Source organism: Oryzias latipes, chromosome 18 (genome assembly GCF_002234675.1).
Source record: "Oryzias latipes chromosome 18, ASM223467v1".
NCBI lineage: Eukaryota > Metazoa > Chordata > Actinopteri > Beloniformes > Adrianichthyidae > Oryzias > Oryzias latipes.
In genome coordinates, this window is record NC_019876.2 from 17,269,906 (window position 1) to 17,381,588 (window position 111,683).

A 111,683-nucleotide genomic window follows, 5' to 3' on the forward strand; every position below is an offset into this window, starting at 1 on the left:
AATTATGGGAACTCTTTGCTATTCCTCCACCCATCAGAACAATTACAGAGTGACTCAGAGGGAAGCCGTTAATATTGTTGACAGGTTGGTGTGAATTTGTCTGAAACCAAAAAGAATAACTTCACATTAATGCTTCATTTTTTCTGTAATTAGGTTTGAAAATCAGGAAAAATGAAGATATTTTGGTAATATTTTACCAAAGAGTGTTTTTTTGTAGAGTGGGAGGAGCTGAGAGTCCTATAGGAGGGCTGAGCTGAGCAGAGCGCAGGCTTCCACATGTTGTCAGCAGCTGGAAGCGCTACAGGAGAGCAGCGCGTCTCTCCCAGAGCGCATGCAGGTTGCCGGAGCGCCACTTTTCTCACTTCATTAGAAACAGCCACTTCAGTTTTGTTTGATTTTTACCACTTGTCAATATTTTGGGATTTTTTTCCCCTCCTAATATTGTTTTTTTTTGCAGCATGACTGCTGCTGCTTTCGCAACAGATTTGACTTGATCCCCCCAAAAGAGACGCCATGGGGGAGTCGTTTACCACCATCATCGCTGAAATTCTCAATTCCACCGACTTGAACAGGATTTTCTTGTGCAACGTGACAAAGAATTTTTCAGAGTGTGACATCGAGAGAAAATTCGAGGACAAAGGTACAATTTAAGTTTTGATTTTTAATCCAAAACGGTGTAAAAAAAAAATCAAATAACTGCTCTGTTACTTGACACAAAGTCCGCATTTAATGCGCCAAATCGACTCAAGCTTGTGTCTAATGAGCAACTGCTTTGGGCATTTTTCCTGCGTCAGTGCGCATTACGCGTATTACGCGCATGGCTCAGGTCTTCCATAAAAGCGTGTGGAGTCAGCGCACACTGGTTGTGCACGGCCAAGTGAACAGGGCTGCATGTGCGCCCTTCAAGGACACGAACAAGAAAGAAATGCATCAGTTTGGAATAATCTGGAGAAAGCTGCAGGAGCCCAAAGGGGGGAAAAGTGGCACACAGTAGCCATTAGTGCTTGATTCACAATTTGATGAATGTCGTGGAGAAGTTTGCTTGAGGGGTGTAAGAGCATTGCAGACTGAGTGAGAAGATGGTGAGTCAAAATAGCTGGCAGCTTGAATTCCGACAGTTGGTGTTTGTGTGTCTCCCAGACATCGACAGGACCGTCCGGATTTTCCTCTACTGCCTGATCTTCCTCCTCAGCTTGCTGGGCAACAGCCTCATCATCGCAGTGCTGGTGAGGAACCGGAGGATGAGGACGGTCACCAACCTGTTCCTGCTCTCCCTGGCTGTGAGCGACCTCATGGTCTCTCTGGTGTGCATCCCCTTCACCCTCATCCCCAACCTCATGAAAAACTTCATCTTCGGCATCGGCATGTGCAAGCTGGTCATGTACTTCATGGGTATGTGCCACGGAAATGTCACCAATAAAGCAGCAGCAAGAGCTGCAATCTGGTTTCAAAGTGTGGAGATTCACTGAAACAAATGATAAAAAGCTGCTTTGTTGCAAATACAAGAAAAATGTTCAATATTATTTTAGTATTAATTTCTTAAAACTTTGGTACTTTATTGTGAAAACTTAAAGCAAAAAGCCTTTTTTTGAGCAAAAAGAAATGATCTTTTTCTGACCAGCCACTGCTATTCTTGCTGCTAGAAATAATTTTTTTAAAGATGTCTTACCAAAATGATCTTTTTCTGGTAAAAAAACAAAACAGATTTGTTACAGTTAAGAGCTCCTTATCTGGGGATTTAAAAAAAAACCTCAAGTGTGAAACACTGAGATTCACCTAAAAAACAGATATGAATAGCAGTTTTATTACAAAAAATTTCAAACATTCAAATATCAAAACATTTTCAATATTATATTAGTTTAAATAACGTAAAACCACTTTATTGTCAAACATTTGAGCAAAATGTAGTTTTTGAGAAACAGAAATGATCAATGTGTGACAAATTAACAATGTATTTGATCTACAAAAGACTATATTTTGTTTTACAAGTAGAAAAACCTAAGCCACTGCTATGCTATCCTTTTTTTAACAAATGTCTTACCAAAAGGATTTTTTCCCCTTTTTCTGGGGTAAAAAAAACAAACTTTTAAAATAATAAAATTGTAATTGCAGTTTAAGAGCTCCTGATGGGATTTAGAAACCCTGATGCTAAAGCTTTATTCTGGTTTCCCAAAAAAACTGATAAAAATAGCAGTTTTTTTATTTTTTTATTTTATAAAATGTTTATTTTGCAAAAAATAAACATTTTCAATACTATATTTGTTTTAATGACGTAAAACTACTTGATGTCAAACATTTGAGCAAAAAGACATTTTTTGAGGCAGAAATTATTAACGTATGAGAAATTATGACCATAATTCCTCGACTTCTACCCTTTTTGGGGGGTTTTTGGGTCTATTTTGCCTATTTAAAACAAAAAATAAAAAAAACGGAAAACCCAAAGAAAAACGTGTAAGACGTCAAAAGATTATAACTTGTATTGCAAGTAGAAAAATGTAGTCGTTTTTTTAAATGCTACAATTCAGTTTTACTAACAGATGTCGCACTATTTTTTTTTCTTTGGTAAAAAATCTGTTATAGAATTTAAAAAAAACGATCATTTTTTTTGCAGTTCAAGGGCTCCTGAAATCTGGGGGGATTTAGTCAGTCAACCTCAACGCCAAACTTTGCTTCCCGGGAGGTCGTGAACCAGCTGAATGCATGAGCGACAATTTTCTGCACCAGAGAAACACATTGTGAAAATAGCTCAGCGTTAGTAACAGATACGCATTTTTCTTTCTTTTTGTGACCTCGATTTGGAAACAGGCAAGAGAGCTGACACATGCGATCAGATCAGCAGCGGAGAAAGACAGACACCTCCAACACAGCAGTCAGCGGCGGCCGCTGCCCTACATACTACCTGCCAGAGATGAGGAGAAATTACAGGCTTTCCCACGATGGCGTTGCACGCTGCAAGGTCCTTTAACCCTTGTGCTATCCTATGACCCCACCCTTAAATCCACAAGGTGGATAAAGGTGGAAAGATTTCATGTAATCCATGGAAACCAGTGAAGATCACAAATCATTGAAGAAAAAAGGTTCAGAGCACTGTCTAGTGGGTCTAGATGACCCAACTCCCAATGTTAACGTGCCTAGGATAGCACAAAGCTTCCTCATGAAAGCTGGATTTGTGGATAATCCTTCAGATTATAGCCATTTCTGCTTCAAAAAAAATGAAAATGAGGAAAATTTGAGAAAACTTTTTGTCTAAACTCCACATGGTCTAAAAACTACCAAATAAAATAAAAGCAAAACCGGCTGTTTTTCTGTGTGTGCCATCGTCAAAACAGCATTTATTTCAACTCGGCGCCCCTTTTCACATCTTCCTCATGTCTGTTAAAAATCTATTTTTTTAATGATGTCAAAGTGCAGCTTTGTTTTACTTTTTGCTCAGAGATATTCACCAGACTCCTGTTCAGTCAGAAATAGTAAAAACACGCCTAAATATGTGACTTTTCTCATAAATTCAAGGGAAAAATATGGAAAGAATATCTCTAAAATGTTATCACTTTAAAAACAAATATGGTTTTACAGTTTACCAAAGAGCAAGTATTTTTGGTCAAAAACAGTCGTAGGGTAGCAATTATAAATGTGTCATATTTTCAATTAAAAAAGACTTTTAATGAAAAAAAAAACACAATAACTGGCCTTTCAGAATAATTTTAATTACATTTTATGGGTAATATGCATTTAATGCTTACTCATGGTAAGATACCGCATGAACAGCAAAATCTGTTGTTTTTTTTCCCAGCATTTGATGCGTTGAAATCAGTCCAGCATGAGAGAAGAACTAGATTTTTTTTCTTCAGACATCTCGGTTATTGGATTCCCTTCCTGGAGTAATGTTCAAATTTGGGATTTTATTTTATCCTTCATTTCTTGAACACATTTGTAGTTTTATGCTTTTTTAAGACAATTGAACCAGCCATGTTCACATCTCCTCTTGGTCTCTTTTTCCATTCATGTCAGTTTTGCAGCGTTTGCATGGCGCAGCAAAGCCATGCAGTCAGAAAAATTCATGGGTTTATTTTTTTACCGATTTATAGAAGCAAGTTCCAAACCAAAAGAAAAAAAGCAGAATGCATAACTATGGATAATATAGATCAAATTAGGGCCTCATTTCTTCCCATTTAAAATAAAAAAAAACCTAAAGATAAAATGCCCCAGAATCATTGTTCTTTTGGTTTTTCACTTCAAATAAGCATCACATGTGATAAGATGATGATGATGATGATGATGATGATGATGATGTGTCACCTCACCATTTCATTTTTGTTCATCCAGGCGTTTGAAATCTTCCATACAGGCAGCTTCAAAGGAGATGAGTCAACGCACTCAGGCACAGGAAAAAGGAAAGAAATGATTCTGATAGATTGACTTGTTTCTTCCTCATCCCCACATTAAGAGTCCACCGGGACCTTTGCAACAAGGTGGAATCGGTACAGGCGATCCATTTATGAATAACGTTTGATCCAATTAACAGGCCCGAAGAGGAAATGCGATTTCAATTTCCCTCTTCACTTCCTGTTGCTGCCTTTAGCCGTACAGGCTGTCTGTCTTTAGGGATTACAGCCTCATTTGTCTGGGTGTTTACCTTACACCTATTTATAGGTTTTATTTTGAAGGACTGCAGTGTAGACACTGTTGTCATTTTAGCTACGTTTAATGTACTAAATAAACAAAAAAAACCTTACTTGATTCACATAACAAAACGTCCTACAGTTAAAGCGATAACCCTAAAAACATGTTTTTCTTTTAAAAGGCGCAAAAACTTGAAGTAGTTACCATTACCTGATAAACTTTGTTGGCTAGGCTACAAAAGAGCACTAGCAATTGATGTAAAATCAACAAAAATGTGACTTAAAGAAAAGGCGCTAGCATCTAAATGCCACAAAGAAAATTAAAATCAATAAAAATGTGATGGTAAATAATCAGCGTTAGCATTTGATAACAAAAATTTTACTGAAATTTTTAAAAACTTGACTCTAAAGACGTCTAGCACTCAATGATGAGTTTAGAGAAATCAACAAAAATTTAGCAGAACATTTGATGCAGAAAAAAAGGCGCTAGCATTGGATGACAAAAATTGTTCTGAAATCAACAAAAATTTGACGCTAAAACAGACTGCTAGCATTTGATTACCTTGTCTTTACTGATATTTAAAAAATTGACACCAAGAAAAAAGCATTTGCATTCAATGGGTAAGGTGTTACGGAATTTAACAAAAATTAGACTTAAAATTTGATGAAAAGAAGTAGCGCTAGTATTTGATGGCAAAAGTTGAATGAAATCAACAAAAATTTCACCTAAAATTTGATGCTAAAAAGGAGCGCTAGCAATGGAGGACAAAAGATTTGACTGAAATCAACAAAATATCAATGCTAAGAAAGAGTGCTAGTACAGTATTTTACTGGAAAAAAAAAATCAACTTTGAGGGCGCTAGCATTCAAGGACAAAAACTTTACTGAAATCAACAAAAAATTGACACTAAAAGAAATTCCTAGCATTTGATTAAAAATGAAACCAAAAAATGACACGAAGAAAAAGCATTAGCATTCATTGACAAAAATGTTACAGAATTCAACAAAAATCCGACCTTAAAATATGATGCAAAGAAAAAGTGTTAGCATTCAATGACAAAAATGATTAAATCAACAAAAATTGGACTTAAATTTTGGATCCAAGAGTGTTAGCATTCGATACCAAAAAGTTACCAAAATTAACTATATTTTGACTTGAAATCTCTGTTTTGCTTTGTTCGTTCAAACAATTTAAAGTATTTTTCAAAATTTTTAAGGCAAATCTTTTTCCACCTTAAGTTACCCAAAAAATGTAGAATTGTACAATATGGGGTAAAATACCTTTTTACATCTAGCATAGTACTACAGAACAGCGTTTCTTTCACTCAGGGGATTTTGTCAGCGACATCTGAAGAACACCTTCTTTGACATACAGCAACCCTTCGACCATTAGCATGATCAAGGTGAATCAGCTGATTCTGATGTGGGAAAACAGCTTCACGCCGTTACAATAACACTTTACGCTAACACCCCATTGCTGTAAAGCGTTGCGTAGCAGCGCAAAGCTGTATTTCTTCGTTTCAGAATTCGCTGGAATGCCACGAATGGCGTAAACAGTTGAAGAAGTGCTATTCGTTTAAGTATGTGTGCTAGCCCTATTTGTTGCAGCGTTAAGCTGCTTGGGATTGCAAGGGAGTGTAAGCTAACGGGACAAAGTGTACACAAACGGATTATGGGAAAGGAGGACGGAGTGACTCCATGTCAAAGGTCCCTCCCACAACTAAGAGGTCAATTTTAAAGAACTCCTGCTGCACTGCAGAAACTATGTCCGAAAAAAACAACACAGGTTGATTGATTCAGGCTAAAAATGGCATAATTGTAATTAAAAGACGACTGAGAACACTATTGACTTTTTGGGTCTATATCAGTGTTTTTCAACCAGTGTGCCGTGGGAGATGGTCAGGTGTGCCGTGGGAAATTGCCCTCATTAACTGATCTAAAACCATTTTCCATCTCCAGGATGTCAGCTCTGTGCATCCAAACAGGCGCTGGTAAAACACTGGGCATTTAGAAATATGAAAGATCATAAAATACTTTTTTCTTTGTGTTTATTTGATTCTATTAAAGACATTTTGATAGGAATGACGGTACCGCGATTTAGCCGCAGCTACAGCTGTTTTTGGAAAAGTCCCGCCCCTTTAACTGTCTCCACCAATCATTCTTGGAGGCTTAATTATACGTCATCAGTCTGACCAATCATAAGTGTAGGGCTGAAACGATTCCTCGAGTTACTCGATTACAAAAATTCCTCGAGGCAAAAACTCTGCCTCGAAGCCTCGTTAAATTCCTGACGCGCACTATACGGGCGGCGCAGGGATTTGATTGTGTCACGGACCTTTTGAATTTAGTTGGCGCGATGGCGGAGAATAGATCTATAAATAAACGACAGAAATTGTCTAAAGTGTGGGATCATTACACACTTAATAAAGAAGAGAACAAGGTGCAGTGTCTCTACTGCAAAATAGAGCTGGCATACCACAACAGCACATCTTCCATGATTCAGCATCTGAACAGAAGACATCTGCGCGACCGCTGGAACCCCTACGCCTTAGGCGCGGGACCCACGCGTGCCACCGGCAGCGAGCCAGTGGCGGCGTTAGCCGCTCCGCGCCCCCTCCGATGCGACCAGCGCAGGCCGCCTCGGCGGGCGGCGAGAGCCCCTAGCTGCGGTATTCAGCTCGCATACCGCAGCTGCATACCTTTCGGCGGACCGCGAGGCTTCTTTAAGCATTGCAAAAATAACAAAAGCATTATTTTTACACGAAATATAAACAATGATAATCATCAAATATGTTTTTCTGATTCTTTTATTTTTAATGGCCTTCCACTTTGGTGTTGTGCCACCCTTTCAAAGTCTTCTGTCCCCTCCCCTATACAAGATGTTCTAGCTCCGCCACTTCTCAAGACCAACTTAAAAACACCAAAAGTAACATTTGCATCAGAGCGGATCTTTAAAATCAAATGCTTGTTCATTTTACAACCACATCATTTTTGTTATGCATTATTTGTTTTGGTCGTTCAAAAACACACACAAATCGTTTTATCCGATTACTCGATTAATCGATCGATCAAGTGCCAGATTAATCGATTACAAAAAGAATCGATAGCTGCAGCCCTACAGAAGTGGTTAAAGTCCTCACTTCCTTGTTCTGATTTTGCTCATAAAGTCTTTCAGTTCCAACAAAAATACCAGCTAAAGCTCGTCTTTAGCGGTGTAGCTTTCCGCAGAATCCGGTATTAGACCGTGGAACAAGTGAACAGAACAATGAAGCTCAGAGAAGCGAGTCTGTCTGCCATCTGCAGCAGTTCTTGCACTACATCTCCCATGTTGCATCGGATTAAAGTGACAGTGTCTCAGCGCACAATGAGTCTTTCCTTAAACGTCTTGAAACCACAACGAACACACATCAAACAGTTTTTAAATCTTAACTTAACTTTTATTAAATCTTTTAGAAAAAACAGCTGCAACTTCCAGCTTTTTCTGCCACAATTATCGCAAAAATGCATGTGAGATTGCAGAGGGACTGTACATTAATACAGACTATGAGTTTCTCCTTTTTTTTTCTTTTGGATGCTGGTGTGCCGCGGGATTTTTGTCAAGGTTAAAGTGTGCTGTGGCTCAAATAGGTTGAAAAACACTTGTCTAGATGACCTGTTCCTTCTTTCCGCAGGGGTAGCTGTGAGCGTCTCCACCTTCAACCTGGTGGCCATCTCTCTGGAGCGCTACAGTGCCATCTGCAACCCCCTGACTTCCAGGGTGTGGCAGACCAAATCTCATGCAGCCAAAGTCATCACCACCACCTGGGTGGCTTCCTTCATCCTGATGCTTCCCTACGCCATTTTTAGTACCGTGGAATCCAACAACAGCCCCATTAAAATGTGCCGCCTGGTGATGCCCAACGACACCAGCTTCCAGTCTTGGTAAGCTGAACACACCTCGCATGTTTCTCAGACTTCCAGGCTGCAAAAAATAGCTGGATACAGGTGGCCGCTCTATTGATTTTTCCCAGCCTCGGCGTCCGTCCAGCAGCCAGTTTTCTGACAACAGATTTCAGTGAAAGAAAACGAATGGACATGTTGTAGATTTGGTCTGTTTGTAGATTGACTTTGTTTTCAAATGAGCCAACATCTGTTTCAAGACATGTTTTTGCCTCATTAGTACAAATTGTTTATTTCCAAATGCGTCCTTCTGTAGGTACGTGTCTCTGCTCTTGGTGCTATTTTTGATCCCCGGCATCATCATGATGACAGCCTATGGACTCATCTCCCTGGAGCTCTACAGGGGAATCAAGTATGAGCTGCCCAAAAGGAAATCTAGTCGAGGTACGAAAATTAAGGTCATCGCAACAAAAAGTCCTTTTTGCTTCAAATGTTTATATAACTCTAACTAGTATTTGGCAGAACTGCTTTTAATCTTGCTCAGATGTCTTAGTTGGATTTCCACAATAATTTTGCTCCAAATATAATTGATTATTGTTGTCTTTGACTGGGTGTTTTTGAAATGTTCTTGTGGCATTTTTCTCATGATAGAGGACATATATGAAGAAAATAAGCCGAATATTGCATTTATGAGCACCGTATTTTGAGCACTAGTGGGCGCACTGTAAATGAACGGTCTAGTTTTGAACTTGTCTTATATAAGACGCACCAAACTTTAAAGCACATTGAGTCAAAAGAGTTAGAGATAAATCTGTCAGTCTGACAGACTTTATTAAATGCGTTCACGATAACTCTAGTACTTGTTTGTGACACACTACTCATTAGCTGCTTTGGAAACGTTAGCCACATTGGAAGCATTAGCCACGTTAGAAACATTAGCCATGGAAGCCACAGCCATGTTGGAAGCGTTAGCCATGTCTGAAGCCTTAGTCACATTAGAGGAGTTAGCCACATTAAAAGCGTTAGCTGCTTTGGAAGTGTTAGCCATGTTTTACATTAGACATTAGAGGCATTAGCCATGTTAGAAACGTTAGCCACATTGGAAGCATTAGCCACGTTAGAAACATTAGCCATGGAAGCTTCAGCCATGTTGGAAGTGTTAGCCATGTCTGAAGCCTTAGTCACATTAGAGGAGTTAGCCACATTAAAAGCGTTAGCTGCTTTGGAAGCGTTAGCCATGTTTTACATTAGACATTAGAGGCATTAGCCATGTTAGAAACGTTAGCCACATTGGAAGCATTAGCCACGTTAGAAACATTAGCCATGGAAGCTTCAGCCATGTTGGAAGCGTTAGCCATGTCTGAAGCCTTAGTCACATTAGAGGAGTTAGCCACATTAAAAGCGTTAGCTGCTTTGGAAGTGTTAGCCATGTTTTACATTAGACATTAGAGGCATTAGCCATGTTAGAAACGTTAGCCACATTGGAAGCATTAGCCACGTTGGAAACATTAGCCATGGAAGCTTCAGCCATGTTGGAAGCGTTAGCCATGTCTGAAGCCTTAGTCACATTAGAGGAGTTAGCCACATTAAAAGCGTTAGCTGCTTTGGAAGCGTTAGCCATGTTTGACATTAGACATTAGAGGCATTAGCCATGTTAGAAATGTTAGCCACATTGGAAGCATTAGCCACGTTAGAAACATTAGCCATGGAAGCTTCAGCCATGTTGGAAGCGTTAGCCATGTCTGAAGCCTTAGTCACATTAGAGGAGTTAGCCACATTAAAAGCGTTAGCTGCTTTGGAAGCGTTAGCCATGTTTGAAGCATTAGCTACGTTGGAAGCATTAGTCATGGAAGCTTCAGCCATGTTGGAAGCATTAGCCACAGTAGAAACGTTAGCCACTTTGGAAGTGTTAGCCAGGTTAGCGTCTTCACAAAACCTGTAATGCACAGCCCTGTTTGCAGCGCCTTAGATAATAGACTGATACTGTAAACAAAAAATTTACTGTGGCTTCACCAACTCCAAACATTGTTAGTAACACATAAAAAACACAGTCTGCACCGCTACACAATAGCATGTTCACAATAACACACAACCATTTTGACAGAGCACCATTTACGTCTCAAAATCTCTTCAACATCAGTAACCAGAAAGAATCCATATGTGAGGTCTGAGCTGGCATCTGGCTCAAAACTGTACGGCTGGATAGCTCCCATATTGCTCGCCATTTTTGTTGCACCGCTAATGCACGGTCGGGGTTTTGAGGGGCTGTTAGCTAGTGGCAGAGCATGTAAACAGATGGATGATGGTACATAGGTGTGGGGTTTCTTTGTATCAAATGACCCACCCACATCTTAAGAGTCAAATCTAATGAACTCCTGCCGCTCTGCAGAAACTATGTTCTAGAAATCGACTGGTTTGTTTTAATTTTGGCTAAGAACGGCTTAATCATAATTAAAAGACCACCGGACCACTTTTACATTAGATCAAAGAATGATTGTTTTTTTTGATGGTCATTTCCAAGTCATTGAAATCCTTTAGGTTTGCATCTCACTTGGCAGCAACTGTTCATTTTTGTATTTTTCAAGGGAGTTTCCAAAACGTCTTTGTGGATGTTCTTTATTCGCTTCCGTACAGACCAGTGACCTCCTGTTGTTTCAGTAATGTTTCAAAACACATTGAAAATGAGCACAAGGAATAATATCCCAAAACTGTCGCAAAGTTGTCTCAAACTGGTCTTCAGTTAGTCTTTGTGAGTCAGGAAGAACAAAAATGCCAATCTGGGACAAATTTGTTGAGCAGTTTGTGACCTAATCTGTGATTGCATAAAGGATAAATACTTAAAATAATAAGATTTTGCCTAAATTATTTTGGTTACGTGTTTACCTTTTTCAGTTAGCACCAAATTATTTGGATTTTGTGCAATACTTAGTAAAAATTGTCAACAATTTGCACAATCTTTCTTAAAATCTCAAGTTTTATGCTGTGATGGATATCCTTGATGGTTTTTTCCCCATGATGCTACTCATTTATGTGGTATGCACCAGCCCCTTCAGCCTCAAAGTAGCCACACAGCATGAAGCTGCACCCCTGTGTTTCCTGTTTGCAGCTTCTGAACATAACAGACTCATTTCATCAGAGGACAGAGTGCGTCTCCAGGAATGAATTTTCCTCTTGAGATGCTGCAAACTGGAGTAGCATCGGCTTTCAGCTCAAGATAATGTCCGGTTTTCTGTATGACATAGCAGTGTGCTCCCGTAGTGTTTTAAGTGTTTAGACAGATGAAAATGTACTTTTGTGTTTCAATTTATTTATTTTTAAATCCTTTTCTCTCTCAGATAGACAAAGCAGCACCGGCAGCATTAAGCCAGGAGACAGTGATGGCTGTTACTTGCAGCCATCTAAAAGGAAAAGCCTAACGTTGGGTTCGGGTAGCTTTGGCAGCTCCAGCGGCAAACAGGCGGTGGGGCGGGTGAGCTGCAGCAGCTCTGTATCCAACCTGATGGCCAAGAAGCGCGTCATCCGCATGCTCCTGGTCATCGTCTTCCTCTTCTTCCTTTGCTGGACCCCCATCTTTGTGGTCAACGCATGGAAGGCTTTTGACATGGAATCGGCCCACCGCCACCTGACGGGCGCACCCATCTCTTTCATCCACCTGTTGTCCTACACGTCGGCCTGCGTCAACCCCATCATTTACTGCTTCATGAACAAGCGTTTCCGCCAGGGCATGTTGGCCACGTTCACCTGCTGCGGTTGCTTCAGGAAGACAAGTGAAAGGAGCAGCAGCTTGGGGAGGTCTGCTGGAAGCAGAACCATTAGGGAGGAAGCCAGCAGATGGAAACCGGGGCCAAAGACCCCCGAGGAGAATGGTCATACTCCTCCAAGCGGAGCGAGCACTCGCTTTACCTACAACTGACAAGCGTAAGTCAGCCTGGAGAGAACTGACTTAATATGACCACGTGACTGTAAGTGCAAGGGAGTCTGTGGTGTGTTTCAAAGTCCTGACAGTTCTTACACAACACGTTTATGAGCAGACATGTTGCTTTAGCATGGTGTGACGTGATGTGTGTAAAGCTGAAGTATACATTTAATGCTTTTAAGAGCAGATCAACATGGCCAGATATTTCTAAGTCAGACTCCGACTGTCTTTTGTGCAGTAAGTTACTATTAAGCATTCCTTTCATTGACTGCATGTGAGAACTGGACAAAGTGACTCCTCCCCCCTCGCTTTCCAAACAGGAAGTACCCGCTGGTTTCAAAAGCTAAAATCCTATAGACTTTTATAGAAAAATAAACAGCTATTAGTCAGTCATTCTAATTGTCGGAATAACTATTCTTGCTCTGCTACCTTTTTTTTTTTTTAAACACGTTTTTGATAATCCTTTTTTTTCTGTAGTGCAAGTTATAAACTGACAAAACAGATGCCTCAGTGAAAGTATGTGTTCTGATGTCAAACATCCGTGCAGTCCAAATTCAAGCAGTGGGGGTGTAAACTTCCAACAAGCTCACTCCTGATTGGCAAAAGTGGTTGCCATAGAAACATTGACCCAGAGCAACTCGTAAGAATCACTGCTTTCTGACAACGTCTGGCTCCAACATGGCGACATCTGTTTCACCCAAAAATTGCAACTGAATAGAATTTATTTCATTGGAGCTGGAAGCAAGTCATTTTCTACTCATTCAGTCTAGTTCTCAAATTCAGTAGCCATATGATATATTTTACTATGGAAATGTTGAAAACATATTGACTTTTTGTGTCTATATTCATATTTTTACCACTTATGACAGTTCTCATTTGGGTTGAGCGCTTAAATCCTGCCTGATGTCAAACGACGGTTTAGGAGACAGCAACAAATATGGAAGAAATTTAAAACTGAACTTTTAGGCTGATTTGACATTCAGGTTGCAGTTCGATCTTTCAGCTAGCTTAATTGCGACACATCATGTGTATCCCTGAACTGTAGCTTTTCTGTCATCAGAGAGATTCTTCCCTGAGTCATTGTCAACAGGAGTCTTTTTCTTTTTTGTTGGGGCGTTTAACGCCTAAATGTCCACAAACTATCAGATTGACAAGCAGCGAGGACCTGTACTGGCATTAGCGCTAGCCTGAAGTTCGCGATTCAGGAGCGAGAAAGCTTTAAGACACTTCTTAAAAGTGTTGGTTTACGCTTTCAACACTTTTAGGAAGTGATTCTGAAAATATGCGGTTGAAGTACCAGTACACAGTCTCACCTGCAGAACAGGCAGGAATAATTCTAAAGCAGCTAAGCTAACAGCTAGTAAGGTTTTCAAATTCTGCCAAGTAAGCACATATGAATCATGAACAAATACACTCTGCACAACCTTTTTGTCAGTTACACAGGCAACCGGTGTGGTTAATAAAATGTATTGACACAGTAAATAAATATGTCTACTGAGGAAACATTAGCTCTACAAGACGTGTCAGAGCACATGACATAACATGTTCTGAGTCAACCGTCTATGGCTTTCTGTACTTGTTTATACCCATTATATAATAACTGTGTGAAGAGGTCTGTATACTCAAGAATAATGAAGGCTAAGAAATGTTGTGGGCTAACGCCTGGTTTGCTTAACGGTTATAAAAACCAGTTAAATAGAAGGAAAGGAATTAGCTTAAAAATAATGTAAAACCTATATCAAAAATGTTTATAATGCTTTTACATTTGACAACTAAAAGGTTTACAGCTATTTTACTTTTGTAAAAAAAAAAAAAAAAATTGTAAAAAAAAAAAAAAAAGAGAAAACCCTACCTTTCTGCTTTTCTGCAATTTTTGTTAACCGTTATTAAACTTTAGCTACAAGTCTACAACTTTTTATTTTTTACACATTTTTGTAAAATAATTGTACACTAACCTGTTAAACTTTACAAAACAGAAAAAATATTAATGCACCTTTAGGTGTCAAATGTCGTTTAACCTCCAACAATTGGGATAAAAAGGTCCATTCCAGAGCTTCAAAGCAAAACTAGCCGCTGTACAAACAGGTTTGTCCTTGAACTTGTGTGTGTGTGTGTGTGTGTGTTAATGTACCTATGGGACTTCTAACACCTGCAACTAACTCTTCATAGAGTGAATTCATGTCATCGCTGGCCTGACTTCCAGATTTTTCCTGTTAAATATAGCAGCATTGATGTAGCATCTTTTTTTTGTTTGTTTTTTTTTCCTTGTTTCTCCAAGTAATTTCTATGTTCTGAACATCCATTGCTCTAGTTTCTGATGGTCTTGATGGAAAATGATGTATTTTGTTCTGTGTTGCGTGATAATCTGCCCATTTTAGACAAATAATTGAATGTAGAAAGATAATTCCAGTGATGTAACTGACTTGTAATGTGCAGACCCCGGGCGAAATAACTCATTCCCTTTTAACAGCTGTCATAAAAATGGACCTAAAAGGACAGAGGGACTCTGGTGGTGCTTCTGTCGTGCCCACGGCTTAGCTCGCCTTTACCCCAGCAGCCACTGTGGGGGCAAAATGGAATATATTTAATATATTAAAACCAGGGGGACACGTCTGGGTCATTCATTCGGTTGTTTTTCTTTTCTTTCTGCAGCAACCCACAGTGGAGCAGGAAAAAAAATTAAAAAAAGAAGAAATGCTTCAGCTGCAATTAAAAAAGAACACACACAAGAGTGTTTATATCACTTTTTTTATTTTTAATTTCTTCTTTTTATGCCAATATTGCAAGTTGTTTTCTTCTTTTAATGACATACAGATTTGAGCATGATCTGGAGCTGCAATATGTACAAAAAACAAACTAACATATGTTATAAAAAACAAACAAACAAACAAACCGTCCCCTTTGTTTTGACATTATTGCTAAATGTTACAAACGGCACAGGTTTCTATTAGCAACCCTTTTGAGCACTGAGTATACTACCACAATGACACCTCAGCTTACCATTTTACTAGAGTAATACACAGATACAGTGAGACGTTAGAAATAGTGGAAAAGAGGAGTGGAGGCGGCAGGAGAGGACGGGAAACCAAAGAAAGATGAGCAGAAACCGACCAGAAGTCGTTCCAAAATAAAGACAGGAAAACTACATCTAAAGACAAACAATGATGAAGTCAGCGTGAAATGTGTGAGAAATGTGTCGACGTTTTAAGGAGAAGTAAGGCTGAGAGCGACAGAAGGGCTCCACACTCCTTTTTTTTGTCTTTTTAAAGCTGCCTCTCACTCGGTTTAGTTCAGCAGTGCATGAAAACTACATTATAAAAGACATTTGGCATATTATTGGATACATACATTGTTCAGAGCTCATGAAAACACACACCCACACACACACACGAACAGCTGCTTGTTTTATTTGTAATTTTTTGGGGGAGATGTAAAAAATATATATATAAAAAAGAAAAAGACGAATAAAAACAAAAACAAAACAAACAGAGTAAAAATGCTAAAGAAATGGCATCTCTATAAAAAGCTCTGTTGCCGGGTTAGTATTAATACAATGTGCACTTTGAGAAGGCATGTAACATGTGACAGCCCCTGCCCCCCTCCCCCACACAGACCCCCTACCTTTATACCTATCCTCTCACCCCCCCTCATGTGCACATGAGGAGAAACAAAACCTGTAAACGAGCTCCGATTGTCAAGAGTTTCAGCGGATGAGACAAAGCTGCTCCGGTTAGCGGGGGGGTTAGAGGCAACATGTAAACAATCCTCATCCCCCCCCCCCCCCCCACACACACACACGCACAGACACACACACCTAAACCTTTGACTGCATAAGAGAACTGGACTGAGCAAGTGTGATACCAATAAATATAAAAAAAAGGCTAACCGAATTTTTTTTTTCTTCTTTAGCGATATGGGGGTTGCCATTTTGGAGCCAGGCGTCGTCAGTAAGCAGTGATTGGTCAGAGTCGACGTTTCTATGGCAACCACTCTTGCCAGTCAAGTGTTTTGAGCGTTTGATGTGACACCACATGCTGTCATTGAGGCATCTGATTGGTCGGTTAATAACTTCAATAATTCGCACTAGCGAAAAAATGTGGTGGTGGGGGTGGGGTGGGGGTTCGGATTAGCAAGAACATGTTTAGAGCAGAAAGGAGACAAATGCCTTTCTTTTCTCTATCAAAGTCTTGGATTCTTGGAACCGGCCAAGTGGGCGGGGCCACTCCAGTTCTCATACACAGTCAACAGTCTAAACGGAGGGCTTTTCTAGGGGGGGGGGGGGGGGGGGGGGGGGGGGTGCGCTAACGCTGCATCGCTTTGAGGAGGTGCTAGAAATCTGCAGTTTTTCAAGGCCTTGGACCTGCAGCGTAAAGGGTTCAGTCGGACAAGAGCTTAACAAGCGCCACTTCTGTTGGTTTTTGTTTTTTTTTCTTTTGTTGTTTTTTTAATGCTACACCTTGAAGCCCTCCGCCTCTGTTGAAGCAAACAAAACAAGAAAAAAAGAAGCAGCGGCTAGAATGTTCTGTTCTATTTTCTCACACAAAAACAAGGGGAGACTTTGTACCAATAATTTAAAAAATATCATTACAATATAAAACATTGAACATTAATGACAAACAGGTGGGCAAAGATGATAGAATTTTTTAAAAAAAGTGTGGGGGACGACATCATTCTTTCTCTTTTGTGAGAAGGGGCGCAATCCTTTTGTGTTCCTATTTTCCAAAGGTAATGAATGACATTTGGGAAAGACTTGTGTTATCAGACATTCAAGTTATTGTATTTTTTTTTTACCTCAAAACCATTGTCTACTGTGGTACAAGTATTGCCTTTGAATGAAAGACCCCACCCCCCACCCCCACCCCCCCAACTGCGAGCAGACATTTGGATCCCGGTGGAAGTCGGACTCGGTTTCCATGACGATTTGCTGGCTGGTGATCGAGTGCTCAGGCGAACCAAAAACAAAACGAAAAAAAAAGGTATTAAAAGTAAAACAGAAAAGGTGACATGACCTGTACAATATTGCTGTTCGGAAACACTTTTTTCTTTTCTTTTTTTTTTTAAATAACACACTTAGAAGGCCTTTTTTCCGTTTCCACAGGAGGGTGCAGTCGCCAGAAATGAGTGCAACTAGTCGGACAGGAAGAGTTCAAAACACGCGAGGAACCACAGGAGATTCCCCAGACAAGGCTCACGAGTGTTTCCAGCGCTCGCAGGAAAACTTGTACCAACATTTGAGAAAGAAAAACTGAAGAAAAGACAATTTTTGGGAGAACTGCTGAAGCTGCGGCGGATGAACGCAAAGGCGGCAGAGCTCCTGTGACAGGAAGTGAGGCGTTGCTTTTGTGCTACGCACAAGTAAACAGCTGATAAGAACTTTTTTGTGTGTGATTTCTCTTTAAGGCCACATTCAATTGAAAACTTTCCATCTTCTTTTCTGGGTTTATTTTTATTTGACTTTTTCTGGAAATCTTTCGGATATAAATGCCACCGGAAGTAGAGCTGGAAGACGCCGCCGTTCGAGTTTCACTAGTTTGACAGGCGAGCAGTGAGCGACAGAGCATGTGGCTGGTTTAAGTGAACATACAGTACTAAGGCTATCCTTTTGAAGTCAACCACAATGCTGCAAAATGCTAAACCCACTTCTTTTTTCTTCTTTTCGGAACCACACAAGTCTTTTTTTTCTCCTACAAATTCTGCAGATGTTTTGACAGAGTATTTAGGGCCGCCATAAAAAGAAAGAAATAAATACAAGAGCTGTACAAGAATGAGAACAATGTCGTCATTTGACAAGAATAAAGCCGTGAAATATCACTTTTTAAAAAGTCAAACATTTAGGACAAGTCATAAAATTATGAGGAAAACGGCTTTAAATCTACGTCGTACTATGAAAAAAAAAATAGATTTAAGAGAATCAAGTGAAACTGGTTTTTAAAAGTCATATTATTACAAGAATAAAGTTGATTTATAAAAGAAAATACGAGAATAAAGTTATTATAAAAAGATATAGAAAAGATTATAGGAAAAGTCGTAATTTTACGAAAATAAATTTGTATGAGTAAAAGAGTCAATATTTAACAATGTAAGTATGAGACGTAGAAAAGAATTTCAGAAAATAATTCTTGCTCCACAAGGAGTGGATTTCCAGCGGAGGCAATGCTTCAATTTGATAGATTCAGGCTCCAAAGGCATTATGGGACATGGATTCCTCTGATCAGGTGATGATATAACATGGTGATCATCATTACTTTTCTTTGAGAAAGAAAGATTTTCTGTTGTTGTAATATTCAGACTTTTTTTCACATTCATTTTCGACTAATCTTCTCATAATATTGTGACTTTATTCTCATAAGATTTCAATTTTTTTCCTAATATTACAGCTTTATTCTTGTAAAAAAATTTCACAAAACGACTTTATTCTTGCAAAATAACTTTTTTCGCATAATATAATGGCTTCAGTCTCACGTACAATTCAGACTTTTTTCTTTTACCTCGACTTTATCCTCGTAAAATTCCAACTTTTTTCTTTCTTTCATAAATGTACGACATTATTCTGGTGAATGTATTTCTTCTTCTCCTTTTGTTGCGGCCCTTCTGCTCTATGGTTAGATGTAGCCGTGGCTCCATGTCAGACGTACGGCTGAGTCGACTTTCCAGGAGCGCACACAAGAGTATTGCAGGCAAGGCAGAGGCGTTGCTTAAAGCTTTTTTTTCTTTTTTAAAGACTTCATAAAACCAATGATTAAAAAAAAAAAAAGAGCCCCAGTGAGGTTTTTCCCACCCAGCCCCCAAAAGCAAAACCGAGCAGAAGAGAAAATCCGAACGGTTTCAACACACAGAAGGAGAAGCAGGTGGTTGTGTTAAGGTCACTAAGAACACACAGGCTGGGAGTTTGGACCAGAGAGAAGAAAGTCAAACAACAAAAATAACAAAAAAGAACCTTGACACCCAAGCTCGGAGGAAGAATAGAAACTATTTGGTAACAAAAGTGTACTATATGTTTAATATAAAAAAGGTATGGAGAAAAATGTACCTTTACTAAAGCTTATACAGGATCATTGGTCCATAAAAACTATGTTATGGTCACGTTTCCACGTGCGTCCCTCTGCGTCCTCGCTTTTTCCTTCAACAACAACACAACCGGCCTCCTTTAAGGGGGTCCGGAGAAATCCGGAGGAGGTGGGGGGTGTGTTTTTTGGTTTGGGGGTGTTGTTGTTGCGGTTTTCTCACAGCGGAAGGAAGGTGCTGGTGCTCTGCGGGAACGGCGCTCGATCCGAACACCAGGACGAGTCGGGCGGGTCCTTAAAGTAACCATAGGAGAATGTGGTAGTGGGGGCGGGGCGGGGAGGCGGGGATCAGTGGTGCCACGCTCCCCGATGGTCCTTAATCCCCGCCGGGCTTCAGCTTCCAAAAATGCAGCACTTTAGAGTGAGACAGTTTGCTTCTTCTAGTCTTTATATGCCTTTCTAGCATATCGGCTCTCAAGGCAAATGGGCCCCCCCCCCCCCCCCCCCCTCGCCGGGCGTTAGGATACCACGGCGGCGGCGGTTGAGGACGACGAGGTGACTCCCCCGCCGGAGGTGCTGTTGGAGCCGTAGACACCGGCCTCCTGGCCGCCGCTGAGCAGACTGGAGTTCCCAGCCCGCAGGATGGCCCCGGCGGCGCTGCAGTGCGGCCTGGGCCCCGGCTCCGGCGTGTAGGTGAAGGTCAGCGTGGTGGAGTAGATGATGCCGTCGTTCCTCACCAGCGTGACGGGCACCTGGACGGGCTGCCGCACCCAGCGCCAGCCCTCGCGGAAGGCGGAGATGTCGGGAACCACGCACAGCATGCTCTCTGCGCACCTGCAGTGGTGAGACGGGCGCGGGAAGGAGGGGGGGGGGGGTCAGATTCAGAAGCGGGCGCCGCGAGAATCCCGCTCCTCCGGTTCTAGCACCTGTGGCTGTGCCCCTCACAGTCGGCTTCCTGAACTAATCTGGCATCATTTATGTTCTGTCAACAGGCGTGAAAACCACCTTCAGACCTTTTTTCTAAACCAATCTTTTTATTTCAAGGACGTTGGACTTTGATTTTAGTGTCTATACACCACTTTACCGTGGAAACTGGAAGCCCCTGACATGCGAATGGTTTTCGGTGTGAACATAGCCTCCTTCTTTTGGATTTTTGAACATTTTCAGCTTCTTTCTCACCTCGTTTTCTTCCATAAAATCAGAGTTAAGCTTCAGCTTAGGAGCAGCTCTGTGTGGCCGACTGCTGATCTGCAAAACCTCAAACTGCTCCTCCATCCGTCAGGAGGAGAACAGGAGCCCTTGGAGCCCTGTGGGGTTCTTGCTGATTCTGGTTCTGCACCCGCTCAAAAAGGACCCACCTGTACATGGTCTCCGCCTCCACGTCTCCGAACCAAACCCGCAGGTTTGGGGTGAAGTTCTGCCCCGTCAGCTCCAGCATGGCGACGTCCCCCCCGCCGTTCAGCTGCGGGCGGCAGACAGAGGAAGCGGCGTGAAGCTGCGTGTGCAGAGCGGCATTGGGGGCGGAGCCTCTCCCCCGCCTTACCTGTAAGCTCTCCACCACAGGCACAGGGGTGACAGGCGAGTGGACAGGGCCCATGCCCTCGTAGAAGGTGTATTCGGCCTTGTCCGTGCTGATGATTGTCCAGGAGGCGCCGTCGTTGATCATCTCCTTGTTCGGTTCCTTTGGGCATGGAGTGGCCTGTCGAGGGGAGGAGGAGGGGGGGGGGGGGGGAATAAAGGAAATTGACGGAAATCTTAACATATGTTCAAAGGAAGACGAAAAGCAGGAGGGCAGGAGAGGAAAATCACTTGAAACTGGATGATCCTTTCTTGGGAAAGGCACAGGTACATGCGCTCCGTGTCCTTCAGGTAGAAGGCACACTTGTGGAGCTGGGAGACGGGATCGTCGGCGTCCAGCAGAGCGGTCTGCTTGTCCACCTTTCGAATGATCTGAGGGAAAATTACAAAAACACTAGAAGTCAGTGGTTTGTAGATGGAAGGAAACAAAGGAAGATGGAGGGATTTGGAATTGATGAAAAGGACAAAACGGAACATAAAAGTGAGCACAGCGGATCATCAGCGGATGATGATGAGGATGAAGGTGTTATGAATTCGTGGGATGGTTGGAGGTGCGTGTACCAGTCTTGGCAGAGCCATCCCCGTCACGGAGCAAACCAGCTTCACTGTCTGGCCGTAGTGGATGTAACCGTCTCTCACAGTGAACTCTTCTCCTTCTGACTCTTCATCGTCCACTAGAAACAGGGAGGAGGAGGAGGAGTGTCAGTGCTGCAACCAAACATCTTTAAGGAAGCGTCACCATTTTCTGAGCACTGAAAGGCGCCTTTAGACTCACGCAGGTGGATGTAAAAGGCCCCCCACTGCTGGGAGCTGGCGTGAAAGTTACCCCCCTCCACGTGGAGGTAGCGCGTGCTGACCGTTTGGGAGCGCAGCCGGTTGAAGAGCGCCACCTTCGTCCCCGATGCGATGCACACTGTGGAGGTTACGTAAAACGGAGACGGGTGACATAGATGGGTTGACCGCACTGCCCTCTAGTGGCTGAACGTCTTCATTTAGGACAGAACCTCTGGAAACCCGGACCTCCAAACATAAACGTTAACATTTTCCTTTTTGTGAGTTTGCAAACATAAAACACACAAAAATACATTTGTTTAGGTCTGCAGATGTCAAAATAAAAGTCTTAGAAACACGTTTGGACAAACAAACTAAAAAAGAAAAGCCACAGAGAAACCCTGATGTCAGATGTCAGCAACAAGAACAGACGGAGGCTGAAAGTCTGACCCAACAGCCAAAAAAAAACAATTTCACAGACACCTCGGATATGGAATTGTTTCCGGCGGCGGGCGCCCGCTGTGAGCACACAGAGCAAACGCAAGTCCCAACACAATGGAGTTTTGCAAGTCAAACACACAAAGAAGCCCACACACATGGGCAAACACACACACACACAGGGGGTAACTCACAGTCTGCGTTTTTCAGGGACTGCTTCTTTTTGGAGGGCTTGGAGATGACTTTGATTCTTTTGCTGAGGAAGACTCCGATGTCTGCGCTGTTGCCGTAGAACATCTTGACCGATAACATGAAGTGCTTTCTCTTGTCAGAGTCGGATATGTACAAGGTTTTGGCTGTGCAATAATTCTGCGGGGAAGGCGGGAGAGAAAGCCGTCAACGCGCTGCCTGCGGGCAGTTTGTGGGTGTGGTTTGTGGGGTTCCTGCTACCTTTCCCTCTAAGTTGAGCTGCTGCATTTCCTGGTCGCTGTTGCCGATGCCGATGAAGGCGCAGGGCTGCGACTCCTGGTCGGAGCAGCCGTCTCGCTCCATCTGCTCCTTCTTTTTCTTCCAGCCGCTGCCCATCAGGTACACACAAGGCGGGGGGCAGAAGAACCTGAGAGAGCAAAACGCCAGACCTTTAGACCACCCCGAAAGTTCTTCTTCGTTGGTGCGTTTCAGAGGCTTCAGCCACAATTCCATGACATGTTTTAAAACCAATATTGCTCTCTTTTTCACATACATAGTGACTTCAACCGTAAAATAGGTGGAACTTTCATTCATAAAAGATTCATTTTTACATTAGAAACATACAAAACAGCATTTAAAAGTAGGGATTGTGGAAAAAAAATTGTTTCAGCGATATATCGCCATTTGGCGATACTTGTATCGATTCAAAATGCTGTCAGGATGATATTTATTTAATTATTTATAAGCGTCTGACTCTTGTTTTCCGCAGCACCGCACACGGAGCCTCTTTGAGCAGCTCTTCACCACACAAGACCGCTACAAGATCTCGAGAAGCAGCTTGTTTTGTTGTTATGAGACATGAACTACTTAGCTTTTACTTAGGATGGGAACCAAACTGAAACTCTGTGCCGTGTTGAGAACGAGTGAAGCAGTGCAGCGGCGCTGTAGCTCGTGCACGGAGCATTAGCCAAAATGCTGTCGGCAAAGCGGGCCAGAGTTCTGCAGAACCTCCTAGCAACAGATTCTAGTTGAGCGACCTGATGGATCAGTGATAAAAAAAAAAGGCCAGCATTGTTGTGATCATTTGTGGGGTTTTTTGGAGTAAAATCTCTTTTTTTTATTATCTTTGAATATTTATTTTTGCGTTTCAAATGTATAAATAACTGACATTAGTGCATAGAGGTCTCTTCTTTTTTTTGGAGCTGTAAGATGAAGACCACTGATCCAATTCAGCCCAAAATAATGCGCATTTTAGGTTGAGCCACAAGGGGGCAGCATCTCACCAATATCCCCTGGTGGTTATAAAGAAGCAACATGACTTCAAACGCCTGCAGTTTGACCCACAGAGGCTTACTAGTAAAAGTTCAGCAGATGCAAACTTCAGGAATCTGCTCAGTACTTTCTTTCAGATTTTTCTAGAAACTTTCAAGAGCGGCGAGATCGGAGCGAAACGCATCAATGATTTCAGGTGCGTTGGTGTTGAACTGGAAAGCGAGCCGCTTCTCCGCAGCAGAGCGCGGCTCTGTGGGCGTTCGTCTGCTTTCACCTGCTATAAAAAAACGCAGACAGCAAGAGGCGGCTGAGCAGACGTGTTCTCCACGCACCCACTTTCTGGGGTTTCTTGGGCTGGCGTGAAACAACAAAAGATTAGAAGAAAGAAAAAAAAAAACTTAAAAGTGAGCGAGGGAAGGACGAAACCTGACCCCCTCTGGGTTTGCGGGTCGAGATCAAAACATGAGGCAAAAAGTCAAACCCACAGCAGCAAAGCAGCATGATTTACAACAGTAACAGTTGTTATCTGATCATCTCTGTGCTCGTGCCCCCAAAGGTGTCCCAGAGTTGGTGTGTGGCGACTGGTTTAGCCAGAGACAAAAGCCTGATGGGACTTGGGGCCGCTCAAACACAGGATGGAAGGTAGAGGAGGTGCAGAGTGAGGAGAAGAGGAGAGTGTCTGAAAGGGAGACGCCTGCAGAGGAGAACAGAAAAACAAAGCAGATTCGCTGCAACAAATGGGGATTCAAAACGCTGCACGTGGGGCCACGGCGGCAGTCCCAGGTTGGGTTGTCCCGGAAACCATAGGCCTGTCTGTTCTCGCCCCTGCAACCATGGCGCCCAAATTCTTGCCACTTTCACAAGAGCGTTCCCTGAGGAAACCGCTATTTCCCAATATCCATCTGTACAGTTCCTCGTCTGTTTCTCACAGATTGAGAGCACTTTGACACCTGGATAATCCAGACGTGGTTCCAACAGGCCTGAAAACCTTCTCCCTTTCACCTGGTTTGCTCACGGGTGGCCGTGGTGCAAAGGCAGAGCGGTCGACCTCTGAACAGAAGATTGCAGGTTTGGTACCCGTTCTGTCCATTCAAGTGCCAAAGTGTCCCCGGATAAGAGTGTTCAGCAACGGAGCCGCCGTTATTGTGTCTGCGGTGCGTCTCCGTTAAGTTGACACCAAAAAAAAAAAGATTTAACCATCAGAATGTTTACATTGTCATGTCTGCGTCTCACATCCGTCCTTCTGCAACGCCAGCTGCAACGAACGTACAGAACGTAAATATGTGGGAATAACATCAGCCTTTATTTAGTCGGGACACGACTGAAAACACAAATCCACGTGATTGTTTGAACGGTTTCTAAGGACTGAACGATATTTCTTCTTTGAACAGCTCACACACCGCCACAAAGCCGCTGAGTGAGCCGACGGTCCGAAATCTGCCCAGATACACACTTTTACCGAGAGACCCGATTCTCCTGAGTTCGATAGCTCGTTCACTTAGAGCTGCGGGACGGATCGCAGTCCAAAGTCTCCTACACATAGCTCACACGTAACAAAGCATCCTCCCCTCCCCTCAAACAGAAAACTATAAGTCCGTCTGCTCAGAGACATGGTGGCTCGGTCCCCTTGACTAATCAAGTGCAGGAGCGGACTACTTCTTTTCTATTTTGTTTGTTAAAGTCACTTCCCTCAGTTTATACTGGATCATCGCGGATGAGTCATTAGTTGGGAAATAAAATAAATGAAGTAATAAAGTAAAATAACGAATAATAATTCTATAATAACTATAGTGCAGCGCTCCCCAACCCCCAGGTCATTTGGTACCGGGCCGCACAGAAAGAATAAATAACTTACATGACCGTTTTATGTATTTCTCAATCTGAAAGATGTTTTATTTTGAAAAATTGCCCGATTCTCTGTTACATCCGTCTCTGTCACTCTTGACGCAGACCATGGGAGCTCTTCTCGGTCACGTGATAGGTTACCGCTGAAATAAAACCCAGGAACTAGCAAAATAGGTGAAAACAAACGTCTTTGGAAAGTTTCTTTGCTAAGGGGAAAACGACCAGCCAGGAGACAGAAGAGGAGCCTTCAACTACCAAAAAACAGAAAGCTACATTTAATAGACAGTACTTCTTTTTGCACCACGAGTGTGGGAAGGGGAGAGGAGGATGACACCTGTGTGATGTACAATGTCATGCGTGTCAAAATAAAAGCTCAGGATTCGTCTTGTCACGACTCTGTTCCTCTTTCATCGTAGCGTAGTGACAATAATCCTCAGCCTACAATTTCAAGAACGGTCCGTGAAAACTTTGTGTGACGTCATACCAGTCCGTGTTTTCTCTCTACAGTCTTTCCCTTTTAATGCATGTATGTGATACAAACAAAAAGACGTCCAATCATAAGCTCACTCCTATCAAGTTAGGTCAATTACAATTGGCTAAAGGTGAACCGCAGTGAGTGATGTGTGTTGTGTACACTAAACGTATGATAACCTTCTGTTCTTCATAGCACTGTAAACAAAATTGGAATAAATAATTGAAATGATACAACTTTTTATCAAGCAACAAAGAGCAAAAGAGTCTAAAAGACCCAAAACGACAGGTTTTATTGTTTAAAGACGTTTTGTTTTTGTTGCTTAAAAGGAACTGTGCCTGAACCAAAAACCACAAAGGCATTTTCTTTTTTTTATTGTCCTGTCCAAGGCCTCTTGTGTTGGGCATATTTTACTGTTGCAACATGGGGGGATTAAGAATCTTTTGCCGCACAAGGTGTGTATTTGAATAAACCCCTTTTGTAATTTAGACTAAACTTTATTTATATTAATTAAATTTGTATCCTGTTTTTGTTGCACTGGACAGAAAAGAAGAGGACGGAATAATAGAGAGGGATGTTGGGGGGGTTGGAGGGTGATTATAGGGAGGGTGGGGGTTTAATTCATAGAGCATCATAAAGCAACAAGTTGCTGAAAGTTTATAATCATTACTGTCAGGCTTAGATGTATATTACATCTAAACAGGGCATTTTCATTTTTAGTTTTAACCCTTTAGCACCAGTGTTGACATTCTTTCATGTGCCGTAGCTCTTTAACCGTTTATCAAACAACGTAATTTCAGCGGATTCTGATGCAAAAGCAGTTTTGCGCTTCTATGCAACAATAACAGTAGAGACGTGTTTACGCAATCGATGCAAATCAATTGATTCTGTCGTGGACAAAAGATGTGGAACCCTTGTCTTTAGTGATGTGTGGAGTATCTGTGCAAAGCCGCTGAACAGTGGAGGAGTTCCAGTAGGTCTAAGAGTGTATTGTACTCCGGTGTTGCCTGCGACATCTCCGGTGTAAAAGGGTTAAAAGCCAAATCAATGATATATGTATAGATTGTATCCATTTAGGTATAAGATGAAGACTTTATCGCATGGCCACAAAGTTAATGGAATCTTTTATGTATCAATTTGTAGACCATTGGGGGAAACGTGTCTTGAATCATGTGATACACATCTCTAACACAAAGCTGATGAGGTCATCAGCAGCTTTTCGGTGCGTTGGAGCCTTTGAGGACCAGAATGGACAACCTCTGCAAACAACCTCCAACGTTTTTTTCAAGAGATTTCTTCAGCCTATTGACCCCCTTAGGGAAAACTCAACCAAAGCGTCCAGATGCTCCTTAGCGTGTGTTCACACACATATATGGGCTAGAGATGAAGGTGACAGACGTTTCCTCGGGAGAGCAGACAAACTCAAACAACAGCGTGTCAGGGACGTGCGGTGACGCTCGGCGGCGTGGAGGCGCTGAAACGCACGTCCCAGGTGTGGATACTTCTGTGCGGCGAGAAGAACGTACCTTTTTTCATTGCCGTAGGATTTCTGTGCAACTTTTGCGTGCAGGATCATGACAGTTTGGTCCCCTCGCTCCTTCAGGTAATTCCTCATCGCTTCTCTGTGAAAGAGAGACCCAGAAATTCATGTCAGTCGTGTATCAGGGGGTTCAAAACTAGGGGGGGTCGTACACCGATGTAAGAAAGTTTGACAGACTGAGGGAGGATTGTTTCGGTTTAAAAGAGAAAAAAATAACCATAATGACCTCTGCAAAGCCTGTTACCTGCCCACCCCAAGCAGGAAACTTAACAACTGCAACAATTGCTTAGATATTCAGGTGTGTAAGTTTTTGTGTGTGTGTGGTGGTGGGGGGGGGCTAACGGAGACTCCATTGGGCCAAAATAGAAAAAAAACTAAAAAGTCACACTCGTGCACAGATGCCAGAGACACCTGACACCCCTGGCTGCTCACAGGACTTCCCTCTCAACACACACACACACACACAAAACTACACACACCGGTTGGACAAGGGCCTTGTTATGAGAGGCCCCCCTCACAGAGAGGAGGAGGAAGTGGTGGGGGCTGTTAATCGATTTCATCACGGATCAAAAAATGTTTTTCACACCAACATAACCAAAAAAAAAAAAAAGCTAATTTTTTTTAACAATTGTTGTTTTCGTGTTGCTGCAGTTCAGTGCTAACAATTGAGAAAATCTGAGTTTTAAACTAAAGCAGCAAGCTAACATCTGGGGTTTTTGATCAGAACATCACAAAGCGCGAGTAGCCGACATGCTGCGTCCTTCCTTTCAGATTTAACGAAGATGGGAAGACGGGAGGCCCGTGGGGCGCATGTCACACCTCTAATGGCGACCACGACCTGCTGCTCCTCCAGGAAGGGTGACATCAGAGATGTGACACACACACACACACACACACACACAAGGCCTCTGCTAACGTCTTGCACAGACACTGTATCGGTATCAATCACATCAGATTTTCCATCCAAGACAGTAAATGTAGCAGAACCGTTGCCTCAGACACTCTGCTGTGACACATCTCCGGACAAACTCCAGTTATTGTGAAACTGACGCCTGAAACTCTAAACTATTCACTTTAATGGAAGAGAATTCAAAGCGCTGGAAAGAGAAGGAAAGAAATGAAAGCAGACGGCGCGTGGTGGCTGTGACATCAGGGTCATGTGAGCTCATATTTGTCGGCAGGATAAGCCAAACCGGAGCTGATCACAGGGATTGATTGATCTTCATGCCGTCATGTGGTTGCTGGTTCACAACTTGTTAGCTGCTAACCCAAACCCACCATTTAAAAGACTGCTTTTTGGTTGGTGGACTTTAAGTCCCACTTCATTTATCTTTTGCTCTATTGTGAAATTGTTGGTCTTTTAATTATGATTATGCCGTTTTGAGCAAACATTTTCAAGAACTGTTGTGTTCTACATAGTTTCTGCAGAGCAATATGCCTATGAGTTGTGGGCTGGACTGTTGGTGCAGAGCAACCCCGGCCCCCCTTCCCCTCCCCTTTGCTGGGAGCTCTGTTTACATGTTCTTCCACTAGCTTATTGCCCCTCCCCCAACCTAACATTAGCGGTCCAAATAAAATGGCAAGCAGTACTGGAGCTATCCAGCCGTACATTTTGGAGCCAGATACCCCTACATTCAGCCCTCCAAACGGAGACTTGTGAAAGAATAGAGTCTTCGAATTCAGACATCTTCAATAGTCGCCGGTCAGCTACATTAGCGCCGAGCTGCTAGCGCTCGTAAATGCATAAAAACATCAGTTTGATAACCGTAAAAAAGTCATTACTTATTTTAAATGTAAGCCTCTGTGCATCAGAGCACACAGATGGGAAGAAAAGTGCTTCTCTTGGGATGCAGAGCCCTCCACTCCGAGGGTCGGACATCCCTAACCCTCCAAATACCCCTAAGATTACAGGGGTAGGGAGAAGCCGTAGTGGTAGGGGAAGAAATCAGATTCGGCCAAAGACGTCCATGGATTTAGTTGATTGAGTCGTCTACAAGTGAATGCATCCGAATGGAGCGGAGCAGGGAGCTCATGGCTGGCCCGTCGTATTTTCTAAATCACAAACACAATCTTTTCAAAGCAGCATTTTTTTCTTCTAAAGTTAAAGTCCCATTATTTGTTCTCCGCATTTGGCCCGTCCCTTGGAGGACGCGGTGAGCTGCAGACGCGCTCAGGAACCATTTGGTGGCTTAACCCCTCAATCCAACCCCTAAATGCTAAGTGTCAAGCAGGGAGGCATTGGGTCCCATTTCTAGACTCTTTGGAATGACTCGGCCTGGATTTGAACTCAAGACCTTCCAGTGACAGGGTGGACACTCTACCACAAGGCCACTGAGCTGGTCTTCTGCTCTTGATTCACACCGATTTCAATAAATAATTACAAAAAAATGTTATTTTAAACTTCGTTATATATATATATATGTATATATCTTCCATTATAAAAAAAATAGCCCAAGAACATGTTATAAAGGTTTGGTCTTTAAATGAACAGTCAATGGTGAAAAAACAACAAGGAAAATACTAAAATTCTTTGAGTTCAAATCTAACCTGATTTCAATGAAATAGATCTGATTAATGGTTTGTGAACTAAAAGGGCAGGTCACCCACTTTATGTAAAGAGGACCGCTTAGTCATAAAAGAAAACGCTATGGGTTCTTTCTGTGGTTAAGGTTTCAGAGTCATGTATGTACCGAGAGCAGCCGGCAGCAAGCAGGCATTGGGGGGCGGGGGGGTTCATTCTGAGCAAAAGCCACAAATGACAATTACTGTCATCATCTCTGTCATTCTTTTTTTCTCTTTTTTAACCAAATAAACATTCAACCTGTCTGCACTGATGAAGGGATCCCCCGTTAGCGGATGATGCAACAGCGGTGAGCGATGTCAGGGCGCTTCTGTCCTTATTTTTGTAGAAATGTTTTCTTTTTCTGAGAGATACACACGAGAGGAGTAATTCCTTTATTCGAAAAGTCACTTTGAATAACACCAGAGTCATAGCTAAAGACTTGGGTATAAAAAAAATGTATTTAAAAGGACAATCAGTCATCCATAGCGTGCAAAAGTCTTTTAGCCCAAGAGTTCCTCTGAGCAATAATGCTGTAGTTGAACTTGATAGCTCAGAACTTCCATTTAGTTGCTCTTTTTCTTCATTTTTATTTTATTTTTTGGGTAAACGTAAAGGCATAAAGTGGAAAAGGAAAAATGTGCAAAAAGAGAAGAGTTTTGAGTGTTTGTTGGCTGTTCAGGTCGACTAAATCATGAGTCAGCAGAACAGGTTTGTGTCAAAGCAGACAAGAACGCTGATCCAGGCGGAGGTTTTTAATCACAAAGAAAAGAATCTTCTTCTTCCACTTTCGGCTTCTCCCATCAGGGGTCGCCACAGCGAACAAGTCGCATGGTAAATTTGGCAATGTTTTACGCCGGATGCCCTTCCTGACACAACCTTCTCAAACCGGGCTTGGGACCGGCACAGAGGTAGAGAAGGGAATAGGGAGCAGCCTGGAGTCGAACCCGGGTTTCACAGACGGAAGGCGCTGCAAACCAGCACGAGCTAAACCGGCTCTCAATCACAAAGAAAAGAATAAAGAAAGAAAAAAAAAAAGCATTCAAGTCTTCAAGAACTTTAGATTGTTCCTTGAGACGATTTTCAAAGGTTTAGCGGGTGTTTGGAGTTTTTTTTTTTTTTTTTTTTTTTTTTTTTTTTTTTTTAAACTAAATGTCAAAAGTAAAAGAACAAATGTAGACACACAGGATGAAGATGCGTCTCTTCCTGAGTCAAAGGCGGAAGGAGAAGTGAGAGCGTCAGTGACCAGCAACACAACCAAACATCCTGTGCTAAAGCAGCAGGCAGACACACAAAGTGAAGCAAGCTGCGCTGACAAAGTACGACAACAACAACACAAATCTGCGGCAAATGAAACACACTCAAACCACCGCACATCAGCATGATCCAAAATAAGATTCATCGATGCGGATGCACAAACACATTCTGTGTGTGTGTCTGTGCATGTGTTTGAGTGTGTGTGTGTGGGGGGGGGTTACAAGAAGGGGCAGGGTTCAGTAGATCTGCGAAAAAGCATCTGCCCGTACATCTGTCACATCATCTACACCAGAGACCGTCACATGACCTCCTGTGACCACACACACACACACCAAGAGTGTCAGAACTAATACACACTAGAAACCTTAATATATTTCAGTTCCCCATGAACAAGAACACGAGGATTGAACTAATTCGTGGAATATTTTTCCTCCTGTTTGCCTTCAATTCTTTTAGTGTATCTTCATCGGTAGAAACTGGAACCTGCAGGAGAACATGTGGCCAAGTGTCTGATACCTGACCTCCACAAGCTCCTTGGGAGCCTCCACAACAGTTATCAGTATCATTTTACATCATTAAACCAAACTATTAATGATTTCATAGACCAACACAGAAACACAGACACAAAACGTCATCCATGATGGCGCAACTGACCGTACATTATAACATACAACATGCTAAGTACATCTGGTGACCTCTAAAAGGCAGCAAACGTCGTAAATGTCTGACAGACGAAACATCTTTAGTTTTCCACTAAAACTATCTGACATGTGCCATTGTGCAGGTAGGCTGATGTTTTCCAGCACATGTTGGCTTCTTCCCATATCAGATAGATTCAAACTTTGTTTTCCTTATTGAGGACAAAACAAGTCGAAACTCTAGGATTTCCAAAAACCCAATCAGCGCAGAGCAAATCAGGCCATTCAGCTCAAAACAAATGCAATTTTAACGCAGTCAAAACTCAAACCTCTACCAATTAAAAAAGTAGTAAACAGCTAGTAAACAAAACAATCCTTTTCTTTTTATTTTAGCTACTCCATGCCTAGAAAACCACGTTAGAATCAATCAGATCCACAGCGATTTTTGAAAATTGTTAACTTTGGTAAATGTCGGCCAACTCCAAACCATTCAACAGCTCAAGGTCTTCTCATTTCTGCTGAACAGTCAGGAATTCCTAGAAAACGGGACACCAGAAGGGGTTGGAAGTGAAGGTTAGCTTCTATGAAAACAGGCGGCAGGACGCATCTTATGGTAAAAACAGACAGGCAGGTAGACTTGCATACTAATTTTCACTACAAGTCTGTAGCAGGCATGGATGCAATTTCCATCATAAGGGGTGTAGCGGCTGAGCAGACCTATATCGGCAAAACAACTGGTTATTGGTTGTTTTATGCCGTTTTATCAGCTAGTATGAACTGTTTTGTGTGTTTTGACCGAACGCAGTTAGAAAACAGCTTTGCGTTGTCTCAACTTTCATGGCCAAACAATGAAATATCAACTACTAACTAACCATCAATACGGCACAACAAAGTAGCATCCACGTTTCATTCTGCAGCTTTCCATGTTATTCTGGGCTGATTAAAGGGCCTATATCATGCAAAATCAACTTTTTTAAGCTTTCAGGTGTATTAGAATGTTCATTCCTCACTAAAAACAACCCCAAGGAGGTATTTTGATCCATTCACTCATTTCTTAGTGTTCCACTACAACAGTGTTTTTCAACCAGTGTGCCATGAGATATGGTCAGGTGTGCCGTGGGAAATTACCTATTCACTGATCTAAAAACATTTCCCATCTCCAGCAGATCAGCTCTTTGTTCATCCAAACAGGCCCTGATAAAACACTGAGTAGTTAAGAATATGAAAGATCATAAAATACTTTTTCATTTGTGTTTATTTGATTCTATTAAAGACATTTTGATAAGAATGACAGTACCGCGATTTAGCCGCAGGTCTGTTTTTTTTTCCGGAAAAAGTCCCGCCCCTTTAACTGTCTCCACCAATCATTCTTGGAGGCTCAATCACACGTCATCAGTCTGACCAATCAGAAGTGGTTAAAGTCTTTACTTCCTTGTTCCGATTCTGCTCATAAAGTCTCTCAGTTCCAACAAAAATAACAGCTAAAGCTCCTCTTCAGCGGTGTAGCTTTCTGCCGAATCCGGTGTCAGACCGTGGAACTAGTGAACAAAACAATAAAGCATCATCTCCCATGATGCATTGGGTTAAAGTGACAGCATCTCAGCGTAAAATGAGTCTTCCTTGTAAAACGTCTTGAAACCACAACGAAGACACATCAAACAGTTTTTAAATGTTCTTGATGAAATCAGAGGTCAACAGTTTAGTTCTCCTTCAAGGTTTGTGTTTACTAACAGCCAAACATCCCAGAGTTTGGTCCAAGTCATCTTTCCAACTGAAACACTTTTCTTATAACGTCTGGATTATTTTATTTGTTAAATTTAAGAAGAAGTAATAACAACATTTAAGAAACAGGATGAAGGTGAAGTGGCCAACAGACACCATTAAACTAAATTCAAACCATTTAATAATCTAAAAATAAATAAATAAAAATTGTAAAAGTTTTCAAAGACTTCATCATTGATTAAGACGAGAGAAAAACTAATAAAACTTCAACATGTTCACTTTTTGCGTAAATTTTATCAAAATTATTGTGATCATATAATTGTTCAAAACATTACAGTTGCATTAGCACTAACATTGAAATAAATATTTATGTATTTGGTTTTTTGTGAGGTTACATAAAATTGCATGTTAATAAACTGAAGGGAAAAAACAACTACCAGGGTAAAATTTCAAATAATTTAGTTGAAAATTATTACGGAAAACTAACTTAACTTTATACTGACATTCAGGTTATTTGCCCCCAATAGCATCTTATAGCAGCAGCAGCAGCAGCAGCAGCAGCAGCAGTATGCTGTATAACCATCACAGCTCATTCAATATTTATGAACCAATTATAAAATAAAACCTTAGTGTTACGCCAGACCCACGAGTCATGGCGTGCTAAGGGTTACCGCTAATGTTACAAGTAAAGGCAGAGGAAAAGTTTTAGAAGAAAATACAAGCGTCAAAATGAAACGATGACGTCAGTTGCAACATTTAGGCCTACTTCAGTTTTAGTCATCGACCACAAAAAATAAAAATAAAAATAAAACATTTTGGTCGTTGACCTCGTTGTTAGGTAGCACTGCAAAAAGTGCATCCAAAGCTATGAGGACAAACCCTTTCCTGTATCTCGCTTCTCCTCGTCGTCTTCTCTCTTTTTCTAAATAGGACACCAGATGGCTTTGACCTTTTTTGGTCCATCTCTCTGGCGTTTTGGCGCTCAACAATAAACTCCCCCGCTAAAGTTGTCGGCTAAACCAATTCTCACCTTGATATCGTTTTGTTTTCCCTATTTTTATTTGGCCATTTCAGACAAAAATTAAAAAAACGCAGAATGTTATGAACCTGTATGAAAATGTAGGTTACAGACTGTCACGGTATGACTGATTTTTTAAATATTTTATAAAGTAGATCCCTACCACCTTCCTCTCCCATCCATCCACTTTATTTGGGAAAGACCTGGACCTTTCCAGAGCACTTGCAGCTGAACAACAGGAGCGCGCGCCGCAGATTCGCTGGTTTCAGGCAGCTTCAAACATTGCGATGTGAGCGATAATAGAAAACCGTAGCGGCGCAGATTTGTTTTCTCCATGTGCTGAGCCGGCGCCCCAGGCAACCGCCCGTAATGCCTGTACCAAAAACCGCTACTGCACAAACCCCATCACACCACCAAACGCCACCAGAATAAAAAAAAAAAAAATCAGGAAAAACCAGCTATCTAGGGCACAGCTACATACTAAAAATTAGGGCTGCACGATATGAGGAAAACTCGCGATATGCGATATTGGTAATTAATATTGCGATAACGATATAAATTGCGGTATATAAACAAATAGCAAAAAAAACAAAAACATTTCCACTTCACTGCAACAGTTTAAAAATTATACTCCAAATGACCCTTGTCGACGTAGGAGGCAAACATCAAACATAAAAGGGCTCATCTGATTGATCAACAACGTTAACGGGTCCTTCTGATTGGTTAAATGCATAAAGGGATTTATTTCATTTGTTCAATATTTCAAGCTGCCATGAGTTTGTTTTTTAGCACATTTAAGGTAATCATTTATTGCGATTTTTGCCGTCTTTTGCGGTATGCATATTGCACAGCTTGATTTCGCGATAACGATAAATTTGCGGTATATTGTGCGGTATATATATATATCTAAAAATACATAAACCTGTGCAGATGACCTCCATGTTTAATAGTATCCCAGCAAATTCCAGGAGGAGAAGCTGCTCCTGGCTTTAGTAAAACAACCCAATTGATCTAAACCTAGATTATCACAAAAAGTACTCAAAATTGTTCACATGCAACAACAACAACAGAAAACTGGCATAACAGTTGGCCATAGTTGTGCTGAATCTCAGGAGTTTACATTTTTACGCCGCATTGTCACTCTTCTGACTGCTTCAGCCAAAAATAACTCGGCAAACAAAGATCTATTTCAACATGAGCTTAGGAAAACCATTTCAGTCTACACGGGGCTGATAATTATTAGCAGCAGTAGAAAAGTTACGTAATGCAACAGGGAAGAGAGCTTCAACGTTGCTCAGCGGGGAACAAACTTCAGGACCATCATTACTAACACGCTGGACCACCATTGCCACCGCAGCAGATTAACGCAGTCATTCCCAAGTCAAATTACCTTTTGAGGATCAAACAAGACCGTACCATGAGGTACACCACAAAAACATACAGGGAGGAACTACTTTAATATGCATGCTAATTGTTCCTATTTCTATCCCATGTTGCTCTTTTAGAACATAAACTGGATTATAAATGACAATAAAAATACTCCTTTATGCTGACGATGATGATTGTTTTGGGATTTTTGAGTTCCTTGTTTGTTTGTTTTTTGTTTATTTCAGCAAAACTGTCTTTTCTTCTAGACCGCCAACTTCTAGAAAAAAATGGCGACTGAATTGACTTCACTTCATTGGAGCCGGACATTTGGTCCTGTTCTGCTATCGGGGCAAGGCTGCTTCTCTGCGCTTCACGAATTAGACTTACGCTACTTCAAAGAACATCAAGACTGGAGCTTAATAAGTTAAAGGGTTAAACACTAAAACAGACATTTGAAAACTTGTGAATTACAAATAAAGGATTACACGTTTAATTAATATGGGAGAATGGGTTGGTAAAATCTCTGATATCTGCTTAGTCGTGGTCCTTGAAATCTACCCATCCTGTCCGTTTTCCGGCTCTCCCTCCCCTTCTTGCTACTGATGATCAAACTCAGATGTTTTCCTGTTTTGATAGACTCATCACACCTGATCCTGGTAATCGTCACAGATGGGGTGATAGATTTTGAGGACCAGGATTAAGCTGCGCTGTCTTCAAGAAAAAACAACATTAACCAACTAAAGTCAGTGTTTTTATACAGCACCTACCGCCACAACACCTTTGTGGTTAAAAAGAAAAGTCCCAAATGATTGCTGTTCAAGCCTTATTGAATGAAACTACAGACCTGCACTTTACACTGTAATCCACAACATCTACACACATCTCACTACTTACAATTGAGGTATGTGACTGCTAAGGAACCTCTATGGATTTTTTTAAACCATCTTCAGGTTTAATAATGTGAAAGTTTTTGGTGGTAACTAGAAGAAATCTACAAAGTAAAGAGAAATATAAAAAATTATGAAACAAAACTATTTAAATAGCGGTGTGAACAAACTAGAAGTAGACGTGGCTCTATGGATCAGCGGTCCCACACCCCTGGGCCGTGGATCATTTGATACAGAAAGAATAAATAACTTACATTACTTTCGTTTTATTTATTTCGGAATCTGAAAGATGTTTTATTTTGAAACAATTGCCCGATTCTCTGTTACGTCCCTCTATGTCACTCCTGACGCAGACCAAGGCGCTCTACTCTGTCACGTGATAGGTTACCGCTAAATTAAAACCCAGGAGCTAGCAAAATAAATAAAAACACACTTCTTTGAAAAGTTTCTTTGTCAACTGCCATAGATGACTAGGCACTGCTCTATAAAGGAAAAATAATGGAATCTGGTAGATAACAGCAAACATGACAAACAGAACCAATTTCATACCTTAAAATAAATATTAAAGAAAACACATAATGTGAAGTGATTCAGTTATTTCGTGATCATGGAACAAAGACTACTACCGAGAAGAGTGATCACTCCTCCATAATAAACGCAATTATCAACAAAGTCCTGCTTGCAGACGTGAAGCCGGGGTTCAGAAGAGTCCACAGCATCTTTACGGATTATAAATGATTAAATATTAAAACATCGTAGAGCTGCACCAAAGTACAAGATGCAAAGTGAAGTGGTCTATCCAATGGAAGAAACAAAAGTGTAGTCTGATTGCTGAGAGTAAGCAACTTAAAGCCCTAGCCACATGCACCCATACAGGTGCTGCAAGTTTTGGGGTCGTCCGGACCCGTGGAGGGTCATAGAGCTGCGTCCGCATCTTAGGGGGGCCTCGCAGTTTCCTGGAGGCTCGTGTGGCCAGCTCAAGGGACGTCATGAAAATGGAAGGAACGATTTTAGCGTGAGTAGTAAGTGTATCGTGTAGTATTTGAAGTTTGGATGAGGCCATCGTCCGGTGCCCAACACCATACTCTAGACCTGAGGGACAATCCACCCATTGGTGCATTTACCACTAAAAAGAGAACCCCAGTTTTGAACTAAAAACTCCAAAAGGTTCTGTTTTGAAATATACATATTGATTCTCAATCAAAATGAAATGTTTTTTCTTTCTCTTAGGCGGATTACCAAAAAAACCCACGTGTCTGCTTCTGGTCCGGCCATTCCGTCAAAATTTGAACCCCTTGTGAACCATGACTAAAAAAGGGTTGCCCTTTTTTAGTCATTGGGAAGGTGCAAGTACTGTAAAAGTGAAAAGTGAAAGTGCTACTTTCTGTCACACCTAGGTGTGTGAAATTTGTTTTCCGCATTTGACCCATCCCCTGGGGGAGCGGTGAGCTGCAGACAAGCCGCGCCCGGGAGGCAGTAGCGTTAAGGGTCTTGCCCAAGGACCCCCACTGGGTGATGTGAATTGCCGTGAATTGCCGTATGTTGCGCTGTCTGTGTAGAACACGCTGGAGGGAAGGTTGCACGTGGGGGAAAACAACGAACAGGTAGAGAGACGGGGGGGGTCACCGATTATGATTCCAGACGCGCAACAAACTAACAGCTGCTTCCTCATAAAAAATAGTTCTCATCCATAAAATTAATGTAATTTATTGGGTTTACTGGATTTAAAGAGAAAAACAAATAGAAAGGAGTCTGCATCAAAGTGAATTTGTTTTGACAGATGGAAAAGTCTGTTCAAGGTTGTGGAAAATGGACAAAAGATCAAAGGAAACATCACACTCATAAAGAATAAAATTAATTAAAATAAATAATTTAGCTCGTGCTGGTTTGCGGCGCCTTCCGTCCGTGAAACCAGGGTTCGACTCCAGGCTGCTCCCTGTTCCCTTCTCTACCTCTGTGCCGGTCCCAAGCCCGGTTTGAGAAGGTTGCGTCAGGAAGGGCATCCGGCGTAAAACATTGCCAAATTTACCATGCGACTTGTTCGCTGTGGCGACCCCTGATGGGAGAAGCCGAAAGTGGAAGAAGATCTTGACAACATTTTGAATCAATACAAGTATTGCCAAATGAGCTATCGCGATATATCGGCAAAAACACTGTTGTGGCTCCCTGTGCTTTCATCTCAGTGGGAAACTGATCAAAATGGCTCTTTGAGAGGTTCAGGTTGCCGACCCCTGCTGTAAGGCTTAAGACTCCTTTTCCATTTCTTAGCTTTTAAGTTTCTGCATTATGTACTTGTGTTAGCTTAGCACTTGCAAACGATACCACAGAAAATACCACTGTAACTGTGAACTCTGAGGTCAGGATAGGATCATGGGGTTGAAGCTTCGGTTTAAGTTTCCAGGGCGTCCCGTCTACTCGCAAACAAACCAAAAGCACTGCGACAGAACAATAGGCCTTTCGAGGAGCGTGAGTGGGTACACACCTTGTTAGGCGCTGTGGCTGAGGGCGCTCCCCGAACTTCCTGCAGAGACACAAAGTGAGAAGAAATTATGAGTGGGTCGGTTACCAATCACAAGCTCCTGCAGGGTGACGGTGGGTGGGAACGCTTGCACTCTGGCCTTTACACATTGAGGTCACAGTGAGGTGGCGCCGTGCCGCCACAGATCTACGAACTCAAACTTACTCAAAACTAGCTTCTGTCAAGGCTATTGCCTTGCAACTAAATTAGGTTTCTCGTTTTCAATGGAAGCCTAATTCCCGAACGGCAATTTCACACAAGACGCACAACTATGAGGTGTGGATGTGTAGAAATTCCACGTCAAAGGTTGCTAAGGGAATACAAACAGTTTCTTATCTGTTATCTGTTATCAGAGTTTATAGATGTATTATTAGCCCATGTGACGCAAGCTTATAAAAAGGTCAGAGAACTACCAAAGATTCCGATTTCGTGTTACTGCAAACTTGAGCAGTACTTTCAATTGAACAAATAGAGTTTTTCTAATACTATAAAAGAAAACACTACAGTTTATCTACCATTTTCCAAACCACTAAGAGAGGACACGCTTTAGATCAAACCAAAATGTGGAAAGATGTTAACATTTGAACTTGTGTTTCACAGCACTGAACCTGGAGTTTGTGTTTCAACCACAAACTCATCCAGATCAGACAGGAAACAGCTCAACATGTCTGCAGTCACCGACACTAATCTGAGAAAAAAAAACAACAACCCTAAAACTAAAAAGCTCTAGAAGTGCAAATAAAGTGCGACTTCAAGAACAGTTTTACATCAATTTTGATCTTACAGTTTTGATCTGAATCGCTAAAGGAAACCATGACTGCCACCACATGAACAGAGAAGGGTTGTGACCTTTGCAGCACCTAAAGGTTTTCTTTGTTTTTTTTCCAAATCAAGGTGAAGACGCAAGAATCTGCAGACTCGGTGGTGAGCAGCAAAACACAAACTGCCACACTTCTTCTTCTTGTATCAGGGCTCCACCACTTAACCGAGCTTCATGAGATGCGGTTGAGTTCTTCTTGTATAATCGCACAAATGCAACACCTCGGCAAATACACAACCACTACACTTAAAAGAATCCTAATCTGCTTTTAATCCTTTTTAAATTCATTTCTCAAATTGCTTTTTCTTTAATTAAATCCAGGGAGAAAAACATCAGGAGGTGCCTGAAAGTGAGGCGGTCCGGTCCGTAACAATACGTTTTCTACTTATTAGAAACAGAAAGAACCGATTGCAACTTTTGAGGGTTTCCTTTCTTCTGCCTGCTTTGGTTTCAGTTTGGCGTGGATCATGCAGCGCATTCCCAATGAACCGTAAATGACTGCATTTTCTGTCTGATGTGGTTAAATTACAGCTCACATTCAGGTCCATGCAGAAACATACACTTCCAGCAAAATGCTTTTGGAAGAGCTTCATTCTTGGCACATGGTTTTTTTCCTGCCATTAGTTAATGTATTATACTTTCTTAAGAATTTTTCTGCCCTTTAGGAACTAAAAAGATCTTCAAGTTACAGAAAAATCGATATTTCATCAAAAACAGGTGGTACAGATAAAAGCAAAAACAATCTCGAAAAAACAATCATTTCCAAAGAAACACGAGTTGACTAAGAAAAAGGTAATCTGATTGATTTAATCGATGACCCGACCCTTTAACACTTACGCTGTAGCTCCAGTGTGACATTCTTGAGACTACCGTAACTCTGTTATTGCAATTAATGTAATTCCAGCGGATTCTAAAGCGGAAAAACGCAGCTTTGACCTGCTGTGCAACACTTTCCAGTAGCGCCGTGTTCACACGATCAACGTCAATCGGCTGATTCTGTCACAGAGAAAAGCGGCAGCATTATGCAACACTTTATAAGCAACGTGGTGCAAAATCGGCACAACTTTACGTTATTAATGTGTTGTGTATCAGCACAATTTTATGTGGGTAATGTCTTGCATAGCAGTACAACTTTGCTTTAGTAATGTGTTGCGTACTGGCACAACTTTACATAAATAATGTGTTGCACGCACATTGACACAACTTTGTTATTAATGTGTTGCGTATCGGCACAATGCTAGATTAGTAATGCGTTACATTTCTGCGCAAAGCCGTTGTGAAAAGCTGCTTTTCTCTGAGACCGATTTTGATCCGATTCCCGCTGATCGCATAAGTGGTGGAAGAGAAACAGTTAAAAACAGTTTTAAAGTCGGATTCCTGTTCATTCCTGTTCATTTTTACTGCAGATAAATATGGGCTCCAAATATCGGTTGTCTGTCTCCCTTCTTCACTACTATAAACCAGTATCGCTCTGGAAAAAAGCCATTTCAATCAATGTCATAAATAAAATTATTTATTTTCATAACTTCACTAAATTGGTTTAGAAAGAAAACCTGAAAGATGAATTGAGAGTAACTGTGTGGAGTCGTATCTTAAACTTAATCCAAAACCTTTTTTTCCTTTTGTTCAACTTGAATGTTGTATAATGTGGTTCGTATAAAACGATGTAATGGTGAGCTGAAAGGTGCAAACAGCAAATCATGGAAGCAAATGTAGAAGCTGTGAGTAGAGAAAAACTGTAAGGTAATTTGTGCTGGAGTCTGAAAAAGGGACTGAAGGTGGAATCATTATGAAGAAGCGATCAATAAGGTTCCCACAGTGCAGCACTGAAGCCTCAGCGAGCTAATGGATTCAACAAAAGCCTCTCCCTTCCCTTTCTCACTTGCAAACCTCAACTCAAAAACTGCAAGTAATGGAGGAAGAGGTGCTGCAGGGAAAAGGCAAAATGAGGTCAAAGGGTATTTAAGGTGAAAGGCAGCGGGGGGGATGCTGGGAAATAAACAGAATGTATTTAAGAGGACATTTGATAGCAGGTTCAAGGAGAGAGGAAAAACCATTAACTAAATGTACTTTTGGTTCTTTCATTTTTATGTATTTTTAGACATTTAACACTTAAATCTGCAGGTTTAAACATGCATTTGTTGAATGCATGAATCCGCCCTGAAGCCAGTGTTTTGTTGCAGCTGTTTCGAAGTCGAGTGCGTTTTTCCATGACCGTGTTGCGAACAACGAGCTATGTTTTAGTTTGAAGCAGTGCAGAGAAGCAGGGAAATCAAGGTTGCCACCTGTTCAGGAGTTTTGGCTTGCAGATTCTGTGAAAAACCACTGTCCGCATTTCTGCTCACATCCATAAAGTCAGTGTCGTATCTGTTACTTCAGACACCGACACCAAGGGGGTGGGGGGCTGGGGGCAGGAAGCCACAACAGGTAGTGTTGCAGAGAAGCCAGATGAAGCGTGCTGACTGCTGCACTTGCGGAGTGTCGGCTAGAATCGACCACAGGAGACACGGAGTTAAGTCGGTGTTCAGGCTCCAGCCGTTCAACCTAAACCGATTCAAAACTGCTGGACTGGACTTCATTCGACAGCAAGCAGTTACCAACCTGTTTCTATATCTTCTATTTATATCATACTAATTCATATTTAAGTAAAGTTAAAGAAAGAAGAAGCTTTGCAGCAAAAAAAAAATGTTTTTCACAAGTTAATTATAAAACGTATAATAAACTAAAAGCTCAAAGCTCCACCTAACTCAATGTACTAAAAGTTAGCCTGAAGCCATGTGTGTAGCAGTGTGTAAAAGTGTAAGAATGTCCTCCTGCCTGGATTTTTTTATGTTGCATATTATCAGTCTAATATAAAAATGACAAAAAAAACTACTTTAAGTAAACAAAATATAATGGTGATCAGGGTAAAAGTGCAAATCGTGTTCCCCTGGCAGACTTCAGAACCACAGAAAGAGCCAATGAACAGACTCACAAGCAACCAAAATCTGCTGAGCAAACAGAACAGAAAGGCCTGTCTCAGCGTTGCTACAATACATCTTGATGATCTCCATAGCCACGATTCCCACGCCAGAGGCGTCAGGTCTTAATGATAGTCAACGTACAGAAGCGAGCAGAGGTCCTGTGGGACGATTTGAGCATCGGGCGAAGCAGTCTAGCAGGCGCCCGTTTTACGTATCATGGCGCGTTGTTTCCAGATTTCAAACATCTGACCTTTGTCTAAGAATTTGTGTTGCGTCAGCCACTACGGGGTCCGGGCCGTGACTCGTTGATGATGCAATCGGCAGGTGGAGTCCAAAAACAACAATAAGGAGAATCTGATCGTTCAATAAAATAATTCTCTCATTTTTATTCTTATTTTACCCATCCTCAGAGTAATGTGGGACAAAACCGTCAAAGTGGGTCAAAGAGAGACTCAAATACCAATGAAAGCGTCTGTCATTCAGACGCAGCTCCTGATGGTGAACATCGCCGTACAGGGAAAGCCTCTGAATGATCTCATGAACCCAGACATCCACTGGGTTGAGGATGGAACTGTTGGTGCAGAGTAACTCCACCCCCTCTTCCTTTCCTATTGCTGAGAACTCACTGTTCACATGTTCTTCCACTAGCTCACAGGCCCTCAGACCCCCAACCTAACATTGCAGGTGCAACAAAAACAGCAAGCCACATTGGAGCTAGAAATACTTCAAAATGCAATTGCGTCCTCCATAATCAGAAAAAAGCCACAAGAACATGTTAAGGCTGCTTAGAGGCCACAGACATGAGCATTTTCAAAGCAGCTTCACCAAACATTGATGAATACTCGGACACAGTCAGCAGCAACATAGACTGGTGCACCTCCATTTGCATTCCAGCTCGGACCAGCTGCATCTTCCCTAACCAAAAACCCCGGTTCACCACAGATGTATGCAAAAAAAAAAAAAACAATCAACAAACGGCGTGCAGCCTTCAAATCAGGAGACAGCAAAGCGTACAAACATGCTCGCTATGACCTCCAGAAGTCCATCAAGGCTGCCAAAAGAAGCTACAGCCAGAAAATTGAGAGCTGCCACAGGGTCACCAACACAAGAGTCCTGTGGCAGGGGATCAAAACAATCACCGACTACAGTACAAACACCAGCAGATCAGAGTTCCAGAGTAACATCCCGCCAGACAGCCTTAACAGCTTCTACGCAAGATTCAACCAGAACAACAAAGAGGCTGCCCTAAAGTCCTCCTGAGCCCCAGAAGAGGCTGTACTGCAGGTGTCTCACACAAAGGTCCTCAAGGCCCTGAAACAGGTGAGCCCGCACAAGGCGATGGGACCGGACCACGTTTCACCAAGGCTTCTGAAAGCCTGCGCGGAGGAAACGCAGGAAACGGTGCCCCGAATCTTCAAGTCCTCCGTGATCGTGCCGGTCCCCAAAAAAAACACACGTCACAACAATGAATGACCTGAGACCCGTGGCTCTCACTCCTGCAGCAATAAAAGCTGGTTCTGTCACACAACTCCCTGGTCGACGAATCAGTAAACCCCCACCAGTTCGCCTGCCGCCCCAACAGATCAGCAGAAGACGCGGTGGCCCTGGCACTTCACTCCACCCTGCAACATCTGGACACCAAGAACACATACGCCCTTTTACTGTTCCTGGACTACAGCTCTGCCTTCAACACCATCAGGCCCCTGAAGCTGACTGCAAAACTCGCAGAACTGGGAATACCAACACCCACCAGAAACTGGATACTGGAATTTCTCACTGACAGACCACAGGTGGTGAAGATGGGAAAGAAGCTCTCAGCTGAGCTGACAGTCAGCACCGGAACACCACAGGGGTGCTGCCTCAGTCCAAAGCTGTTCTCACTCTACAACCACGACTGCACCTCTCCAACACCATCATCATTAAGTTACGTATACAGACGACACAACCGTCCTTGGCCTCATCAGAGGAGGGGACGAGTCTGCATACAGAGACCTGGTGCAGAGATCACCATCTACGGCGAGGACAACGCCCTTGTTCTCAACGTGGAAAAAAACAAAATAAATAATCGTGGACTACAGAAGGAAAGCACCGCCACATCAGCCGCTCATCATCAACGGGACTGTGGTGGAGCCGGCCGACTGCCACCGGTTCCTGGGTCTGCAGATCACTAACAGCCTCAGCTGGGAAAGGAACACTGTTGCCACAGTGAAGAAAGCCCAGCAGACGCTGTACTTCATCAGGCTGCTGAAGAAGGCCGGACTAAAACACAGGACCCTCACCCAAGCCTACAGGGGGCATCTGGAAAGCATCCTCACCAGCGGACTAACATCCTGGTTTGGTAACACCACCACAAAAGAGAGAAAGATGCTGCAAAGGCTCATCAACACACCAGGAAAAATCATCAACCTGCCATCCATTGAGTCCATCTGTAAACAGCGCAGCAGGAGGAGAGTGACAAAGATCATCAGACAGACACCACCCCGCCCACGCATTGATCCAGTGTGTGGACTCAGGCCACAACCTCAGAAGTCGCAGGACTGAAAGCATCCATGCACACACCACACGCTTCCACAACAGCTTCTTCCCAGCAGCAATCAGAATGCTGGCACAGGACATCAGAGAGGGAAGACTGGACTGAATCATGCGACATGCCATCCAGCTAGGACATTAAGTGCAATAAACATTTCCCTCCACATGTGCAATAATTTTTCTGAAAGGTTGGGACACTGCAATATTCATATTTATTTATTCATATTTATATTTTATACTTTGTACTCTTGTTGTCTAGTTTTATTTAATTTTATTTCTTCTTAAATTTTGTCCTTTTCTATATTCACCCTAACCTGAGAGATGCCAAAGAAAAACTCCGATGTACGGTATGTCCAAACGGCAATAAAACCTTGAATTGAAGAAAACCAAAAACATCAATTATCTTGGTGTGGGCCTTTAACATCAGCGTCTGTAGAGACTGTTTCTGCCTTAACTAACCACCTCGGTGCTTTTCAAGAATGAGTGCAGTCTGCTTTGTGCTCTGGGGATCAAAGTAAAGCCGCCATTTTTCACTTTCTTCAAAGATCTCAACCTCATCCAGATTAAACTTGAAGCATGAGTAGGGTTTTTTCTCTCTATTGCTTCACAAATACTCAGATTAGATCAAGATGGAGCTTGGGGCAAGATAAAAGGAGGTGATAAGGAGCACAGGAGCACCAGCTTCTCTCTAGCCACCTAAGAGTTGCAATAAAACACAACCGATCATCTCTGCGATAAAAAAACAAAACGTCAGCTTCTGTGTTTTTTTTCCCGTTTGTATGGATCTTTCTAGGAGTTTGTAAAGTGTTAAAAGCTTTAAGTCTTTAAACTTAAAGTCTTATTGGAGAAAAGTTTCTGTTTCTTTGATTGTCTTTCAGGGTCTAATTTGTTTACCCAGAAGGTGTACTTCAAATCCTTTCATTTTTCTCAATAATCAACAGTGCTGTCAAAATGTTTCCGACGACTTTGGTAAACTATGACGCTGCACCGCTTGATGGATTGTTAGAGCATTATGGGTACAATAGTCAGGCATCTGGTGGAGTGGTACATACTGTGCTTCAACATAATGAGCTGAAAAAGTGAGTGTACTGGTTTGTGTTAAAACTGAACAATGTTGAGATATCGTGACTGTTATGTTGCTCTCTGCTAAAGCTGCCTATTGCAGATTTGAAAAAAAAAGTTTAAAAAAAACAATACAATTTGCTTGAAAACTTCCCATCAACTCCTCTAACCAATCGCCTGCCTCTTGGCCCGTCTAGGCACTTTGGGTAGTGTATTACATCATTCTTACGGTTTAGTTAATGTGTCCCATTAATCTGTTGCTTCCGATGGTTTGAAAAATACAGTTGCTATGACACCTGCGACTGAAACATGATGGGGGCGTCGCTTAAGAAAAATAGCGAGGTGTTCAGAGCCAGGTGTTCAGAGACTTTTTTCATCACTTAGCAATGAACTCCCTTGCAATAAACCAGAATATATCATTCATGTGTCTGCTTAAATGAGTCACAGTTCTCAGGCACATTACTGTAAAAGAAAAACATTGGTAATGGGGCGAAAATGTCACCAGCAGGCTGTGCTTCCGGGGTTCCGGCATCAATCTTTGATTTGTCAGATTCATATATGACGAAGAGAAGGAAAACAGTTGCTTTGCATGACTGCGCTAACACATGCCATGGTTGTGGGTGACGGTCAACACAGTTCAGGAACAAACACACATCAAAGCTTACAGATAAAAATAATGTACACTGCACTCATTTCATGATTGTACTGAATATCTATTTATCTGAAAGTTATGGGTTTGTTAATTATGATCATTTTTATACAGCCATGAATTGATAGATAAATCCAGAAGAATAAGAATTCTATAAAACTCATAATTCTTTTTAAAGCACAAGAAAGTCAACTGTAGCTGTGCAACCAATGTACAAAAACAAAGGGCAATGCCAGGTTATCATTAAATAATAAGGTAAACAACTTTAGACATCTATGTAGTGCATTTCTGAATTAAGCCATCCCTCTTTATGTTAGGAGGAAATGGCAATAAATTTATAAATACTAAGATTTTAGAGTCAATCTTCCTGCTATCATTATGAAAATTGCTGGAGGTCAAGTTGACATTTTTGTAGAAAAACAGAAACTTATAAGTTGTGTCTATAGGCAAATATCCTACAAGCTCTTCTGAAATGTTATGTAGACACCAGTAGAAAATCATTCGGTTCAATTAGAAGTTAAGAGATCCTGTGAGGAATGTAATCAAAGTTAAGTAGTGCCCAGTGCATTTGCTGCTGATTTGTGACTTGACCTTCACAAAATGCACAAGTCTGTTAAGAAAAATAGAATTGACAGCACTAGTGTCCTGTTACATAACATCAAGGATATACTGCTCAAACCTAGATGACTGCAGAGGTGTACTTTTACAAAGTTCTTAAAACAAACTCACAGTAATTTCAAATCACTCAATTGTGCACAAATGTATTTGTACGTCTAAATTCCTCCCCACATCAAACTATACAACACAGTACTACAGTGACACACTATGTATCTACACAATGCTTTTCATTTGGTGTTTCTGTTGTCGTTTCAGTCGTTTTTGGTTCTCCTAACAGGTATTGTTGTTTTGGTGTGCTTTTTCATTTTTATTTTTATTTAACTTATACCATGGTCCGGGTGAATACTCAATTCTGATTGGCTGCTGGGTGTGCATTAAAAAGTGATAAGGCACAGTGATAACCTTATGCCCCAAAAAGAAGTTCCTGTTACCTATCTTAAATCTTCTGTATCACTGCGCCGGCTTCTTTAAAACAACCTTTAGCTTCATAATCTGGACAAAAACAAGCGGTAAGAAGTGAACTTTCTCTCTGAACTGTTGCTTTATTCAAAATCCATTGGGATGATCAGCATATATATATATATCACTTTATATCAACGAATCTTGACTGCAGCGGTGATTCGGCGCCTTGTCACGTTACCATGACAAGGTGGCGCACCACGGATCAAATAGTTTACTTTTTTGAAAAAGCAATCCAAATCTGGAAAAAAAAACAAGAATTAAGGACTAAAAACTGGTTGATATTTATTTATTTTTTAAGTGACCATGGTATAAGCGGCTTAATGGCCTTCGAAGTATGCATTAACTAATCTAATCTAAAATAGTCTTGAGAAAACCCAACGCTTTCTTAGAAATAGTTTCAACTACAAATGATTATGATATAAATATGTCCTTTCTTTGGATTGGATAAATAGAAAATAGCTGAGACTTTTTCCTTAGTTCCAATTAGTAAATAGATGATAGTTGGTAGCATACTCTGGAGGGGCTCTCCATGGTTAATAAACCTCCTAATTAGATAATGCAAAGCGGACAAACAGGCTTCAAAATGCTCAACAACAGTCTTTATGTTTTCTATATTTTGCTGAAACCTTTAGACAATTCGTGGCTCCTCTTCCTCCTATTTATGCTTGGTGTTACGCAAACAAAGGCACACAACACATAAGCCAACTTTTATACATACAAAAAAGCTTCATGTGCGAGTTGTATATTGCCAGGACCTAGTAGTCGTTGCAAAACGCAGTTTTAAAAGGGTGCCAACAAGTTTTCCTCCCCTTTTTAAAAAAAATGTTTTTCTGTCTCTTAGTAGTTGACCAAAGCAGATGAAATTAAATAAACCCAGCCACACCAAAAACACAACTATTTTTAAGAGATACTGCAGAAAATGACACTAAAGTGCCAGTAAGAGCCAATAGTTTCATCCGAAACTAAAAATATTGAAAAAGAAATTGTCCGTTATTAGGACAAGCATCATAAAATATTGCAGCGTTACGGGCTTTTGCAGAGCTTGTTCTTCCCATTGGTTTAAATCAACCCATAGACATGAGACATCCTGATTCATAGTCAGGTCAAAGGTTAGGGCGCAGCCTCTGGGGCCCTCTAACATACAGTTATGGAGGGCCCCATAGGCGAGAATGCGGCAGCCTGACTATATATTCAAACGCAACACTTTCTACCGGTTCTTCTTTTCAAATTTAGATTATAAGATGCCAAACATCTTGCGTTTATAAATATAACACAAGTACTAAAGTAAACTGCATCACAAAAACACTAAACACAAAAGTCAGGGAGGAAAAAAGTAGGTTATGATTACTTGCATTAAGCATCACTTTGACTTGTTTGAATTACTAACCAACAGTTAGAACCAAGTCATTTACGAAATCATCAACCCATATGATTGATTTGTCAAGCAGTGCTATACATTTCTGATCTAAAACCAATATTTGTGAAGAGTCCCATTCATCCAAGATGATTCCAACAGTCATCTTGGCGTAGTTTTTTAAATTAAAGTAAGACGTTTCAATTCTTAAGAAAATCCAGATTAGCCTTTTAAAAAAATAATCTTTCTACCTTAAATCCATTTTTTCCCGTTTTGTGTATGAATTTTCGTTGAGAAAGTTTCCAATTTCAATAAATTTTACATTCAGTCACACAAACACATAACACAGACATATCATATAAGAGCTTTACTGTACGACTACTTTCAAACACTATTTAGTTACTTTGACTGGATAGCTGTATTACTTTACTCTTTAGGGAGAAAGCAGCGTGTGATGTGGTGCCCCCCCCCCTGACGTCTCCAGTGCACTCACTGCCACAGAGCATAAAGACTCAAAGGCTGACACTCATCGGTCTTAACACAGAAGGACCTGCCAGCTGCAGTAATAAAAAGGTGTTGACCACTCTGTGTTCTGACAACGTTCACGGCCTTTGAGCCCAGAGTGAAAATGACAGGAGTTCCACATGAAAACTGGCTGATCCCAATCTGAACTGACCTACATGTTGGGATCCATGATTCTTCTTAAAAAGACTTTAAAAAATACAAGAGTTTTTAAGAGTAAAAACTAATTTTGATGGGCTTTCGGCCCTTTTCTCTATAAAACAACAGTATTTCTGTCTTACAGCTTTCAAAACATTTAATTGTTGGGTCACAAAAGGACTTTGTTATAATCTACGTGGGGAAAAAGGGTCATCGTTTTATTCATCAATGAAAATAAAATGTTGTAGTAAATAAAAGTTGATCTGTGCGCTTAATTTCGTTGCTAGTTCATAAAAACTAAACTAACCCCCCCTCCCCACCCCAAAAAAAAAACAGAATCTAAAAATCTGAAACCACAGTCGATAAATTGTCTGCTGTGACCATGAAACCAAATGTGCAGCTTGTGTGGATTCTCATTAATATCTTCACAGCGAGCTTTAGGACAGTGCACACAATAAGACTTGTGAAGGAAAGATGGGGATCGTGGTGTGGGATTATGGTCATAAAAAGAGTGTCTGGTTCCCCCGCCTCGGGGCTGATAACGGATATCACGGCTTCACTGACTGGCCGTCCGCTTCATTATCAGCAGCAGTCTTCCCTCGCAGCTCCCGCTGAACTTCATCGCCGCGAGCAATTACTCTGACACCAACCATTTGAAGTCTGTTTTAATGAAAGTAAGAAACTTGTGGAGAATTAGCAGGGAAAAAAAACGATTATTTTTTTAAAATCACAGATTGGAGGACGGGGTTTTCCTACACGACTTCACTCAAAATGATAAACTCCCAAACAAGTGATACACTAGAGACTTTTGGGAGTGCAAGCAGAACGGGGCCCAGGGTGAAAGACGAATGCAGGCTGAGGCTCAGGCATCGTCTTCCCTTTTTTATATTTCACTGTTCCAAACACAGACAAAAACAAATGGGTGGAAGTAACAAGTCTCACCAAGCCAGCGAATGTGCGTGTCAATGAAATTCTGAAATGCAAGCCCGCTGCCAGCACTAATCCAGGCTGCCTATTGAAAAATACCTGCATACTGATGTCAGAGCCCCAACATGCAGCTTTACATCAGCTCCCTTCTCGTTTTTTTTTTTCTTCACCCCGTACAGCTCAAAACTTTGCTGTGTGTGGTCCATCACACACAGATCCAAACACAGCTTTTAATTAGATATTTATTACAGATAAAAAAAAGGATTGCAGATGAGGCAGTCAGCATGGCTTGTGTTTTAATGACTGTTAGAGGCGAAGACGATGAAGTGTGTAGGAATATTGTCCAAAAGTCTTTCAGGCAGCATCTAAGGTTCGTATCCGAGGCTGCAGTGTGCCAGCTCTCCTGCCAACAGGGAGGAGTGACAAGGGCAGCCTGACTACAAATGTCAAAACTTAACAGTTAGAAAATCCCACAAAAGAAATGTATTAAAATTCTTTACAAGGGACGATAAATACAGATAACACATTCATCGGTGTGTGAATGTGTGTGCACATGGGTGACAGGGACTAAAAAGCACTTTGGGGCTTCTAAGAAGGTAGTAAAGTGCTGTATAAGTCTAGACCATTTACACATTATGATAAAAAAGGTTTTCTTACTTTACCTAAAGCTATAGACTTCACCAAACAACGAAGATAGCAAACCTTTCACACCAAAGGGGATTGGCGTGGCAAAGGCAGCCAGTTTCAATGTTTAAGTGAAAAAAGAGATGCAATCAGAGGTCCTGCGGTGTGATTTGAGTGTCTGCACATTTTGGGAGGCACGGCGAATATTCAGCCATGCAAATTCAAAGATCTGAGTTTTGGCGAAAGATTTGTTTCAACCAATCAGGAACTCAGCTTTGGCCCATGATGTGTTGATGATGTGATCTAAAACCAAGAACGAGGAGAGTCTTAACTTCGTATTTTTCTTATTTGTATCGAAACAATAATAAAAAGGTCCTCTAATTTTATTCTTATTTTACCGCCTCGGACTAATGCAGGACAGCAAGTTGTCAAACTGAAAGAGAAAGACGGAAGCTCTTCAAAATACATGAAACTGTTCTGCTAACATCATTCATGTCTTCCATGCATTTACTGTAAATAAGACATACAGCTTTACAGTCAATGCTCCTCTGTAGTGATGAAGTTAAAAACTTTTGACAGTAGCTCCTCCAAAACGCGCACCTTATCAGAGGCGGAGGGCGTGAATTTCCTCGCAGCCTTTATTTAATCTAATTGGTTATATCTTGGCTCAGATGAAGCTGCGTTACTCTGTCTCCAGCGTTGTCTTGCCCACAGTGCCATCTTGAGTGCCATCAAACACGATGGAGAGAAATGTTTTCTTGCATGGAGAAGCCCAGGCGGATATGTTGAAGGTACATAAATACACAAAACTTTATTGAAATGGTAAAAAAAAAAAAAAAAAAAAAAACATGTCAGATCTCTGCATGACATAGTACTGGCAGCTATGGCTGTCATTTTTAACCCCTTTAGAAGACCACTGGGAATGCTTTGACAATAGATCAAAAGATGATCAGAGTGGGACTTTAAACTGTTAATAGAAGCAAAGCTTGTTAACAAAAAGTGAACTAGTTCCTAGAGGGGTGTGTGTGGGGACACCAAAAAGGAAAAGAGGTGTGTGATCCGAGCGGAAATGGGCTAGCTTCATGTTGCACGAGCAGACACAAGGCGGAACGGAGAAAGCTCCGATCCGCCTGATGATCTGCCTGACCCTCAAGGCTGAGGGACTGCAGATGGCAGCGGTCTGGGAGCTGCCCCGAGACACCCTGCTGAGGGCAGAATGAAAAGCAGCATGTGTGGGTTTGCATTTGGGTGTGTGTTTGCGTGTGTGTGCGAATGTGTGGTGGGGTGGGTCACTTTAGTCTGCACTTGAAAAAGCTTGCATGCACACATACACCAGCAACAGCAGCTCCATCTGTCTTTTGACATGGGAGAGCTTAATGACAGAGGGAGAGAAGCCAAAAAAAGCTTGTTTTTCTCCGTCTTTCCTTTTCTTTTTGCCCTCCACCTCTTCTTCTCTCCGCACTCTCCAGCATTAACGCTGAATATGGAGCAATCAGGGCAGACTTTCTCCATCCGGAAGAATCCTAGTCACCTTCGAGGCATACACTCACTCGCTCAGCAATTGTACACTACAATAAAAAAAAAAAAAATCAGACACAAATGACTTCCAAAAAATAAAGGACTGTAGAGCTAGCTCTTAATGTGCAGCTAATCTCTGCGACTTTAATTTTTTTATGTCCCAACCAGTCTGTGAGTAGTAAAGCTCTCAAAATCACTTCATTTTGAATTTATAAGTGAAACTTTGTTACCACCGCGTCGCACTAACTTAAAGAATCTCGTTCTTATACTACATTCACATCGGGCTCTGAAACACGCTTTCAACCAGCTACTTCCAATGAAAAAACTGTGAAAACACCTGTACATGTGCACCTCAGGCTTCCGTGTTCAAAACTCTCGCATTAGTGTGCGACTACGCATGTTTTTTTAAAAACACGTAGCCCTTGAACCCGTGTTCAAATTAAACCAGTTGAACTCTGACCAATCTGGGACTTGGATGTGGTAGTGACGTACAGGTAGCGTCCTTTTCAAGACGGGTAAGTACAACCCTTTGAAAATGGATCATGAAGGAGAAATTCAAAAGTATGGTTTGTACCCGGTCAGAACTATACGACACCAAGTCTTTCATTTGTCAGAATAGAAAAGATTCAGAAAAGAAAAAACCTGGAGCAAGATTCGCACCGCTTTGACATTTTGCACAAAGCCTCTTCCGAATACAAGTACATGTGCTAGTATCAGGTAGTGACAGTGCAGTGTGAACACCGTATACTAAAAGCGCGTTTTTTAATGCGCATCACATGTTGGATGTGTAGATAGAATTAAATTTAAATGTGCAATTATAATTATCCAAACTAAAAGGGATTGTTGCATGCAAAGAATTCTGGGCAAACAAGTGAAAATCCAACATTCGGAGCATTTAGCATCAAGTTAAAACAAACCAGAGTACCTGGAGCAAAATAAATACTGTGAACCCCAAATTAGCACAGTAAAAACGTAAAAAGGACTGCCATCTTGTAAATTTGTCAATACTACCCAAGCCAAGGCACATATACACACTAACTGTGTTTAATAAAACAGGCATTAAAAGTCTAAATATTATCATGCGTGTCTACAGTTGTGGAACAGGCTGATAAAGCAGCTCCGCTTTTCTATTCAGGAGGCTATAATACTTGTGTTGTAAAGAGATGGGAGAAGACAACGCAAGGGAGGTTTGAACCCTCCATGAACCACTCTGTCCTGCTCCTTCCTCTCTGCCCCCACCTCCTCCCCCAACTCCTCTGAGTGAATGACTCATTGCTGGAATCAGAAGGAGCCCAGGGGAAGTATTGTGAGCAGTCTTCATCCACCACAAACTACAGCTGCCCTCACTGTGGGGCTAAGTGTGTCCTCACAATCGGAGAAGGTCATGGATCTGAAACAGGGGATCCCTATGACTGACTTCAAAGCTTTTACTGAGCACATGCAAGAACGTAGCTGTGGACTGTTTCATTTGGTGTTTATTTCCTTCCACGACCACAGGTGTATCCAACTGTGCAGACAGCTTCTGTAAAACACCTGTGAAGAAATGCGACCCCAGTGATAAGATGCCTCTATCAGTCCTGAATTTCCACACCACTATATATTTCATAAGTCAACTGTCACTGGTCCTATAACAAAGTGGAAGTTAGGGCTGCACGATATGAGGAAAACTCATAATAACTCATATAACAATATAATTTGCGGTATATAAACAAAGAGCAAAACAACCAAAAAGATCATTCCCATTTCATTGCAACAGTTTAAATTTTATTCTCCAAATGACCCTCGTCGACATAGGAGGCAAACATCTAACATAATAGGCCTCCATCTGATTGGTCAACAACAGGAAGGGGTCCATCCGATTGGTCAAATGCATAAAGGGATTTCTTTGATTCGTTAAATGCTTCAAGCTGCCTTAAGATTGTTTTAAGCACATTTAAGGTAACCATTTATTGCAATTTTCTCTGTCTTTTGCGATATGCATATTGCACAGCTTGATATTGCGATAACGATAAATTTGGGGTATATTGTGCAGGCCTAGTGGAGGTGAATCAGAACAATAGAAACTCAGCGGTTTAGTAGGTCGTCCCGGTGATGGTCAGAGAAGCCATAGGGGCGAACTTGGCAGCAACGCCTCTGTCCGTCTGCCCCAGGGCAGCTGAGACTACATCAATAGTCTTAGGTCCAACATCAGTCTCTGACGTTACAGATGTGGAGTAATCGTCGGTCCTAACCTTTGTAGAAAGTCTTTTTACAGTAGAGTCAAAGCAGTTAAAGCTTCAAAATGTGGGTTGACAAAAAGAAGTCTTTCAGTTGTAAATGGAATGTCAAGAAGGTTTAGGAGCATGTAACAAGACGGACAAATACAGCGTAGCCGACAAAAATGTGTCACTACTTCTGTCACAACAATGACTGACCTAGTCACTCTTGACTCTGGAAGCCCATTGAGATGACTGATGTCATGATTTTGGATATTTTGAATATGTCAATTGGCAGAAAAGAATAGTTTGACGTGTGGTACAATTTTTCTGTCTGAAAGTTCATGTTTGTTCTTAACATTTTCCGAACAAGTTGTTGTTTCTAAATCACTGAAACTAACATCAAGTTAAACGTATGGCCAAAATCCATTTAAAAGATCTTAATTTTTCTGTTTTTAAAAACCTGGACTTTGTCGATTACGTTTATTTATTCATAATTTCTAGCAGAAACCTGAACAAAATAGATAACCGCTATGATAACAGATTGTTGGAGCTCACTTCCATCTCTCGGATGTTCCAAGTTATGCAGCGTCTTAGCCTAACTAACCACTAGTTTACCCATCTGAGGCCTCAAAACCACCGAAAGCACCGACTGCTATAGGAAAAGAATGAAGGAGAAAAAGAATTCCTGGCAGAACCAGAGAGCCAAGAGAGGGAGGTGTGACCTTTAGCCCACATGCTGAGATGATCTTCAGCAAAATGATCCAAATGTTACTAGTGCGGCGCGCTGGTGTGCATATGCACACTTTAACAACAGATTTGTCAGTTTAAGGTTGCTGGCTGTCTGGTTTCAGACATCTTGTCGTGACAGAAATGCTTTTGGGACTTCTTCCTCTTTAAAGCATGCTTTCAGAGTATGAATGCATTGTTTAAAAAAAAGTAATCTACACCACAAAAAATACTAGTTCCATGTTGAAAATGATACTTCACGCACAGACAAGTGATCGAAACAATATTAGCTATTATGTTTCAGTATTTTTTTTCAAGGGATATGACTGACATTTGGCACATTTTTTACACATAATGAACTTTACCAGATGTTTACCCTTTTTTTTATACGACTGTTGTCGATTTTCACTTAGAAGCATGTGATACCGATTTATTAAAGTTCATGGATTAACTAATTTATAATTTTTTCCTTAAATGTTTTTAGATTATTATTTTTTTAATGCAAGGCGGTCTTGTTTCATTTCTGGCAGTTGCCTTTCGTTTAACCCTTCTGTGAAATAAGAAAAGTTTGTTTTGAAATACAATTTGAATAAAATATACATATTTCACCTACTTATATTCAACTTTATTTTCTATTGAATCCAGCAAATTTAGGGAATTGAGCTCCCCTACAGTGACTGGTAAAATAATAATAAAATAATCTATATACGCATTTATGAAGAGGATTTTGGACCACACAGTAACAGTCCCTTTAAGGTCTTACATTAAGCTAGACGCTTCTGATATCTTCTCTGGTTCAGAAGTGGCTTCATGCAAAGAACCTCACAACTTGAGTCCACAAACTGAACACATCTGTAACCAGACGAAGAACCGAACAACAAAACTTCTAAATGAGCTTTGTTTCAAAATTCTGTCATAGCTGTGATTATATTTTTGTGTGTCTTTTTGTACACCATGTTTCGTTCATTGGGCTTTTAATGTTTGTGGAAATAGAACTCTGTGGAAAGGCATCTTCAACATTATTTTCATGGACTTTTTCATTTTGATGGATACAGCACTCTTTGAACTGCCGTCTTTTTTAAAGTCTACTTTTTTTTTTTTTTGGCTTACTCTCATTGTGCAAAATTATCTTCCGGACAGAAGATAAGATGGAGTTTTTCCAATGACAGTGTGACTGAACTAGACTAAAGCCTCGTTTCCACAGTGCGGCATGATAAAGATATGGTCCAGTCCAGAATTTGGAGCAATTTCAAGATAAAATGGAACCATTTAGCCGGACCGGACCGAACAATTTTTGGGCATCATTTAAATGTAAAAAATGCAACGGCCCATTCAGGGCAGAGCTACTGTTGTCATGCGATGAGCCCCATTGATTGGCGGAAGGTCATTACGACAAAAGAAAGCGCCAAACCAGTGCAAGCAAATCATTCCTCACCACCCACAGTCTTTTCTCAAACAACATTAAATGACTTGTTCATATGAAGAACCAAAATCAAAGCGGGGGGAAAAAAAAGGAGCTGCTGGATGTCCTCCATTGTTGTTGTTGTTATGGCTTCACTTTTGCTCTAGTCGCACCACTATGACGCAAAGCTACGTTATCGGTCTACACCCCGCATGCGCCGTGACAGTGTAGTTTCGGGGGTCATTTCGACAAACTACGTAGCGTTGAGATCAGCTCGGGCTCTACAAATTTTCATTTCATGTTCCTTTTTGTTATAGGAAGTTATTTTCCCTCATAAATTGTGTCTGACAATATTCTCTGTAATTTTTATAAAGAGCTTTTGCCACAATCCGCTTGTTATTCCAGTTTAAGTTCAGTCGTGGCTGAAAATGTTGTTAGCACGGCTAAATGTTGTTCTTCCGGGTCCGTTCTGCCAATAATAAAGCACTGGGCGCACAGATTTAAAAAAACTACAAGCGAACAAGCATTTAATAATAATTATAACAATAATAAAGGCACGTTTGTTTACAACAGACTTCATAATATTTTCTTCTATGGTAATATCCTACTTTGTCCAGACCAATCACTATCTGACACGTCATCGGACCAACGTACAGCCAATCACATATTGTGATGTCAGCGTTAGTCCCAGGACCCCGAAGGACCCCGAACGGAAATTCCAGACCAAATGGTTTTGGCACCTACACCGGTCCAACTTTGAATGGAAACGCTCGCCTGAATTGCCTGGACCATTCTAAACGGGCCGTACCACTCAGTGGAAATAAGGTTTAACAAACCATTTAAATGCCCGAGAAACTTTTTCTAGTATTTTATGATAGTTATCTGATTAGAATGATACAATGTCAAACTTTTCACCATAATTATATTTTCTGATTGGTAGAATTTTAAAAATTCACACTTGCAATATATCAGTCTGAGTAAAATACATTTTTCATATGATTTCCATTAACTAAATTTAACAGAATTATATAAGAAAATGTTTTCAATATATTTTCTTTTATAGATTATTACACTTCTAGGAGACAAATTTGAATAGGAGTCCTGGTTTAAAAAACGCTCCGAAATAATTGTAAAAAAAAAGGCCTTTTCTGGTGACTTTATACGGTAAAATAGTCCACGCAAAAAGCTGAGCTGGTATCCGTTCGTGAGCTTATGTAAAACCTCACACACATTCTTCAGCAGCACATCAAAAATGTTGGAAACAGTAAAGAACATCAAAACACAGTTACAGCTGCAATACGATCAACCACAGTTTAAATAAACAAGCCTCTCTTCAAGAAAAGGAAGCATTGTTTCCAAAACCACAATCAATAGACAGTTTTACAAAACGACACAAAGTGTCCATTACTTCATTGTGATTCTAGGCAAAGGCTAAAACCTCATGACGTCAACGGCCACAGGAATGCCATCAGGCGGATTCTTCTCCAAGTCTCCACCAGGGTTAGTTAAACAACAATGCACAGAAATATTTGAAGATAGCAGTTTGCCTTTCCTGGCAGCCGCTCTGCCTCGGTTACTTTCCTTCACGATTTTCGTGACACTTGATAACCTCCTGTTGCTGTGGCTGCTGAATGAGGAGGAGGCTGACTGAATCCTTCCATGGTTTCCATCATTTCTTTGGCCTGTAGACATCATGTGCTGAAGTAGGACATTGGAATTTGAACGCACTGACATGCTTAACATAGTTAAAAAAAAAAAACTTTGATGTTTAATGTTTTCTGCAGGGAAAACAAATTGAGTTTTAATTACAATAATTAAAGCAAACCAGTGGTTTTACGCCCATTTACTCAGGCAGGAGTTATAGGTTATCAGAAGACCTTATACAATGTGACTTACAGCCCCGCGGCTAAAACAATGTTTGTTTGTGGGAAGTCTACTACAGCCGAGCTTACTGCTTGCCACTCCTCCCTTATCTAGAGCGCCAACGCCGGCAGTTGCTTACAGCTGTGACAAGTGGTGTCGTCAGGGGTTTTCCCATCTCATGGGGTGTTACACAAAGTTGGAACCGTCCGCTGCATGGGCGAACAGGTTCTGGTGGGGTTATCAACCGCCTCATTCCATTAGCTGTTTGCGGTAGAGCAACTTCATAGATTACAAGTCCCTCAAAAGTACAGGTTTTACATGCGTTTGCCTGACCAAAAAACAAACAAAAGAAATTCTATTTATAGTTTTTTTAACGGGGATCAGACAGTAAAGGAAAAAGGAAGAAGTGGTAAATATTTGAGGTCATAAAATTAAAGTTTTCTTCATTACATTTCACTTAATTTGACTGTAGGAAAATCAGAAGATTGTAGAAATACTGTTTTTGCACTACTGTATCTTGCTTTGGTCACATCATGGAGGCTAGTTGTATTTTTACCTCTTTCAGATAAGGACACGTTACCAGCCCATATCAATCTGTACTCAGTTTTTGTTTAACCGGTATAAAACTAAAGCTAATGCAGCAGCCTTCCATAGTCCCAAATAAAGTTTTGCTGGTTAAAACCATAGACATAAATTAATTGGACAAATAATCTCTGATATCATTATTAGATTTAACACTGCAGACGTACCCAGTGACACCTAAATAACACACACTTTTTGACCTACGGTAATTATTCGGCCAGTCATGTGATCAATCAGCTGATTCTAACTCGGAGAAGAACAGCTTTGCACCAATATGCAACATTTGCGGTGATGTTGCGAAAGTAAAGTGCTGCGCACAAATGCACAAAGCCACTTCTGTCCGCGACAGAATCCGCTTATTTACATTGATTGTGTAAACGCTGGAGCTAACGCTTCTGTGTTAAAGCGTTAAGGAGACAAAATATAGCTCTAACTGCTGAACTAGCATTTCCCAAGATGGCCAATTGGGCGGGAAAAAGTGAGTTTGTTGAGTCGACCCATCTGTCAATCAATTAAAAAAATGCCTACAATAACACATCAATCCAAAAATCTGATTTAAAAAATAAAATACAAATTACTCTTTTCCACAGCTGTCTTAATATTTAATTAAAGAAACAAACATCAAAAAAGTATTCAAAACAGACTGTACTTATGTGTATATTGGTATAAACAGATTATAATATAGAGAGAGATGGGGCTGCATAATGTGAGGATATCGCAATTTTCGATATTAGTGATCAATATTGCAATGACGATATAATTTGCGGTATATAAACAAATAGCAAAACAACCAAAAACTTCATTTTCATTTCACTACAACAGTTTAGAAATTATACTCCAAATGACCCTTGTCGACGTAGGAGGCAAACATCAAACATAAAAGGGCTCATCTGATTGATCAACAACGTAAACGGGTCCTTCCGATTGGTTAAATGCATGAAGGTATTTATTTCATTTGTTCAATATTTCAAGCTGCCATGAGTTTGTTTTGGCACATTTATCATAACCATTTATTGCGATTTTTGCCGTCTTTTGCGGTATGTATATTGCACAGCTTGATGTCGCGATAACGATAAATTTGCGGTATATTGTGCAGGCCTACGATACATGAATATTTCCTTTTCACTGCAACAGTTTATGATACATAAAAGTCAACATAACTGAAATTACACTCCAAATTACCCTTGTCTACATAGTAGGCGAGCATCTAGCATAAAAGGAGTCCATCCGATTGGTCAAATGCATAAAGGGATTTATTTGATTCGTTAAATACTTCAAGCTGCCACAAGATTGTTTTAGCACATTTAAGGTAACCCTTTATCGCTATTTTTGTGCAGCTTAATATCGTGATAACAATAAATTTGAGATTAACTGTGCAGATCTAGAAAGAGGAATAGATATCATAACCCAACAAACCTAGAACAATAAAGTCCATTAAAACAATTCCTAAAGCTATTTAAAAGCTAGTAGGCAGTTAGTTGTAATTTGTACCTCTTGTACATCCTCTTACAATTTTCTAGGAGACTTTTTTCCAATAAGGAAAAATATTAAAAGTTAAAATTTGCTAGCGCGTGCATTACTACGAGGTTGACTCTAAATTAGTTGCAGTTACACTAAACATTATGGCAACAAACATCAACAAGTAAAACAAGTGAAAATGTGTTGGGTAGAGAGGAAATATTTAAATAAAAAAGCCAAGATTTCAGCACGTTTCGGACAAGAGAATTTTAATTACATGTCCCTTCCTCTTTTGGTGACAGAAAAGTGTCAGTGTTTTTTCCGCTTAACGTCAGCTGCTCCAACATAGGAAGTACGCCGGAGAAAGCTTTGCTCAATGAAGCCAAGTGAAAGCAGACGGGAGTCAGACCGGGGAAGCAGCCTGTGTGTTTTCTGAATGAAACATCCTGCATGTGGAGAGACAGAGGAGGCTGAAAGAGCTGACGCGGTGCAAACCACAAATCTCTCGGCAAAGCTGTGATCGCTATCAGCAGCAAAGCATCGGGGGCAAGGACAGGCACATTCTGAGCCAATTAATAAGGGAAGTCTCTTGGAAGAGGAAAGTGAATTCAAGAAAGACAAAGAGGTGGTCGACAACACAAGCCTCAGGTCTGCAAGAGGAAATAAAAAGAAAGCTAGAGCTACAGATAAATGTTCAGTCTGTCAAAACTTAGTACCCCTGATGTTTTGGTCACTTCTTTAAGACCTTCAAAAGGACGGATCCAAGCAGTTCTGATGACTCCCAGTCTCAAAGACAAGAAACCTATTTTCCGCACTATAGGGCACCGGATGATGAGGCACGTCGTCAATGAATGGTCTGTTTTCCAACCTATGTAATAAATAAGACTCACTGTACTACATGAGTATTAAAAAAGACAAAACAGTAAGAGATACGTCAGTCCGACTTTATTAACTGTTTTCAAAGCAATTCTAGAATTATTTTGTGACAAACTAAATGTAAGCCACGTTAGAAGCATTAGCTTAATTAGAGTATTCACAATACCTGTAACACCTACCTTGTTTGCAACAAGTAAAAAAAACAGTAATACTGCTTAAAAAAAAAGTTACTGTGACTATGCTAACTCCTGCAAAAACAGGCCCCTCAAGCTACATTCACTTTGCGCTCTGCAACAACCGTTCAGGGGCCACTTCCAAGAAAAAGTCTATAAAGACACGCGTAAACGCGCGTCCTGGGCTTCCGTGTTAAAAAACGTGTGTTTATGGATCGCAGTGCAGGTTTCTACGACCGTTTTCAGAATCTAGGTACAAAAAGTGTGGCAAATGAATGTGTGTTGAATGTTAAACCGGATTGAACTTTGACCAATGATGGACTTAGATTTGGTAGTGACGAATGAATGGAGCGTATGAAAATTGACTGTGGAGAAGAAATTAATAATCGTAGTTTATGGTCTTTCGTATATCAGAATAGAGCTGTAAAAGAAACACCTGGAGCAAAATTCACAAGATAAATTAAGAAAACAATTCTGGTTACCAAAATGTTTTCTTAAACTAAGAATATTTTGCTATTAAAAAAGCTATCTTGGCAAGATTATTTTTCTTGCAAGACAGTGCAAGAGGCAAAAAATAAAGCTAGAGTTACACATCTACGATCAATTTATTCCAAATTTAGCATCCCTAAAAAGGCTTTATCCAGTAGGGCTGGTCAAGGCAGTTCTGATCATTCTGGTGTCAAAGAAAAGTAAAAGAACCGGAACAAGCTGTCCTGCGTTTGTATATTCATTTATGTGCACACTAAAGCAGCGAGGTGGCTGAGCACCAGGAACGTGGAGTGCCAAACTGGCAGAGATCCCAAAAAAAATGCATAAATGTGCGTTTTTACCCACTGGGGTGTCTCCTATTAGAGAGAGAAGAGAGACATAGAGTCAACATGGGCGTGTGGTGCTGAAACAGGCTCATCTTCACTTGACTAAACAAGTTGAATTTGACACCCAAACTCTTGGCTCCGGGCGCTATTTTAATTACTGGAATTAATCGATGTGTGTGGACTCCCAAAACAATGGGGATCCTGTGCACACGGAAAGAAAATCCCCTAAAGTTGTCCGGTTTTGGCACAGTTGATTTAGCGGAGACTTCTGAAGCTTGTGGTCTCCTACACACCAGACACTTTGAAGATTTTCACAGCTTCGACTGGAGAGAGAACCGCTTTGCAGACTGCAGCTGAGGTGAGCCACCGTCAGGCAGCTGGCATCATCTTAGTCATTAACCTATCCACCCGCGCTGAGCCTTAGGCGGCAGATCGTGAGGGGGGGTGTGTGCTGGAGGGTGGACGTGGGACTGATGCTTTGAAGGACGGGGGAGCCTTTTAACTCTGATCTGAGCCTTTGCCACCATAAAGGTCAGGCTTGGGCATCTGCTGCTCTCTCTAGATATCTCCTTTAAAAAAAAAAAATTAAAAAAAAGCAGGGAAGAGAAGAAGACCCCGGGGAACCGCTGTGCGTATGCACAAAACCACGCAGATCAACTTCTACTCTGAATCGCTCGATTCATCGCGCGCACTCAGAGCCCAAACCACACGCCCAGGCTAACGCACACAAGAACACGAGTTTGAGTCCCAAAAGAAAGGCTCAGCCTTATCATTACACCAGACCTCTGATGCTCGGCTTTTAGCCTGAAACACTAACACCCACCCCTTCTGGTTTTTGGCAAGAGGACAGGCAGCGCTGAGCTAAATGGAATTCTGTTCCCCAGGGCTCAGCAGTACTGAAATAAGTGATTCATGCTTTTATCATCTCAGGTGAACAGTGCTGGCTCTTTCAGCTACAGTTTCTCCAAACACCAGGAAAATGAAACTATTTATTAGTTGATCTCCATCTTTGTTTTCTTCCTTTCCACTCTATGGATGAGGAGGAAGAAGATCAAAAGAATTTGTGTGGACTGGTTTGCATCAACTCATATTGCATCAGCTGTAAAATTCTTTAAGCGATCCTGACTTTAAAATAATTTAAGAAGAACTGATGAACTAATAACTTACCATTCGGAACCTGTTTGTTAAAGTTCATTCAACGTAACAATCTAAACATTCATCCAACATCAGAGGTCAGGTATTTGAAAAAAGCAGATGGAAAGCAGATAGAAACATTCTGAACGTACGCTTAGATCCTATGTGTTTAACCCTTTAAACACCTGAGCTAAAATTAAGCTCCAGTGTTGACATTCCTTTGGCTACAGTAACTCTTCAACTATTGACGCAATTAACGAAATTCCAGCAGATTCTAAAACAGAGAAAAGCAGCTTTGCGCCGATATGCAACACTTTACAGCAGGGGTGGGCAATTCCAGGCCTCGAGGGCCGGTGTGTCTGCATGATTTCCAGATAGTCTTACCCTACTCATGGCTGATTACCTGGTTCAGGTGTGTCCAGCCAATAATCTTGCCCTACTCATGGCTGATTACCTGGTTCAGGTGTGTCCAGCCAATTAGAACATGCCAGAGCAGGGTATGCTGGAAAACATGCAGGAATGCGGCCCTCAGTGCCCACCTCTGCTTTACAGTGAAGTGCTTACACCATTGACTTAGATTAGCTGATTGTATTGGCGAGAAAGGGGCTTTTTTGAGGCGGCTTTGCACTTCACATGTTGCATATCGATAGAAAAAACGATAAGATAACCGTTTTCTCCATGTCAGAATGAGTGGATTCATGTTGATCGTATAAAAAAAATAGTCGGGGTATGTCAAGTGTGGTATTTGGTTGTTGCCGGCGACATGTCTGACGTAAAAGGGTTAAATAGTCTATAAAAACTGGATAGACTTAAGTTTAAATCATTAACTGGACCGGGTGAGTGAGCCGTCACCCTTGGAAAATGGCTTACTTCAGGCTACAATTAAAATTAAGTCAACTCAGTCGCCATGTTTATCACAAAAAGGACTGCACTAGAAATCTTCAGTAAGCAGTCCAATTCCTTTATACAGTCAATGCTTGATATCAACAAAAACCATATTTATGCAAAAATGGAAAAAAAAATGTAAACACAAATCCTGTGGGAAATCATAGGAGTGTTTTCTCTAGATTTAACATTAAAGGTATTGACGGTAAAAGTATTGTTCCCTTTACAACTGAAAAATAAACACCTGTAATCACCAAAAAATTGACAAGGAACATGGACGCATGAAGGAGTTAACTATTAAATTAATGAGGAAAACTTCAGATATAACTTGCGATACACAAACAAATAGAAAAACAACCAAATACATCATTTCCATTTCACTACAACAGTTTAAATGAGAATCAACACAACTTAAATTATACTCCAAATGACCATCATTTAACATTAAAGTGCTCCATCTGATTGGTCAAATGTATACTTGACCAATCAGCTACCATAAGATTGTTATTAGCACATTTAAGGTAACCATCTATTGCTATTTTCACTGTCTTTTGCCATATCCGTATTGCACAGATTGATATCGTGATAACGATACATTTGCGATTTATTGTACGAAGAAACCTAACGCTAGGCAAGCACCAGGTATAAGACACACGTACAGGAACACACTAAACATGCATTCTTGAATGTGCGTTTAGCCCATTGTGTTCACACTGGACGAGCAGGAAGGGGCTACTTTAATTTCCTTTTCTGTTTACTAGCGCATGTCCGCCACCTATCAACCAAGTTCGGGATTCTCTGCTGCCAATTATAGGTGTTGCGATTTTTAGTTAATCCTCCTTTAACCAATCCCACCCAAGAGTCACTGTTTTCCTGTAGCATCTCTCCAACTGCAGGAAAAACACACACACACACACAGTCAAACAAGCACAAATCTGGAGATATCATCTGGACAGGTGGCCAGCCACCCAGACCTGACCCTCCTGCCCTCTTGCTTGTCCATCCCTCCCAAAAGCCTGACCCCCTCCACACCCCTTCCCCCTCCAACACTATCCCCAACTGCTGCCCCAAACTGAACACGCCCAGCAACAGTCCCCCACCACCACCATACACACACCTCCAGGAACCCCTGCAAATGTCTGTCACCCCGTGAGCTGTCTGTGAGGATTACTGCTGAACAGACACACCTAAAAGATCAATTCAGTTGACTCTGCAACAACTATGAAGTTCAACTTATGACCTAAACAATAGTGGGTTGATAGGAAGCACTAGTCAAAAGAGGTAAAAACATTAGAAAAGAAAAAAATACTACTACTACATGTAGGTTAGAGTCATGATTGCAAAAATAAATAAGTTGCAAAGCAGGAAATAACACATAATAAACCAAAAATTAACCAGTTGTCAAAACATTTTTTAAACGCATGATTGTATGCATCTAAGAAAAATGTGCATCCTGGGAAAGTCTGGCAAAATAAAAGGTAAGAAAAGGGCAAAGCTTTCTCAAGATTAAGAGACTGTTTGTGTCGTGAGTAGCACCTATATTTTAACACGCAGAATAGCTACGCAACTGGTTATAAATGCATTAATATTTATAGCGAATGACCGAGTTAAAAAAATGTTTATATATATATTTTTAAACATATATAAATTTATAACTATATGTGTCTGTCTTTTAGATCCACTGCCAAGACAGGTCACAAAGCAGCAACGTGTTTCAGTGGAACAGCGCTAGCTTACATCCATTATCGGACAGCTAGGCGAAGTCCCGAATTCGGTCAGTAAAAACATGCTGCCCGGCCAGCCGCTGAGCACGTTTCCAGCACGACTGCAGCTCTAGGAACCGTACAAACACTCCCAAGAGCCAGAGCATTACACAAAATATCACTCTAGAGGGGAATTTATTTATTTTTTGAAACGTGTCCCATTGGTTGTCTGCCTCGGAGGCTAGCCAACCAGCTAACAGTTGGCCGTTGTCTGGGAGAAAAGACCACCGGGTGTGAAGTGAAGGCTTTTAGCCGGGGCTAGCTCACCAAACACTGCAGCAACAGTCCGCTCAGACAACTAATGAGAACTGGTAAAGACAGAAAAATACACTCGCGCGCGAGCGCTCTATGAAAAAAAAAAAGATGCCGCTGCTTTCCCAGCAAGCTCGCGGACAGCGCAATTCACTAAACATTTAGCTACCACATGTGGTGTATAATTCATCTATTTCACGTTAATAACTTGTATTTTTTTCTTACTCCGCTCCCCACCGCGTCCACTGAACCTCAGACTCACCCTGTCACAACAGGCGCCATCTTCCACAAACTCTCACCAAAACTCCAATACTCGCGATATCCTTTCGCTCCGACCGCACTACAATCTGCCGAGACAACAGAAGCCGACTGGAGGTGTAGGGACGATGGAGACGGAGAGAAAGGGGGTGGGCGAGGAAGACAGAGAAAAAGGGGAGGCGGCGGATAACAGCAACACACGGTGAGAGAGTGAGCGAAAAGGGCAGACGCCACAACAACAGGCGTGGGAAACTTCCAAGGTATCGCGAGATTAGGAAAACTCTCATAATAGGGGCGCACAGAGGACGCCTCCCTTATCGCGAGATTCTGCTGGAAGTTGGCTCGTTGTTTATCTTGTGGTGCTGGAATACTATTCCCACGTGTTTACCGGGTAATAAATTACAGCACCGATTGGTCTAAGGGGGGAAAACCGCTAGTGGCAAAGGGAGCCTATATTTCCCAGGCTCAAGCACATGTTTAAAAGGTTTAATTAAACTTTTAAATACTATTATTTCTTTTTATTGATTTATGTATTTACATTAAAGTAGAGCAAGACGTGACAAAAGTGGGGAAAAACACATAGTAAAACTGTCATTTTACAGTACAAGTCCAGCTACTAGAGCTTGCATTACAGAACACTACAATAACAAAATAAAGGTACCTAAAATCATTATCCATTCTCACTGCTAATTTGTGGCTTCAAAATACTAATTTGCGCCCAAAAATTATTAATTTTTGTACACCAAATACTTATTTGTGCAGACAAAATATTAATTTGTAGCTTTAATTTATTAATTTGAGCATCAACCCTGCAATAACCGTAACAAGCAATACATTTCGGCTGACAAAATAACACCAGTTGGACAAAGTCAGGTATTTTTTGATGTAACTTTTTCTGAAACTAGATAATGAGCAGGGCCAAACATATAATCAAGGACTCCCACCATCCCAACCACCACCTGTTTCAACTTCTACCGTCAGGCCGGCGGTACAGATCACACAAGGCACGCACCAACAGACTTAAGAACAGTTTTTTCCCCAGAGCAGTCGACCTCCTAAACAACATATGATTCTTACAAAAAAAAAACTGTAACAACTGTTTACCAATCATGTGCAATATTTAGCAGTTCAGAAAGTGCAATAACGGTTATGTGCAGTACATGAATGTAGGAATGTACGGTACAGACCAAAGGTTTGGACACACCTTCCCATGGAAAGGTGTGCCCAATCTTTTGGTCTGTACCATATATATCCATAGATCCACAAATTCTCTTTATTGTTTTTCTCTTTTTATTCCGTATATGCACATTACTTATGTATATTATTTAACAGCTGGAGAGCACCAGGATTTCTGTTGTCACAAGCTTCTTGTGTAACAATGACATTAAAGGATTCTGATTCTTCATTGTATTATTTAAAAACCCCAAAAAATTATTTAATGTGTTTCATTAATAAATTTTGTTTGATCACAACAAATGGGATTCTTTTGGGAATAGAGACATTCACCAATGTGTAGAATAAATTCATAACCTAACACAACTGAGTAAAAGTTTTTGTCTTGCACATTTTCCAAGGTGTAAATAATTCAGCTACTATTAGGAGTTCTTTTTTTTAATAAGTGACTTACATAAAGGATTACAAATCACCTCTGAATGGGATTTGTTTTGAAGTGGTTATTTTCTGGTGGTGATTTGTCATTTGTCCACAAAAGTACAAAATCTTGCACAAAAGGTGAGGAGCTTCTACCCCTTGTGCTATCCTATGACCCCACCCTTGCATTGACGTGTTCTCCCTACCATGACAAAGGTGGATAAAGGTGGAAAGATTTCATGTAATCCATGGACACCAGTGAAGATCACAAATCATTGAAGAAAAAAGGTTCAGAGCACTGTCTAGTGGGTCTAGATGACCCAACTCCTAATGTTAAAGTGCCTAGGATAGCACAAGGGCTACACAGACGTCTATCTGAATGAAGAAACGGAACAACGCCACAAAAGTACAGTTTTTTCCAACAGCGCTGCGCAGCTCATTTCCAATGAGGAAACAATGGCGTGAACACACGTGAGTGGGCCATACAGCGCAGATTAGCACACTGCCATCACATCGGGGAGTCCCATGACCACCCTGCACACCAAACCCCAGTCAAAAGTACAAGGGAGCCTATTATTTATAATGATTATGCTCGCAAGTGTGGCACAGGCGTCACCCCCCTTCCCTCTGCACGTCTGCCTCGGCCACCCCCCAGCAACAGTGCATTCCTAAACTTTGTGTCATATCATCCCAACTACAAACAGGTCAGGTCAGTCTTGTTGATCTGGGAGGAGCCGGAACGCCATAAACCTTCATGTAGGTCCTTCAGCTTCCATTTAAATGCGTTTGGGATCTTTGTTCACCTGACAAGTGACTAGTGGGAGGGTTTTTCTTTTTTCGCAACATCAAAGAGGGAAAAAATGAAGGCCTCTTGGACCACACTGAAGTCAGAGCTTTGGTTTGTTAGATGCTATGTGTGTGATATGTACTCGGCTGTTTTGTTTAAAGAGAAGTAGCTTTTTACTGTATAAACATGAAAAAAACATACACATAGTATTTCAATAGCTTGTAAAAATCACTGCTAGGACAATTTTTTTTAAAACACTCAAGTATCTATGAGAACCATTAAGAAATAGTTAACAAGTTAAAGACGTGGGAGGTTAGTAGTTTCAACTCCCTGGGTGTTTAATCCAATGTTCAAAGTCACAAAGGTCATGGAAGACAGTGTTTTCAGTGGTGTAATACAAGTTAAGTTTACCCTCTTCTGGCTGCCTTTGCACATGGCATTCTTTGTCCCACACCTGGTTCAAATGGCTGCACCTGTAAAGATGAGGAGGCGTATCAGGTTTGGTTTTGCACAGAAATCGCTCTTCTTACAGTCCCTCAAAATGTCGTCCATCTCTCTATTCACATCAGGCTTTGGTTGTTGTATTCAATGACTTGATATATACAGTACATGTAGGGGCAAACTTTGACTTCCTGTTTGAAGCTGGTTGGAAATTACAAACATGGCATTTAAACAGACAAATCCATCCCCATTTAGACCAAAGTCAAATGGTTCAGTCTGCATTGAAAATACCTTTTCCTCCTAAACTTTATACTGACCCATTACAAGTATACCCCTATATAATATCCATCCATTTTCTAAACCCGTTTAATCCAATTCAGGTCCCTGGGTTGCTGGAGCCTATCCCAGGTATTGCATGGCGAAAATGGGGAACATCCTGCACAGATTGCCAGTCCTTCACACAACCAAACACATTCAGATTGAGGAAAACATGAAACCTTGTGATCACAGTGTTCGTGGGGTCCTTTAAACAGGAAAGAATCAGATAAAAAAAAAAGAAAATCCATAACAAGCTTGGAACAACAAACATACAAAAAATATACAAATTTTGGGAGCTAGGAAGTGACGTAAGATTTGCATATGTGGGGGCCAAGCAGGTGGAAATTGTCTAGCAACAGCCCCCCATCTTTGAAAACGGCGACTATAGAACCCCTTGGCTTCTCTCTCTTTGTGTGGGGTGGGGGGCCTGGGGGGTCGGAACCCCTGGGCTGGGGAGACCTGGGCCCAATCGTTGGGGGCGCTGGGGGACGGTAGTTTCACCATTTGGGGGCCAGTCTAGCAGCTGTTCCTGACTTTCCCTCTTCCTTATACATTTAGGTGGATAGTGGTCCCCTCCCATGCATGGATACGGGCCCCTCCCCTTTCATTTTTGAATAGCACCTTAGACATGTAGGACCCTTGGTTTGTGTGTGTGTGTGGGGGGGGGGGGGTGCTTGGGCATCAGAAGAGAAAAATTGATATACGTTGTACATTCAATTTTTTTTTCGTGGCTGCGATCCCTAAAAATTGCTTCTTTTTTGGATTTTTGTGGTAACAAAGATGCTTTCCTAAAAGAGGAGGTCCTAAGGTACATCAAAGGCAAATGTGTCTGGTATATCAACGTAACCTTCTTATTTTTTTATTGATCGAATCTTAGAATTCTATGTCATGCTTTGAATTTGTAGCAAAATAGCATTGAATTTTTCTATTCCAAACGGCTACTATGCTACAAGATAACTCATACTATTCTTAAATTTGACAAACATTACAAGAACTACAAGCCTTCTTATTGTCCTGTTCTTTGGGACACTCCCCAAAAAGTATTTTAAAGGGTCAAGAGAAAAATCCCCAAAATACCGCTCTGTCTTTGTGGAACCACCGTTTAAAATCCGCCACAGTGCATCCATGTACAATTTCTTCTTTTTTAAACCTTTTTAGAGGCGCAACTCACTTTATGGAGCTTCTCTGTGCTGCCAAAAGATGAGGGGAAAAAGGGAGGCAGAGAGCGTGCCTGGCCCGTGGCCTGAAGTGCCAGAGACGAGGACCTCATCCTGCCCTCAACCGCTTTTCCTTTCCCCTTCTTTTTTTTTATAGTCGGTGGAGAACCTCCAGTTACACTCTGAGCTGAATAGGGAAGCATAAATTTTCCCCCCTAAAATGTTTTACAGCTGAACGCAGCGGAGAAGGAGGTCACAGCCACACGAACGCCACTGCTTTTCAGAGAAACTTGAAAACGGGAAAGCAGAGGTTAGTTTGCATCTCAAAGTCTTGGTGAAACACAGCAGGTGTAACGAAAAGCCCTCAAATATGATGGAAGTATCCGTTTTTGATTTTATTTCCTTTCTTTTGGTCATTTTTTTTCAGTATCTCAATTCCTCCACCTTGTTATGCCCTCATTAGGAGTAAAAAAAACCACATTTATTTTCACAGACGCAGAGCCAACACCAGCAATCTAAAGCCATAAGCCTTCAGTCTATAAATTCCCTTGACTGGTTAAGCTTATGGTTCTGGATCAACAGAATAGTGAGACAGAAGGCAGACTACTGGTCCTCCTGTGGAGATATCCTTTATGAGCATCCCATCTCATCTGTCTGTTTGGAAGAAAAGAACACGTCGTGCCTATCAGGAATGAATGATCTTTTATTAGGATGATTCTTTTTGTTCTGCAGGCCGAGCAATTTTCACATCCAGCTTATCCGGCTAAGCTGCTGCGCCGCTAGAGCCGGCGAGTGAAAACAAAACTATAGCGAGAGGTCAAACCAATTAAGGGGAAGTGCAAGTTGGAGTTAAATGCTATTGCCAGCTCTCTGGACTGGAAGTCATTTGATGCAGTGGGAGAAGGATGGCGAAACTTTTTCCCCGTGAAAAAGAACAGTGAGAGCCAGACAGGTGGGTCCAGACGCTCAGGGGTCAAGTGCGGAGACGGACGAGCTGATGAATGTGGATGTGACAGAAGGGGGGGGGGGGGTCAACGCCAGACAAAAACAGGAAGGAAGAGCGCGGTGGACCTTCTGTTTACAGCTGCAAACAAATGGGTTTTATCAGACAAGCAAGGACTAAAAATGGCATGGGAGGGGGGTTCTACCAAATGCCGGCACTGCCCCCAAAACTTGATGACCCACAAAAATCCTCAATTGACCATAGAAAATAAAAATTTACCACAAAAAAAGAAACAGACACCCACAAACATAAAAAACACAATAAGACAACAAAAAACAAACAAATAAACAGATATGTAGCATTACATATGCTAACTCAAGAGTGAATGATGTATTTAAGCTGAATGTGGCAGCCGAAAATGCAAAATTCTTTGAAAAAAAAAGTTGAAAATGTTTGCTAAAACGCTAGAGCGATTAGCTTAACGATAAGCCAAAGTGCCACCATATCGTATATAATTGAACACATATCTGAAATAGCTAAACGAGCTAGCATAATGCCAACACAATGGTTAAATGCCAAAATAGCGTAAAAAAACATTAAAAATATCTAAGTAAGTTAAAATGGCTAAAATGCTAGCTAAACTCCAAATTAGCTTAAAAAGACTTCAGTAGATGCCAAATTAGCCAAATAAGCTAGCATAATACAAAAACAGTTAAATACCAAATTAGATCGAAAATTAAATTATTATGAAAAAAAAGACCAAAAAAATGTAAATGTGTGTAAAACTGCTTGTGCCGGTCGTGAGCCCGATACATGCAATGTTTAAGGAAGAGTTTCAATTTAAAACTCATAAGACAAAATAGATCAAAGGAGAAATAGATTTATGGATAGATTCACTGATATGATGATAACATGGCTTTCTATGCATTTTAAGGGGCATTCTACTGACATTCTACCTGCACCCCACAGTGGGGGCTGGCTAAATCCCGGCCTATAAGCCAGTCAACAAATGTTGATGTGAGATTGAGATACATGAGCATGAGCGAGATTTTAGCTGCTTGGCGTCTGCCACAAGTGAAAATCCAGGTGGGAACGGGAGCAGACAGCTTGACAAATGAAGAGGACGGTGGAGCTGAAGGTGCAGGGGGTGGACCCCTTCTGCTCCCCCTTGCCCTCCCGTCCTAAAACCTTCCGCTTTTATCACATGACTGTCGTGACAATAAGGCCCCAAAGACATCACAAACTGCTCTCACAGAAAAAAAAACAAGAAAAAAGACAGGGTGATAAGTTTGCAGACTGTCAGGGGAGCTGAATCCACCGGTTTCGCAAGAGCGCTCTTTTGAAAGAGAGGCGAATCGAAGGCAAGAGGAAAGAGACGTTTCCCCTTTCCTGGACTTCACTGGTTCATGGTGAGTTCAAGCTTTCAAAAGCATGTGGAGTGAGAAGCTCACATCTCAAGGACGTACAGCGGTGGCTCTGAAGCATTACAAACCAAGGCTTAGGGCTAATCACAGCTCTCAGGATCGTGCCACAGTTAGCACTTTTATTTCACAGTAAAGGTGCTCAACCATCACAGAGATCCAAATGGTCATTTGCAGAAATGACAAAGACGTCTCCTCTGCAGCCAGTTTTGGATCTGGCGAGGAGCTGCAGATTTCATTCTTGTTTACACCAGAGAGAGAAGTTTTCATAAAAAGTTATACGAGCCCTGCTCCGGCCTGACTTGGCTGTGTTTCTTGTTGTCTTCTTCTTCGGCGTATCCCTCTTTGATTCAAGAAGCAGATCTCCAAAAAACATGGCAAATGCATTAAAGCATAATGGAATTGAAAAAAGAAAAATCAAGCAAAATGTCATTTTGAGCAAGAGAAAACTTCTCGGTCCTTTCAGCCGAGTGTCTTTGGAGATTCCTTAGACATAACAAAATTCTAAATCTTTAAAAGAAACGCAAAGACGAACTTGAATATTGAATAAAACAATGTCAGATCATACAGATGTCCAGAAATCAAATCTCCTTTTCAAGTCTACTTTAGATGTTTTCCGAATCACTGTGTTTGAAATCTGCATTCCACCTCCAGGACCAATTTATTTATCAGAGATAAAGGGTTAGGCTATAGCTGCAAGAACCGTGATGTCATTTCTGGGTTACTTCTGCACAATGAACCCCCCCCCCAATTATAAAAGGAAATATAAAAATGTAATACCATCGATATTTGAAACATACTTCTTATTTGCCAGCTCATCCACTCTTTCTGTTCTCATTTGCCCCCCTTCCAAAATGTTCTAGTTCAACCACTGAGTAGCTGGGATAGGCCCCAGCAACCCTGCAACCATAAAGGGATCACGCAGGCTTGGTAAGTGAGTGGAAGACACACAAAAAACAACAACAAAAGGCTGAAAATTCAAACTTTTCTTGTTTTTTTCTGGCTCACTAGAAAACCTTTTTCATCAAAAAATAATCAAAAATGTGAAAAACGTTCCCAACGTCAAGCAGAAAGGCGGTTTGAGGAAGATCTTTTTTCTCTCCTTAAGAGAAGAGAAAACCGTCTTCAGTGTTTAATCAGCATTAAAGTTACATTTTAAAAAGTGACACATCTCACATGATGGCTGCGTCGTGAGCTCGTGCAGTTTCTTTGGTGACTCAGATGCGGCGGATCTGAATCATTTCCTCGGATGCCAGCTCCCATGTGACCCCGGCACATCCCCGTCGCACGTTTACCCCTGAATCATGTTAGAGGAGAATCTGGGGGGGCCACAAAGAGCAGATGCTGCAACAACGGCCTCAAAGGGGTTCGTTGTCGCGGCCGAAACGTCAGCTTCCAAAAAACTTTTGGCCGTTGCGGTGGTCTAGGCCAAAAACCCAGGATTTCCATCAACGCTTTTTTTTACATGAGAGAAAAATCCCCCCCCCCCCCAGTTTCCAGAATTTAGATCCTGAAGAGACTAATCAGGAAAAAGGGTCATAAATGTCATAACAATAGAACCTTCCAACAAAAGTAAAGCCCTCCGCTTGATGCGAACCCTCCGGGGATATGCACATTCGGTAAACTAAGAGCACAACTGGTTTAGTTTGGCTCGGCCTGCGTGTCAGTTAAGACTTCTGAGGCCAAAGTGTGGCAAAGACTCGCAGCACAAGCAACCTGATAAGATTACAGAGCAGGATGTCGATTTTCTTTAGACATCTGTGAGTGATGTAGTGGATTATGAAGCATAATGTCTAAAAAAAAATTTGACAGGCGACAATTTATCTTCTCAGAAAAATGATATTTTTTACTCATCAGCCAGTAACTTTGACAAAAGCTGAATAAAAAACCAATAATCTGAGTGTTTTCAGCCCCCCCCCCCCCCCCCTGCACTCCTGAACTTGTTAACATGATATATTGTATATTTATGCAACTTCTTAGAGGCTGTTATTGCAGTTGTTTAGGGGATTATGTTTAGATAGATAGCCTGACTTTGTTAACCGCAGCATATTTGGCTGCTGGGGGGAGTTTTTCTTTTTTTTTCGGGAACAAGCCTCAGCCAAGTGAACCTCTCAAACCTTGACCTTTGCCTCTTTGACGCCCACACTCTCAGCCTCCACAAGAGCACACAGACACATCCACACGCCAAAAAGTGTTGTGTGTCCACTGGCTCGTAAGCAAAAATTCAGGGGAAAAAAAGAAAAAATTTTCTCTCTTTAAAAAAAAAAAAAAAAGACAACTGAGAAAGACACGCCCACACACGGAGCATGCAAACACGCACTGGCCAAGCACTGCTAAGGCTGTGACCCTTTACACCCCCCTCCACCCTCCCAAATCCTCTTAGCCGGCTATCTGTCTGTGGGCCGATAGAGACAAGAGAGGCGGGGACTGGCGCAGGAAGAGGACCGGTGATTAGGATTTGGGGGGTGGGGGACGACAGAAGGGGGTGAACGTACCCCTGACCCCGTGTCCCATTCCTGGCAGCCGCCCTGCTGCTCCAGGAGAGAGGAAAGGCCCTGCGTGTGTTTGCGATGTTTCCACTCCCACAGACCAGATAGTGGACATCCGCACTCGCCGGCGAACGGCACGGCATGACGGCACTCGGAAAACCCAAGGCTTTGCTCTGCGTGTGTTGGCGAGATAGTCTGTGGTTTAAGCTGAGGGCTGCAGTTTTAGTCCCCAAGTTATGTAACTCAGCAGCCACGGCCAACACAAAGGCTGCGTGTTAAAACCTGCAGCTGCGCCCGGTGCTAAAAAGCCCATTTTGGCAAACTGTGGACGATTTTATAGTTGGTTAGACTCAGCCCAAATAAGTTTAGTACAGCACCTACTCATTTGGGGGCAGTGTTGCCTTGATACCTTCCAACTACCGTTTTTTACGTACTGGCATACTTAAAAGCCAGAAGTATTTTCAGAAAAGCGATAATGAGCCTTCTAATATGGGGCGCCTTATTTTTGTGTTTACTGAAGCGATTTTAAAAGGTACACGGACACAGTAGGATACAGTAGTACATGATATGTAGCATGTAGAACTGTGTTTTTTTTTACATTACTAGCAAGGTTGGGAGTTAGCATAGACACTGTGACTTTTGTCTTGGCGGTATTGGTTGTTTTATTACACCCTGTACAGCTAACCAGCCTGTCAAAGAGTCCATGGAGCTGGAGCTAGTGAACGCCGCTGCCTAGGGTCCGGCCGGACAACGGGTGCCATCAACCCTTTGATCGAATCACTGAAAATGTTACGTCCCCAAAGCAGTGTCCCTGATTGCAACGCAGCACCCAACGCTCAAATCGCGCCACAGGACCTCTGATCGCATCTGTAACTGTGACTCAACATTAAACCTCAACGCCCCTGAGGGGCGTTTCGCGTCCGGTGTGAACGCTCATTTACGTTTGTTACATTTGGCATCAGTCTTCTTTTTATGTGCAGCAAACAAAGTTAATTGTTACAGATAGAGTGAATACACTAACGAGGCTAGCGTGTAGCGATGTTGGACTGTGCTCTATTTACGTGTTGCTAACAGGATTGGGAGCTCGCACAGTCGCAGTAATGTCTGTTTTAGAATTTTTTGTAACTTGTTGATTGACAATGGTCTACAGCCAATCCAGATGCACAACACGATACAAAAACAAAAAAAGTTTGCACCGGAAAAACACTTTGCTAAACTGCAAGATCGCAAAAGATGAACCACATTGTAGTGAGGGACCACTGCAAACAAACTTGTTGGTTGGTCCTGCTGCTCATTTCTCTGGATAGTCGGGGTTTGTTCACATTATAGTGGATCGCATCAAAATTCACTTGCAAGTAGAACTGAGACCCCATGTTTTCGTACGAACCAGAATTTGCGTGTTGGTCTAATAAATATTTTTCCACCGGAGCTTTAGCTCCAGTGTTGACATTCTTTCGACTACAGTAACCCTTTAAAGGTTCACGCAATTAATGCAATTCCAGCGGATTCTGAAGCAAAGAAAAAGTAGCTTTACGCTGCTCAACAGGAGTTAAATGTTTACGCAATCAAGAAGAATCAGCTGAATCAAGTTGATCGTGTAAACGGTCGAAGAGTTACTATTTGTCAAAGAGCGTGTTATTTAGGTTTTGCCTGCAATATCTTTGATCTTAAAGGGTTAACAGTGACGGTTTTATGTAGAGCCGGTTTGAAAGCAGGGCTTTCGGTTGAGGCGGTCTTTGCATGCTATCATCAGACCCTTGACCTCCTCCGAAACAAACAGGAAGGGTGTTGTTAAGGTAAAGATTTGACTGTTGTGTGTTAAATCAGAAGACCACACCCTTTTCTCTGCATTATTTAAAGAGAGGGACCTGGGTGCAGACAAGATGGTGCCTGAGATCATTGGCCGGAAGCAGAGATTATAATAACGGCAACTCTCACCCAAAAGTGGTCAGAAAACTGTTAGGGTCACCAGTTCAATTATTTTTATTTTTTTTTATTTTTTTTAAATATGGAAAGGCTTCAGGTTCCGGTCGAGGACTTCCAGTTCTGGCCGTAAATTAATAATTCAAAGTTTAAAGGAAATCTTTCCACCTTTATCCACCTTTGTCATGGTAGGTAGAACACGTCAATGTAAGGGTGGGGTCATCTAAGATAGCACAAGGGTTACAAAAAAAATGTTTTATTTTCTGAAAATACTTCAGATGTGCTTGTCTGTCTGCAGGGACGACTGCATGACAAAGACAGATGGGACTGAGCCGGTGATGGGATGAGAGAACGGGAAACAGTGCAGGAGCGGGGCAGCCGCCATTCAGTGGGGGAGCTTTAGAAATGCAGGTGCCTTAATTGTCTCCCCCCCGACAAAGCCTCTGCGAGCAGGCCAACCTGTGAATGAGTGGCTGTTAAACCCAGAGATGAATGAGGCGCACGTGAACAAATGAAAGAGGTGAACCAATGAGCAAAGAGGAGTGTGCCTGAAGCGCTCGGCGGGGAAGCCGGAGACGAAATCTGGCTTTTAGGGATTGTTGGAGGAACGTGGAGGCCGGACCGGATGGAATAAACCTGAAAGGGAGCCAAAGGAGGAGAAAAATGGCCTGAAAAGTAGGGATAGGAAGAGAGGAGCGTTGTAGCAGGGATAGAATGAAGGTGAAGAAAGAAGAGAGGGTGGGTGGGGTGTGTGAAGGGGGAAGGGGGGTTGGTCAGGCCTGTCTCAGACAATGTGACATGGCACACGCTATTAATTCTGGCTCAGTGGAGAGACCCTGCCTCGCCATCTGCTCAGGGTCAGGGACGTTTGCTAGGGTCGGCGTCACATCCACCCCCACCGACCCACCCACCCACACACACACACACACTGAAACAAAATCTCTCCCCCCGCCCCCCTTCCCGTCCTCGCCTGACAGACACCCGGCCGGGCCAGCGTGCATTTCCATAAAACAATTGCAAGCCAACCTGCTCCCGTGTTGGGTGGGTGGCGTTAAGAGGGGAGTGGGACTGCGGCGAGCCCTCCTCAACAATGGCCTGTCAGATGAAAAGGCCTTTGGTGAACTTGATGTACATTACAAAAGGGCCACATCACGCCGGCCGCACACCCCTCCCCTCCTCCACGCTCATTCTGGCCGACCTGTGGTTAGATTTGAGCTTGGTGTTCAACTGCCCCCCCCCCCCCCCCCCCCCATCATCTCTTTCAACCTCACCTCCTTCCTCTTAACCCCACTAAACTACAAACACTATGACAGGCGCGTGTGGCGGGCTGCTGCTGGGCGAAAGGTGACCGCGCTAGACTCATCAGGGGGGACGAGGGGTGACGCAGCATCACCGAAAAAGAAAAAAAAAACACATTGCAAGTTTTAGTCTCATGTTTACAATTTTGCACAAAATATTTAAGGAGTTTTTCTCGAAACCATTTTATGAAAACCACTTATAACGGACTATCATCAGCAATTGAACCCTTTAACACCAGATATTTGTCGCTAGCGACGGCTAAATAACACGTAACTCTTCTGACCGGTCACGTGATCAACATGAATCAACTGATTCGGAGGAAAGCGACTTTTCATATCGACAGCACATGTTTTGGTGCAGGGCTGCTTCTCTCCACTTCAGGAGGAGCTAGAAATCCATATATTGCGTAAAAAGTAGAAGAGTCAAGGTAGTCGAAAAAATGTGAAGCGTTAAACCACTTTGTTAGTCATTTCAATTTGTCGAACTGAGACTATAATCTTAGGTTTGGGGTCTTAAATTAGCTGCATGGCAACATTTCACAGCAAGAACCCCCCCCCCCCCCCCCCCCCCCAAATAAAATTAACCATTTGACTTGTGTTAAGGTTTTTTACTGTTTTGCATCCACCTATTAAAAGTAAGTAGCTTTATTCTCTAAATTTGAATATGTTTGTACATTTAAAGTCACTCTCCAATCATCCTTTGATCTGTGGTAAAAGCATTTTTTAATCATGGTTATGTTGTTTTCAGCCATAAAAAAAGGCATTTTGTGTTTTCTGCTGAGCGGCAGGACTTCATCAAAAATTCACCTCTGAGTTGTGGGTGGCAACATTGGCGTGAAGCAAGCCCCCCCTTCCCCCCCTTTGTTACTGAGAGCTCTCCGTTTACACTCTAGCATACTGCCCCTTACAGGCCCAACCTAATATTACCGGTGCAAAAAAGAAAAAGCCGAGCAATTGATGTATATGGATCTTGTTGTCTTCAAGTGGATACATGAGAATGGAGCAGAGCAGGGAGACTGGGAGACAGGGAGACCCAGTGTATTTTCTACGTCACAAATTAGATATTTTTCAAACAGTATTTTTTTCTTCTTCTGCTCCTGATTCCCAACGATTTGAATAAAGAAATACTCCGGAGTAAAATTTTAATCTTAATTTTCTTTAAATGTTTCCTTGATTGTCAAAAAACAAAACAAAACACAAGAACATGTTAAAAACAAGTGGGTCATTAAAACAAAACATCGTCCTCTACAAAAAACCACTTTTGTTAAAATGACTTTTGAATAAAAATATATCAAATCTAATATCTATTATACAATAGAACCATGTCAGATTTGAATTGTTGTTAAATGGAAAATTCTCGGGGGAATCCTTGTGTCCATATACAGACACAAAAGAGTGTGGTTACCATGATGCTCCTGTTTCGTGCGATGGTTGGCAAAGCTTCACGCCTTGGGCTCCCCCACTTCTGTAGGTCGTCTAATTTGGGATTAGCACCGTAAATAGAGATCAGACAGCTTTGAGAAAGGTGCTAAGAGGTATCGTATCGGCAATGTGAGACGTCCCGGTTCTTTTTTCTCTTTCTTGATACAATTTCTCGATCTTTTTTGTTTATCTTAAAAGCCGTTCAGGACTCTATTGGCTTCACGCAGAACTTCTTGACTGGTTTGACTTCCTCCCAGTGTGTGTGCATTGTCCGTACATGTAGATGGGTGAGGAGTTTTAGTCCCTCCCGGGGGACCCCCCTGCCACGCTAAATCCCTTAATCTGCTCTTGAACACGTCTGGAGGGCAAAACAAACAAATAGGATCTCCCCTCTTGCTCCCTTTTACCATCACACACACACTAACCTACAGCCTCCCACCCCACCCCAAAAGTCTCTCCTCCTGAGCCCCCATCAGCAAACATGACATCAGAAGGGGGAGAGGGTGACGACAACGCTCTCAGGGTCAATGAGGTTGTGACCATCAGCCTGACAATTTGGAGCAAAAGGGACATTTTGGAGAAGCTTTAACGGTTTGATCGTTCCACCAAGAAAATGTTCTTTAGCGATGCAACAAAGTTTTCATTTTGGACAATAAACGTCTGGGTGTCCGCATGAGAAATAAGAATGATTGTTTGAACTCACCCAGCACAGTGTGGACCTGATGCCTCTGCGCGATAGGGAGGTATCGGCCGAATTGTCAAGATATCATCCTGCCAACAATTTTTGATAATCGTTGCCGTGGTCATGAATGTAGGCAGTGGCCGTCAGGCGTCAGTCAGTCAGGTAGTCAGGCAGGGCATGACATCATTGCGAAATCAGGCTACAGCTAGGCAGCCTCAGGGCGGTGGCAGCCGGATCGTCGGCCGGCAGCAGCTCTGATTGGACATGATGTGAATGTCTCCAGATGGCAGTCGTCCATATCACGCGTCACCGGCCGCCAGCCACCCGGCGGTATATGAAAGCAGGCCATTCGCAACTCAGACTTCAAGCACACATCATAATCTCGCCAATTTATAAATGTACTAATTTTTAGACAATGGGGCTCCCAAGAAACCCTTGGTACGTCCCTACTCCCTGAAGAGGGACGTACCAAAGGGCAAAGGCCCATCATCAAAGAAAATGAAGGTCCAAGCGGTCAAATCACAGCAGGAGTCGTCATTGGATGAAGAGCATCAATGCATCAATGCAGCAGATTAGCAGTCTGAAGTCAGCCAATCATTGGACAATTTTGGGGACCTTAGAGACCCTACTATCAGTCAATCACACTGCTGCCTTCCTTCCACTCCTACTGACCGATGTCAAAAAATTCATCCAGTTAATGTAAAATTAAAATTTTTTTCTTAAAACCTCTGCAGCCTTTTGGGATAACTTGTCTACTTGACAGTAGACTTAGGACTTGACAGTAGCCGGTCGACCAAAAACATTTACAGTGAAATCAAGTCACATTGACTTCAAAGGTTTTTGAACCGCTCCTAATTTTGATGTTTTAAACTCTGAGATCATTTTACATTTACGTGAAAGCGAGCTGACTTGCTAACAGACTTATCTCTGACTCTTGTCTCGCTTAATGTGCCTTATTTATGACATACTTTTGAAAATAGTATGGATGGTGCACCTGCGTGTTTCAATATTTGCTGGTTCTCGTATACACAGAGTTCTTTTTTAGTCACATGAATCCTCTGGTTTATCACAAAAACTCAGACAACTTGTATGAGACTTTTGCGTCTGAAGGAGGTGCTGCGGGAATTTCTGAAGAGGGGAGCAGAGATAAAGAGCACGCAGGCCGGTTGGCTTCCTTCCTGGATGCATAAAGAATATTTCACAGCACCGGATCCTGAATCGCTACCAACCGAAGTTTGTTCCTCTGCATGGAGAAATGAAATCCGCTGACCCAGAAGCGTCCGGAAAGTATCTTGAAACACTGACGACAGTAATAGCAGAGATGAATAAATGATGGAGGAAACCGGCGTCTTCTGGAAGAAGACGCCCTCTCGCACTAAACTCATGAAGGAGGCAGCGTAGGCTCCTGGTTTTAAGGCACAGATAGACAGAGTGACACTCCTAATGCTCGCAATGGTACAGCCCATTACATTCTTTATGTTGACCAGTGTTCCATTGTTCTTTAATAATTGTTTTACAAAGCATCAGAAAGGTTTGAGAAGGGTTTTTGATGAGTAAGGATCAGTAAATACTGGGAATACTGTATTTTAACAGATGGATGTACAATGACCCAGGGAGTGCTTGGTTTGTCGGACAGCCTTCTCAGCAATACAGACTAGATCTGTTTACACATTGAGAAGCAGAAGGAACCAAACATCGTTGTATGTTCTGACACTGTTTTGATCCTTCAGAATTATTCCATGTGTAAAAGCTCATTTTGTTGGGTTTTAAATGACTGTCTGAGCTGCTGCGTTTGTCCTTCAATCATGTGCTCTGACTCCTCGTGATCAGATGGTGTGAATGCGGTTTGGGGCCGTTAAATCAAGGCGGGGGAGGGGGGTGGTTGTTGCATGAGAGGTCATCGGCGACAGGTCAAAAGATCAACGGCAGCCCCTGGCGTGAACAACAGCTGCCACGTCAGCTGACATAGGAAAAGCGGGGGGGGGACGCAGCGCAGTGGATCTGTCAGTTGGTCCAGGATCTCCTTCAAAACAAAATCCCTTTTCCTCTTGTACCTCTGACTCCTTGCTGAAGGGGTAGACGAGGTGGTGAAGTCACTGTTGTTTTTCCTTCAAGTGGGATGAGCTCACTGGACGAAACCACAGCTGAGCTGGCATCCAAGTGTCAGGGAGCAAGCGAGCCGCCTGACGCCGGCCTTGACTCGCATCTGGGGAAAGGATCTGGGACGAGCCCTCGGTCCATCCGTCCACCTTTCCATGAATGAAGTCCCAGATGTGAGCAAAGAGTTAATACGGGGGGAAACTATTAGAGTTCAGGAGGAAAAAAAAAAAAACAATGAAGGAAAGAAAGCAGGACTAAAAACCACAGCAGACATTTTTAAGCCCTGGCTGGAAGCGCTCTGGGAGCAGACATGGCAAGGCGGAGGCCAGCAGCCACACGCATGCTGACCGTGACACGGAAAAAGGGACACGGCTGTGCAGCGGGTGCCAGAGGACTAATAAAGCTGCTACTCCAACTGGAAGACATTGCTTTAACAGTTCATTAGCTTTACGCTGAAAGGGGGGTAAAAATCCACACTGCTGCATTTTAAAGCCATTAGAAACATGCGATCTGATGTATTTGTGAAATGGCGGGCTGAAAGCATCACTTCACAATACGTCAGACTCGATTATGGAGAAAGAGGAAAACTTCAAGTAATGCTCGGGGATTGAGGCTTATTGGGATGTGGGCTCCAAACGTTACAAAAATAAATACTAGTAACACGCAGTATTTGCAGCCATCATTGTGAAATAATGACTTATGCACCAATGAATTTTGATTTTACATTTTAAATTCAGACCCATTTTAGCTGTCACAATAGCTTAACTGTGCTTTTTCATTTTTTTTGTCTTTTTAATAACGATTTATAAAAAACTGCCAAAATATCTCACATGATTTTTGTTATTTTTATTTGTTTAAGAGTGTCATTTCACTAATACAGTTTGCTAGAAAAACTTCCCATCGATGCCTCAAACCAATCACCTGTCTCTTGGCCCCCTCTAGGCATTCTGGGTATTGTAGTCCAACGACTTTCAATTATTTTGTGTTGACTAATACAACCCATACTTCTGTGCACCTCATGGTTTGAAAAATATGGTCACTTTATCCTATAGGCGTACCTTCAAATATGCATGACACTGTTTGAAACCAATTTTTCTAAAAGACAGACAAATCCCCATTGATCTATTGAAAAGTTTATAATAACTAAAGTAATAATAAACAAAACCTGTGCTTATAAAAATCAGACATTGATTTTTAGTCGTTGTTCTCCAGAATGACACAAAAAACCTCAAATGAAAAATAAATTAAGATCATCGATATATCCAAACATGCTTAATTCTTTCTGAGGCCATGGGGTTAGTGGGGCCTATCCCAGCTGCTATTGGGTGAAGGCGGGGTACACCCTGGCCAAGTCAAGAGTCAGTTCCAGAGTCACAGAAAAGCACAAACTCACACCTAGGGACAATTAATAGTCACTAGTTACGTTGGTTAAGTGCAGGACCGGCACATGGAAAATCTGGGTTCAGTTCCCAGGGGGCGCAACGCGTTTCATCCAGTGTGGTTCCTTGGGCAAGACCCTTCATGCTACTGTCTAACTATGTAGCCACAAGGGGGCCACAGTCTGGGTCTCCCTGTGCTATACATAAATACAGGGTTGTGTCAGGAAGGTCACCTGTTGTAAAAATCTCTGCCAAACCACCGGTGCAAGTCAGCGAAATCCTGTAAATCAAGAGTGGTAACCACCATCCCCCACCATGCAATAACCATATCCAATGACCATACATACAGGTGAGTTTTCTACCTCGGATTGTCTGTTCATTGATTGGTTCTCCTGCTTACTCACACATCTTGCTTGTTTGCATCCAACACTCAACCCTGCGTCACTCATGATAGACTTCCTGGATCAATATTGGAACTTGTCAGAGTTTGTTGAGCAATGAACTCTGGAAACCCTCACAGCTGCAGACTTTCACAGTCAGTGTTTATAACGTAAAATCATGTGTACGTTTAAAGTAGAAATGCCCAGCTCCATACTTTTCTGTGTAATCACTATTTTAGTTCCATGTTTTCCACACTATAAGCCTTAAAAACCTTTTTTATTTTTTTCAAAACATAACCGTGTACTGCCTAACCTGGAGCACCTTTATATAAATGAATTCTGGTTGTGTGTTAAACGGCGCTCTGTCAAAATGTCAGTCTGTTTTCTTACAAGTAGCAAACAACGTTGGGCCTTATTGTTAAGCTAATGTAGCTAACGTGTTGTGGTGTTGGGCTGTGTTTTTGTTTAAGTGTTACCAGCAAGGTTGGGAGTTAGTGTAGTCACAGTAACATTTCTTTCATTGGTGTCAGTCTGTTTTTTATGTGTTGCAAACAAGGTAGCATATAAATATGCTAACACAGATAACATTTAGCTGTCGGACTGTGTTTTTTTACGTATAACTACTAAGGTTGGGAGTTAGCGTAATCACAACACAATTTTTTTGAGGGGCATCCCTAAATTTTTTTATGTTTTTCAGACAAAGTTGGGAGTTACAGGTGTTGTGAAAACGCTAACGTGGCTAACATCTAGTTGTGTCTGATGTGTTTTGTTTACGTGTTACTAACAAGGTTGGGAGTTAGCGTACTCAAAGTAAAAAAAGTTTTTTGTGGTATCACTCTGTTTGTTACATGTTACTAACAAGGTTGGGAGTTATATGTTTTCCGAATACTCTAACGTGTAGCATTGCTTGACTGTGTTTTGTTACATATTACTAACAAGGTTGGGAGTCAGCATACTCAAAGTAAAAAAAACTTTTGGGGTATTACTCTGTTTTTAAGTGTTGATAACAAGGTTGGGAGTTACATGTATTGTGAATACTCTAACGTGGCTAATACCTCTAATGTAGCTAACATGTAGCGTGCTGCAAACACTGGTAGAATTACTGTTAATGCAGTTAATTAAGTTTGACTTACCGGGAGACTTATTACTGACTCTTTTGTTTCGCTCAATGCTCCTCATAGTTTAGTGTGCCTTACATATGATATAAGTTAGAAAGAGCGTGCACCTACTCTAAGGTGCAGAAAATACAACAATTTAAAGGGCCTATATCATGCAAAATCATATTTTTGAGCTTTTAAGTGTATTATAATGTTAATTTCTTACTATAAGTATTTCTCTAAACACCTGCTCTCTGAGCACGAGCCCCTCCAAATCCCTCAAAAGAAGCGGGTTCTAACATTGTAACATAGACAAGTAAGGAACAGCTCCCTCCAGGAAGAGTCTGCGCTGCCAGCACACACCCACTTTCTCCGTGAAGCTAGCGGTGATCGGCAAAACACTGTTATTTTATATGCACGATATGAACATAAATCTGTGTAAAAGTTTGGATGTTGTTTGTTTTCATGGAAGAAAACGCAGACACACTGCCAAGGACGGCTCTAGGAAGACGTCAAAAGAGCGAAAGGCGGGTAACTCAGAGATCAAGTCATAATACTGCTTAATAAAAGCATAATGCAGGCCTTTTAAAGCTTCAGTTTAAAAGCATTATTCCTCATCATAAATTTGTTTTTCCATCATTTTATGAATCAAAGCAAGAGTCAAAGTGGGAGCTATACACTAAAAATGTGTTTTCACCACTGTTTGTGGTAGATTATTTGTGGTTTGACCGAAGCAATTCCTTCTGCTTTAACAGAATTTTAAGGAAACGGATTTGGGAGATTTCTTCCCCTGTTTGATCTGCAGGAGCTAATCTTGCTTAAAACAATCTCCAATGAATGAGGAGGCTTTTCCTCATGATAAAGTCACAGGATTTTAGCTCAGGGAGCAACTTTTCAACTCGAACATGGTGATTTCTGCGAAGTTGTTCATCTTTTTTTGTGTTTTCAATAATAAAATTCCCATTTTCAGCCGTGTGTATGAATGATTTTTCTATGTGAGCTACACATCATTCGTTGATATATGTGTCTTTTGTTCACGAGGCTTCATCTGGGCAGCAGTCCAGAGATCTGAAAGGAAAAAGAGTGAGTTTTTCCTCAAGACATGGGTCTGTGCTAGTGGGACAGGCAGTCAGTGTGAGGCCGTGCTGATGCCTTCAGGCGACATGACCACCCTCTGCCCCTCAGAGGCACTCGGAGCAGGACACAGAGGGTGAAGCTCTGACAGGAAAATTCTCCGGGAAGAGCTGCACCGGACAAAAAGAGGACAAACTGATAAGGTGTGTGCGCTTGGTGTGTGTGTGGGGGGGGGGATACAGGGGCTGATAGTTGTCGGAAACCGAGATGCCGAAGGGAAAAAATATGGTACAGAGCGAGTGGAAAGATGTGTACTAGCTGTGGTGAAGGGACGGTGTCAAAGATATGGAAAAAAAAGCTAAATGGGAGGAAGCACTAGTGAGAAAAGATGAAGAAACTGACATGCTTTGAAAAAAAGGAGAGGGGTGACGGACATTTACGAGTTACTTGGGGAACGACGGAAAAGGGATCAGTTAGAGAAGAGTAGGCAGCATAAACGAGGGGAGGAACGGACGTAACAAGGAAAAACAGAAATACTGTAAACATAAGAGGAAATGTCCATGATCTACGAATGCAACTCAATCTACTTCTGGAAGACGGATCATTAGTTGTATGAACAAAATCTACAGAAACTATTCCATGTCAGTTATTGGAAAATAGTTGATTAATCAACTGGATGTGAAAATTCAACCGTTTTTAAAGATGACTTTTGTAGACTTGTCATGAGTGCTGTTGATAACAACTTTGTCATTCCTCGATTCATTCATCTGTCACTCCATTGTCCATCCATCCATTGGTTTAGACATCCATCCGCCCAACCATTTATCTATTCGTTTATTGGTTTAAACGTTGTTCTTCTGCTGTGCATCCACCCAACCATCTATTGATTCAACCATCCATCAACTAATGATCGGTTGATTGGACCGACTATCCATCCATTGGTTTGACTGTCCGTCCATTCGTCCATTCATTTATCAATTTGACTAAATCCATCTTTCTTTGTTTCTGTCCATCTGTCTGTTCATTCATCCCTCCATTTATTATTTGATCAATTTGACGATTCATTTATTCATCTGTCCATTCACTGTCATTCTGTCTGTTAATCCATCCATTTATTCATTCATTGATGATCTAGTAATTTGCACATCTGTCCATCAATGGTCTATCTGTCCATCTATCCATCCCTTCATTTATTCATTCTTTCATCCATGTAGCTATTCGTTGATTTGACTACTTATTTATACATCTGTCCCTCTGTCTTTTCATTCATTTGTCTATCCATCCATCCTTCCATTTATTTACTCTTTCAGTGATTTGACTAGTTATTTAGACATCTGTCGATCTATCTATTAACCCATCCATTCATTTATCCATTTGTCAGTTTGGCCATCCATTCATCCACCTATGCATTTATCCATAGATCCAACTTTCAGTTTATTCATCCGGTCTTCCCTCTATATCGTCTTACCCAGTTTTTCTGAGAAAATTCCTTTCCAATCAATTCCTCCAGCAAGTCTGATGGGACTTTGGAAGTCCTCCTGACCAGATGGTCAGATAATCTTCACAGAATGCTTCAAAGATTGAAGAAAATTTGTTCTACTTCTCGCCCTCACTGACTTCTTTATCTCACCACTTAGAGTGAGCCCAGAAATTCATCAAAGGAAGACTATTTTGTGCGCTTTTCATCCCCTGAAGCCATTTCTTCAATTCATGACCTTAAAGTAGGTGAAGCAAAGAAGTCGGTCAGTTGCACTGATAATGTGCTCAAAAAAGACTTCAAGCACATTTCTTTTTTTTTGCTTAAATGTAACAAACATATCTATTAACTATTTATCAGTGGATTTTCATTGATTTCAAAAATGCACCTGGAATTAGTTTTATTAATGAAGAATTATTGTACAGGTAAAAAAATCTCTGTAAATGAGGCTTTGAATTAGTTTAGCAAGATAGAACAACATAAAAACATTTCTTCAATGTCTTTTATAATAAAAATCGTTGACTGCGTGGCCGATAGTTTGTTTAGTTGGGAATTTATTGGTGTGCTGTTTGTTGGTTGTATGTTACGGTGGCCCAGAAGGGTGACAACACAACACATTAACTTACCCCACAACACATTAACTCACAACACAACACATTAACTCACAACACAACACATTAACTCACAACACAACACATTAAATTACCCCACAACACATTAACTCACAACACAACACATTAACTCACAACACAACACATTAACTTACAACACAACACATTAACTCACAACACAACACATTAACTCACAACACATTAACTTACCCCACAACACATTAACTCACAACACAACACATTAACTCACAACACAATAACTCACAACACAACACATTAACTCACAACACAACAACTCACAACACAATAACTCACAACACAACACATTAACTCACAACACAACACAATAACTCACAACACAACACATTAACTTACCCCACAACACATAACTCACAACACAACACATTAACTCACAACACATTAACTTACCCCACAACACATTAACTCACAACACAACACATTAACTCACAACACATTAACTTACCCCACAACACATTAGCTCACAACACAACACATTAACTCACAACACAATAACTCACAACACAACACATTAACTCACAACACAACACAATAACTCACAACACATTAACTTACAACACACCACATTAACTTACCCCACAACACATTAACTCACAACACAACACATTAACTCACAACACAATAACTCACAACACAACACATTAACTCACAACACAACACAATAACTCACAACACAACACATTAACTTACAACACACCACATTAACTTACCCCACAACACATTAACTCACAACACAATAACTCACAACACAACACATTAACTCACAACACAACACAATAACTCACAACACATTAACTTACCCCACAACACATAACTCACAACACAACACATTAACTCACAACACATTAACTTACCCCACAACACATTAACTCACAACACATTAACTTACCCCACAACACATTAACTCACAACACAACACATTAACTCACAACACAATAACTCACAACACAACACATTAACTCACAACACAACACAATAACTCACAACACAACACATTAACTTACAACACACCACATTAACTTACCCCACAACACATTAACTCATAACACATTAACAGACAGACACCGGTCCATGTAGCGACCATAACTTTAGCTGGTAGCTCTTCCTACATGGGGCCGTGGTATGAAGTTTTAAAGAACACAATTTCTAAGAGGCGGGGCGTTGCACTCCCCCAACAACAGGTTAGATGACAGAGCCCGGTCCATTAAGCTCTGCCGTTCACGGAGCTTCAGTAGAACTCCAACAGCCACATGGCCTAACGTAGGCTGTTATTATATATTCATGAGCTGGAAAAAACCCACCGAACCGAAACTGCCCAAATTATGCATTTTTGACCGCAAATTTAGACCCAAAACCGCCCAAACTGGCAGCACTGCTGCTAGCTTCTCTTGTAGAAGAATCATGCTCCCTCCACAACTCACTGTAACGTTATTTTCTGTTAGGTAGTTAGCCGCTCAGCCCAGTTGAAATTTCAGAATAAAAGCACTTCCATTGCAGCTTTACTCCCGTTGTGAGTTGATGTGTTGTGTTGTGAGTTAATGTGTTGTGTTGTGAGTTAATGTGTTGTGTTGTGAGTTAATGTGTTGTGTTGTGAGTTAATGTGTTGTGTTGTGAGTTAATGTGTTGTGTTGTGAGTTATTGTGTTGTGTTGTGAGTTATTGTGTTGTGAGTTCATGTGTTGTGCTGTGAGTTAATCTGTTGTGTTGTGAGTTATTGTGTTGTGTTGTGAGTTAATGTGTTGTGGGGTAAGTTAATGTGTTGTGTTGTGAGTTAATGTGTTGTGGGGTAAGTTAATGTGTTGTGTTGTGACCCTTCTGGGCCACCGTAGTATGTTGCTATTTTGTCGATTGACTAGAGAAATCACAAGGATAATTCCTTTGTACTTGTTATTACTGTATTTTCCGCACTATAGGGCGCACCAGATTATAAAGAGAATCATCGGTGAATGGTTTTGTTCATGAACTTGTTTCATATATTAGGCACACCGAAATAAAAGTGCATTAAGTGACGCAAAATTGTAAGAGATAAATTCCGTCAATAAGACTTTATTAACTTTGTTTACTGTAACTTGTTTGAACTTGTTTGTGACATGCTACTAGTTAGCCATGTTTGTGTATTCACAATACCTGTAACTTTGAAACATGTAAAAAAAAAAAATAAGATAAGAAGGTAACTGTGACTACGCTAATTCCCAACCTTGGTATTGGTACGTTCAAAAACCCAACACAGTCTGAAGTACATTCACTTATTGGCAACAACACCCAAATTTTTTGGAACTTGTACAAATTTTACAGATTGGAAACATTTAGACAGAGCGTTCTTTATCTCTCAAGTAAACACAAACGTAAGCAGTAAACACAACCAGAACTAAGCCATGGATGAGGTCGTTTTTAGAAATAAAATAAAGCTTTGAAGTGCGCCTTGTAGTTTGGAAAAATTGTTTTTTGACTTGTAAAGATAACAATACATTTATAAGTGAACTGGATGAGATTTAAACTCTATTTAGATAAAGCAATATAGTATGTAAAAAGAAAATAACAGGTCACCTCAGTCTTTATAACCAATTCCTACCACTTACCAAGAGTATCAGTGTTTTCTTTTTTAGCTGCTCTGTTCTTGATGGTCCTCACAACTGTTTTCTGTAGTTTGTAATGTGGCAGACAGGCAGGAGCAATGCAGCAAGACAGGCGGGCAGACAGAAAACAGAGTCAGACAGACAGCAGCAAAGAAAGAACGTCTGTTTTGGTGCCCGAGCGAGGTATAAGGTTTCCTGAGACTTGTTTTCCTGACTTAGCCGTCCTGTTAGGCCCCCCCGTCTGCTCCCCCAGTTACACACACACACACTCTCATGGACACACTCTCCTCAAATCACACTACATATCGCAGGAGATAAAGGCTTTTGGAAAATTGAGCCTAGTTCCCCAGGGCTATTCCCAAACTTACACTCGGGTTACACCACCACGTTCCAGAGTGCAGCTCCACAATGTAGGCCTGAGTTTACTTAGGCAGACGCCTCTATCCTCAAAAATGCTGCACAATCATCCCCAGAGAACACAATCTGTGTTATTGGAGTTCTGCTCCTATCAGTTCCCTTCCATCTTAATATTATTAGAGGAAAAAATGACAATAAATAAGGGAAAAAGCATCGCATAACAATAAAATAACAGAGCAAATCCACTTTCTTAGTAGATTTCAACTGATTTGCATGTGTTAGAGGGCCTATGTCATGCAAAACCAACTTTTTTGAGCTTTTACGTGTATTATAATGTTCATTCCTCACAAAAAACAACCCCAAAGTGATATTTTGATCCATTCTCACATATCTAAGTATTCCTCTCAAAACCTTCCCACCCTTCTAGTACAGAAAAATGATCGGATCACCACATTCATATGTATGAATGTATGAATGTATGTATGTGCTGCCACCACCAACCCCAGGCTAACACACATGCCCACTTTGATCCGCAAAACGCTTTCATTTTATGCGTTCAATATGCACATCCATCTTTGCAAAAGTTCGGATATTCATGAAATGGGCGGCACCCACAAGGAGACAAAGGCGGTGCCTCAGAGATCGAGTCGTCCTACTTCTGGGTAGGAAAGTAAGGGAAAAAGGGGTTTTGAAAAAACAAATATTTCATAAAAAAAAATACTTGGATGGATGTAGGATACTTTGAAAGGCATAAAAAAAGCATGATTCAGGCCCTTTGATAGGGGAAGTGTGTTTTAGGCTAGAAAGGAATGTACGGGGAATGCATTAATCTGGATTTAGGCTGAAATCTTACCACATGTCATTGTTAAGCATGACTTAAATGGAAGTTGGTGCGATGCTTTTGCACTTTCACTCAAGGATGTGGCCTTAAAAAAGACCAAACGGTGGAAATCCCAATCTTTTAGCTCCACAACACAAAGTAAAGAGCAAAAATACCAGACACAGAGAGGCATTGTCTGTGAGTGTCCAGGCTTCGGCACAATGGAATTTTCTGTTAAAGGTGGAGCAAAGGTCCAGAAGGCAACTGAAGCTTTAGGAAGTCAAACATTTTAAAGAATTCAGTCCTAACAAATTGCTGATAGTGTTCACTTTTTGAAACAAAGCTTGCAGGGGTGTTCAACCAATGGAAGCAGCACTTCAGTCTAGTCTGGAACAAGCTGGATTTTATTGATTTTATTTTTTGTAAAATGTATCTAAAGGTCCTGGAAAATCTTCTATGTTACGTTGGCCCTGAAGGGCAAATCCCATCAACAAATCCTTTGACACAAAAACTATGTAAAGATCACAACAGCAAATAAAAAAGCAAAAAAATATATATATATAAAAAAAAGAACATAACATTTTAGAAATCAAAATGAAATTCCATAACAAAAACACAATTACAAAACAAATGAAACCACAAAAAAAGGAAACATTTCGTAAAACAAAACTAATTTGCAGAAATCGATAGTTTGAGTTTTGATGTTTGAGTTTTTTCTAATGTGTCTTTAATGTCCGCATACAAATAAACTTTTTTTACGATTAAGAAAAAGAAGATCAAGTATCGCTTCATTTCAAATAACTTCCAGTTGAAATAATAATCCTCCAATCAGAGATGCCCTGTAGCGCCTACCTCTTCCCATTTCTTCAAAAAAAAGAAGAAAAAAACATTTTGAAAAAACAAATATAATTTCCAGAAACAAATAAATGAAACATTAAAAGTGAAACAAAAAAGAAACAGAAGAAGAAGAAGCCGTTTCTGATCTTAAACCAAAATAAATATTTTAGGATTACTTAATTTAAGTCGGTAAATTGTGCCACGTATGACTGTGGTGACCTGACTGCAGGGCTGCCGACTCTCATGCATTTGATTGATCTGCCATGTTCTCACGCCACACCTTTTTTTTCTCACAACTAAAGTTACATTTTTCCAGTTGAATTTTTTTAAATTTAATTTGTTGAGGCTATAATTTTACACTTGTAAAATCCATAATTTAGGGCTGTGGTGATTAGTTAATTACAATAATTGGAAGTGAAACACATGGTTTCTGTGCACGCAATCCACTAATCGCACCATTGTCAGGCTACACATCAACAAAAGTCCATCTTTGATTTCTCATTTTCCAGGAATGTATCTGTATGAATGGTAATAAGTTCTACATATTGTTTACTCACTGTAATGAGCCGTTTTTAAAATATTTATTTCATTTTGAGAATCTCGTTGTACAGATAATGTTTTTTTTTTCCTGGAACAGCTCTGGCTACCGGAGCAAGCAGCAAACGAAATGCTGGTAATTCAAGCCTTAGTCACATGTCCACACGGGGGTGATGCAGTTTTTTGGCACACCGAGATGAAATTAGCTGGACATTAGGCAGACATTCGCTCCAGGAACAGAAAGAAGCGCTAGTCAAGCGCATAGTACTAGCGAGAGGTGTCACGTTTCTATTTAGGGAGTGTCAACAAATTACTTTACCAAAAAAAAAATAAAAAAGTTAAAAATCCTCTTTTATAGACATAAATGGCTAAAGTGGGATAAGTGGAAGATTTAAGAGAAGAGAAACAGAACAAACAAATATTTAAAATTTGGGATCAATTTGGGTTAATTTATGTTTTTACTAAACGTTCTCATTTTTCTTCAATAGCTTTTATGTCATTTAAGCCACTCACTACAAACAACTCTAGATTAGTAAAGCTGATTGAGGACAATCGAGGTCAGCTGTTCAGATTAGCTTTTTCATTTTTCTTCAATAGCTTTAAAGTTACTGGACCCAATTGGCACAAATCACTCTGGAATAGTATAACTGATTAACTACTATCGAGGAAAGAAGTTTAGATGAGCTTTTAAGGCTTTTTCAAAGTTCTGTTAATTTTTTAGTGTGAATTTTCACGTTTTTCTTCAATAGCTTTTAATAAAAAAAATTGTAAATTTCAAAAAAGGCGGAACAGAAGTAAAAGCTATTGAAGAAGAAAAACGTCAACATTTACACCAAAAAAGAATCCAAAATTTGAAAAAGCTTCAAAATCCTCAAAAGCCTTAAAAGCTCATTTAAACTGCTCTGCCCAATGGGGGTTAATCAGTTTTACTATTCTAGAGTGATTTGGCGTGATTGGGTCCAATAATTTAAAAGCTATTGAAGAAGAACGGGAACGTTTGTGGACGGTCTCTAAATATCTGCCAAATGTCCAGTATCTTCCTAACTTCATCTTGTTTTTTGGCACCGACTCCTTGACCCACGCAAATGCTTCATTCACGTGCGCGTGATATGGAAGTGCCTGTGGGATCCCCGTAGGAAGCCCACACAAACAACCTATTTTCTCATTTTGTAAAGCAACATTGCACACAAAGAGCACCTGTCCCTTAAACAGCACTAACGGGCTTTCTACTCAGTAGGATGGGAGGGGTTCTGTTGTGATTCTGTTCACCTATCTTGTCTTTCTTCCAGCGCTTTTGGAAGCTTGGCAACAAATCTCTTCCTTTCTCTTTGCCTTTTCCTCTTTTTACAGATATGCTTAATTTTGCCACTTCATAAAAGATCTCTTCAAAGCATCACTTATTCTCTGTCAGTGTTGCTGGTTGGAGTCAGGATTTTCCAGCCTAAAAGTAATCTAAAGACCACCAGACCTAAAAAGATAAAAAGAAAAAAATAAATCAGTAATTAATCATCCATTATTTATTGCTTCCTGGTTTGATTGGAAGTTTAACTTTAACTCATTTTTAATCATATCACATTGATCTGCCACTTTTGCAGTGCAACCGACTGCCATTAAAGAGTACTATAGCAACCAATGTTTTTCTCAAATATTAAGAAGAATCAGAAAAAAAGAAGGAAAGGGGAAAAGAACAATAAAACAATTTAACACCATAAGTTCTGGTAAAAAATAAAGAAATAGTGGATTATGAACAAAAGTGGAAATTGTTCTTGTATTTTTTTTATTTTTAATGAATTCAGGTGAGGTAAATTATTAGCAAATGTCCTTGTGAAACATAAAGTAAGTTTGATTTTCAGGAACCTGTTAATGTGAATATAAAATTTCTGAATGTTAAACTCCAAAAAGTATTGGGTGTTATTCTAATTGTGTGTGTATGCAACACCAACAGTAAAAACCCTCCCAAAAACGTACATATGCATTCGTAAAACAGATGATCTGTTGGTTTTATATCAATATCACAAAAGGCACAGTTGTTTTCTGCCTCATTCTGTGTTTTGAGTGCAGCTTCACGTCAGATCTGAACACTGAATAAACGACAAACAAACACACGATAAATAAATGCTGAATACTTATACAGCACTTTGCTACCTTCTCAGAAGGCCCAAAGCACCTTACAGTCTCAGCCACATTCACCCGCTCACACATAGTCACACGGTGCCAACCTGCTACCACAACGAGCAACGTGGGGTCCAGTGTCTTGCCCAAGGACACGTCGACACATGGACGGGCAGAGAGAAAACTCAACCTGCGATCTTCCAATCAGAGGTCAACCACTCTACCACTGCCGCCCTTACATTCCCAATCGAATGGAAAGTGAGTAATACAAACCTCAGGAATGAATAAATAGAAATGGATAAAGCATTATGTTATTGGCATACGCTGACTAAACTAAAGCGACAGTTCATTCATTCATTAGAACAGAAAAAAATGAAAAACAATCGAGCCTGACTCCGTTTAAAAACTGGTGTTCAGCAGGTTTCTGCTGTGCAGAACACCAAACTCAAGACATTCATCGTACAAACAAGACAGAACAATCATCCAATTATAAACAGTTCAAGAAGAAACAGCATGAGGGGCAGTCAGAAGCAACGTCAGTGGTTGCAGCTGTCTCTGCCTTTTCAATAGAGTATAAACAGTTTTAGTGACGTTCGAGTCCTGATGGTTTCCGGGAGTCCATTCCTGGTTTTAGTGAACACAAAAAAGGACTTCTATTTCTCGAATGCTGGTAAAAGCAAGAATCCACTTATGGTGGATCTGGTGGAGCGTTCGGACCTGAGTCTTGGAGCCACTGCAGTCAGTGTTGCTGAAATGTGTCCATCAAAACTTGGAAGTACAGTTTGAGTTTGTGACTTATTGTATAACTCTGCAACATTAACCCTTGTGCTATCTTATGACCCCACCCTAACATAAATGTGTTCTCCCTACCATGACAAAGGTGGATAAAGCTGAAGAGGATTTCATATAATCCATGGACACCAGTGGAGATCTCAAATCATTGAAGAAAAAGGTTCAGAGCACTGTCTAGTGGGTCTAGATGACCCAACTCCTAACGTTAAAGTGCCTAGGATAGCACAAGGGTTACAGCTTCCAAGACTGATAATATAAAGCAATGGTGAATCCAGCCCAAGAGCCTATAATGGATCTCAGGTTCAATCGGTTCATAAACTTTATTTGTTGTAAGTGACCAAACAGACAGACAATCGCATACAGCAGACGTGATTACTGCAGGCAGATTTTCAGACCTTTTTAAGACCCAGTACATAAGAAGATCATCGACAGTCTAACCAGTTTCTGAATGACCCTCCATGACAACCCAGAAACTCGCAACACCCACACATGTCACCCCCCCATACCAGTGCATTAAATTAAGGGCTAAGCAAGACGTTACAAGGTGAGTGTGGAATGAACCCTCAACGCTCGTGATGGTTCAAATGTTTGATGCACTGAACACGAAAGTTATCAGGGAAACCAGTATAAAGTGAAAACACTTGGACCTACTTTTTACTGGCTGGTAAAACATCATTTTGAGTTGATCAAGACTAATAACCACTGAAAAGAGAAAGTTACAGCAGCTCGCCACAGGGAACAAGCAGGAGCGTATCTGAGTTAAATTCACAAAATATTCCCAATATTGAATTATTTGTTTCAGTCTGTGCTCTCTGTGGTATTTCAAATATGTCCTGCTCTTCACCAAAAGAGAGAGATGATCGTCACAGTCCAAAAGAACAGTAGGCTTTGAGAAGCCGCAAGTACAAGTTCTCCCTCCTCTTCCTCATTTCTCCCCCACCGCTCTGAGACATCACCCTATGTCCAAGTGATTCATTTAACAATCCACCCACCAAAGAAAAACTCAAACAAAGAGCGAGTGCAACATAAAACGGCCTATACTTTTCCAACCACATGCAGACTAGCAAACCCACACGTATGCTATAGGTTTCATGCAGCCGCAGTACGCAACGAAAAAAAAAAATAAATAAAACCACGGGCTGTAGTCACTCATCCATATAAATATCAAACGCACACAGACTAAATTGCACAGACTGCAGTTCATCATACTGACTCCGTTTGAACAGACACACACTTTGTCTTTTCCTGCAGCGAGGCCCAAAGACAACAACAATCCCTGCGCCGCAGATCTCGATCCACTTCCAGCCGCGACCTGACATGACATCACTCCTCTGCCCCCTCCCCGCTCCCCCCGCAGCCATCCTGCTCCAATGAGGGGCTCTGCTTCAGCACAAATCATCCATCCCCACTAAATGACAGGGTAGAGCTAAGTGATGCCAGGGGGCAGCGGAGCTGGAGGTGCTTTGCTCTGGGATGCTGCCCGTTTCAGATTCCTCCTTGAAACATGTGGTTAGTTTTTTCTCTCTGAGCCGAGCTGTAACGGAGGGATGGATGGATGAGGAGAGCAGGCAGCAAGGGAAAAAGGAAGACCGCAAAATAATCTTACAGCCCAAAGGGAAAGATCATTTGTAGCTCAGGTGGATGGGATCCTGCTTTCATCTCAGGGTGGCTTTCCTTTACTGACGGCATTAAATGGCAGGAGCGTACCGCTTTGGAGGAAATCCCAGAGTGAGGTTTAAACATGCAACTCGCTCCTTTTTACTAATTTCCTTCTGACATGGGGACATATGGGTGCTATTTAATCCTGCGGTTGGGTTTAGAGTTGTGCACATGACATGGTCGAGGTTTATTTTTGACTCTCCATCGCATGTAAAGGCAAATAAATAAAGGAAATAACGAAGATGTGGAAATAGTCTCTTTTCCAAGTATTCAGAGGAGTCAAAGCAGATTTTTAAAAAGGAGATTTTCAATATTACAATAAAATATTTGCTCCAAGAGGAATCCAACTTTCAGTTTGTGTCCTTGCATATAGGTTCAACACCCAATTGTTTTGAGGCCATGCAGTCAGAATTTCAGGGCTTGAATTATTAGCGTCTTCTGAAATCTTTATGTCACAAACCATTTAGGAGAACATCAAATTACATGAACTTCACTTGCTGTCTAAGCTTATACGGACACACTGAACCAAGTCAAAAGCAACATGAGACAGATCAAGACTGAACTTAAATAATTAAACTTAAGCCTTGTAAAGACAAGTTAATACAGTTCTAAAACCTGTATCTCGTTTCGGGGTTTCTACTGAGCTTTGGAAGGAATCTTTAGAGAACCGAAGATTGCAAACTGATTTTAAAAGCAGGTGATGTGTTTTGAGACAAAGCATGGAAAAGACTATTGGATCTGATTCTGGTTTGGAGAAACGTGGCTTTTTATATCGCCTTTGCATTAATATGCAACATAGTCAAGTCAACTTTATTTATAAAGCGCTTTTAAAACAGCAGAGGCTGCCAAAGTGCTTAACAACACAGTTACATATTACTAGTATAGCTGGTTGTCTCTTCTTCAGAATCCGCTGGAAATACGTGTATTGCGTAAACGGTTGAAGAGTTACGGAAGTCGATGGAATGACAGCGGTGTTGAGAGGTTGATGTCCAGTTTTTGTATTTCACACCAAATGTGGCGGTTTCCAACTTCAATTCAAATCTGAAGATCTGTTGATCTGATGAGGACCTGAACAGGCGTCTATCTAGTTATTCTAGAGAGAAAGACTTAAAACACAATTTGATAAAAAAAAAAAAAATCATCAAATACGTTGTGTGTTTGTTGTTATTGTTAGGGCCTATTCACACCAAAAAATCTGTACCGTGTCCGAGTTCGATTCCCCGGGTTGCGATGAGCTTCGTCCATTGTGGATCCTGAGGCATGACCCTTCCCGCTACCGCCTATGTAGTCACAAGGTAGCCCAAGTCTGTGCCGTTCCCTCAGCCCGGATAAAATACAGGGTTGTGTGAGGAAGGGGATCCGGCCTAAAACTCTGTGCCAAACCACCTGTGGAAATCACTAATCACTGAAAGCTGTTTTGCTGTGCCAATGCCTGAAGGGGTGTGCCGAAAGATGAACTTTGCACCAAAAAGAATGCCAATACAGCTTGATTTTAAAAACGATCTCGATGTCCATTGCTGTATTATGTCCACATGACGATTGAAGTTGGGTAATTTTTGTTGCTGTTGTAAATGATCTGTTTTAGATTATCTGTGTTGCACCAAAACCCCCAATTTGGCTGTCCCGCCCAATTGTCCATTGTTGTTCTGTTGCTGAGGTGGGCGGAACAAGTTCCTTGTCCCACTTCAGGCTTCATTTTTGAAAGACTTTTTCGTCCAGTGTTCACATGTTAATTGCGTGAACCCTAAGTTGTGTCATCACCAGCTCCAGCGAGTTAGAGGACAACTGAACGAATCCTTCTGAAACCGGCTTGCTGAGCTGGACCAGAGCACATTTTAGTGGACTCTGCGACGGTACAGATCACTAAACTCATCGAGGAGCAAGACCGCCCACATCAATAGACTGAAATAACATAACTGCAAACAATACTGTGCTCTAAAAAACAGATCATGATGGACCAAATAAACTGCACTGTTAGCTAAGGATACTACTCATTTTTACCCATGAGTCCTTAAGGGCAATGTGGACACGGGTATGGACGGAGTTGAATTTGGTGAGAAATTCTGCTCTAACATTGCTTAGTAGGGAATTACTGTTTACAGACGACTGACATTTAACAAATGCTTTTCTTTCTTTTTTTTTTTTTTTACTTTTTGGTGTTTGACTTATAGCTTTTAAAAATCCTGGAAGACCAGTTGGCCACAAAAGACTTTGGAGCCAAAATCGGTACCCGGTCATTTCTTGGTATTCGCAGACATGTCCTCAAAGTCAGTGTATTTGTCATTACTTTAGCTGCTAACCTGCATGGGATACCAGGGTTCAATTCCCAGCGGGTGCGATGGGCTTTATCCAGTGTGGACCCTCATGCAAGACCCTTCACGCTACTGCCTATGTAACCACAAGGGGGCCAAAGTCTGGGTCCCCAGCCCGGATAAAATACAAGGTTATGTTGTCACGGCGGGGAGCTGAGGGAATACCCAGATGCAGAGAGGAGGAGATTCCAGTTGAAACAGAGTCTTTAGTCACTAGAAAACAAAACCAATGCAGAGCAGGCAGCCAAACTCGAAACTCGAAACACTAGATACACTAGAAACAGGGAACTATGCACCAGCATGGGAGGAAGGGAAAGACAGGACTTAAATAGAGACAGAACAGACAAGACACAGGTGGGAACAATCAGGACAGATGGGGACCAAAAGTAAAACTCGAAACCATGATACAAAACAGGAACCTTTCAAAATAAAACAGGAAGCAGAACTCAAAACATGACATAAAAAAAATAGAACCAAAAACTAAAGCAAAGAAACTCAAACCGTGACATATGTCAGGAAGGGCATCTTGTGTAAAAACCTCTGCCAAACCACCTGTGCGAATCAGTGAAAGCTGATTGGGTGTGGCGACCCCTGAAGGGATTGCCGAAAGGTGAACAACTTTAGCTCTACAAGTCAACCTTAATATTTACATGTCCTGTAAGAGGCTCCTCAACAGATAAATGCATACATCACGGGTATAAAAAGTTTAGCTTACACACAAGGAGGTCAAACGTTTCCCTCCTAAATGTAACGGTTTCTAGGAGTAAGATGTCTGGCCAGAGGTGAAACTTTTATATTCATTCTGACTAATGAACTGTCTCAGTGATGCCGGTAACTGTCCGGTGTTGGCTGTCTGCCCGGCGCTGCACACCAAAACCTGTCATTGTTCTGGGTCAGCTCCCGGAGGGGTGGGGGGGTGCAGCAAGAAACACAGATGCGCTCCGCAGATGAATTAGGACTCCTCCTCCAGCCCATTTGGGGTATAAGTCAAGAGCGGACAGCCTGAGTTCTGTCAGGGCTTCCAAAATTCCACGACTTTTCCAGAATTCCCGCATGAAACCAAGTTGTGTATTCTTTTATCATCCACAAAGGCCATTTCATATGCTCGCTCGCCACTTAAGCCAAGATTAAAAATACAGGGGAAACATGTCCCTCTGGACTCAGCTTGGGACGTTTCTCCAAACAAATTCATTGTAACCAGCAGCTGGTGGACCACAGGATGCAAGTTTTACTTATTGAATAGATTTTCTCGGTGTGCAAACCGCACATAAGATGCCGTCGACTGAAAATAGCAAGACTGTGAATGTTTTCACCACCCTAAATCATGTCGTCCTGTTGAGTTCAAACATAGCTCAGTCTATTAGATCATAACGCCGAAAATTTTATCAGTCTTTATTGCATTACACGCTGTTAAGGACCTTAGTGAAACGGTACCTCATGTTTAGCTCACAACGGGACTTTTCAAAGCCTTCCTGGAGTTTAACTGTTTATTTGGATGAAGTCCATCAGACTGAGGGGGAATAAAGGGTCAGGAAATATGAATGAAAACTGCCCCCCTGGGTATTTGAAAAAAAAAAAAAAAAAAAGCACTGTAAAAAGTAGGATTATGAATTTCTTAAAGGGCCCATTACAATGAAAACATGTTCTTTTAGCATTTTTCTAATGATTGAGGACATGAATAAACAAAATTAAGTTCAAAAATGCATTTTAAAAAAGAGCTCATTTGTGATGTAAAAAATACAATGGGCGGGCCATAAGATTCCGGCTCCGCCCCATTCTGAGGCTTCCACTTAGACGACAATCCACGAGTCTTCATTTTCCTTGTCCGAGCAGGCATAGAACCAAAAAATGAAATCTCTAATTTTTTACACCTATTTCAATTTCCAATTTTAAATCTGTTTCTTCCTCTGTTAACTTTCTTTCATTGAAATTACAAAAGATTATTCATTCATTCATTTTCTTAACCGATTTTTCCCTTTCGGGGTCACGGGGCTGCCGGAGCCTATCCCGGCCACTTGTGGGCGAAGGCAGGGGGACAACCTGGACAGGTCGCCAGTCTGTCGCAGCAAAAGATTATATTTACCCAAAGTAAATTTTATTTTAACATCTCATTTGGAAATTGGCCTAAACACAAAGTTCACTAAACTAAATACGATCTGTAATAATGATCGCCAGGTTTAAGGTAAAGACAAACACTTCTCACACTTGACAGACTCCATTTTAGATGTTGAAACAAATTCATTGTACAACCACTTTTGGTAGCAAAAGCCATCAAACAGTAGTTTGCAGTTTGTTGCCCAAGTCTGAAGTCACAAATCCGAACGAGTTCCTTAGAACTGAGGAAGCTGTTCCTGCTTCCTTTTTAACGTCTGGGCTTAGTGAGAAACGGGCAAGCTGATCTTAGTCCGAACAACGGATGCCCAAGAAAGCAGTGTGGGGGAAATAAAATCAAGGTTTTTAAAAAAAAAAAAAAAATTTTTAAATTACAAATTTTTTAATTTTATCAGTAAAATCAATTTATGGCCCAGCCCTAAACTGGTATCTGGCTCAAAACCATACGGCTGAATAGCTACAACATTGCTTGCCATTTTTGTTGCACCGCTAATGTCAAGCTACGTTCCCTTTATCGGCCACTTCCATTGAAAAGTCTATGTAAATACGTGTTTTAGGCTACACGTTTCTTTGATCGTTTTTGGGCTCTACATAAAAACTGCGCGGCGATTGAATGTCTGTTGTAAGTTAACCCAGGTCAGATTTTGATCAGTCAGGGACTTGGTACTGACATACAGTTATACCCTTTATTTGCAATGACAGCAGTCAAATATTTTTTGTAAGTCTCCACAAGGTTTTCACAAACTGTTGCAAGTATTTTGGCCCATTCCTCCATGCAGATCTCCTCAAGAGCAGTGAGTCGCTGGTCATCACAGACTTTCAACTCCCTCCAAAGATTTTCTATAGAGACCAGCTAGGCCACTCCAGGACATTGAAATGGTTCTTATGAAGCCACTCCTTCATTACCCGGGCAGTTTGTTTGGGATCGCTGTCATGCTGAAAGACCCAGGCACGTCTCATCTTCAGTGCCGTTGCTGATGGAAGGAAGTTTTCACTCAAAATCTGATGATACTTGGCACCATTCATTCTTTCCTTTACACGGATCAGTCGGTCTGGTCCCTTTGCTGAAAAACAACCCCAGAGCATGATGTTTCCACCCCCATGCTTTACAGTAGGTATGGTGTTCTTTGAATGCAACTCAGCATTCTTTCTCCTCCAAACACGATGAGTAGAGTTCTTACCAAAAAGTTCTATTTTGGTTTCATCTGACCATAGGACATTCTCCCAATCCTCTTCTGGATCATCCAAATGCTCTCTAGCAGAATTTAGACATGTACTGGCTTTAGCAGAGGGACTCGTCTGGTAAAGCAGGATTTGAGTCCCTGATAGGTGTAGTAATGTGTTACTGACGGTTTGTTACTTTGGTCCCAGCTCTCTGCAGGTCTTTTACTAGGCCCTCCGTGTGGTTCTGGGATTTTTGCTCACTGTTTTTGTGATCATTTTGACCCCACGGGGTGAGATCAGATGGAGGGAGATTATCAGTGATCTTATATGTTTTCCATTTCCTAATATTTGCTCCCACAGTTGATTTCTTCACACCAAGCTGTTTACTTATTGCAGATTCAGTCTTTCCAGACTGGTGCAGGTCAACAATTTGGTTTCTGGTGTCCTTAGACAGCTCTTTGGTCTTTTCCATAGTGGAGTTTGGAGTGTGACTGTTTGAGGTTGTGGACAGGTGTCTTTTCTATAGATAACAACTTCAAACAGATGCAATTAATACAGGTAATGAGTGGATGACAGAGGATCCTCTTAAAGAAGAAGTTACAGGTCTGTGGGAGACAGAAATCTTGCCTGTTTGTAGGTGACCAGATACTTATTTTCCACCATAATTTACAAATAAATTCTTTAATAATCAGACAATGCTTTTTTCTGTTTTTTTTCTCGTTTTGTCTCTCATAGTTGAGGTTCACCTATGATGAAAATCACTGCTCTCTCTCATCTTTTTAAGTGGGAGAACTTGCACAGTTGGCGGCTGACTAAACACCTTTTTGTCCCCCTGTATGTATGACATCCCCTCTAACACACTGATGTGCTGAAATTTCAAAGTTGGTTATGAAGGAGAAATTAATGATTGTGGTTTGTGTCCGTCTGGAATTCTATGACATCAAGTCTTTCATATATTAGAGCTGCGAGAGAAAAAAACCCTGAAGCAAAACTAAGAAGATTTTCAGCCCTTTGACATTTCACACTAAGCCTCTTCAACTGTAGGTGGCGGACATGTGCCGGTAAAAGGTGGAAAAAGAAATAAAGGACAGTGCTTGTCCGGTGTTCTTGAACATAGCCGTAGGCTGGGGTGTGAGGGGCTATGAGCTATGTAAACAGAGAGCTCTCGGTTATTGGTGACGAGAAGTGGGGCCGGGGTTGCCCCCCACAGTTCAGAGGCAAATTCATAAGGAACTCCTGCCGCTCTGCAGAAACTATGTCCCAGAAAACAACTGCTTTTTTTGGCTATGTATAGAATTAAAATAATTAAAGGACCAAGCGCTTTGAAAATAGATCAAAAACGACTGGAGTGGGTTTTTGTGGCTTTGATTGGCTGCAGAGTCCTTTTAACGAATGAATGTGTCAAGCACCGAGGCGGATTATGAATCACCGTCCCTCGTCTTCCACTCCTCGCTGTGGCCTGAAAGAACAGCTTGATCTCGCTGCTCTGGCTGCAGCCGAGCCCAAAGTCAACAGCGGTCTTCATGGGCCCGTAAGAAAAGTTGCAGATTATAGCAGGGCTGTAAAAACGGAAACCTGCTCTACACGCTGATTGACGGCCCGGTCAGACGCACGCACAGAGGGCCGCCGCCGTAATGGTGTGTGTCTGGGACGGCTGACAATAACATTTCAATCAGTGTGTGGAATCAGAAGGCTTCGTGTGGAAATGTAACTGCAGTTACTGGACCAGTGGAACATGGCAGAGCAAGTGAGAAGAGGAAAAGATGGGCTCTTCTCCACAGATTTTCCTCTTCAGTTAAAAAAGGAGCTTAAAAAAAAAACTCAGGGAATTTTTTTCTTTTTTATTTCCAACCCTAAACTCCGACTAATTGCTTAAATATTTCCTCTGTAGACCCATGTGTGGACAACAGCCAGGGGCCAGACGTTTGGATCTGTGTCAGATACATAAAAAAAGTCCCACTTACCCCAATGGAGGTGTTATTTGTTTCTTAAAGAAGGAAAGATTCTTGGTCTGAACTATTTTGAGCATCAGGGTTTTTTCATTTTGCCACGTTTTGTGGGTTTCAGGAGGCGTTTTTCTTGGTAACTCTAGGCTCTGCTCCAGATCTGGTTAAAGAATCTAATTTAGGACCAGATTGAATTCAAGCCAATAAAAAAAAGGTTTCAGAGCCTGAAAGGTTGCTTTCTTCCTGGAACCCAAAAAAATCCATTCTTCCAAAGAGGCAAAACTTTGACTTCCTGTTTGAAGCAGATGCAAAAGCAAAGGTTAGTGAAACCAGGTCCGTTCATAGTGACTCCATATTGAAATGATAGCATCACTTCCATGTTGCTAATCTCCTGTTCCACCACATCCCAAAGGTGATCTATTGGGTTGAGATCTGGCAACTGTAGAGGCCATTTGAGTCCAATGAACTCATTATGTTCAAGAAACCAGTCTGACATGAATCCAGCTTTATGACATGGCGTCTTGTCCTGCTGGAAGTAGTTTTTTTAATTTAACCTTTATTTTACCAGGAAGACCCATTGAGATAAGATCACTTTTCCAAGGGAGACCTGGGTCGAAAGGCACCATCACAATAAAAAGATAGAGTTAAAACAATAAATAAGAAATAGCATACAGGAATACTGTTATACTGTTCAAATGAACAGTATAACAATAATAAAAAGGTTAAACCGTGAGTTATACAGTCAGGTCAAGAGTGACACATGCATATTTCATTTAAAAGTTAAAAAAGCTTAGCTTTAAAGTAAGTTTTGAATAATGCGGAGCAGAAATAGAAAAGGCTGTTTTTCCAAATTCTGTGTGGAATCTGGGAACGGAGAGAAGGAATCGGAGTGAAGAGCGAGAATTGCTGTTAGCAGGAGATAGAAAACGGCTCAGGTATTGAGGCAGTTTAGCAAGAATGGCCCCATAATTAAGATACATAATTGTTAAGTAATTCATCATTGTCATGTTATTTATTGATACTTAAGCCTTAGTAATGACCTGAAACTGTGTTGGTAAGGCATTGATATCTGATAAAATGTTACGAACTGGATATTGATCAATCATGTAATGAAAATGGTTCCGGTAGAACAGGGGTGGGATTATATCAATTCACTTCCTTCCACTGCCTTTCAAGCAATCTTTGATTTAATGTCTAATTATCCTGAGTTTGATACGTCTCTGTACGACCGTATAACTGATGTTTGTATTGTTTTGTGCAGTATTTTTGCTTTGACTGCTTGAAATTAACCATTCAAAAAATAAAAAATAAAGATTAGCCAGTGAAATTAGCCAAGAGAGCAGAGAAAACAATTCGCAGTGATGGTTTCTGTAAGTAGAGTTTGTGATCAAACGCAGGGCACTATGATAAACTGTGTCCAGACTACAGAGAGTTTTTTTTATTTAAGTTTAGTTTAACAAATCACCTCTCAATACAAGTATAGAAAAAATGGACACCCCCCCTGAAGCAGATGCTTATTATCAGGGGTCCAACGTTTTAGCCAAGAATAAAAGAATAAAAATAATAATAACAAAATAATGTTTTATTGAAGTATTGTGATGGTAATATCAGTGGAAAGTGTTGGTATCTAAGTCAACAAGGTTGAACTTCATAAACTCAGACATAGCAATAAGTGGTTTCAGCCGCAGCAACATTATACGCAATAAGTTCACAATGACAATTTCTATTTCCTTTTTAAATATGTATATTGTAGCAGACTGACAACATTGTCCAATTGTTTGGACCTCTAGTGCAGACAGAAAAGCTGGTAGATTGTAACTTTCTAGTTTTCCCTTTTAGCACGAAAAAAGTGGTTTAATTTGTTAACAACACTGTACATTGTGCATGTATTATGACATGTATTGATTTGTATCTGTGGAAGAGAGGATCTGTTGGAGGATTTGGCATGGGCCAGGTTATTGCTCTTATGGTAGAATATGTGTTATTCCATCCATATGATATTACAATAGTTCAGATGAGGCTCAAACAGGGATCTATACAATGTTAGGAGTGCATCTGATGGGACCATGTGTTAAATCTTAAAAAAGAAGCCAGCAAATTTGACTGGTTCATCTATGTATTTTTTTAAATTCAATAATTGGATTCCCGCTGCACGGTGGTGCCGTGGTTAGCGCTCTTGCCTCACAGCAAGAAGTCCCAGCTGGAACCAGAACATCAATGGGGGGCCTTTCTGTGTGGAGTTTGCATGTTCTCCTCGTGCATGCGTGGGTTTTCTCCGGGAAATCCGGCTTCCTCCCACCATCGAAAAACATGCTTCATAGGCTAATTGGTTACTCTAAATTGTCCCTAGGTGTGAATGTGAGAGTGCATGGGTGGCCCCTGCCTTTGCCCACTAACCAACAGGGATAAAGCGTAATAAAAGATGAATGAATGGATACCGAGAAGTTTTAGTTGAAGTTGAGAGGCAGCAGTCACTTCAAGAATGTCCCCAATGTGCACTGAAGAAGTCTTTTTCTCACACCCATCAGAAGATGGTACACTGTGGTCAGAAAGGGATGGACATGGTCAACAGCAATACTCAGGTAGGCTGTGACGATGTAACCAAAAACTGGTACTGAGGGGCCCAAAGTGTGCCAAGAAAAATAACCCCCACACCATACCTCCACTAGAGCTGTGACGGTGTGGGATTTTTGATCACCGCGGTGATGAACCAGCAGGGGGCGCGGTTAACCACATGCCCTCCCCCACCAAACACAAAATATACATACAATTACAAACGTACTATTCTTTATTAACAAATAACAGTAACAACTAACTACTACCTATCTAACTAATGAACTAACTATAGAGGTGTTGTTGAATGACTGTGTGTGTGTGTGTCAGCACGCTGCGTGTGTTGGAGGAGGGAGCGCACAGGGTGTGTGTTGATTCTTCTGCAGCGGACCGCTCTCTAGCTGCACGCGAGCCTTCACCTGTGCTTTCTGGTACAGACTACAGACACTTTCTCACCTTTCCAGTAGCCATGAAGCCTGACACCCATGAAGAACGCGGGGCAGGAGGCTCCATTTTTGTTTATACAGACACGTAACATTGCGCTGCACAAAATAGTTCCCAAACAAAACATGTAGTGATATTCATTGAAATCTAACAGTGTGCGTTCATGTTTGGTGTTACAGAGTGAAGGAGAACAGTAATACCCCCCCCCCCCCCTCCCCAAGACAAAATTGTGTCGCGCACTCAAGAACGCACGCAGCTTGTAATGGAAATTAACACAATGGAAATTTAATAATTAGAACGCAGTAAATTTGTCGCATTTCCTCGCAAGACAGAAACTTCTGTTGTAGAATCAATGAGGATGTGTGTGTGCTGCTGAAACCACGCGTGTGTGTGTAAGAAGAGGGAGCGCGCCGAGCGTAGAGGGAGTGAGAGGCGCGCCGCAGGGAGTGAAGGAGAACACTAATAAAAGGTTTCCCCCAGAAACCCTTGAAGTCTGAACACAGGACTAGCAGAAAAAGTAAATTATCAGCAAAGATGAATGTGTTTAATCTGTTTATTATAGTTCCTATAACCATATGTAGAACTTAAAAAAACAAACGTGCAGTGATGCGGTGATGCGGTTTTTGTCACACCCCTAAATACCCCCCCCCCCCCCCCCACCCACCAGCGTGAACTATTGATGCAAGGCAGGATGGATCCGTGCTTTCATGTTGTTGATGCCAAGTTCTGACCCTACCATCCACATGTCATAACAGAAATGGAGACTTATCAGA

General features: G+C 41.4%; 2 protein-coding genes across 2 annotated transcripts; one reads left to right on the forward strand and one right to left on the reverse strand.

Annotated features, from left to right (window-relative positions):
- The first annotated feature begins 257 nt into the window (after positions 1-257).
- On the forward strand, positions 258-15,038 carry cckar (cholecystokinin A receptor). The gene is made up of 5 exons (XM_004079897.4): positions 258-640; positions 1,141-1,392; positions 8,291-8,540; positions 8,815-8,942; positions 11,834-15,038. Exons 1-5 carry the CDS (start codon positions 514-516, stop codon positions 12,409-12,411), a joined length of 1,335 nt encoding a protein of 444 aa, XP_004079945.2. The 5' UTR covers positions 258-513; the 3' UTR covers positions 12,412-15,038.
- A 113-nt stretch (positions 15,039-15,151) lies between these two features.
- Positions 15,152-68,313, reverse strand: rbpj (recombination signal binding protein for immunoglobulin kappa J region). The gene is made up of 11 exons (XM_023965818.1): positions 68,067-68,313; positions 39,456-39,494; positions 27,510-27,605; positions 22,656-22,821; positions 22,400-22,574; positions 21,772-21,909; positions 21,558-21,670; positions 21,228-21,368; positions 20,962-21,117; positions 20,777-20,880; positions 15,152-20,252 (listed from the first exon to the last, which is right to left on the reverse strand). The coding sequence occupies exons 1-11, from the start codon at positions 68,084-68,086 to the stop codon at positions 19,937-19,939; spliced, it is 1,464 nt and encodes a 487-aa protein (XP_023821586.1). The 5' UTR covers positions 68,087-68,313; the 3' UTR covers positions 15,152-19,936.
- Positions 68,314-111,683: the final 43,370 nt, after the last annotated feature.

Coding starts and splice junctions, on each gene's coding strand:
- cckar (XM_004079897.4), top strand. CDS start 514: ATGGGGGAGTCGTTTACCACCATCATCGCTGAAATTCTCAATTCCACC. Junction 1,393..8,290: donor GCTGGTCATGTACTTCATGG/GTATGTGCCACG, acceptor TTCTTTCCGCAG/GGGTAGCTGTGAGCGTCTCC. Junction 8,541..8,814: donor GACACCAGCTTCCAGTCTTG/GTAAGCTGAACA, acceptor GTCCTTCTGTAG/GTACGTGTCTCTGCTCTTGG.
- rbpj (XM_023965818.1), bottom strand. CDS start 68,086: ATGGCGCCTGTTGTGACAGG. Junction 21,910..22,399: donor GTCCCTGAAAAACGCAGACT/GTGAGTTACCCC, acceptor TAACCTCCACAG/TGTGCATCGCATCGGGGACG. Junction 21,671..21,771: donor GGCCTTTTACATCCACCTGC/GTGAGTCTAAAG, acceptor CCCTGTTTCTAG/TGGACGATGAAGAGTCAGAA.